General features: G+C 47.8%; 1 protein-coding gene across 1 annotated transcript; it reads left to right on the top strand.

Moving 5' to 3' along the window:
- The first annotated feature begins 26,774 nt into the window (after positions 1-26,774).
- LOC140426088 (calcium-activated chloride channel regulator 1-like) lies at positions 26,775-106,857 on the top strand. The gene is made up of 14 exons (XM_072510431.1): positions 26,775-26,940; positions 27,144-27,287; positions 59,284-59,434; positions 63,732-63,837; positions 67,328-67,493; positions 74,436-74,657; positions 84,198-84,422; positions 84,514-84,691; positions 85,672-85,778; positions 85,866-86,087; positions 90,280-90,541; positions 93,974-94,141; positions 104,902-105,129; positions 105,406-106,857. The coding sequence occupies exons 1-14, from the start codon at positions 26,779-26,781 to the stop codon at positions 105,795-105,797; spliced, it is 2,733 nt and encodes a 910-aa protein (XP_072366532.1). The 5' UTR covers positions 26,775-26,778; the 3' UTR covers positions 105,798-106,857.
- The last annotated feature ends 21,494 nt before the right edge of the window (positions 106,858-128,351 follow it).

Genomic DNA, 128,351 nt, shown 5'->3' with positions numbered 1-128,351 from the left:
GACTCGGGTCACTGTCTGTGCAGAGTCTGCATGTTCTCCCTGTGTCTACGTGGGTTTACTCCGGGTGCTCCGGTTTCCTCCCACAAGTCCCGAAAGACGTGCTGTTAGGTGAATTGGACATTCTGAATTCTCCCTCTGTGAACCTGAACAGGCGCCGGAGGGTGGCGACTTGGGAATTTCACATGAACGTCATTGCAGTGTTAATGTAAGCCTACTTGTGACACTGATAAAAATTATAAAAAGAAATGGAAATAATCAAGGAGAGGGAGGATGAACCATGGATGGAGGGATAAGGTGACCAAAAGCCTGAACAAAGTAGCACATTTTTGAGAAGGTTTTTCAGAAGGGAGAGTTACTTTAAGGGATGACAGTGGATAGGCAATGGCAAACATTCAAGGAACGCATGGAGGACTACAGCAACTGTTCATTCCTGTATGGCACAAAAGCAAAATGGGTAACAGGGCCAAACCATGGCTTACAAAGGAAATTAGAAATAGTATCCGATCCAAGGAAGAAGCATACAGATTGGCCAAGAAAAATAATAGGTCTGATGATTGGGAGCAGTTTAGAAATCAGCAAAGAAGGACGAAGGGGTTGATTAAAAAGGGGAAAGTACAGTACGAAAGGAAGCTTGCAGGGAACATAAAGACTGACACGAAGAGTTTCTATGGATATGTGAAGCGAAAGAGATCGGTAAAGACAAATGTAGGCCCTCTACTGACAGTAACAGGGGAATACATAATAAGGGACAAAGTGATTGGCTGAGCAATTGAATACATACTTTGGTTCTGTCTTCACAAAAGAGGACACAAATCAGATCCCAGAAATGTTGGAGAATGAAAGGTTCAGTGAGAGGGACGAACTGAGGGAGATCAACATTAGTAGAGAAATGGTACTGGGAAAATGGATGAGATTGAAGGCAGATAAATCCCAGAGCCTGAGAAGCTGCATCCCAGAGTGCTTAAGGAGGTGGCTCTGGAAATAGTGGATGGATTGGTGGTCATCTTCCGGGATTCTATAGACTCTGGAACAGTCCCTTCAGATTGGAGGCTAGCTCATGTCACTCCAATATTCAAAAAGGGAAGTAGAGAGAAAGCAGGGAATTACAGACCTGTAAGCCTAACATCGGTAGGGGAAATTCTTGAATCCATTATCAAGGATTTTATAGCGGAACATTTAGAAAGCAGTGGCAGGATCAGCCAGAGTCAGCATGGATTTGTGAAGGGGAAATCATGCTTGACAAATCATGATTGAAGATGTAACCAGTACAGTTGACAAGGGGGAGCAAGTCAATGTGGTATATTTATACTTTCAGAAGGCGTTTGACAAAGTCCCGCAAAAGATATTCTTATGCAAAATTAAAACGCATGGGTTTGGGGCAAGTCTATTGAGGTGGATAGAAAACTGGTTGGCAGAGAGGAAACAAAGAGTAGCAATTAATGGGCCCTTTTCAAATTGGCAGGCAGTATCTAGCGGCTTGCCACAGGGATCGGTGCTGGGACCCCAGCTATTCACAATATATATTAATGATTTGAATAAGGGAAAAAAATGTAACATCTCAAAGTTTGCAGATGATACTAAGTTGGGTGGGAGGCTAAACTGTGATGAGGATGCAGAGATCCTACAACAAGATAGAATTATCATAGAATTATCATAGAATTTAAAGTTCAGAAGGAGGCCATTCGGCCCATTGAGTCTGCACCGGCTCTTGGAAAGAGCACCCTATCCAAGGTCAATACCTCCACCCTATCCCCATAACTCAGTAACCCCACCCAACACTAAGGGCAATTTTGCACACTAGGGGCAATTTATCATGGCCAATCCACCTAACCTGCACATCTTTGGACTGTGGGAGGAAACCGGAGCACCGGGAGGAAACCCACGGGCACACGGGGAGGATGTGCAGACTCCGCACAGACAGTGGCCCAAGCTGGAATCGAACCTGGGACCCTGGAGCTGCGAAGCAATTGTGCTACCCACAATGCTACCGTGCTGCCCAGCATACCCTGGACAGGTTGGGCGGGTGGGCAAATCAATGGCAGATGTAGTATAATTTGGATAAGTGTGAGGTTATTCACTTTAGAAGCGAAAACAGGAAGGCAGATTACTCCCTGAATGGTTGTAAATTGGGAGAGCGGGGCCAAGGTGTCCTTGTGCACCTTTCGCTGAAGGTAAGCATGCAGGTGCAGCAGGCGGCAAAGCAGCCTAATGATATCGAGAATAGAAGCAGGGATGTGTTGCTGCAATTATACAGGGCCTTGGTGAGGTCACACCTAGAATATTGTGTGCATTTTTGTTCCCTTTTCTGAGGAAGGATGTTCTTGCTCGCGAGGGAGTGCAGCGAAGGTTTACCAGACAGATTCCAGGGATGGCGGGACTGTCATATGAGGAGAGATTAACTAGGTTAGGATTGTTCTCGCTGGAGTTCAGAAGAATGAGGGGGGATCTCATGGAAACTTATAAAATTCTAACAGGACTAGACAGGGTAGATGCAGGGAAGACGTTCCCAATGATGGGTGTGTCCAGAAGCAGGAGTCACAGTCTGAGGATTCAGGGTAAACCATTTGGACAGAGGAGGAGACATTTCTTCACCCAAAGAGTGGTGAGCCTGTGGAATTCATTACCACAGGAAGTAGTTGATGCTAAAACATTGAATATATTCAAGAGATGGCCAGATAAAGCACTTGGGGAGAATGGGATCAAAGATTATGACGAGAAAGCAGGATTAAGCTATTGAGTTGGATGATCCGAGGTGCTGGGGTTTAGATATTTCAGTAAACTCAGGGAAGGTGGTAAAAGAGGGGGAGGGGTGGCATTGTTAGTCAAGGACAGTATTACGGTGGCAGAAAGGAAGTTTGATGAGGACTCGTCTACTGAGGTAGTATTGGCTGAGGTGAGAAACAGGAAAGGAGAGGTCACCCTGTTAGGGGTTTTCTATAGGCCTCCGAAAAGTTCCAGCGATGTAGAGGAAAGGATTGCAAAGATGATTCTGGATAGGAGCGAAAGCAACAGGGTAGTTGTTATGGGGGACTTTGACTTTCCAAATATTGACTGGAAACGCTATAGTTCGAGTACTTTAGATGGGTCCGTTTTTGTCCAATGTGTGCAGGAGGGTTTCCTGACACAGTATATAGATAGGCCAACGAGAGGCGAGGCCATATTGGATTTGGTACTGGGTAATGAACCAGGACAGCTGTTAGATTTGGAGGTAGGTGAGCACTTTGGTGATAGTGACCACAATTTGATTACGTTTACTTTAGTGATGGAAAGGGATAGGTATATACCGCAGGGCAAGAGTTATATCTGGGGGAAAGGCAATTATGATGCGATGAGGCAAGACCTAGGATGCATCGGACGGAGAGGAAAACTGCAGGGGATGGGCACAATGGAAATGTGGAGCTTGTTCAAGGAACAGCTACTGCATGTCCTAGATAAGTATGTACCTGTCAGGCAGGGAGGAAGTGGTCGAGCAAGGGAACCGTGGTTTACTAAAGCAGTCAAAACACTTGTCAAGAGGAAGAAGGAGACTTATGTAAAGATGAGACATGAAGGTTCAGTTAGGGCGCTCGAGAGTTACAAGTTAGCTAGGAAGGACCTAAACAGAGAGCTAAGAAGAGCCAGGAGGGGACATGAGACGTCTTTGGCAGGTAGGATCAAGGATAACCCTAAAGCTTTCTATAGATATGTCAGGAATAAACAAACGACTAGGGTAAGAGTAGGGCCAGTCAAGGACAGTAGTGGGAAGTTGTGCTTGGAGTCCGAGGAGATAGGAGAGGTGCTAAATGAATATTTTTCGTCAGTATTCACACAGGAAAAAGACAATGTTGTTGAGGAGAATACTGAGATTCAGGCTACTAGACTAGAAGGGTTTGAAGTTCATAAGGAGGAGGTGTTAGCAATTCTGGAAAGTGTGAAAATAGATAAGTCCCCTGGTCCGGATGGGATTTATCCTAGGATTCTCTGGGAAGCTAGGGAGGAGATTGTTGAGCCTTTGGCTTTGATCTTTAAGTCATCCTTGTCTACAGGAATAGTGCCAGAAGACTGGAGGATAGCAAATGTTGTCCCCTTGTTCAAGAAGGGGAGTAAAGACAACCCCGATAACTATAGACCAGTGAGCCTTTCTTCTGTTGTGGGCAAAATCTTGGAAAGGTTTATAAGGGGCTGTTTAGCACAGGGCTAAATCGCTGGCTTTGAAAGCAGACCAGGCCAGCAGCACGGTTCAATTCCCGTAACAGCCTCCCCGAACAGGCGCTGGAATGTGGCAACTAAGGGCTTTTCACAGTAACTTCATTTGTAGCCTCCTTGTGACAATAAGCGATTTTCATTTCATTTTCATTTCATTTCATAAGAGATAGGATGTATAATCATCTGGAAAGGAATAATTTGATTAGAGATAGTCAACACGGTTTTGTGAAGGGTAGGTCATGCCTCACAAACCTTATTGAGTTCTTTGAGAAGGTGACCAAACAGGCGGATGAAGGTAAAGCAGTTGATATGGTGTATATGGATTTCAGTAAAGCGTTTGATAAGGTTCCCCACGGTAGGCTACTGCAGAAAATATGGAGGCATGGGATTCAGGGTGATTTAGCAGTTTGGATCAGAAATTGGCTAGCTGGAAGAAGACAAAGGGTGGTGGTTGATGGGAAATGTTCAGACTGGAGTCCAGTTCCTAGTGGTGTACCACAAGGATCTGTTTTGGGGCCACTGCTGTTTGTCATTTTTATAAATGACCTGGAGGAGGGCGTAGAAGGATGGGTGAGTAAATTTGCAGATGACACTAAAGTCGGTGGAGTTGTGGACAGTACAGACGGATGTTACAAGTTACAGAGGGACATAGATAAGCTGCAGCGCTGGGCTGAGAGGGGGCAAATGGAGTTTAATGCAGAAAAGTGTGAGGTGATTCATTTGGAAGGAATAACAGGAAGACAGAGTACTGGGCTAATGGTAAGATTCTTGGCAGTGTGGATGAGCAGAGAGATCTCGGTGTCCATGTACATAGATCCCTGAAAGTTGCCACCCAGTTGAGAGGGTTGTTAAGAAGACGTACGGTGTGTTAGCTTTTATTGGTAGAATGATTGAGTTTCGGAGCCATGAGGTCATGTTGCAGCTGTACAAAACTCTGGTGCGGCCGCATTTGGAGTATTGCGTGCAATTCTGGTCGCCGCATTATAGGAAGGATGTGGAAGCATTGGAAAGGGTGCAGAGGAGATTAACCAGAATGTTGCCTGGTATGGAGGGAAGATCTTATGAGGAAAGGCTGAGGGACTTGAGGCTGTTTTCGTTAGAGAGAAGAAGGTTAAGAGGTGACTTAATTGAGGCATACAAGATGATCAGAGGATTGGATAGGGTGGACAGTGACAGCCGTTTTCCTCGGATGGTGATGTCTAGCACGAGGGGACATAGCTTTAAATTGAAGGGAAATAGATATAAGACAGATGTCAGAGGTAGGTTCTTTACTCAGAGAGTAGTAAGGGCGTGGAATGCCCTGCCTGCAACAGTAGTGGACTCGCCAACACTAAGGGCATTCAAATGGTCATTGGATAGACTTATGGACGATAAGGGAATAGTGTAGATGGGCTTTAGAGTGGTTTCACAGGTCGGCGCAACATCGAGGGCCGAAGGGCCTGTACTGCGCTGTAATGTTCTATGTTTCTATGTTTCTATGATCAGCCATGATCGTGATAAATGGCGGAGCAGGCTCGAAGGGCCAAAAGGCCTCCTCCTGCTCCTATCTTCTATGTATCTATATGTACCTATGTTTCTAAAGGGGAAGCTGAGACATGGATCAGTGAATGGGTTAAGGTGGGGGAGATCCAGAGAATGGGGCCAACGCCACTCAATATTCTTCTGCCAGCAACCATTAACTGAAGTGATGGGGAAATGGTTACAGAAGGAGTCCATTCTGTCTATTGAATCTGCAAGACCTTCCAAGAGAGCACTCTATATAGGTCCACTGTCCCTTCCTAGCCCGTGCCCCCCATGCATTGATCATGGCCAATCTGCCTCATCTGCACATCTTAGGACTGTGGGAGGAAACTGGAGCACCCGGAGGAAACCCACTCATACACGGGGAGAATGTACAAACTCCACAAAGTCAACCAAGGCCAGAATTGAACTCGGCTCCCTAGTGCTGTGAGGCAGCAGTGCTAACCACTGTGCCGCTTTCGCGTGAATCAAATAACCAAATATTTAGGAGGTCAATTCTCCTTAAACCCTGGCGTAAATCTGATGTACTGAGTATTCCATGAGTATCTCGCTGAATCTTTAGAGGTGATGGGGAAAAGCATTGTGGAAGATCATGGTGGAGGTAGGAGAAATCAGGAGTGGGTTGCAAGGGGTGGGAATGGGAGAGGGTAGGGAGGGTGGTCACGAGAGAGGGTGATCGGCCGTATGCGTGTGGGGCGGGATGGGATGTCCGTTCCACTGGCCAGTCCCCAGAGCCAATAAACTTGAAGGTGATTCGAGCGCCCCGTGCACCCCGGCCCATACGCACACGTTGTGCGGCCTCGCTTGCCTGCCCGGGCCCCATGTTCTGCCCATCCTCCTCCCCCCCCCCCCCCACCCCCCGCAATCTTCCTCGTTGGATGAGGCCCGGTGTTCATCCTCCTCCTCCAGCACGCCGCCCCTCTGCGATGTTGTGGAGGAAGCAGCAGGCCGCCACGATGTGGGAGACTCTCCTCGCGCTATACTGGAGGGACCTTCCAGAGCAGTCCAGGTACCTGAACCACATCTTCAGGATGCAGATGCACTGGTCGATTATACCCCTGGTCACTGTATGGGCATTGTTGTAGCAGGTCTTCACGTCGGTCTGTGGCCTCCAGGTCAGCGTCATCAGCGAAGACCACAGCGGATAACCCTTGCCGCCAAGGAACCAATCCCTTACCCAGGGGTGTGGCTTAAAGGTGTCGAGAACCATCAAGTGTGCCAGGATGAAGTGTCACCCACACTGCCCGGGTATCGGGCGCAGACGTGCGTGATGGACAGCTCATGCAGCACAATGACGAGTCAGAATCACTACAAACTGATGACCTGCAGACTTATTCTCGTAAGTGACTGTCACAGGTTCAGAAATAGGATACTCACACACCTGTCCTTGGAACCCCGACAATTGCTGCGTGTGGTCGGATAGTGGTAGTCGAAGTTCTGATTGCACAGAAGACATGGCTGCTCCAGTGTCGATTACAAATGAGTGATGTTGATCTCCTATCTGCAGAGAGATAATAGGTTCCCTGTCCGATTGGAGAGTCCTTATGACTAAATTAGCTAGTCAATCCTGTGTTGGGAAAGGGTTTGCCTGGGAGAAGTCAGTGTATCTCGTCTGTCCTCCCCTTGGTGGGTGCCCCCTCCTTTGGGTCGGGTAGTCTCCTTCTGCTGCCTGTCTTTTAAAGGGGCATTCCTGTTGCCGGTGTTCTGCACGGCCACAATTAAAACATGCATTGCTCCCTCTATATCTGCCCCGTCCTCTTCACCCAGTAGACCAATGGCCCCTCAGAGGGGGCGGCGGTTGTAAAGCTGTTGGTGCATACGGTGGGCCATAGAAAGGAGCTGAGGGTCCCTTTGGGTGGGTTTGATATCCTCCCCCTCGCTGATCTACCCACCGAAAGTCACAATATGGGGGCTCCAGTTGGTAAGCTACCATTTCTGCCGCTTGTTGGGGTCTCAGATCATCCTTTTTCATTACACACTCAGTCTTAACCTTTGTAACTGAGCATCCTTCCTGGCCTACACCCTCCTTCCAATAAAATCTGACTGCCCTTGCCATCTGGGAAAGGTCGTTCTCTGTCCAATTCATGTTATTACATTTCACAGCAGTAGCCACGGAAGGTGGTAGGCAATGCATTAACATAGCACAATATTGAGGGGAATTCTGACCATTTTGATATGGCAAGTCGCCTGACTGCCCACGGTAGATTTCAGTAAAACGTTCCATAAATTCCTCTGGCTCTTCAATCTTCTTAGGTTTTAGGTCTAAGATAGCAGAAATATTTATGGGCTTTTGAAATGTGCTATTCAACGCATTTAGGATTTGTGTCCGTCTATCGTCGTCTAACGCATGGGCTTGCTGAAGTGCGGCGTGGCTAGCATAATTCAAGTGATTAAGATAATTGCGGTACTCTGCTGGGGTTAAAACCTGCTGGACTAGGGCCCAGAGGTCCCTAGAATCAGCTTGATAAATTGAGATGGTAGTTCTCAGGGCATCCACAAAAGCAGCAGGAGATTTTTTTCTATCTGTGATTGTAGCCATAATAGCCATCATCTCACTGGATGTCCATGGGAAATAAACGTCTATCGTGGGCTGGGCCCCGGCGGTCACCGTGTCAGGGTTTGGTATCTTCCTAATCGGCAACTGTCTCCGAGTCTCACCAGGGGGCACTCTAGCTATTTCCTCTGGTTCTTACAAGGCTTTGACGTCCCTCCCTGTCACTAGAGGGAGTTCTTTCTCTTTAGAATCATCCCTGGCATCTCCCTTTGTTCTCAAAATTTGCGGTTTCCCCTTGGTCTGAAGGATTTAGGTGGTATGCTTAATTGTTTCTGGTTAGGATCAAGCCCTTCTCTCGCTGTCCGAGATCGGGTCCTAGAGCTAACTGGGCTTGTGGAACAGAGCTCCTCTTCCCCTACTGATCGTGAAGATGGTAAATCGGGACCCACGCTATCAACCAAAAGGGCTGGAGTGACTGGCATGATTGGAATCTGGGGAGCAGTGACTGGATATAAATTATTATACTCTGGTGGTTCTGGAATTAGTGCAGACAACGCTACAGTCGGAACCTTTGCTGACATTTTCAAATCATCGAATTCGTCATTTTCTGTCAATTCAAGGCCAGCCATTGAACTACGTAGCCCATCTTTTGTTTGACCCAAGCCTTTCCTGTCTTTACTTGCGCGTTTTTTGAATGCACATTCCTTTTTCAAGACCTGTAATGTTTTTTGGTTACCCTGTTCACTAATTGGAATTCCCATTTTAAGGGCATTGTTCTGCCAACTTGATAACATGATCTTATCTCTTTCCTCTTGACAATATTGTCTCCATAATCCAATTAATTCTTTTGCTTTCATACTTTGACTCTTTTTCCAGATGTGTCCCTGAATTTTCTTAATGATTTCTAGTTCTTTGGTGCCCCCTAGTGGCCATTCATCACCCATTTTGCTCCTTAACGTTGCTGACATTTTCCTGAAATCTTTTGCTTTATCCGGATACATATCGCATAATATTTGCAGTGGCATGCCTGGATCATTTGTGCTATCCAAGAAATTCCCCATAACCTCAACTAGTCCTCAGAACTGCGTTTTTCGCCACTACAGTCCAAGGGCACAATTTTAGCTTAATCAACTATAGATTTAAAACACTCACACATGGAATTGAATCCTCTTCAGATTTAAAAACACTCATTTTCCTGAACCTTCATCTGCTGAAGTCCCATCAGTTTAAAACACTCACACATGGAATTGAATCCTCTTCAGATTTAAAAACACTTAATTTAACTGAACCTTCATCTGCTGAAGTCCCATCAGTTTAAAACACTCACACATGGAATTGAATCATCTTCAGATTTAAAAACACTCATTTAACTGAACCTTCATCTGCTGAAGTCCCATCAGTTTAAAACACTCACACATGGAATTGAATCATCTTCAGATGTTACATCAACCCAAAACCAACCCAAGCCGAATCAACAATATGAAATCCCAACAATTAAAGTTCTAATCCCCAGACTGACCTTTGATTTCATCGAGACGATCTTTCCGTACCAACCGCGAGTGACCAGACTAATCAGACGATAAGAAGAGGGGAAAAATCAATGTGCGGTCATTTTCCAGCTGTACATTGTGGGCCCTTTTTTCCCATCCTCCTGTTCATAATCAGTCTAATTCTGATTTCGCAGTTGGTCAGAACCGTCTTGAGAAATCCCGGGTTTCCGGCACCAAATGACAAATCACAAATTTCTTTACCCGTCAGTCTGGCCTCAATAAAAGTCGAGATGGATTTGCAGGTACAGCATTAGTTATTTTATTTGACTTGCAAGTCTTTCTCAATTCACAGCGGTACAAAGCACATCTTGCTTTGTACACCTCTGGAATCAAGTGAGTCTGTAGGACAAAGGGATCTCTACTAATAACACAAATGGCATCAAGTTTCACATACACGATTCCCATAGGTCATCCTATACCCCTCCTGACTTGGCCATACATCCTAATTGGCTCACTTCCAAACCCTTCCTCTGGCCCCCTATTACCCAGCATCCTTTTCTCCTCCTTTGCTGGACACATCTCCTCCTTGCTTTGCCATGCGGTCTGAAATCCTTTGTCTGTGAACTCACCAGGATGAGACTGGCCTATCTCTACATTACAGTAACTAATATCTCTAAAGTAACTATTTTATATCACATTCGTCACTAGCACTCAAGATGACAGACTACGGGCTAGCCACGATGACCTCTGCCACCTGGGGGTCACCCGGCTCGCCCATTACATCAAGGCCCGCAACCTGTCCTACTCCACCGAGGAGGTCAGAGCTATAATCAGAGACTGCCAAATCTGTGCGGAGTGTAAACCGGATAAGGCCCACCTGGTGAAGGCATCCCGGTCCTTTGAATGCCTCCAATAACCGCAACACGTACTTCCTTAACATCATAGACGGGTTCTCCCACATCCCGTTTGCCATCCCCTGCCCCGATATGACCACCCCCACTGTCATTAAAGCCCTGCATAGTGTCTTCACCCTGTTTGGTTTCCCCAGTTATGTCCACAGCGACAGGTCATGAGCAATGAACTGCGTCAGTACCTGCTCAGTAAGGGCATCGCCTCGAGCAGGACTACCAGTTATAACCCAGGGAAAACGGGCAGGTGGAGAGGGAGAAAGCGACGGTCTGGAAGACCGTCCTACTGACCCTACGGTCCAGGAATCTCCCAGTTTCTCACTGGCAGGAGGTCCTCCCCGATGCGCTCCACACTATTAGGTTCCTCCTTTGCACGGCCACAAACCAGACTCCTCATGACCGCTTGTTTGTTTTTCCAAGGGGAGCTACCTCAGGGGCCTCGCTTCCGCCCTGGCTGATGACACTGGGTCCAGTCCTCCTCCAAAAACACGTTTGGAGCCAGAAGACCAACCCCCTGGTACAGAGGGTCCAGCTCCTGCACCCCAACCCACACTATGCGTACGTCAAACACCCCGATGGCCGGCAAGATACCGTCTAACTCCGGGACCTGGCGCCCGCAGGCTCCACCACCACTATCACTACTGCATCCACCACACTATGTCCTGTCCAACCTCCCATGTTCAGCGCCTCCACCCCTATATTGTTCCCGCGCTCCCTCCCACCCGCCGCACCGGTCCACAGGAATGAAGCTCCGGAAGAGCCGCTCCCGGAGTCCACGCCTGTGCCTGCTCCAGACCCACTTCCACAGCCACCCGAAGCGGCTGCAACACTAGTGCTTCGGCGGTCGCAACGTACGATCCGGGCACCGGACTGACTGAATCTATGAGCCCGTCACCCCCGCCGGACTTCATTTTTTTAAACAGGGGGTGAATGTGGTGAATGTATACTTACGGATAATTCACCAGTGCACTGTATTATGTTATGTTATGTTATTAACCCTGTGGGCTCCACCTATGGGCCATTGTGTGGCTTCATCCACAGGGGGATATGTTGGGGCATGTACAGGCTCCGCCCATGGCTCCACCCCTTGAGAGGAAGTATAAGAGCAGCTGACCTTTGGGGCCACCTTCAGTATTGTCCCAGTCGCAGGCAGGCACAGTTCTAAGCTGATTAAAACCACAGTTTACTTCTCCACTTGTCTTCGAGTGAATTGATGGTCGCATCAGTGACTACAGATAAACTGGAAAAAAATGAAATGCTAATTGCAAAGACTGCGCAGATCTGACGAATACATGAGACGTGCTCTACGAAGGAGTGATGAGTAGATCATGACTCAAGATGTACGTGGAGATGAAATCCAGTTACTACAACTGAGTTTGGAGTTTTAGTTTGCACAATATTTGAACTAGTGTCACTGACTACTGATTTATTCAGTTAAATATGCAAATTAAGGACCAAAACCTGAGGCCGAATAAATCAACAAACCATAATTTGTTGAAAAGCTAAACACCGCGAATGCTGGAAACCTGAAATAGAATCACTGGAAGTATTACACAGCAGTTACTGTTTCAGTTCTGATGAAAGGTCCTCTTGATCTGAAATGCTTTTTTTAAATTTAGAGTACCCAATTATTTTTTTCCAATTAAGGGGCAATTAGCGTGTAGAATCCATCTACCCTGCACATCTTTGGGTTGCGGGAGCGAAACCCACACAAACACTGGGAGAGTGTACAAGCTCCACACGGACAGTGACCCCGGGCCGGGATCGGACCTGGGACCTCGGCGTCATGAGGCAGCAGTGCTAACCACTGCGCCACCGTGCTGCCCTGATCTGAAATGTTAACTGTTTCCATAGATGCTGCCTGACCTGCTGAGTATTTCCAGCCATTGTGTTTGTATTGACCATCATTTCATTTATGATTCCTAGAATTTGCTCTCAGCTTTCATCCAGCACCCATGTTGTGCTGGGTAAAGGACGAGACAAATATTAGATTGGGATTCTCCATAAAAAAATCGAAAAGGATGGTGGATGTGATTTGCTTTTCATGTTTCTGGCTGTCATTGCTTCGGATTGATGAGCTCTTGCTGAATAAGCTTTCCAGGGTTGCAAGTTTGCAATTTGAAAATGGAATATTGCCAACTTTCATATTCTGAGCAGCAACATGTGACCGATGCTGTGAATTGATTTGCTTGTGGAGAGTTGTTTTGAGAATGTTGTTGAGGCGTTGTGCAATGTTGTATCTATTTTTTAATAGTTCTGACGCATCAAAATACAGAATATTGAGAGATACCTCAGTTAATTGTATAATCCTTGTGTGACTAATTGCTCATGATTGTTATTTGGAATAAGCAGGCTTCCTTTCACAAATGGTCCATAAATTGGCAATATTGAGGATTCAAGTGACTCTCACACGGTTAGAAACAGAAATACCTGCATTCACCTATAACTGCATTTGACTTTGGGTTTCTGGCCTGCTGGTGTTTGCAGTAAATTATAAAAGACTCTTTCGCAGTTGACCCTTTATGCAGTATGAAGTAATGTAATGAACCATTGGATGGTATATAGGAGATCACATCAGAGAATAACTTGATTAAAAATGGTCACTAAATCTACAACAATTACAATTTAATCTTTGGTCATTTTAATCAGTGAATTTTACTTGTTGACACTCTGTTGGCCAACAATTGGGGATTGTTGCAATAGGAAAATATTTCTCTTGATCTGAAGTGAAAGAATGGATGGACAAAATTGGTTTTGATGCATTTTTTATCATTGTGATTTTCTTTTAGACATTTCTGCTAATGATGAATTATTAAAAGATTTTTACTTAAAAAACATTGCTACCGAATCCTACTGACTACACCAAATATGTCTTGGATTACTCCAAGTGTTCTTTGTGATTCCGATACAATGTAATTAAGAGAACAACCACAGAAGTTTGTCTACTCTACTTTATTGATAAGAATAATATGATAGAAGAATATAATATATGAATAATATAAGATATGAATACAACACAAGAATCTCTCGCCCATCTGCGCATCGGGGACCCCGGTGTCGGCGGTGGCTTCGAGATCCGGCTCCTGACACTTGTTGCGACTCAGGTCCGAGGTGAAGCCCAATGAGTGAGCAAAAAGGCCTCATACTTATACAGTGTAGTTAATAGGTCGCGGAGAGATAAGCGGCTGGGAAAGTCAGCAAGATGTATGCGAACGCCAGAATGTTGCCTGGTGTGGAGGGAAGATCTTATGAGGGAAGGCTGAGGGTCTTGAGGCTGTTTTCATTAGAGAGAAGAAGGTTAAGAGGTGACTTAATTGAGGCATACAAGATGATCAGAGGATTGGATAATTGAGGGGAGATAGATATAGGACAGATGTCAGAGGTAGGTTCTTTACTCAGAGAGTAGTAAGGGCGCGGAATGCCCTGCCTGCAACAGTAGTGGTCTCGCCAACACTAAGTGCATTCAAATGGTCATTGGATAGACATATGGACGATAAGGGAATAGTGTAGATGGGCTTTAGAGTGAAATGAAAAATGAAAATCGCTTATTGTCACAAGTAGGCTTCAAATGAAGTTACTGTGAAAAGCCCCTAGTCGCCACATTCCGGCGCCTGCTTGGGGAGGCTGGTGCGGGAATTGAACCGTGCTGCTGGCTTGCCTTGGTCTGCTTTAAAAGCCAGCGATTTAGCCCTGTGCTAATCCAGCCCTTGAGTGGTTTCTCAGGTTGGCGCAACATCGAGGGCCGAAGGGCCTGTACTGCGCTGTAATGTTCTATGTTCTAACACCGGAGTCTGAACACATGGCGCTTTATGTCCCAGTCAACATCCTGGCTCTGGAGAGCTGCCAAGTATCCTCACAGTTGACAGAATTAACCCATCACTTACAGGGCGTCGCTGGTTAGGCCAGCAGTTATTACCTGTCCCTAGTTGCCCTTCAGACGGTGGTGGTGAGTTGCCTTCTTGAACCGCTGCAGTCCTTGAGGTGTAGGTACAACCACTATGCTGTTAGAGAGAGAGTTCCAGGATTTTGACCCAGCAAGGAACGGCGATATATTTCCAAGTAAGCGTAGTGACTGACTTGAAGGGGAACCTCCAGGTGGTGGGGTTCCCAGGCATCTGTTGCTCTTGTCCTTCTCGATGGTAGTGGACGTGGGTTTGGAAGCTGCTGGAGGAGCCTTGGCTAGTTCCTGCAGTGCATCTTGTAGATGGTGCACATGGCTGCCACTGTTCGTCGGTGGTGGACGGTTTCAATGTTTGTGGAAGAGGGAGCAATCAAGCGGCTGCTTTGTCCTGGATGGTGTTGAGCTTCTTGAGTATTGGTGGAGCTGCACTAATCCAGGCAAGTAGAGAGTATTCCATTGCACTCCTGACTTGTGCCTTGTAGATGGTGGGCAGGTTTTGGGGGGTCAGGAGGTGAGTTACTCGCCGTCGGATAGTCTGCCCACAGCCATGTGATGTCATGTTAGCATCATTCATGACTCCTTTTTAAAAATGTGACACTAGTGAGCACATGTCTGAGGTGGGTGGGGGCGGCGAGGGGGGTGTGAGCTACATGTGCAAGGGTTTGGGGGGTAAGTGGCTACACGTGCAAGGGGGTAACTGGCTATGTCTGCAAGGGTTCATTGGGGTAACCAGCTGTGTGTGCAAGAGGGAAGGGGAATAAATAGTCAGGTGTGCAAAGAGGAGGGGGTTAACTGGCCGGGGGCGGTGCTCTGTGTGCAAGGGTGAGGGGGATGCTGCAGTTAAAGAGGGGGCATTGAGCTGGCAAGGCTGCTCATGCAGAAGGTGTGAACCTGCAGTGGGGGGCGCAATAGGCGCGGTGGGTGCAGAGGGCCAGTGTCCTCATTGACAGCAGGGGCGAAGTGCCGGCCGCTGAAGGGGGCAAGGATTCATCGCCAGCAGATAAAAGAAAGATACGTTTAACATCCTGAGGATGCAGTCTTCAGCTTTTTGGAAGGCCCTGCCACTGGGAAGGGAAGCTTGGGCTAATGAGATGGGCGAGTGTCCAGTAGACATGGTCTGAAAGATCCATTAAGATGTGGGCAGGGGGAGGGGTGGGCGGTGCAGTTAGGAAGAGGGGGTACGGTGGGGGGCTGTGAGCTATTGACTGAGAATGTGAACTTTAATGTGAAATTCTAGGGGAGTCTCTGCCTCTCCCTGCTGTAGATCAGAGAGAGTGAGGTGCTCACCAACCTGTGACTCCTGGACCTTTCTGCACTGGCAGAGTGTGTGGGTGAAAGCTGTGCCGTCTCTTCGATCTTAACGCCCAGGAATTCACCCAAGCTGGTGTCACGGGGGAGGACTCCTGTGCCTGGCACTGACGTGCTTGCAAGGGAAGAAAGATGTCATTAGCGCACAGTAGGAGCATAACAATAGAAGAGACAGGACTCACATTGGTTTGGGCAGCACGATAGCACCGTGGTTAGCACAGTTGCTCCACAGCTCCAAGGTCCCAGGTTCGATTCCAGGCTTGGATCACTGTCTGTGCGGAGTCTGCACATTCCCCCCGTGTCTGCGTGGGTTTCCTCCGGGTCCTCCGGTTTCCTCCCACAGTCCAAAGATGTGCAGGTTAGGTGGATAGGCCATGTTAAATTTCCCTTAGTGTCCAAAAAGGTTAGGTGGGGTTACTGGGTTACGGCAATAAAGGAGGATAGGGTGGAGGCACGGGGCTTAAGGTAGGGTGCTCTTTCCAAGGGCCAGTGCAGACTCGATGGGCTGAATGGCCTCCTTCTGCACTGTAAATTCTATGATTCTACGGTGTGAAGGATGATGGTGCCCTGGGTCCTCACTTGGTTTTGTGTCGCACACATCGCCCTCGGGGCCGGAGTGGTCGGTCGTCTTCCTCCCCGAACAGCTGGAGGGCTCCGTCCTTGAACTGAGAGAGGACTTTTAACTCGGGCATTCCTCCACCTGTACGAGAGCTTTCCCTTTTATTATGTGCCAGCTTACCCTGCATGAAAACAGATGGAGAGAGTCTAAGTAGGCCGTGTGGCAGGGCAGAGGGTAAGGATGCCTGCCATGTGTGGTTAGTGAGTGGGACCAGGGAGCTGATGAGGCGACAATCCACAGGGAAGATGAGAGAGCGAGTGGTGGTTTCCCTTAGCTAGCAGTGAGCTCCATGTGGATGTGTGATGGGTGTGTGAGTGTGTGTGAGTCAAGAGTGATGAGAAGAGTGACAGACGAGATAATTCATGCTCTTTCGACACTGGATGACCAGCCTCCTCTGCAGGGAGCTGGCACTTACCAATGCGGCCCCACAGCCTCCCATGTGGGTGGGTGTCCTTGCTTGAGGGTCTCCTCCCTGTGCTTGTGTACAGGATGTGCTGATACTCCTCCACTCCATCCAGCAGTCTGCCAAGGAATGTTTCCATCAACCTAAGGGCTGTCTTCTCAGCCGCCATTCTCATCTTTGGACAATGAAGGAGCACTGGGGTGGCCTTCAAATAGAGAGAGCCTCACTTAATGAAGTGCTCAATTGATGGACGGACACGTGTATAAGAGGCCACCCCTCATGAAGCAGTGTGAAACCCGTCCAAGAAAAGTTGGTCTTCAAAGTGGCTAAAAATACAGGGCTGGATTCACCGATTTGGAGGCTAAGTGCCAATGGTGGCGTGGGAATTGTGGAATTTTACGACGTTAAAGTCGGCCCCGAACCCTCACCGATCCTGGGACTGGTGCGGGGCTAGTAGCCGCGCCGGGTAAAGCTTCCAGCCCCCATGACAAAAATGGTTGGAGAATGGTCGGGTCCTCGGCCGCGCATGCGCACGGTGATGACCTGCAGCGGATGCGCCGTAAAACATTGCGCCGGCTGTGCGCGTACCCAACCTGCCAAATCCTGCCCCCTGGCCACCCCCTGGCCACCCCTTAGTTTATTAAGGATTGAGGTTAATCCGATGTGGAGGAGACCACATTTGGAGCAACAAGGGTGTCCTCTATATCGGAGAGACCAAACGCAGACTGGGTGATCGCTTTGCTGAGCACCTTCGGTCTGTGCGCATTCAGGACCCTGACCTTCCCATTGCTTGCCATTTTAACACAAGACCTTGCTCCCATGCCCACATGTCTGTTCTTGGCCTGCTGCAATGTTCCAGTGAAGCTCACGCAAACGGGAGGAACAACATCTCATCTTCCGGTTAGGCACGCTACAGCCTTCCGGCCTGAACATCGAATTCAACAACTTCAGATGATTGCCTATAACCCACCTCCACCCCTTTGTCTCCATCCCATTTCATTTTAACTGCCTTTTACCATTTATTTATTTCTTGTCTTACTTTATATATATGTCTCCCCTCCCCACTATTTTAATCCCCTTTCCTTACCTTTACTCCCCTTTGCTTCTCCTTCTCCAACCCCCCACATCTACATCTGTCACAGTTTACCCTCTGATGTTAGTGTCTCTGCTGTTTGGTCTTTCACACCTTTTGTTCTGTCTGGGGACTGCCATTAGCACTCTTTGACCTTGGTTTCTGTGGCTATTAGCAGTCTGTTCCCTTGGTTTCGGCGGCGATGACTCATCTTTCATTCTCTCCCGCCACAGTGTAAATATTTCCCACTTTGATAAAGGGTCATCTGGACTCGAAACGTTAGCTCTTTTCGCTCCCTCCAGATGCTGCCAGACCTGCTGAGATTTTCCCGCATTTTCTCTTTGATAACATTTCTTACCGGTGCCCCAAGATCCTATCTCAGTCAATCCACGGAGTAAAGAGGAAACCAGCTTTGGCATCCTGAACAAACAGGTGGACAGGAACTGACTGTGATACGTCAGATGGGAATGTCCGGAAAAAAACTTTAGAATGGACACAAGATCCTGGTAAACAACAGTTGACAGGATGGGGTTAGATCATGAGCTGATCATCATTTTTCTTAAAGCAAATTTTTCTGGATAATATAGAAGTGACAGCTCCAAGGATTGGATCAAGTCCAACTAGGGTGAGCTATTGAACTTTGGAAAATCCTATAATTGGTGTGTTTTTATCAGTGTTAGCCAGATTGATCTTGGCATTTATCCAGATCTCTCTCTCATGTACATTAAACCAAGCTTGGAATAATAAAGCCGTCTTAACCAGGCCGGATCGATAGGTTGTGCGACCTGAACAAGGGGCAAAATTCTCTGTAATCGGCGCGATGTCCGCCGACCGGCGCCAAAAACGGTGCAAATCAGTCCGACATCGCGCCACCCCAAAGGTGCGGAACCCTCCGCATCTTGAGCGGCCGAGCCCTAACCTTGAGGGGCTAGGCCCGCGCCGGACTGATTTCCGCCCCGCCAGCTGGTGGGAAAGGCCTTTGGTGCCCTGCCAGCTGGCGCGGAAATGACATTGCCAGGCGGCGCATGCGCGGGAGCGTCAGCGGCCGCTCACGGCATCCCTGCGCATGCGCAGTGGAGGGGGTCTCTTCCGCCTCTGCCATGGTGGAGACCATGGCGAGGTCGGAAGGAAAAGAGTGCCCCCACGGCACAGGCCCGCCCGCGGATCGGTGGGCCCCGATCGCGGGCCAGGCCACCGTGGGGGCACCCCCCGGGGCCAGATGCCCCCGCGCCCTCCCCAGGACCACGGAGCATGTCCGCGCCGCCTTGTCCCGCTGGTAAGAGAGGTGGTTTAATCCACGTAGGCGGGACAGGCATTCCAGCAGCGGGACTTCGGCTCTTCCGGGCCGGAGAATCGCCGGGGGGGGGGGGTGGGGGGGTGCCCGCCAACTGGCGCGCCGTGATTCCCGCCCCCGCCAAATCTCCGGTGCCGGAGAATCCGGCAACCGGCGGGGGCGGGATTCACGCCAGCGCCCTGCGATTCTCCGACCCGGCGGGGGGTCGAAGAATCCCGCCCAAGGTGTGAAAGTTGTGAGTAGGTAGCGGCAGACGCACGCAACATTGAGAACGTGCTAATTTATTTCAAAATTGGTGAAGTAACAGAACTTGAATTGGTTTGAAGAAAAGTTAACTATTCAGCATGCTAATTATTGGTTTTTAAATTGGCACGACACATGTGTGTAAATTACTTGATACAAGATTAAATTGTGGATTCATGGAAATTCAATAACACCAGTTAAAAGTAAAAATTTTAAGCATGGTCTATATGAATTTGGAACACACGTGAGAATTCTATTGTGCTATCACATAACCCCCGTTAGGGAACAAAGATTTTGTAGCTCATAATGTGTTTGAGCATAATGCCTTTGAGATGTGAATTTACTAAAGGATAGGTGATGCCTATGAAATCAGGTGTTGAGGATTGGTTTAAATGAAAAGAAAATGATAAATGAATCAAATAAATAATTTAAGTCTTATAATAGAAAGAACAGTGAACCTTGTTTATTATTTTAGCCAAAAGAGTGTTTATTATTTTAGCCAAAAGAGTTTATCTTCCTGGGGAATTAACCTTGAGTTTTTTTAAATTACAGATGCCGGAAGTGTAGAGAAGAAAATGCAGGATATTTATGTAATTCATGTTGGTTATTTTTGTTTCAAAACACTTGCTGTCTGAAGTTGTGATTTTTGAAGTTTAATCATTTAAGTGATTTCAGTCCAAACAGTTGACAAAAAACCTGCAGTCATGTTTTCTGGCCAGAGGCATGATTCCAGGATATTGTTGAACAATATGTGGGAATTTTAATCCGGATACAAATTCACACATGTAAGAAGGAGACCATTTTAATTCAATAGGATTGATTGGAGTTGTGGGATATCTGAAATGATTATGGCTGATCCTGTATTGGATTGATTTTGGGTTAAAACTTTGGGTCACGTTTAAAAATAATTATTCCTGACACAACTGATACAACTGGGAAGAAAGGAAACAAAGTTGAGAATAATGAAGGTCCCTCATCGTGTTTCTGGTTAAGTCAAACAAAGGAGGGCGATGACGTAATGACGTCCAGTTGAAAACTTTTACCCCGCATCGGAGAGTGAACCCTTGCCTGTTAACAGCTGAAGATGCTTTTTTTTTTACAGGAATTGAGAATTTTAACTTTGAATTGTCAGATATGTCCAGACTAATTAATCCAGTTTGCCCCAAGCAGAATGGATCTTTTGTGTTTTACTGTCTAGGTGACTGTAAGTGGAACGAGATTTGCAGTAGAGTAGCTTCGAGAATTTGAGAATTTATAAGTGACTTTTAATAGTGCAGCAATAGGCGGGATGATTTAAAATCTAGTGGAAGAGTCAGCAACCCTTGCGAAACCCCAACACGATTTAGCAAAGGGGGGGAAGGGCGAGCAAAGACAAAATAGAGTGGAGTGAGGAGGATTAAGGTCCAAGCCCATTGGAAAATTGAGAATTATGCACAGCAAGGTAATAGTTGGGCCGCCCAAACAGCGAAAGACCTATTAGAGCAGGAACGGGTGGAAATGCAGACTCCAGGAATAGCAGCCGTGGAGGCTGCAGGCAATGCTGATATTGAAGTAATGCAGGTGCAAGAACAAGCGCTAGTGGAGGAAAAGGAGGAGTGGAGAAATAACGGGGGACGGATAGGTCATGAAATGAAAATCGCTTATTGTCAAATGAAGTTACTGTGAAAAGCCCCTAGTCGCCACATTCCAGCGCCTGTTCGGGGAGGCTGTCACAGGAATCGAACGGTGCTGCTGGCCTGCCTTGGTCTGCTTTCAAAGCCAGCGATTTAGCCCTGTGCTAAACAGCCCATGATGGAATATGGAGGAGAGAGGGAACGATAATAGCCCCCGAGGCCTTGCAACAATCCCTGTTAGACATACACCATGGACAAGCGCACACACGGAGAGACAGTATGATCAAACGATTAAAGGAATGTTGGTGGTGGAAGGGAATGGGCAGGGATCTGGTCAAATTCAGCCAGCGATGCATACAGTGCACCCTGGTGGAACCAGGCCGTCCCTGCAAGATAATAATGGGAAGTCAGCCCTGGCCCAAGGAATCATGGGAAAATTTGCAATTAGATTTTACTGGGCCTTTGCCTCGGGTGGAGGGTAGAACATACTGTTTGGTGATTGTAGATCAATTCACCCGGTAGGTGGAAGCATTCCACCGCTAGTACCGTGGCTTTGGTATTGGCTAATGCAATAACACCACGGTGGGGGGAGGGTGCCTCTCCAACCGGATTCTGACCCAGGGGCCCATTTCACAGGAAAAGCCGTGAAGGAGGCTTGTAAGGTTTTGGGAATCCGGCAAAGATTCCATGTCCCATACCATCCTCAGACCTCGGGAATGGTAGAGCGGAAGAACCAAACCTTAAGAAACAGCCTAGGCAAAGCTATATTGCAGGAAGGGAATAATTGGGTGCGGGCCCTGCATGCAAAATTGTTGTGACAAAGAGCCACCCCCACCTGGGGAATGGGTCAAGCCCCTTTTGAGTGAATGACAGGAAGAGCAATGCGCCTCCCGGAGGAGGTGATAACTGTAGTGATCTGTACATCTGTATATACATCTGTACATACACCAGGGACTAAAGCACAGATGTAATAGCCACAGCATCACTAGAGGGCATCAGAGGCGGGTATAAAGGGTCAAGCCAAAGGGAGGATCCGCCTCTTTCAGCAGCACAGGGCTAGTGAGCAGCAGCACACAGAGACAGCTCAGCATAGGCAGCTTACCTTAGCTTCACTGGTCATACCTCTTGACTGTACTATATCTAGTTAAACTCTGGAAACAGAACAAACCTACTGAATAAAGTATTTGTGTTACCTGGAAGTCTACAATCTTTATTCAGACTTAGAGAATAACATATGATACCAGGAGTGATTTCAGAAAGCTAGCTAGACACCAGCAAGAGAAGAAAAGCTTAAACCGGATATTCGACTGTGGAAGACTTCACAGCAAATGGATCCTCGACGACTAACTGATTCGATGGAACTTGTTGGAACTCCATGGCAGCTGGAAACAGCCGGTAATTTAAGTTATAACTGGAAAATGTTTGAACAGCTCTTCCAAATATTTATTACAGCTAATGATTTAAGCGCTGCCTCTGACGCAACAAAAATAGCCCTACTACTCTCAACAGGAGGGCATGAAGCTAGAGAAATCTATAATTGCTTTAATTAGTTAGAAGGTGAGGGCAACACCAAATTAGAAGTTATACTCAAAGAATTTGATGAACGCTGTAAGAGTCCGTCTGGTGAGATGCTGGAAAGAATTAACTACTGTCAGAGAAACGGAGGGCCCATCTCTGATTTTATTACAAATCTCCAGTTAATACCACAGGGCTGGCTGAAAAAGAACAAGAATAAAAGCGAAAACAACGAAAACAGAATCAACAAGCACAACAAAAAGAACAACAAGAATGACAACAACAAGAACGCCAATGAAAACAACCAAGACAGAAACGACAGAAACACCAACAATGAAACAACGACCTGTACAACATGGTACAACTCTGCACGTGAAGGAAAATGCAATGGCACACTACGAAACAATGACAAGACTACAAACATGCCATGGCATGATAAAGAATCTCATGAATTCACATCTGCTCCAGAATAAACAAGCAAAACAGCTTTCACGAATGATGACATACAGAATCAATACCACAAACACAGGAAAAAGTCGAGGTCAGACAACGGTGCGACACAGAATCGCTACCCACAATCAAATGGAACAGGGGAAAAAGGTGCCCACATCATTAAACGACTCATCAGCAAAGCAGCCGAGTCACGTTCTGACATCAACCTAGCTCTGTTATCGTACCGAGAAACCCCATTGAGCTCAGGACTGTCGCCAGCGCAAATGCTCTTCGGCAGAGACATCCAGACAACCCTACCGGCAAAGCAATTTCGAGACCCCGGCAACGCACCGGTTCTCGATGACATGCGGGCACTATGCTCCAAACAAAAACTATACTACGATCAACATGTGATCCCACTCAAGCGACTGACAATAGGTGACACCATCGGAATCAAGGACTCAGAAGGTGGATGGTCTGAGTCAACCACGGTGATCAGGCAGGAGGCACGACGGTCCTACATTGTCAAATCGTCTGCTGGAGTAGACTTTTTCGCCGTAACCTCCGGGATCTATTAGAGGTTCAACTTACAACGCCAACATTTCCCACACTGGACTTGACCGATTCCATTTGTCCACAGGACGTTCCTCGCCACACAACGCCCGACAGTACTCTTGATGACATCAAACCATCATCCCTACCACCACCGTTAAGACGCTCCAGCAGAAGCTGTAAGGCACCCGATCGCTAGATTTGTAACGACACTTCAACACACCCACAAGACGAATATGGACATTTCTCACAATGGACTCACAACACAGTCAATTGTTTCTGTATTACTCTTATCATTTTCACAGTGTGCAGATTTGCATATTCTCACCACTTGTTATGTACAGTTTTCTTGAGGCCAGCAAACTTTGGGGACCCACTTCATCTCTGGTTGCAACCATCGACATCGACCACCTCACCAGGAACACGGAAGGAGCCGGACATTGCTGAAACAAAAAACAATGGCCGCATGTATACTAACATCACGCGGGTGCATTGGAATGCTGTAAATGTTATGAGGGAAGAGAAGGGAAGGAGTGGTATAGGTTTTTATTATGACAGGACTCAGGACGTATGCACAAACGGGACTCTATACGTCCCTGCGGGGCAGCTTATACGAATTACTTGCAATTCCGAAATACCTAGGCCCTAGAGCAGTTGGGAACTCAAGGGAATTACAGGTGATACAGAAAGCTGGGAAGACCTCTTAAAACTGAATAGGTAGGACAGCACTAGAATAGTTTGACATAAGTTATTGGATTGGATTGGATTGGATTGGATTGGATTTGTTTATTGTCACATGTACCGAGGTACAGTGAAAAGTATTTTTCTGTGAGCAGCTCAACAAATCATTAAGTACATGAGAAGAAAAGGGGATAAAAGAAAATACATAATAGGGCAACACAACATATACAATGTAACTACATAAGCACCGGCATCGGATGAAGCATACAGGGTGTAGTGTTAATGAGGTCAGTCCATAAGAGGGTCATTTAGGAGTCTGGTGACAGTGGGGAAGATTTATTAGTTATTAAGGATTGAAATTAATTATAGAAAGTATACCCAGTAATCATTATTAACCATTAAACCTGTATTTTTAGGACATAGCAGTAATAAATATTTAAACCATTGCTACAAGCAGTGGCCACAATGCATGATGGGATTTAAGCTAGCTAACTTGCCCATATTTTTGAGACAAACGGGATTGTGTGGTCAGCAAATAACACAGTCAACTCAGTAAACTGCCCTATCGGTGCCCCCCAATATCCTGTCACAGACAATCCATGGAGTAAAGAGGAAACCAGCTTTGGCATCCTGCCCCTGGATGAACAATGAGGTGGACAGGAACTGACTGCGATACGCAGGATGGGAATGTCAGAAAAACAACTTTATAATGGACACAAGATCCTGGGAAACAACAAGTGACAGGATGGGGTTAAATCATGAGCTGATCACAAGTCATCATTTTGCTTAAAGTGAATTTTACTGGATAATATAAAAGTGGCAGCTCCAAGGATTGAATCAAGTCCAAATGGAGTGGCCTATTGATTTTTGGAAAATCCTATAATTGGTGTGTTTTTATCAGTGTTAGCCAGATTTATCTTGGCATTTATCCAGATCTCTCTCTCATGTACATTAAACCAAGCTTGGAATAATAAAGCCGTCTTAACCAGGATGATGCGTGTCTGCCGAGCTGTGTACTAACTGAGCCATAACTAAAAGGGAAGTACCTCATGTAAAAGCTGGCTCAATACTCAAGCCTTGGAAACACTCCTACAGGCCTCCCTTCACTAGGCCCCCAGCCCTTGGGGACGCCCCCCCCCCCCCAACCAGCAACATGGCTCTCAGCTGATTGGCAGCACTGGACACAGGCCACAGCCACCACACCGGGTTCCCGACTGCGCAGTTGATGTGTTGTCTCAGCGGTCGGGAACCCTGCGTGGTGGCTATGGACTGTGTCCAGCGCTGCCACAGTGGGGCAATTGGGGGTGGAGCATCAGGAGTGGGCCTTCAGGTGACGCGCCAACGTCATTCCAGCAGCGCGCGACGCAATTAAGTCATTTCGGGGGGGGGGGGGCGGAAGCTAGAAAACTGGTGTCAATCCGGCGCCGCCCCCGATTTGGGCATTGGAAGGGATTCTCCGCCCGATCACCGATTACGATATCGGCGTCGGGCAACGGTGAATCCTGCCCACAGCAAGTAAACCCACCAATGCCATCGGCAGCCTAATCACCACTTTTCCCGCCTGAAAGCACAATTGGTGAAAAATGGGAACATTCCGCCCAGAGTTTCAGTGAGATTGGCTGGCTCACGGTGTGACAAGTGGGTGGCTTCTGAGAAACCTGCAGAATCGCCACTTTGGAGTGGGATGTGTCTGACCATATTGCGCCCATTAATTCACATATACCACAGCCTGAATGTTAGAGTATAGGAAAGATATCTTTCCGAATTTGTATGTGTCTATTAAAGAGATAGCTGGGGTGAAGGAATCGTGAATATTTGAATTATTTTCTTGTGTTTGTATCGAGAGCTTTCCAACCTTTTTGTCAAGTGTAAAGTTGTTCATAATTTCTTGTTCAATAAATGTTTTATTCTTAGGTTCATCAGCAGATTTCTTCAGTAACTTTCCTCCACGGTTTCTAAAAAATCGTGTGCAGCATCGGCATCAGCTGGGATCGTCACATCGCCCTGAATTCTGGGGGAGACAGCGAAGGCCTGTAGGGTCCCAATATGCCACCATGGCACCTAAGTAAACGTCCTTCCTGCCTTCAAGTTCGCCATGAGAGAGAGCACAAGATTCCGTCCATAGTGTTCACAAATGACATCTGGAGAGAGTTCAATGTGGGTCTTCAGATGTCAGCAAAGTCTACGTTTTCCGCCCTCACTGAGGACTAGAATGCAGCTTGTCATACTCCTTCACCATCGCCGATAATGAAGCTGCTGCTCCTCATTTGTTTGGGATTCTTGTTCAAATCTGCAGCAATCTCACAATTCGGTCATTGGCCCTGGAAGAATTCCCAATGCCCTCTCAAATCTCCCTCACACCCATGGGAGTGTCTACTGGATATCTCCCAAAGTGCAATCACTCACCCAGGAGTAGATAGATGCCGGTACAAACTTGCTTGATGCACGATGATACACTCCCCCCCCCCCCCCCCCCCCACATCCTGCTATATAAATCTAGCAAACCAGTGTCCCGAAGATATTGGTCCAAACAGTCAGTGCGAAACAATGTGGTTCCAAAAACCCTTGGGCTTGGTGTTCAACTGCATTCTGTGTGATTATATTATCCATTCTTCTGGAGCAAAGTTGGAGAAGAATGGATATAGAGACTTGGTTATTGCTATTAACCCCAGAATCAAAAATGATACCAACCTTATTGAAAATATTCAGGTGAGGCATTGATGCTGTTCCAAAAGAGCTAATAGCCCTTGTTTTGTGACCTTGTTTGCACTTGGTGTTGTAAGTTATTGTTTAGAATTCAGGAATTGGTGAGAAGTGGGAACAATTAAAGGAATTTGTTATATCCTCTTCAATGTCACCATTCGACTAATGAAGCAAGGTCAATGATTTTAAGTTTGTCTTTGCTTTCACAGCAAATAGTGACAGCTGCCTCCTCCTACCTTCACAACGCGACCAAGCAGCAAGTTTATTTTTCGGATGTGAAAATCCTGCTGCCTCGAACATGGTCACTTAATTCCAGCTCGATTCACAGACCCACGACTGAATCCTACGAGAAGGTAAGAAGTGAGCGGTGAAGACTGACAAATCCCTCCCAGCCTCAGCTCTCCCCTGGAACTTCACAAACCCCCTTCAACACTCGAGTGGGGGCCGAATTTCTACCGAGGTTTCAAGGGCGGGGGAGGAGCCTCAAGAGAATTCTCAGCGGGAATCTGGCCCGTTAGATTTCTAAACACTTTCTGCAAATGTGGACTTCGCCTGAAGGTCAACCACCACCCAACAGCTGTCCCACAACAAGCTTGTTGATGACACGATACTTCGCAATGAACAGTCAGTGGTGTCAGAAAGTTTGATTACATTTTATTGTAGAATTAGTGATGGTCCTTTGGGGTTTGAGTCCCACACCGTTGCCTATTTTATCACGAAAACAATGCGTTAGTTTGGAACATTATAACTGAGGGTTGCGATGTTTCTCTCTAGCCGATTTGAAGGCCTAACATTATTTTAGATTCCAGGGTTGAGGTGGAAAGGACAGTGTGTGGAAAGGACAGTGTGTGGAAAGGACAGTGTGAGGAAGGGACAGTGTGTGGAAAGGACAGTGTGTGGAAGGGATTGTGTGTGCAAAGGACAGTGTGTGGAAGGGACAGTGTGTAGAAAGGACAGTGTGTGGAAAGGACAGTGTGAGGAAGGAATAGTATGTGGAAGGGACAGTGTGTGGAAGGGACAGTGTGTGGAAAGGACAGTGTGTGGAAGGGACAGTGTGTAGAAAGGACAGTGTGTGGAAGGGACAGTGTGTGGAAGGGATTGTGTGTGGAAAGGACAGTGTGTGGAAGGGACAGTGTGTAGAAAGGACAGTGTGTGGAAAGGACAGTGTGAGGAAGGGACAGTGTGTGGAAAGGACAGTGTGTGGAAGGGACAGTGTGTGGAAGGGACAGTGTGTGGAAGGGATTGTGTGTGGAAAGGACAGTGTGTGGAAGGGACAGTGTGTAGAAAGGACAGTGTGTGGAAAGGACAGTGTGAGGAAGGGACAGTGTGTGGAAAGGACAGTGTGTGGAAGGGACAGTGTGTGGAAAGGACAGTGTGTGGAAAGGACAGTGTGTGGAAAGGACAGAGTGTGGAAGGGACAGTGTGTGGAAGGGATTGTGTGTGGAAGGGATAGTGTGTGGAAGGGACAGTGTGTGGAAGGGACAGTGTGTGGAAGGGATTGTGTGTGGAAAGGACAGTGTGTGGAAGGGATTGTGTGTGGAAAGGACAGTGTGTGGAAGGGATTGTGTGTGGAAAGGACAGTGTGTGTAAGGGACAGTGTGTAGAAAGGACAGTGTGTGGAAGGGACAGTGTGTGGAAGGGATAGTGTGTGGAAGGGACAGTGTGTGGAAGGGATTGTGTGTGGAAAGGACAGTGTGTGGAAGGGATTGTGTGTGGAAAGGACAGTGTGTGGAAGGGACAGTGTGTGGAAGGGACTAGTGTGTGGAAGGGATTGTGTGTGGAAAGGACAGTGTGTGGAAGGGACAGTGTGTAGAAAGGACAGTGTGTGGAAAGGACAGTGTGAGGAAGGGACAGTGTGTGGAAAGGACAGTGTGTGGAAGGGACAGTGTGTGTAAGGGACAGTGTGTAGAAAGGACAGTGTGTGGAAGGGACAGTGTGTGGAAGGGACAGTGTGTGGAAAGGACAGTGTGTGAAAAGGACAGTGTGTGGAAGGAATAGTGTGTGGAAGGGATAGTGTGTGGAAAGGACAGTGTGTGGAAGGGACAGTGTGTAGAAAGGACAGTGTGTGGAAGGGATAGTGTGTGGAAGGGACAGTGTGTAGAAAGGACAGTGTGTGGAAGGGATAGTGTGTGGAAAGGACAGTGTGTGGAAAGGACAGTGTGTGGAAAGGACAGTGTGTGGAAAGGACAGTGTGTGGAAGGGATTGTGTGTGGAAAGGACAGTGTGTGGAAGGGACAGTGTGTGGAAGGGACAGTGTGTGGAAAGGACAGTGTGTGGAAAGGACAGTGTGTGGAAAGGACAGTGTGTGGAAAGGACAGTGTGTGGAAAGGACAGTGTGTGGAAGGGACAGTGTGCGGAAGGGACAGTGTGAGGAAGGGATTGTGTGTGGAAAGGACAGTGTGTGGAAGGGACAGTGTGTAGAAAGGACAGTGTGTGGAAGGGATTGTGTGTGGAAAGGACAGTGTGTGGAAGGGACAGTGTGTAGATAGGACAGTGTGTGGAAAGGACAGTGTGTGGAAAGGACAGTGTGTGGAAGGGACAGTGTGTGGAAGGGATTGTGTGTGGAAAGGACAGTGTGTGGAAGGGACAGTGTGTAGAAAGGACAGTGTGTGGAAGGGACAGTGTGTGGAAGGGACAGTGTGTGGAAGGGACAGTGTGTGGAAAGGACAGTGTGTGGAAGGGATTGTGTGTGGAAAGGACAGTGTGTGGAAGGGACAGTGTGTAGAAAGGACAGTGTGTGGAAAGGACAGTGTGAGGAAGGGACAGTGTGTGGAAAGGACAGTGTGTGGAAGGGACAGTGTGTGTAAGGGACAGTGTGTAGAAAGGACAGTGTGTGGAAGGGACAGTGTGTGGAAGGGATAGTGTGTGGAAGTGTTAGTGTATGGAAGGGACAGTGTGTGGAAGGGACAGTGTGTGGAAGGGACAGTGTGTGGAAGGGACAGTGTGTGGAAAGGACAGTGTGTGGAAGGGACAGTGTGTGGAAGGGATTGTGTGTGCAAAGGACAGTGTGTGGAAGGGACAGTGTGTAGAAAGGACAGTGTGTGGAAAGGACAGTGTGAGGAAGGAATAGTGTGTGGAAGGGACAGTGTGTGGAAGGGACAGTGTGTGGAAGGGACAGTGTGTGGAAAGGACAGTGTGTGGAAGGGACAGTGTGTAGAAAGGACAGTGTGTGGAAGGGACAGTGTGTGGAAGGGATTGTGTGTGGAAAGGACAGTGTGTGGAAGGGACAGTGTGTAGAAAGGACAGTGTGTGGAAAGGACAGTGTGAGGAAGGGACAGTGTGTGGAAAGGACAGTGTGTGGAAGGGACAGTGTGTGGAAGGGACAGTGTGTGGAAGGGATTGTGTGTGGAAAGGACAGTGTGTGGAAGGGACAGTGTGTAGAAAGGACAGTGTGTGGAAAGGACAGTGTGAGGAAGGGACAGTGTGTGGAAAGGACAGTGTGTGGAAGGGACAGTGTGTGGAAAGGACAGTGTGTGGAAAGGACAGTGTGTGGAAAGGACAGTGTGTGGAAGGGACAGTGTGTGGAAGAGATTGTGTGTGGAAGGGATAGTGTGTGGAAGGGACAGTGTGTGGAAGGGACAGTGTGTGGAAGGGATTGTGTGTGGAAAGGACAGTGTGTGGAAGGGATTGTGTGTGGAAAGGACAGTGTGTGGAAGGGATTGTGTGTGGAAAGGACAGTGTGTGTAAGGGACAGTGTGTAGAAAGGACAGTGTGTGGAAGGGACAGTGTGTGGAAGGGATAGTGTGTGGAAGGGACAGTGTGTGGAAGGGATTGTGTGTGGAAAGGACAGTGTGTGGAAGGGATTGTGTGTGGAAAGGACAGTGTGTGGAAGGGACAGTGTGTGGAAGGGACAGTGTGTAGAAAGGACAGTGTGTGGAAAGGACAGTGTGAGGAAGGGACAGTGTGTGGAAAGGACAGTGTGTGGAAGGGACAGTGTGTGTAAGGGACAGTGTGTAGAAAGGACAGTGTGTGGAAGGGATAGTGTGTGGAAGGGACAGTGTGTGGAAAGGACAGTGTGTGGAAAGGACAGTGTGTGGAAGGAATAGTGTGTGGAAGGGATAGTGTGTGGAAAGGACAGTGTGTGGAAGGGACAGTGTGTAGAAAGGACAGTGTGTGGAAGGGATAGTGTGTGGAAGGGATAGTCTGTGGAAAGGACAGTGTGTGGAAGGGACAGTGTGTAGAAAGGACAGTGTGTGGAAGGGATAGTGTGTGGAAGGGACAGTGTGTAGAAAGGACAGTGTGTGGAAGGGATAGTGTGTGGAAAGGACAGTGTGTGGAAAGGACAGTGTGTGGAAAGGACAGTGTGTGGAAAGGACAGTGTGTGGAAGGGATTGTGTGTGGAAAGGACAGTGTGTGGAAGGGACAGTGTGTGGAAGGGACAGTGTGTGCAAAGGACAGTGTGTGGAAAGGACAGTGTGTGGAAAGGACAGTGTGTGGAAAGGACAGTGTGTGGAAAGGACAGTGTGTGGAAGGGACAGTGTGCGGAAGGGACAGTGTGAGGAAGGGAATGTGTGTGGAAAGGACAGTGTGTGGAAGGGACAGTGTGTAGAAAGGACAGTGTGTGGAAGGGATTGTGTGTGGAAAGGACAGTGTGTGGAAGGGACAGTGTGTAGATAGGACAGTGTGTGGAAAGGACAGTGTGTGGAAAGGACAGTGTGTGGAAGGGACAGTGTGTGGAAGGGATTGTGCGTGGAAAGGACAGTGTGTGGAAGGGACAGTGTGTAGAAAGGACAGTGTGTGGAAGGGACAGTGTGTGGAAGGGACAGTGTGTGGAAGGGACAGTGTGTGGAAAGGACAGTGTGTGGAAGGGATTGTGTGTGGAAAGGACAGTGTGTGGAAGGGACAGTGTGTAGAAAGGACAGTGTGTGGAAAGGAGAGTGTGAGGAAGGGACAGTGTGTGGAAAGGACAGTGTGTGGAAGGGACAGTGTGTGTAAGGGACAGTGTGTAGAAAGGACAGTGTGTGGAAGGGACAGTGTGTGGAAGGGATAGTGTGTGGAAGTGTTAGTGTATGGAAGGGACAGTGTGTGGAAGGGACAGTGTGTGGAAGGGACAGTGTGTGGAAGGGACAGTGTGTGGAAAGGACAGTGTGTGGAAGGGACAGTGTGTGGAAGGGATTGTGTGTGCAAAGGACAGTGTGTGGAAGGGACAGTGTGTAGAAAGGACAGTGTGTGGAAAGGACAGTGTGAGGAAGGAATAGTGTGTGGAAGGGACAGTGTGTGGAAGGGACAGTGTGTGGAAGGGACAGTGTGTGGAAAGGACAGTGTGTGGAAGGGACAGTGTGTAGAAAGGACAGTGTGTGGAAGGGACAGTGTGTGGAAGGGATTGTGTGTGGAAAGGACAGTGTGTGGAAGGGACAGTGTGTAGAAAGGACAGTGTGTGGAAAGGACAGTGTGAGGAAGGGACAGTGTGTGGAAAGGACAGTGTGTGGAAGGGACAGTGTGTGGAAGGGACAGTGTGTGGAAGGGATTGTGTGTGGAAAGGACAGTGTGTGGAAGGGACAGTGTGTAGAAAGGACAGTGTGTGGAAAGGACAGTGTGAGGAAGGGACAGTGTGTGGAAAGGACAGTGTGTGGAAGGGACAGTGTGTGGAAAGGACAGTGTGTGGAAAGGACAGTGTGTGGAAAGGACAGTGTGTGGAAGGGACAGTGTGTGGAAGGGATTGTGTGTGGAAGGGATAGTGTGTGGAAGGGACAGTGTGTGGAAGGGACAGTGTGTGGAAGGGATTGTGTGTGGAAAGGACAGTGTGTGGAAGGGATTGTGTGTGGAAAGGACAGTGTGTGGAAGGGATTGTGTGTGGAAAGGACAGTGTGTGTAAGGGGCAGTGTGTAGAAAGGACAGTGTGTGGAAGGGACAGTGTGTGGAAGGGATAGTGTGTGGAAGGGACAGTGTGTGGAAGGGATTGTGTGTGGAAAGGACAGTGTGTGGAAGGGATTGTGTGTGGAAAGGACAGTGTGTGGAAGGGACAGTGTGTGGAAGGGACTAGTGTGTGGAAGGGATTGTGTGTGGAAAGGACAGTGTGTGGAAGGGACAGTGTGTAGAAAGGACAGTGTGTGGAAAGGACAGTGTGAGGAAGGGACAGTGTGTGGAAAGGACAGTGTGTGGAAGGGACAGTGTGTGTAAGGGACAGTGTGTAGAAAGGACAGTGTGTGGAAGGGATAGTGTGTGGAAGGGACAGTGTGTGGAAAGGACAGTGTGTGGAAAGGACAGTGTGTGGAAGGAATAGTGTGTGGAAGGGATAGTGTGTGGAAAGGACAGTGTGTGGAAGGGACAGTGTGTAGAAAGGACAGTGTGTGGAAGGGATAGTGTGTGGAAGGGACAGTGTGTAGAAAGGACAGTGTGTGGAAGGGATAGTGTGTGGAAGGGACAGTGTGTGGAAAGGACAGTGTGTGGAAAGGACAGTGTGTGGAAAGGACAGTGTGTGGAAAGGACAGTGTGTGGAAGGGACTGTGTGTGGAAAGGACAGTGTGTGGAAGGGACAGTGTGTGGAAAGGACAGTGTGTGGAAAGGACAGTGTGTGGAAAGGACAGTGTGTGGAAAGGACAGTGTGTGGAAAGGACAGTGTGTGGAAGGGACAGTGTGCGGAAGGGACAGTATGAGGAAGGGATTGTGTGTGGAAAGGACAGTGTGTGGAAGGGACAGTGTGTAGAAAGGACAGTGTGTGGAAGGGATTGTGTGTGGAAAGGACAGTGTGTGGAAGGGACAGTGTGTAGATAGGACAGTGTGTGGAAAGGACAGTGTGTGGAAAGGACAGTGTGTGGAAGGGACAGTGTGTGGAAGGGATTGTGTGTGGAAAGGACAGTGTGTGGAAGGGACAGTGTGTAGAAAGGACAGTGTGTGGAAGGGACAGTGTGTGGAAGGGACAGTGTGTGGAAGGGACAGTGTGTGGAAAGGACAGTGTGTGGAAGGGATTGTGTGTGGAAAGGACAGTGTGTGGAAGGGACAGTGTGCAGAAAGGACAGTGTGTGGAAAGGACAGTGTGAGGAAGGGACAGTGTGTGGAAAGGACAGTGTGTGGAAGGGACAGTGTGTGTAAGGGACAGTGTGTAGAAAGGACAGTGTGTGGAAGGGACAGTGTGTGGAAGGGACAGTGTGTGGAAGTGTTAGTGTATGGAAGGGACAGTGTGTGGAAGGGACAGTGTGTGGAAGGGACAGTGTGTGGAAGGGACAGTGTGTGGAAAGGACAGTGTGTGGAAGGGACAGTGTGTAGAAAGGACAGTGTGTGGAAGGGATAGTGTGTGGAAGGGACAGTGTGTGGAAAGGACAGTGTGTGGAAAGGACAGTGTGTGGAAAGGACAGTGTGTGGAAAGGACAGTGTGTGGAAGGGACAGTGTGTGGAAAGGACAGTGTGTGGAAAGGACAGTGTGCGGAAGGGACAGTGTGTGGAAGGGACAGTGTGTGGAAAGGACAGTGTGTGGAAAGGACAGTGTGTGGAAAGGACAGTGTGTGGAAAGGACAGTGTGTGGAAAGGACAGTGTGTGGAAAGGACAGTCTGTGGAAAGGACAGTGTGTGGAAAGGACAGTGTGTGGAAAGGACAGTGTGTGGAAGGGATAGTGTGTGGAAGGGACTGTGTGTGGAAAGGACAGTGTGTGGAAGGGTTAGTGTGTGGAAGAGACGGTGTGTAGAAAGGACAGTGTGTGGAAGGGATAGTGGGTGGAAGGGATAGTGTGTGGAAGGGTCAGTGTGTGGAAAGGACAGTGTGTGGAAGGGATAGTGTGTGGAAGGGACTGTGTGTGGAAAGGACAGTGTGTGGAAGGGATAGTGTGTGGAAGGGACAGTGTGTAGAAAGGACAGTGTGTGGAAGGGATAGTGGGTGGAAGGGATAGTGTGTGGAAGGGTCAGTGTGTGGAAAGGACAGTGTGTGGAAGGGACAGTGTGTAGAAAGGACAGTGTGTGGAAGGGATAGTGTGTGGAAGGGACAGTGTGTAGAAAGGACAGTGTGTGGAAGGGATAGTGTGTGGAAGGGACAGTGTGTGGAAAGGACAGTGTGTGGAAAGGACAGTGTGTGGAAAGGACAGTGTGTTGAAAGGACAGTGTGTGGAAGGAACAGTGTGTGGAAAGAACAGTGTGTGGGAGGGACAGTGTGTGGAAGGGACAGTGTGTGGAAAGGACAGTGTGTGGAAGGGACAGTGTGTGGAAGGGATAGTGTGTGGAAGGGACAGTGTGTAGAAAGGACAGTGTGTGGAAAGGACAGTGTGTGGAAAGGACAGTGTGTGGAAGGGATAGTGTGAGGAAGGGACAGTGTGTGGAAAGGACAGTGTGTGGAAGGGACAGTGTGTGGAAGGGACAGTGTGTGGAAAGGACAGTGTGTGGAAGGGACAGTGTGTGGAAAGGACAGTGTGTGGAAGGGACAGTGTGAGGAAGGGACAGTGTGTGGAAAGGACAGTGTGTGGAAGGGACAGTGTGTGGAAGGGACAGTGTGTGGAAAGGACAGTGTGTGGAAGGGATAGTGTGTAGAAAGGACAGTGTGTGGAAGGGATAGTGTGTGGAAGGGACAATGTGTGGAAAGGACAGTGTGTGGAAGGGACAGTGTGTGGAAAGGACAGTGTGTGGAAGGGATAGTGTGTAGAAAGGACAGTGTGTGGAAGGGATAGTGTGTGGAAGGGACAATGTGTGGAAAGGACAGTGTGTGGAAAGGACAGTGTGTGGAAAGGACGGTGTGTGGAACGGACAGTGTGTGGAAAGGAGAGTGTGTGGAAAGGACAGTGTGTGGAAAGGACAGTGTGTGGAAGGGACAGTGTGAGGAAGGGACAGTGTGTGGAAAGGACAGTGTGTGGAAGGGATAGTGTGTGGAAGGGACAGTGTGTGGAAAGGACAGTGTGTGGAAAGGACGGTGTGTGGAACGGACAGTGTGTGGAAAGGAGAGTGTGTGGAAAGGACAGTGTGTGGAAAGGACAGTGTGTGGAAAGGACAATGTGTGGAAAGGACAGTGTGTGGAAAGGGCCGTGTGTGGAAAGGGCCGTGTGTGGAAAGGACAGTGTGTGGAAGGGACAGTGTGTGGAAGGGACAGTGTGTGGAAGGGACAGTGTGTGGAAAGGACAGTGTGTGGGAGGGATAGTGTATGGAAGGGACAGTGTGTGGAAAGGACAGTGTGTGGAAGGGACAGTGTGTGGAAAGGACAGTGTGTGGAAAGGACAGTGTGTGGAAAGGAAAGTGTGTGGAAAGGACAATGTGTGGAAAGGACAGTGTGTGGAAAGGACCGTGTGTGGAAAGGACAGTGTGTGGAAAGGACAGTGTGTGGAAGGGACAGTGTGTGGAAGGGACAGTGTGTGGAAAGGACAGTGTGTTGGAGGGATAGTGTATGGAAGGGACAGTGTGTGGAAAGGACAGTGTGTGGAAGGGACAGTGTGTGGAAGGGACAGTGTGTGGAAAGGACAGTGTGTGGAAGGGACAGTGTGTGGAAAGGACAGTGTGTGGAAAGGACAGTGTGTGGAAAGGACAGTGTGTGGAAGGGACAGTGCGTGGAAAGGACAGTGCGTGGAAAGGACAGTGTGTGGAAGGGACAGTGTGTGGAAGGGACAGTGTGTGGAAGGGACAGTGTGTGGAAAGGACAGTGTGTGGAAGGGACAATGTGTGGAAGGGACAATGTGTGGAAGGGACAGTGTGTGGAAGGGACAGTGTGTGGAAGGGACAGTGTGTGGAAAGGACAGTGTGTGGAAGGGACAGTGTGTGGAAAGGACAGTGTGTGGAAAGGACAGTGTGTGGAAGGGACAGTGCGTGGAAAGGACAGTGCGTGGAAAGGACAGTGCGTGGAAAGGACATTGCGTGGAAAGGACAGTGCGTGGAAGGGACAGTGTGTGGAAGGGACAGTGTGTGGAAAGGACAGTGTGTGGAAGGGACAGTGTGTGGAAGGGACACTGTGTGGAAGGGACAGTGTGTGGAAGGGACAGTGTGTGGAAGGGACACTGTGTGGAAGGGACAGTGTGTGGGCGGGACAGTGGGCGAAATTCTCCCCAAACGGCGAGATGTCCACCAACTGGCGCCCAAAACGGCGCCAATCAGACGGGCATCGCACGGCCCCAAAGGTGCGGAATGCTCCGCATCTTTGGTGGCCGAGCCCCAACATTGAGGGGCTACGCCGACGCCGGAGGGACTGGCGGAAATGGCGTTTGTTGCCCCGCCACCTGGCGCGGAAATGACATGTCGGGGCGGCGCATGCGCGGAGCGTCGGCGGCCGCTGACAGTTTCCTGCGCATGCGCAGTGGGGAGAGTCTCTTCTGCCTCCGCCATAGTGGAGGCCGTGGTGGAGGCGGAAGGGAAAGCGTGCCCCCACAGCACAGGCCCGCCCGCGGATCGGTGGGCCCCGATCGCGGGCCAGGCCACCGTGGGGCACCCCCCCGGGGTCAGATCACCCTGCGCCCCCCCCAGGGCCCCGGAGCCTGCCCACGCCGCCTGGTCCCGCCGGTAAATACCAGGTTTGATTTACGCCGGCGTGACAGTCAATTTATCGGCGGGACTTCGGCCCATCCGGGCCGGAGAATCCAGCGGGGGGGGGGGGGGGGGGGGCGCCAACCGGCGCGGCCCGATTCCCGCCCCCGCCGAGTATCCGGTACCGGAACCTTCGGCAACCGGCAGGGGCGGGATGCACGGCGGCCAACGGTCATTCTCCGACCCGCTGGGGGGGTCGGAGAATGACGCCCAGTGTGTGGAAGGGTATGAAAACTTTATGCTGCTGTGTATTTATTGGGAGCGTTGCTTTTTTGTTTAAACGTGTGGAAAAGAGGAAAGATGAAGGGTGGGATTCTCCGTCGGCTGATGCCAAAATAGAATCGGTTCCGATGGCAAAATCGTGGTGGCGCCGATTTGCTGCCAAATCGCAATTCTCCGTCGCCTCGACCGTGGTGTCAGTGTGTTCTGGAACGCACGTACAGTGATACACAGTTTGCATATTATTAGTGGACCTGGGGCCCCTGTGATTCTCCGCCTCCGACGGTCCGAGTTCCCGAGGCGCGGTTCACTTGTGCTTTTAAAAATGGCGGAACCGCCGTCATGGCTGCTGAGGGGGAGGGAGGGGGTGCGGAAAATGTCCAACATTTCCATAGTTTGCTGACATTTGTGCCGCTGGCCGGGGGGCTTCTGCCAGGGCCAGGGGGAGTAGCGGGGGTAACCAGGAGGTGGGCTGTGGGGGCAGGCTGGATGGGCACGGAACACCATTACCGCAGCTATAAATTACAGCGAGACGAGAGTAGAGAGTAATCGAGGCTTTATTACACAGACATGTGTGGCCTCCTGCAGCTGCTGCCGAAATGGCTGCAGCTCGGTGAGCACACACATTTATACACACAGGAAGTTCGACCCGCGGACTTCTGGGAAGCGGTGTGCAGGGGTTGCCGGTAGGTGAGTATTTAGGTTTAAAATAACTTACCTTGCAGGGGCAATCTCTTGGAGTTTCAGCGGGAGCGGAGTGCAGAGGCTGCTGGTGGGTGAGTATTGAAGTTTGAAATAACTTACCTTGCAGGAGCATCTCTTGGAGTTTCAGTGGGGGCGGAGTGCGGGGGCTGCTGGTGGGTGAGTATTTTAAGTAAACACTTACCTGGTCCCGTTCCTGTTCCTCTTTGCTGTTGTTTTAAAAAAATATATATTTTTAAAGGCGGGAACAGGAAGTTCGACCCGCGGACTTCTGGGAAGTCCCTCACCAATAAATTCTGGTGGAGAGGAAACCTGAGACACTACTCGTGTAGTGTCTCCCACCCGCCCTCCTCCTCTAACCTAATAATAAAACCCATTGGTGTGAGGTAAGTACCATATTGTATTATTATTATTTTTAAAAAAAATTCTAGTTGATAGCCAGATCTTGGTTGAAAGTTAGAGGGATGGCAGGGAAGGAAGTGCAATGTTCCTCCTGCAGGATGTTTGAGGTGAGGGATGCCGTTAGTGTCCCTGCTGATTTTACCTGCAGGAAGTGCTGCCATCTCCAGCTCCTCCAAGACCGAGTTCAGGAACTGGAGCTGGAGTTGGAAGAACTTCGGATCATTCGGGAGGCAGAGGGGGTCATAGATAGTGTGGTGTTGGGTGCTCTGGTGCACAGATGAGCCAACACAGTTGTATGTGGTACAACTCTATTTTATTATAACTCTTATAATACAGTTCGTTCTGGATACTCTGCACGTGCTGTCTCCCTGAGTGTGTTTGGCAATAGATGTGTCCTGGTTCTCCTCTGCAGCTAATACTGACCACCAGGGGTCGTGTCTGTGCTTTTATATCTTTCTGTCATTGGTTGTGGTGTTGTGTGTTCTGATTTGTCTGTTGGTGTGTCTATCATGATGTGTGTGTTTGAATATCATGACATCCCCCCTTTTTACAAAGACAAGTGCCTACGTGGTTATAAATATAATTGTGTCGTGAGTGCATCTAAGAGTGTGCGTTTGTGTTGTGTACAGCGTGTATTTATGACGTAACTATTTACATGGGGCGATGTCGGGTGCGTCACACTAACAAGGTTGTACCATAACAAAACTTGGATGCGAGAGAAAAAAAAAAACTTGAACATTGGTCCGGTCAGACGATATCTGGAACAATAAACAACAACAGGTTATAATACAGAAGTGTTTGACTTTTTGAATGTATTAACAGCGTTATAAGTCCAGTCTAATGGGTGACCGCCTCAAGAATGGGCTGGTCCTCAAGCCGGTTCAGCTGTGGAGATTTGGGGTCACACTGGTTCACCTTGGACTGTTGGAGGTGATGCTGTTGCCGAAGTCTCTACTTTACCATTTGTTGTACTTCGTGCAGTGCTTGGTTTTTTTCTTTCGTGCAAATATAACATTCAACATCTTTGTTAGTGGTGCCCTGGCTGTGGTTTGGTTCTGGTGGCGATGGAAGGGGCATGATCCGTGGCATCTCCACGAAGTCATCCTTGGGAACCAGTGGAGGATCCGGCGTGTGCGTACGGTGCAGTTGCGAGCGTGGAAGGCGGCACAAAGCCCGCTGATTTCGCCTACGCACCAATCCATCCGCCCTGCATGCCAGGAACAAGGTGGAGTCTGTTTTCTTTTTATGTTTGTGGTGGACAGCATCTTGTAGCCGATGGGTCGTTGCCATCGAAGTAGCACCATCACTAATATCATGCAAGGCGATGACTGTGCCAGATGTGGAAGTTGGCCAAGACCGTGTACGCTGGTTCCGGCCACCTGCTGTGCCGGAAGGGCGACTCTGCAGAGAAACGTCGAAGCATGTCGCCTTGGAGAGAGAATTGTTGCTCGCATCAACGTCTGGCGATGGCGCGAGTTGGTGTGTCCATCTTGGACCGCCGGTGCTGGTTGCCACTGCCGACCCAGTGGGACTGCCACGCGATCCATTCCCTGTCGCCGTGGCATCTGCCGTCACCCTGAGCGTGCCATCACCGAGGCCGCGACACCGCCCGTCCGGAGCAAGGTCTGGCGTGCGCAAATCAGAGTCGGCGCTTGGCTGCTCCCCATCTGGAGTCCGGTGTGCCTTCCGTCGATGCCCCCTGTCCGGAGTCCCAACAGGTTCACTGGAGGCAGCCGAGATTCCCTGAAGCTGCACTTCTGGAGTCGGAACATGCAGGAATGCACCAACCAGTGGAGAGGCTCGAGCCATCGAGGGTGGAAGCGGTGTGCCACCACCGCAGTCGTCAGTGGTCCCACCGTGATCGTTGAGTGCCTCGGTACGCACTAGGCGAGGTCTGTCACCTTGCACCTTTTGCATGGGAAGTGGGATGCTGTCGTCACTCGTCTCACATCCCGTGGATAGATCGTCATTAGCAGCTTGCTGTTCACTAGGGTTGGGTAAATTGTCAGAGTTTTCATCTGGTGGTGCACACCATGTCGGTGGACTGTCATTGTCTTGCCATTGTCCTTCATTTGGGCTTTTCTTCTTTGGAACTTTAAATCTTCCCCCAGACATTGCAGAACCTTGTTTATTACCCCCAAATTCTCCCATATGTATGGTCTCGAATATAGGATCCACTGTTTCTATCGACATTGTACCATTTTCCAAAGAACATTCCGTTTCACTTTTCTTCTCAGGTACCTCATATGTAACTTTGTTTAATGTACATGCCTTCATGGTCTCTGGGTCTGATTTTGCTGGGACTGGCATGGTCACAGTCTCTCTTTTACTGTTCTCAATTGCCCACATTATACTCCCCATACATAACTGCTTAATCACTGGGGTTAGTGTGGTACAATGGATAATCGGGTCGACCTTATCTGCATCTTCACCATTAGTGGAAAGCACACTTGGTTCACTTGAAACTGCTGTGGGTTTTTAATTCGTTATCTGGCTACTCGATGTCGGTGTCCTCAGGATTCTTGCTCCAATGTTCTGCTCAATAATCAGTGGAGTGTGTATAGGTTCAATGCAATTAATGTTCCCCTCCAGGTTTGAAGAGTCATTACTGACTAACTGCTGGTCTCCGAAGTTGGGATTTTGCGGCATTGTGTTGAAGGGAGACATTTGTCCCTGCTGTAGATATGATTCAGGTTGTGTTATTTCCATTACCTGAGGATCAATGTCTTGTCCATTTTTTCGATCCGTACTAAAACACTGGCAAGTCTCAGTCTGCTCCTTGCAAGTTAAACATTCAATTAATTTCGTTAGCAAATCCTCAGCATCCTTCTGTGGCCGTGCAGCATTATTAATCTCTGTTCGGCTACAATGATCCTGAAGGTCAGCGCATGAACCTTTTTTCTTCGGGCTTGGACGAGGCGATTCCTTTGGCTTGTCTTCAGTTGGGCTTGAACAGTCTTCAGCGCTGTGCCCTTTATTGTAGCATGAGAGACCGTCATGGTCATGCTGCTGTGTAGTGGAGCATGGTAGGCTGTTATAGCCTTCTTGCTGTTCACGGGAGCATGGCAGACTTGCATCGTCTGCCGCTGGTTGGTCAGGAGAGGTTGCTAGACCCTCATGGTCTTGTTCCTGCAAGGACTGCGCTCTGGAGTCTTGCGTTCCTTCCATCGTGGAGTCCGTCCACGAGCTCTCTGTGGAGGCTTGTGACACTGGAGTCACTTCTTGTTCGTGCAAGGACTGCGCTCTGGAGTCTTGCGTTGCTTCTATCGTGGAGGCTGTCCACGAGCTCTCTCTGGAGGCTTGTGACACTGGAGTCACTGCTTGTCCGTGCAAGGACTGCGCTCTGGAGTCTTGCATTTCTGCAATTGTGGAGTCTGTCCACGAGCTTGCTGTGGAAGCTTGTGACACTGGAGTCACTTCTGGTTCATGCGAGGACTGCACTCTGGAGTCTTGCATGTCTTCTTTCATAGAGTCGGGAACGTTGAGCGGGACGTGGACCACGCTCTGTGTGGCAGCAGGGCACTCTCCGTGTGCTTGCACCGCTCCCTGTCTGTTAATGTCAGGCTGCAGCATCATCCGGTACTGATAAGTTGGAACGTCATATCTGCTGGATTGAAGATCCTCAAATCCGAAAAATGAATCCGCATCTGCGTCGGATTCAATGTGGGGGCCGCCAATGTGCAACACGAAAGGTTCGTCCGAGTCATAGTCATATAGGACCACGGAGCTATCATTGGGCTCGCGAGGTCCGGAAACACTGTAAAAATCGTCATCGAAGTATTCAAGGTCGGAATCATCGGCTTGTGCGTAGGTAACTGCTTGTCGGAGGGTTCTTCGGAGGTCAAATTCATCTCCTGGGTCAATTTGCGGCACTGTGCTGTCATTCCAGGTGAAGGAAGGTTGTTTTACAGCTTTAACAGATTTTTGTTTTTTTGATTTGGGACGTTTCCCTTTTAAATTGGATTTGGGACATTTCCCTTTTAAATTGGTGCAGTCTGGGGCCTCTGACATCCTGACGCTCGGTATGTAGCACGTAGGAAGCGACTGCGCATGCTCAGATCGCTGTTCCTTTACCGATGGCCGTTTTCTTGACTGCGCATGCGCAGCATCTCGCGCATGCGCAAACGAAACTTCCGGTTCTGCGCACTTCTCGCGCAACTGTGCTAGCGTTATACCTTTAGCAAGATGGCCGCCGACCTCGACCCAGCCTTTTCTCAGGCCCGGGATTTCGGGCTCCGGGATCCCAGCCACGAGGTGAGTACTGCAGCTTTTCTTACCTTTAAGTCCCCATTGGATTGCGTATTCTTCACAGTACTTGGCGAATTTGCCCATGACTGCCTGGTAATCGTGCCTTTGCTGCCTCCTGAAGAACCTGAACCTTCTGAACATTGCTCTTGTCCTTGCACCGGCGACGGTGAGGAGAAATTCAATTTTTTCCTTATCATCCAGGTCCTTGAGTTCAGCTGCCGCCAGGAACAACTCGAACATTTGCCGGAATCGCCGCCAGTTTTCGTGGAGGTCGCCGTCGCACTGGAGCGCCTGCGGAACCGGGAGCTCGTACATCATGCCTGGGCACTGCTGGTTGTCTGTGTACACTGAGGTATGCCGGCAGGTATCGATCCACTCCTGTACCATGTGGTGTTGGGTGCTCTGGTGCACAGATGAGCCAACACAGTTGTATGTGGTACAACTCTATTTTATTATAACTCTTATAATACAGTTCGTTCTGGATACTCTGCACGTGCTGTCTCCCTGAGTGTGTTTGGCAATAGATGTGTCCTGGTTCTCCTCTGCAGCTAATACTGACCACCAGGGGTCGTGTCTGTGCTTTTATATCTTTCTGTCATTGGTTGTGGTGTTGTGTGTTCTGATTTGTCTGTTGGTGTGTCTATCATGATGTGTGTGTTTGAATATCATGACAGATAGCAGCTTCAGGGAATTAGTTACACCAAAGATTGGAGATAGATGGGTAACTGTAAGAGGGACTGGGAAGAAGCAGTCAGTGCAGGGATCCATAAGACCATAAGACCATAAGACATAGGAGCGGAAGTAAGGCCATTCGGCCCATCGAGTCCACTCCGCCATTCAATCATGGCTGATTTCAACTCAATTTACCCGCTCTCTCTCCATAGCCTGCGATCCCCTGCGGTCGTTCCCCTGAGAAACAAGTATACCGCTTTAGATACTTGTGGGGGGGATGACTTACCAGGGGTAAGCCATGGGGTACGGGCCTCTGGCACGGAGTCTGTCCCTGTTGCTCAGAAGGGAAGGGGGGAGAGGAACAGAGCATTAGTAATTGGGGACTCGATAGTCAGGGGCACAGATAGGAGATTTTGTGGGGGCGTGAGAGACTCACGTTTGGTATGTTGCCTCCCAGGTGCAAGGGTACGTGATGTCTCGGATCGTGTTTTCCGGGTCCTTAAGAGGGAGGGGGAGCAGCCCCAAGTCATGGTCCACATTGGCACTAACGACATAGGTAGGAAAGGGGACAAGGATGTCAGGCAGGCTTTCAGGGAGCTACGATAGAAGCTCAGAACTAGAACAAACAGTTGTTATCTCTGGGTTGTTGCCCGTGCCACGCGATAGTGAGATGAGGAATAGGGAGAGAGAGCAATTAAACACGTGGCTACAGGGATGGTGCAGGCGGGAGGGATTCAGATTTCTGGATAACTGGGGCTCTTTCTGGGGAAGGTGGGACCTCTACAGACAAGATGGTCTATATCTGAACCTGAGGGGCACAAATATCCTGGGGGGGGGAGATTTGTTAGTGCTCTTTGGGGGGGTTTAAACTAATGCAGCAGGGGCATGGGAACCTGGATTGTAGTTTTAGGGTACGGGAGAATGAGGGTATAGAGGTCAGGAGCACAGATTTGACGTCGCAGGAGGGGGCCAGTGTTCAGGTAGGTGGCTTGAAGTGTGTCTACTTCAATGCTAGGAGCATACGAAATAAGGTAGGGGAACTGGCAGCATGGGTTGGTACCTGGGACTTCGATGTTGTGGCCATTTCGGAGACATGGACAGAGCAGGGACAGGAATGGTTATTGCAGGTGCCGAGGCTTAGATATTTCAGTAAACTCAGGGAAGGTGGTAAAAGAGGGGACGGTGTGGCATTGTTAGTCAAGGATAGTATTACGGTGGCAGAAAGGACGTTTGATGAGGACTCGTCTACTAAGGTAGTATGGGCTGAGCTTAGAAACAGGAAAGGAGAGTTCATCCTGTTGGGAGTTTTCTATAGGCCTCCGAAAAGTTCCAGAGATGTAGAGGAAAGGATTGCAAAGATGATTCTGGGTAGGAGCGAAAGTAACAGGGTAGTTGTTATGGGGGACTTTAACTTTCCAAATATTGACTGGTAATGCCATAGTTCGAGTACTTTAGATGGGTCAGTTTTTGTCTAATGTGTGCAGGAGGGTTTCCTGACACAGTATGTAGGTAGGCCAACAAGAGGCGAGGCCACATTGGATTTGGTACTGGGTAATGAACTAGGCCAGGTGTTTGATTTGGAGGTAGGTGAGCACTTTGGTGATCGTGACCACAATTTGGTTACGTTTACTTTAGCGATGGAAAGGGATAGGTATATACAGCAGGGCAAGAGTTATAGCTGGGGGAAAGGCAATTATGATGCGATGAGGCAAGACTTAGGATGCATCGGATGGGGAAGGAAACTGCAGGGGATGGGTACAATTGTAATGTGGAGCTTGTTCAAGGAACAGCTACTGTGTGTCCTTGATAAGTATGTACCTATCAGGCGAGGGAACCGTGGTTTACTAAAGTAGTTGAATCACTTGGCAAGAGGAAGGAGGAGGCTTATGTAAAGATGAGATGTGAAGGTTCAGTTAGGGCGCTTGAAAGTTACAAGTTAGCCAGGAAGGACCTAAAGAGAGAGCTAAGAAGAGCCAGGAGGGGACAATGGAAGTCCTTGGCAGGTAGGATCAAGGAAAACCCTAAAACATTCTATAGGTATGTCAGGAATAAAAGAATGACTAGGGTAAGAGTAGGGCCAGTCAAGGACAGTATATGAAGTTGTGCGTGGAGTCCGAGGAGATAGGAGAGGCGCTAAATGAATATTTTTCGTCCGTATTCACACAGGAAAAAGACAATGTTGTCGAGGAGAATACTGAGATACAGGCTACTAGACTAGGCGGGGTTGAGGTTCATAAGGAGGAGGTATTAGCAATTCTGGAAAGTGTGAAAATAGATAAGTCCCCTGGGCCAGATGGGATTTATCCTAGGATTCACTGGGAAGCTAGGGAGGAGATTGCAGTGCCTTTGGCTTTGATCGTTATGTCGTCATTGCCTACAGCAATAGTGCCAGAAGACTGGAGGGTAGCAAATGTTGTCCCCTTGTTCAAGAAGGGGAGTAGAGACAACCCCGGTAACTATAGACCAGTGAGCCTTACTTCTGTTGTGGGCAAAGTCTTGGAAAGGATTAGAAGAGATAGGATTTATGATCACCTAGAAAGGAATAATTTGATTAGGGATAGTCAACACGGTTTTGTGAAGGGTAGGTCGTGCCTCACAAACCTTATTGAATTCTTTGAGAAGGTGACCAAACAGGTGGATGAGGGTAAAACAGTTGATGTGGTGTATATGGATTTCAGTAAAGCGTTTGATAATGTTCCCCACGGTAGGCTACTGCAGAAAATATGGAGGCATGGGATTGAGCTGATTTAGCGGTTTGGATCAGAAATTGGCTAGCTGTAAGAAGACAGAGGGTGGTGGTTGATGGAAAATGTTCAACCTGGAGTTCAGTTACTAGTGGTGTACCGCAAGGATCTGTTTTGGGGCCACTGCTGTTTGTCATTTTTAGAAATGACCTGGAGGAGGGCGTAGAAGTCACTAAACTACACTAAAGTCGGTGGAGTTGTGGACAGTGTGGAAGGATGTTGCAGGTTGCAGAGGGACATAGATAAGCTGCAGAGCTGGGCTGAGAAGTGACAAATGGAGTTTAATGCAGAAAAGTGTGAGGTGATACATTTTGGAAGGAGTAACAGGAATACAGAGTACTGGGCTAATGGTAAGATTCTTGGTAGTGTGGATGAGCAGAGAGATCTCGGTGTCCATGTACATAGATCCCTGAAAGTTGCCACCCAGGCTGATAGGGTTGTTAAGAAGGCGTACGGTGTGTTAGCTTTTATTGGTAGAGGGGTGGAGTTTCGGAGCCATGAGGTCATGTTGCAGCTGTACAAAACTCTGGTGCGGCCGCATTTGAAGTATTGCGTGCAGTTCTGGTCGCCGCATTATAGGAAGGATGTGGAAGCATTGGAAAGTGTGCAGAGGAGATTTACCAGGTTGTGGCCTGGTATGGAGGGAAGATCTTATGAGGAAAGGCTGAGGGACTTGAGGCTGTTTTCGTTAGAGAGAAGAAGGTTAAGAGGAGACTTAATAGAGGCATACAAGATGATCAGTGGATTAGATAGGGTGGACAGTGAGAGTCTTTTCCCTTGGATGGTGATGGCTAGCACGAGGGGACATAGCTTTAAATTGAGGGGAGATAGATATAAGACAGATGTCAGAGGAAGGTTCTTTACTCAGAGAGCAGTAGGGGCATGGAATGCCCTGCCTGCAACGGTAGTGGACTCGTCAACATTAAGGGCATATAAATGGTCATTGGATAAACATATGGATGATAATGGAATAGTGTAGATGGGCTTTAGAGTGGTTTCACAGGTCAGCGCAACATTGAGGGCCCAAGGGCCTGTACTGCGCTGTAATGTTCTATTGTTCTATTAAACATCAGGGACCTGGACAGGACATTTTCAGCCTGCATTCCAATTCTTTGACACTCTTGCAAGAATCCTTGGTTAAAGCACCTTTGTGCGTGGGCAACATGGGTGTGGCTGCGGTGGTCAGTCACATGGGTTGGTGGCTGGGTGAGAGTTTACAGTCAGAAAGTAGACTTAGGCATACAAAGAACAAAGAACAATACAGCACTGGAACACGCCCTTCGGCCCTCCAAACCTGCGCCGATCACGTGTCCTATCTAGACCAACCTCCTGTATCCTTTTTTATCATGTGACTATCCAGATAAGTCTTAAAGGTCGCTAACTTATCTGCCTCAACCACCTCACTGGGCAGTGCATTCCAGGCCACCACACCCTCTGTGTAAAAAACATCACCCGCACATCTACACTGAACCTGTCCCCTCTCACTTTGAAGTTGTGCCCCCTTGTAAATGTCATTTCTGCCCTGGGAAAAAGTCTCCAGCTGTTCACCGTATCTATACCCCTAATAATGTTATAAACTTCTATCAGGTCGCCCCTCAGCCTCCGTCTCTCTAGGAAGAACAATCCCAGTTTATTCAATCCCTCCTCATAGCTAATACCCTCCATACCAGGCACCATCCTGGTAAACCTTTTCTGTCCTTTCTCCAAAGCCTCCATGTCCTTCTGGTAGTGCGGTGACCAGAATTGGACACAGTATTCCAAATGTGGCCTAACCAACATTCTATAGAACTGCAACAAAATTTTTGAGCATTTATACTCAATACCCCGTTCTACAAAGGCAATCATACCGTATGCGTTCTTTACCACCATTTCCACCGGTGTTGCCACTTTTGATAATCATCTTTTTTCACAAGCAGGCTTACATTAACAACTGCAATGAAGCTACTGTGAACAGCCACTTGTCGTCACACTCCGGCGCCTGTTTGGGTGCACTGAGGGAGAATTCAGAAAGTCCAATTCACCTAATAGCGCGTCTTTCGGGACTTGTGGGAGGAAACCGGAGCGCCCGGAGGAAACCCATACAGACACGGGGAGAACGTGCAGACTCCGCACAGACAGTGACCCAAGCCGGGGATCGAACCTGGGACCCTGGAGCTGTGAAGCAACAGTGCTAACCACTGTGCTACCATGCCGCCCTGTCGATCTATGGACCTGCACACCCAGATCTCCCTGTGGCTCTATGCTCCTGATGGTTCTGCCATTTATTTTATAGCTCCCACCTGAATTGGATCTACCAAATGCATCACCTCGCATTTGTCCGGGTTAAATTCCATCTGCCATTTCTCTGCCTAATTTTGCAGCCTATCTATATCCTGCTGTATTCTCTGACAATCTTCATCACTCTCCGCAACTCCTGCAATCTTAATATCATCCACAAACTTGCTAATCAGACCTGCTATGTTTTCTTCCAAGTCATTTATAAAGAGCAGAGGTCCCAGTACTGATCCCTGCGGAACATCACTAATTACAGACCTCCATTCGGAAAAATACCCTTCCACTGCTACCCTCTGTCTTCTATGGCCAAGCCAGTTCTGGATCCATCCAGCTAGTTCACCCCTGACCCCATGTGATCTAATCTTTTGCACCAGCCTGCTATGAGGGACCTTATCAAATGCTTTACTAAAGTCCATGTAGACAACATCCACAGCCCTTCCCCCGTAAATCATTTTTGTCACCTCCTCAAAATATTCAGTCAAATTATTGAGACATGACCTCCTTCGTACAAAACCATGCTGTCTGTTGCTAATAGGACCATTCAATTCCAAATGCGCATAGATCCCATCTCGGAAAATCTTTTCCAACAACTTCAATACCACTGACGTCAAGCTCACTGGCCTATAATTACCCAGATTATCCTTGCAACCCTTCTTAAATTATGGTACACAATTGGCTATCCTCTAATCCTCTGGGATCTCACCTGTGGCCAATGAGGACACAAAGATTTCTGTTAGAGGCCCAGGGATTTAATCTCTTGTCGCCCTCAGTAATCTGGGAGATGCCATCTGGCCCTGGGGATTTGTCTACCTTGATGCTTTTTAACACACCTACCACTTCCTCCCTCAAAATAACGACCTGTTCTAAAGTGTTTACACATCCCTCTGAGGCACCACAAATCAACATGCTCCTCTCCTTTGTGAATACGAATGCAAAACACTCATTAAGGACCTCACCTACTTCCTCTGGTTCTACACATAATTTCCCTCCTTTGTCCTTAAGTGGACCAACTCTTTCTCTAGCTACCATCTTGTTCCTAATATACGTATAAAATGCCTTGGGATTCTCCTTAATCCTGTCTGCCAAATACATTTTGTGACCCTCCTCGCTCCCTGCTTGAGCTCGTTTCTACTTTCCTTCTATTCCTCAAGTGCTTCATCTGGTTTTTAGTTGCCTGCACCTCACGCATGCATCTTTTTTCTTTTTGACAATATTCTCATTTTCCCTGGTCATCCCGAATTCTGTCCTTCCTTTTTACCGGCACTTGCCTGTCCTGCACTCCCATCAGCTGCTCCTTAAAAGACTCCCACATGCCAAATGTGGATTTACCCTCAAACAGCCTTTCCCAAACAACAGCCTCCAATCCTGCCTAATCTGGCTATAGTTAGTCTTCCCCCAATTTAGCACCTTAACCCTAGGACAACACTTGTCCTTTTAGGGCAGCACGGTAGCATTGTGGATAGCACAATTGCTTCACAGCTCCAGGGTCCCAGGTTTGATTCCGGCTTGGGTCACTGTCTGTGCCGAGTCTGCACATCCTCCCCGTGTGTGCGTGGGTTTCCTCCGGGTGCTCCGGTTTCCTCCCACAGTCCAAAGATGTGCAGGTTAGGTGGATTGGCCATGATAAATTGCCCTTAGTGTCCAAAATTGCCCTTCGTGTTGGGTGGGGTTACTGGGTTATGGGGATAGGGTGGAGGTGTTGACCTTGGGTAGGGTGTTCTTTCCAAGAGCCGGTGCAGACTCGATGGGCCGAATGGCCTCCTTCTGCACTGTAAATTCTATGATTTTCCATGAGTGTCTGAAAGCTTACTTAATTGTGGTCACTTATCGCCACATGTTTCGTAGAATTTACATGCACAATGCTACCGTGCTGCCCATGTTCTCCCACTGCAACTTTGATGACCTGGCCGGGCCCGTTCCCTAGTACGAGGAATAGAGAGCATCATTTTAAAATTTGCGGACGATGCAAAACTCGGAAGTGTTGTCGACTCTGAGGAGGATAGTGATGAACCGCAAGAGGACTAGGTAGACGAGTGGCAGGTGAAATTTGATGCAGAGAACTGGAAATTGATTAATTTGGGCACTAAGAGTGTGGAGAGCCAATATATATAACAAAAGTTACAATCCTAAAGAGAACAGCAGATGGGTCTGGGCTGTACATGCACAAATCACCAAAGGTGGCAGGGCACAGTAGTTAGCACTGCTGCTTCACGGCGCCAGGGTCCCAGGTTCGATTCCCGCCTTGGGTCACTGTCTGTGCGGAGTCTGCACGTTCTCCCCGTGTCTGCGTGTGTTTCATCCGAAAGACATGCTGTTAGGTAATTTGGACATTCTGAATTCTCCCTCAGTGTACCCGAACAGGTGCCGGAATGTGGCGACTCGGGGATTTTCACAGTAACTTAATTGCGGTGTTAATGTAAGCCTACTTGTGACAATAAATATTATTTTTTAAAAAGAGTATTAAAAAGAACAGCGAATAATGCATCTGGGATCCTGGGCTACATAAAGAGGGGGATATAAAGTACATAACAAAGTTCAGTTACATGGAGAAGCTGTTGTCCTTGGAAAAGTGAGGTTTAAGGGGAGATTTGGTGGGGGTATTCAAAAAGAGAAGATAGAGAGAAATTGTTCGCATTGGTGGAATAGTCAAGAACTAGCAAACACGTTTTAAAGTAACTGCCAAAAGAAACCCCAGCAGCAGAAGGAAAAGCACTTGCCTTACAAGTCTTATTGAATTCTTTGAGGAGGTGACCAAGCATGTGGATGAAGGTAAAGCAGTGGATGTAGTGTACATGGATTTTAGTAAGGCATTTGATAAGGTTCCCCATGGTAGGCTTATGCAGAAAGTAAGGAGGCATGGGATAGTGGGAATTTTGGCCAGTTGGATAACGAATTGGCTAACCGATAGAAGTCAGAGAGTTGTGGTGGATGGCAAATATTCAGCCTGGATCCCAGTTACCAGTGGCGTACTGCAGGGATCAGTTCTGGGTCCTCTGCTGTTTGTGATTTTCATTAATGGCTTGGATGAGGGAGTTGAAGGGTGGGTCAGTAAATTTGCAGACGATACGAAGATTGGTGGAGTTGTGGATAGTAAGGAGGGCTGTTGTCAGCTGCAAAGAGACATAGATAGGATGCAGAGCTGGGCTGAGAAGTGGCAGATGGAGTTTAACCCTGAAAAGTGTGAGGTTGTCCATTTTGGAAGGACAAATATGAATGCGGAATACAAGGTTAACGGTAGAGTTCTTGGCAATATAGAGGAGCAGAGAGATCTTGGGGTCTATGTTCATACATCTTTGAAAGTTGCCACTCAAGTGGATAGAGCTGTGAAGAAGGCCTATGGTGTGCTCGCGTTCATTAACAGAGGGATTGAATTTAAGAGCCGTGAGGTGATGATGCAGCTGTACAAAACTTTGGTAAGGCCACATTTGGAGTACTGTGTACAGTTCTGGTCGCCTCATTTTAGGAAGGATGTGGAAGCTTTGGAAAAGGTGCAAAGAAGATTTACCAGGATGTTGCCTGGAATGGAGAGTAGGTCTTACGAGGATAGGTTGAGGGTGCTAGGCCTTTTCTCATTAGAACGGAGAAGGATGAGGGGCGACTTGATAGAGGTTTATAAGATGATCAGGGGAATAGATAGAGTAGACAGTCAGAGACTTTTCCCCCGGGTGGAACAAACCATTACAAGGGGACATAAATTTAAGGTGAATGGTGGAAGATATAGGGGGGATGTCAGAGGTAGGTTCTTTACCCAGAGAGTAGTGGGGGCATGGAATGCACTGCCTGTGGAAGTAGTTGAGTCGGAAACATTAGGGACCTTCAAGCAGCTATTGGATAGGTACATGGATTACAGTAAAACGATATAGTGTAGATTTATTTGTTCTTAAGGGCAGCACGGTAGCATTGTAGATAGCACAATTGCTTCACAACTCCAGGGTCCCAGGTTCAATTCTGGCTTGGGTCGCTGTCGGTGCGGAGTCTGCACGTCCTCCCCGTGTCTGCGTGGGTTTCCTCCGGGTGCTCCGGTTTCCTCCCACGGTCCAAAGATGTGCTGGTTGGGTGAATTGGCCAATGATAAATTGCCCTTAATGTCCAAAATTGCCCTTGGTGTTGGGTGGAGGTGTTGAGTTTGGGTAGGGTGCTCTTTCCAAGAGCCGGTGCAGACTCGAAGGGCCGAATGGCCTCCTTCTGCACTGTAAATTCAATGATAATCTCTGATTAATCGAGGACAAAGGTTCGGCACAACATCGTGGGCCGAAGGGCCTGTTCTGTGCTGTATTTTCTATGTTCTATGTTCTATGTTCTAGTGAGTGATTAGGAACTGCAGTGGGCTGCTTGTGATCTGGGTGAAGGCAAATTAAAATATAGCTTTCAAAAGAGAAATATATAAGGAAACAAATATTTTCAGAGCTCCGGGGAAATGGCGGTGTGGGTTGCTGAGACGGGATGAGTTGCACGAGAGATTCAGCAGGGTTATGCCCAAAAGGGTTGTGAATCTATGGAATTCCTTGCCCAGTGAAGCAGTTGGGGCTCCTTCATTGAATGTTTTCAAGATAAAGATAGGTAGTTTTTTGAAGAATAAAGGGATTAAGGGTTATGGTGTTCGGGCCGGAAAGTGGAGCTGAGTCCACAAAAGATCAGCCATGATCTCATTGAATGGCGGAGCAGGCTCGAGGGGCCAGATGGCCTACTCCTGCTTCTAGTTCTTATGTTCTTATGATGCGATGGGCAGAATGAGCTCCTCCTTTGTTCCAATCGCCATTTTTTGTACAGAGTTTTGGACAAATTTCTCAGAATATGAGCCATGTCCAATGCAGCCAACTATGGGGACACAACACTGCGGCTGCTGACTGTGTAATTAATCTATGACTGCCAAAACCATAATTAACTGGAACGTTTGCACTTTGGGAACGGAGGTCAAAGTTGTGGCAACAGTTTGGAAGAAGCTCCACAGAAGTTCAACCACAAGATCTGCCAGGATATTTACGTTTCTCATCACTCCTTAATTGTGTGTGAATGTGTGCGAGTGTGTGCATGTGCGAGTGTGTGCATGTGTTGTGCACGTGTGTGTATGTGTTGGGGTGTGTGTGCTGTGGTGTGTGTGAGTTGGGGTGTATGTGTGTGATGGGGTGAGCGTGTGAGTTAGAGTATGTGTGCTGGGGCATGTGTATAGGATGTGCGTGTGTGTGCACGTGTTGAATTTGTGTGTGTTGGATGTGTGTGTCTGTGTTGGATGTGTTTGCATGTTGGAGTATGGATGGGGAATGTGTGTGTGTTGGGGTGTAGGTGTTGGGTGTGTGTGTCTTCGGTTTGTGTGTGCTTCTAGGTGTGAGTGTGTCAGGGTGTGTCTGTACGTCTGAGTGCCTGTCTGTGTTGGGTATGTTGGGGTGTGTATGTGGGAATGTGTGTGTTTTGGGTGCGCGTATATGCATGTGGTTGTGTGAGTTGGTGTGTGTGTTTGTTCGGGGGATGTTTGTTGAGGGGCTTGTGTGTTCGATGAGTTTGTGTCGGTGTGTGTGCCGGTGTGTGTTGGGGTGTGCGTGTGTTTGCATGCGTGTTAGTGTGTGTCAGGTATGTGCTAGTGTGTGTCGGGTATGTGTTTGTGTGTGCATGCATGTGTGTAGGGTGTGTTTGTGTGTATGTTGGGGTGTGTGTTGGCATGTTTGTGTGTGCGTGTGTCAGAGGGTGTGTGTATTAGGTGTGTGCGTCTGTCCGGTGTGGGTGTGTTGAGGTATAGAACATAGAACAGTACAGCACAGTACAGGCCCTTCGGCCCACGATGTTGTGCCCAACTAGTCTGAAACTAAGATCAAATCAACCTACTCTTAATCATTCTAGTGCACTCCATATGCCTATCCAATAACCGCTTGAAAGTTCCTAAAGTGTCCGACTCCACTACCATAGCTGGGAGTGCATTCCACGCCCCAAGCACTCTCTGAGTAAAGAACCTACCTATGACATCCCTCCTATATCTTCCACCATGAACCTTATAGTTATGTCCCTTTGTAACAGCTACATCCACCCGAGGAAAAAGTCGCTGAACGTCCACTCTATCTATCCCTCTCATGTGTGTGTTTGTCAGGGTAACAGGGTGTGTGTGCATATTGGGGAGTGTGCGCGTATATGTTGCTTGTGTTTCTGTGTGTGTGTCAGGGTATCACGGTGTGTGTGTGTTGGTTGTTTTGAGATGTGTGTGCATGTTTGTCAGGGTGTGCATGTGCATTGGGTGTGCGTTTGTCTGTGTGTGCTGAGGTGTATGCATGTGTGTGTCAGGCTGTGTTGATATGTGTGTGTTGGGGTATGTGTGTGTGTGTTGGAATGTGATTGTGTGTATGTGTGCTGAGGTATGTATGTCAGGGTGTGTGAGTTAGGGTGTGTGTATTTGGTTGTGTTTGTGTGTGTTGGGTGCACTTGCATGCGTGCGTGTGATGAATGAAATAAATTTTATACAGATTGTACCTTATATATATCTGTTGCAGTAATGTTATTAGAAGTGTGGGTTAAGGTATATATTTGTTGCAGTAATATTATTAAAGAGCCTAGGTTAAGGCATCCAGACTCTGTGTCTGCTAAACCTGCAATTAAGATGTCATAAAAGTGAGATCATTATGAATTTTAACCATTTACTTGCTTCAAAAGAGATGCCGAAAGGAACTTTGTTATGATTGCTGGAGATTCCCTGGAGAGTAAATCATTTCAGACATTGTATTTAGACTTAGGTAAACTCGTCATGGGACATCTGAGTGGCATCGAGATGAGGTATCAATGGGAGGAGCGAGATCTGTAGCAAGCAGTTTTGGTTGTTGGATTTTTTAGTCTGACAAAGATCTCTTGCTCTCTCTCTCTCTCTCTCTCACTCGTTGGTGATAGAGAAGGTGTACGTTGGTAGTCAAAGTGTCTCCTTTTATTTTAAGAATTATTTAACTGTTAATTACATAGATGATTTGGAGTTGGGGATCAAGGGCAATGTGTCCAAGTTTGCAGACGACACTAAGATGAGTGGTAAAGCAAAAAGTGCAGAGGATACTGGAAGTCTGCAGAGGGATTTGGATAGGTTAAGTGAATGGGCTAGGGTCTAGCAGATGGAATACAATGTTGACAAATGTGAGGTTATCCATTTTGGTAGGAATAACAGCAAAAGGGATTATTATTTAAATGATAAAATATTAAAACATGCTGCTGTGCAGAGAGACCTGGGTGTGCTAGTGCATGAGTCGCAAAAGGTTGGTTTTCAGGTGCAACAGGTGATTAAGAAGGCAAATGGAATTTTGCCCTTCCTTGCTAGAGAGATGGAGTTTATGCTGCAAGTGTACAAGTTGTTAATGAGGCCACACCTGGAGTATTGTGTTCAGTTCTGGTCTCCTTACCTGAGAAAGGACATACTGGCGCTGGAGGGTGTGCAGAGGAGATTCACTAGGTTAATCCCAGAGCTGAAGGGGTTGGATTACGAGGAGAGATTGAGTAGACTGGGACTGTACGCGTTGGAATTTAGAAGGATGACGTGGGATCTTATAGAAACATATAAAATTATGAAGGGAATAGATAGGATAGATGCGGGCAGGTTGTTTCCACTGGTGGGTGAAAGCAGAACTAAGGAGCACAGCTTCAAAATAAGGGGAAGTACATTTAGGACTGAGTTTAGGAGGAACTTCTTCACCCAAAGGGTTGTGAATGTATGGAATTCCTTGCCCAGTGAAGCAGTAGAGGCTCCTTCATTAAACGTTTTTAAGATAAAGATAGATAGTTTTTTGAAGAATAAAGGGATTAAGAGTTATGGTGTTCGGGCCGGAAAGTGGAGCTGAGTCCACAAAAGATCAGCCATGATCTCATTGAATGGCGGAGCAGGCTCGAGGGGGCAGATGGCCTACTCCTGCTCCTAGTTCTTATGTTCTAATTGAAAAGCTGTTTTCTGGGATTTTATTGTGGTTGCTCCTGTGCTCCCTCCTGGAGCCAAATATCCTTTCCTCACATTTTACAAATTGAAAAATTGTTGGGGTTTCATCAGGTTCCCTAACATTTAAAAAAAATATATTTTTATTCTCCTCCTTTTTCACATTTTCATACAAATTTACATTCACCAGCAAACAATCAATGGTAACAAATACAATGTCAATCCCCTGGCCAACAGTTCCTCCCTCCCACCAACCCCCAAATAACCCTCAACATTTTAAATACAAACATCAAAGAAAAGGATTCAGGAAGCCACCATCCACCCATACATAGTCACCAACAACATACACATGTCCAAACATGCCCGAATATGGCCTCCAGAGGACCCGGCTCAATCCTCCAAGTACCACCTTCGAAATTACCCTGAATACTTCCCTCCAATATCCCCCCCCCCAACTTCGGACAGGACCAAAACATATGAACATGCTTTGCCCCCTAACCTACCCCCTAACCCACTACCCTGCAACGTTCACAAACATCCTCTACACCCTCAAAGAGTCGGCTCATCCTCGCTTTTGTGAGGGGCGCCTTATAGACCACCTTCAGCTGTATCAGCCCCAACCTCATGCACAAAGTTGAGGCATTTACCCCCCGGAGCACCTCACACCACAACCCCTCCTCCATGCTCTCTCCCAACTCTTCCTCCCACTTTGCTTTAATCCCCTCCAGCGGTGCCTTCTTTTAGAACATAGAACATAGAACAATACAGCGCAGTACAGGCCCTTCGGCCCACGATGTTGCACCGAAACAAAAGCCATCTAACCTACACTATGCCATTATCATCCATATGTTTATCCAATAAACTTTTAAATGCCCTCAATGTTGGTGAGTTCACTACTGTAGCAGGTAGGGCATTCCACGGCCTCACTACTCTTTGCGTAAAGAACCTACCTCTGACCTCTGTCCTATATCTATTACCCCTCAGTTTAAAGTTATGTCCCCTCGTGCCAGCCATATCCATCCGCGGGAGAAGGCTCTCACTGTCCACCCTATCCAACCCCCTGATCATTTTGAATGCCTCTATTAAGTCTCCTCTTTACCTTCTTCTCTCCAACGAAAACAACCTCAAGTCCATCAGCCTTTCCTCATAAGATTTTCCCTCCATACCAGGCAACATCCTGGTAAATCTCCTCTGCACCCGCTCCAAAGCCTCCACGTCCTTCCTATAATGCGGTGACCAGAACTGTACGCAATACTCCAAATGCGGCCGTACCAGAGTTCTGTACAGCTGCAACATGACCTCCCGACTCCGGAACTCAATCCCTCTACCAATAAAGGCCAACACTCCATAGGCCTTCTTCACAACCCTATCAACCTGGGTGGCAACTTTCAGGGATCTATGTACATGGACACCTAGATCCCTCTGCTCATCCACACTTTCAAGAACTTTACCATTAGCCAAATATTCCGCATTCCTGTTATTCCTTCCAAAGTGAATCACCTCACACTTCTCTACATTAAACTCCATTTGCCACCTCTCAGCCCAGCTCTGCAGCTTATCTATATCCCTCTGTAACCTGCTACATCCTTCCACACTATCGACAACACCACCGACTTTAGTATCGTCTGCAAATTTACTCACCCACCCTTCTGCTCCTTCCTCTAGGTCATTGATAAAAATGACAAACAGCAACGGCCCCAGTACAGATCCTTGTGGTACTCCACTTGTGACTGTACTCCATTCTGAACATTTCCCATCAACCACCACCCTCTGTCTTCTTTCAGCTAGCCAATTTCTGATCCACATCTCTAAATCACCCTCAATCCCCAGCCTCCGTATTTTTTGCAATAGCCTACCGTGGGGAACCTTATCAAACGCTTTGCTGAAATCCATATACACCACATCAACTGCTCTACCCTCGTCTACCTGTTCAGTCACCTTCTCAAAGAACTCAATAAGGTTTGTGAGGCATGACCTACCCTTCACAAAGCCATGCTGACTATCCCTGATCATATTATTCCTATCTAGATGATTATAAATCTTGTCTCTTATAATCCCCTCCAAGACTTTACCCACTACAGACGTGAGGCTCACCGGTCTATAGTTGCCGGGGTTGTCTCTGCTCCCCTTTTTGAACAAAGGGACCACATTTGCTGTCCTCCAGTCCTCTGGCACTATTCCTGTAGCCAATGATGACATAAAAATCAAAGCCAAAGGTCCAGCAATCTCTTCCCTGGCCTCCCAGAGAATCCTAGGATAAATCCCATCAGGTCCCGGGGACTTATCTATTTTCAGCCTGTCCAGAATTGCCAACACCTCTTCCCTACGTACCTCAATGCCATCTATTACATTAGCCTGGGGCTCAGCATTCTCCTCCACAACATTATCTTTTTCCTGAGTGAATACTGACAAAAAATATTCATTTAATATCTCGCCTATCTCTTCAGACTCCACACACAATTTCCCATCCCTGTCCTTGACTGGTCCTACTCTTTCCCTAGTCATTCGCTTATTCCTGACATACCTATAGAAAGCTTTTGGGTTTTCCTTGATCCTTCCTGCCAAATACTTCTCATGTCCCCTCCTTGCTCGTCTCTCTCAGAATCGCCTCATAAATCGCCGACAGCACCCCGTTCCGGTTTCCTAACATTAATTGGGGTGTGGTCCGGTACTGAAACATGCGTGTGTGTGTTTGTTGTGTGTGTGTGTATGCGTGCATGCACGAGCACAGGTGCAGTGATTCTCTCATGAAAATGTCTATTTGTCTTTCCCGAGGCTGATGTGATCATTGCTGAACCGTATCTTAAATATGGAGATGAACCGTACACTCAACAGTACGGTGGATGTGGAGAGAAGGGCCAGTATATTCACTTCACCCCAAACTTTATACGAAACAGCAGTCTGACCCAAATCTATGGCCCAAAAGGTAAATTACTTTAAGTGAGTTAACACCATTGTTGCTTGTTCTTTGTGTGCTGACTTCTGCCCACTTAGCGAGATGGGGGAAAAGATGGCAGGGTAGTGGCAATGTGTCATGCTAGTGATTCAGAGGCCTAGGCTAACGTGTGCTGTGGACACTGGTTCAAACCCTACCAGAGCAGCGGGTGGAATTTAAACCTAATAAACTATCTTCAGCCAGGACTGCTGAGTGGATGATCCACTTCGGCCTCCCCTGGAGGTCCCCAGTAGTTTGGGTGCCAGTCTTCAGCCAATTTGATTCACTTCATGTGATATCAGGAAACAGCTGACACTTTAACGGCTATCGCCCTGACAACAGTCCGCCAATAGAATTGAAGACCTTTGCTCCAGAACCTGCTGCGCCCCTAGCCAAGCTGTTCCACTACAACAATACTGTAGATGCTACACATTGGTTAACTGCTGTATAACTAGCACAACACTGGCATCTATCCGACAATGTGGAAAATTGCTCATGTATGTCCTATCCATAAATAATAATGGTAATAATCTTTATTGTCACAGGTAGGCTTACATTAACACTGCTATGAAGTTACTGTGAAAAGCCCCTAGTTGCCACATTCTGGCGCCTGTTCGGGTACACTGAGGGAGAATTCAGAATGTCCAATTCACCTGACAGCACGTCGCTTGGGACTTGTGGGAGGAAACCGGAGCACCCGGAAGAAACCCCCACAGATACGGGGAGAACGTGCAGACTCCGCACAGACAGTGATCCAACGAGAGAATCGAACCCGGGACCCTGGCGCTGTGAAGCAACAGTGCTAACCACTGTGCTACCGTGCCACCCAATAGGGCGGGAGACTCAGCTTGGGATAGGGCAGGGGACTGAGCTTGGGTAGGATGCTCTTTCAGAAGGTCGGTGCAGACTCGATGGGACAATAAGCCTCCGTTCTGCAGTGAGAGGCAGCATTGGGGGTCGAGGGATGGAACCTCGATGAGCCGCCCCTCGATCCACATCAGGAACGACATCAGGACGTTTGCTGCATGCAAGCAGGCAACCCAAAAGCTAAACTGCAGAAAATTGGTGAGATGATGTCAGGAAGTGGTCGGGAATCCAAACCGAAAGTGATTCTCTGTGTGGGCTCGGCCCGTTTGAGAGCCGCCTCAGATGTACTAGACAGCTAGATAAATATTGAAACTGAAAATCTTTAAAGGGCCACAAAGAATTTCATGTAAACAGCGGCCTGACCTGTGCGATTTGTGATGGGAAAGTCTCACTTTGAGCGTCTCAAGGAGAAACAGTGATCCTCTGATCCGAAGTTGCTGACTTATTTTCATTGACCCGTTTGGAGTAGTTTTTTTAAAAATGAACTACACGCGAATGGCCATGACTGGGTATCAAATGCTGGCGGCTGTCCTAGCATTGGCCATTCAGGAATGTCTCATCTGGGCGCACGCCACCTACTGGGTGGCATTCGTGGGTATCCAGGCCAATTACATCCCGAGGCCTGCAATGAGCTGCCCACTAGTTGAGGTCGGAGTTCAGAGAAGGATTCTTAGCACCCCCTTAGTGCTTTTGGGGTGGGGCAAAATCGCAATCTACTGACCCCGAACAGGAAAGTTCAAGCCCCCCCCCTCCCCCGCTCTCATCTCCCTCTCCCCCTCCTCCCCACCTCCCCCCCGCCGCTCCTCTCCCTCCCGCAACCCTGTCCTGGGTGGGGAAGGCAGAACACCAGGCAGGGAGGGTGGGGCACAGTCTCAGATTGAGGAGTTGGCCATTTTGGGACTGACTTGAGGAGTAGTTCCTTCGCTCACAGGGTTTGTGAACCTTCAGCGCATCTCTACCCCAAAGAGCAGTGGGATGCTCCGTCGATGAGTACATTGAAGACAGATCAGGTTTTTAGACACAAAGGGCAGGTCAAAACAATATAGCCAATTACTGCCCCATTAGTTTAGTCTTGATTATCAGCAAAGTGATGGAGGGGTCATCAACACCACTATTAAGCAGCATCTACTCAGGAATAACCTCAGTTTGAGTTCCACCAGGGCCACTCAATTCCTGACCGCATTAAAGCCTTCGTCCATACATGGCCAAAGGAGTCGAAATCAAGAGATGAGATGAGAATGACTGCCCTTGACATCAAGACAGGAGTGTGGCATCAAGGGGTCCTTGCAAAACAGGACTGAATGGGAATATGTGGGAAAACTCTCCACTGACTGGAGTCATACCTGCATAAAGGAAGATGGTTGTGATTGTTGGAAGTCAATCATCTCAGTCCCAAGGCATCACTGCAGGTGTTCTTCAGGGTAGGGTCCTAGGCCCAACAACGTAAGAAGTTTTATCAATGATTTTGCCTCCATCATAAGGTCAGAAATAGAGATATCTGCACAATATTCAGCACAATCCGCGACTCCTCAGATATTGAAACAGTTTGTCCATTGAAACAGTTTGTGTCCATTTGCAGTAAGACCTAAACAGCATTCAGGCTTGGGCAGATAGGTGGCTCAGAAATGCCAGGCAGTGCCCATTTCCAACAATAGGGCATCAAATGCGTGGGTTTCCTCCGGGTGCTCCGGTTTCCTCCCACAATCCCAAGATGTGCAGGTTAGGTGGATTGGCCATGCAAAAATTGCCCTTAGGTTAGGTGGGGTTGCTGGGTTACGGGGTAAGGGTAGAAGTGTGGGCTTAAGTAGGGTGCTCTTTCCAAGAGCCGGTGCAGACTCGATTGGCCAAATAGCACAAATCTGCACTGTGAATTCTATGATTCTAAACCATTCCCCCTTGACATTCAATGGCATTATGATTGCTGAAGTCCCCACTATCAACCTGCATAGGTGTTACCATTGCTCAGGAACTGAACTGGACCAGCCATGTGAATACTGCAGCTCCAAGAGCAGGTCTGAGGCTACGAATTCTGCAGTCAGTAACTCACCTCCTGATTCCCCAGAGATTGTCCACCATCTACAAGGCACAAGTCAGGAGTGTGATTACATACTCATCCCTTGCCTGGTTGAGTGAGATTCCAACAACACTCAAGAATTAGGCACCCTCCAGGGCAGAGAAGCATGCTTGATTAGCACCCCATCCACAAACATTCTTTCCCTACACCACTGATGCAGAATGGCAGCAGTGTGTACTATCTACAAGGTGCATTGCAGGAAATCACCAAGGCTCCTTAAGGAAGCACCCTCCAAACCCGTGATTGGTAGCAGCTAGAAGGACAGGGGAAGCAGACACATGGGAACACCACCACCTGCAAGTTCCCCTCCAAGCCACACACCATCCTTACTTGGAAATATATCGCTGTTCCTTCACTGTCACTGGGTTAAAATCCCGGAACTCCCTCCCTAACAGCACTGTGGGTGTACCTACACCACATGGACTGCAGCGGTTCAAGACAGCAGCTCAGCATCAACCTCTCAAGGGTAATTGGGGAAGGGCAATAAATGTTGGCCTAGACAGTGATACCCACATCCTGTGAATGAATAAATAAGAAAAAAGACCATCTTCCCACTTGATGACCCTGAAGATGATGAATTTGAGTGCAGTGGTTTCTATGACAACAAACAAAGGAGGTAAAATTAAGACAAAATTGTGAGTATGTGGCTTTGGTGAAAGAATTAACAGCAATGTTACCAATTCACAGATTCATAGAATTTACAGTGCAGAAGGAGGCCATTCGGCCCATCGAGTCTGCACCGGCTCTTGGAAAGAGCACCCTACCCAAGGTCAACACCTCCACCCTATCCCCATAACCCAGTAACCCCACCCAACACTAAGGACAATTTTGGACACTAAGGACAATTTATCATGGCCAATCCACCTAACCTGCACATCTTTGGACTGTGGGAGGAAACCGGAGCACCCGGAGGAAACCCACGCACACACGGGAGGATGTGCAGACTCCGCACAGACAGTGACCCAAGCCGGAATCGAACCCAGGACCCTGGAGCTGTGAAGCAATTGTGCTATCCACAATGCTACCGTGCTGCCCCGTGGAACAATATATTTTTAATTAGGTCCTTTCCCATCAGGTCAATCGATACTACATCAGCTAAACCCTTGCCCAGACTAATTCTAACCAATACTCAGAAACATTGTGACAGAAATCAATACCACCACTAACATGGGAAAGAGAATTGATCATTCTGCGATACCACAAATTAACTTCACACCACTGAGGGTAGTTTACATACGAGTGGAAAATGCCAATATTTAATATATCCCAAGAACCAGTTCTATATATATCTCACAGAAAGTGACAGCATTGGTCTCACTTTAAACAAAAGGGCTTCTGTTTCTACAGAGAAAGTTTTTGTTCATGAATGGGCCCATCTTCAATGGGGAGTTTTTGATGAATATAATCAGCTGGTGCCTTACTATTTATCTAATGGAAAGTATGAAGCAACAAGGTAGGTCCATTCTGATTGTCACTGAAAAATGTAATTTCTAGATAAAAGTATGATATCCAAGCAATACCTTTCTGTTCTTGTGATCTGCTGTGGTAAATGTATTGGCACAATTAAGGCAGCAAATTGTTCAGGCAGCTTTCTGGTGTTGCTATCTCATGGACGGGAAAGGACTCGTGTTTCTGCCAACAACTGTCATCAACGGTGGTTACCTCATCTCTGGATCTGTAAAGATTTAATCACCTGCTAATGGTCGCATTCCAAGCATTTTTTGGCATCTTTGAATTTGTCTATATATGTGTTTCTGGAACATACCTCTTCATTCACCTGAGGAAGGAGCAGCGCTCCGAAAGCTAGTGACATCGAAACAAACCTGTTGGACTTTAACTTGGTGTTGTAAGACTTCGTACTGTGCTCACCCCAGTCCAACGCCAGCATCTCCACATCAAAGGTGGTGAGGTTCTTCCTAGCCACATTGACTCATACCCATTATAAATTGTGCAATGTAGGCTATCCAGGTATAGAGTACGGATTGCCCAGGTCCGTTTTCTATGGGTCCTTCTTATGGGTAGCTCAATAAGACCAATCTCTCACTGTGAGGGTTGCACTGAAAATTTCTTCCTCCAGTTCCAAGCTAGGCAAATCTTCCAGCCTCTTTTAACTGCTCACAATCTCAGCCTTCAATCGGAGTGCAAGCTCCACTCACATTTGTGCATCATGAACCATAGCATTTTGTTTGCTTCAGGTGCATGTTCTTCCTCTGAATAAGGCTGGAGCCTGATTATTCCATATGAATTTGGATCCTGTGACATGTTGCAATCTCTGTAGGGACCCATAACTTTTAAAGAGAAATTTGATCTTCCAGTTAAATAGCTGAAAGGATGCTAAGATTTTATATATAAAACATTTACTGTATGAAATGACTAAAATATACTCTTGACTGAATACTATTTTTCTTCTGTCAACACCGTATTCCTTAAACTATGGGAATAAATGGTTCCTTTTTACTTTTGATACATCACACTCTCCACAGGGTTACAGTTCTTATAGAAAACATTTCAGTAACTCCAAGCTTCTATTGGATTGTTACTTTTTTACCTTCCCAGTTGAGTAACCTCTAATCACATAATTATCTCTCACTGCGAGGGCTATACCATAGATTTCTTTCTCTAACTCCAATCTAGGGAAATCTTTATAATAATAATCTTTATTGTAACAAGTAGGCTTACATTAACACTGCGATGAAGTTATTGTGAAAAGCCCCTGGTCGCCACATTCCGGCGCCTGCTCGGGTACACTGAGGGAGAACTCAGAATGTCCAATTCACCTATCAGCACGTTTTTTGGGACTTGTGGGAGGAAACCGGAGCACCCGGAGGAAACCCACGCAGGCACGGGGAGAGCGTGCAGAGTCCGCCCAGACAGTGACCCAAGCCGGGAAGCTGGAGCTGTGAAGCCACAGTGTTACCCACTGTGCTACCGTGCCGTCCAGACTCTTTTAATGCCTTCAATCTAAGATCAAGTTCCACCTAAACTCTGCATTGTGGATGAAAATCAGCATAGGGGAGGCAGTGTTGCAGTGCTAATGCTCTGGAGACCCGAGTTCAAATCCCACCCCGGCTAATGGTGAAATTTGAATTCAATTTTTAAAAACAATCTGGATTTAGAAGTCTATTGATGACCATGAAACCATTGTCGATTATCATAAAAACCATTCTGGCTCACTCATGTCCTTTAGGGAAAGAAATTTACTCCCCTTACCCAGTCTGGCCTACATGCGACTCCAGACCCACAGCAACAGGTTTGTCTCCTAAATTTCCTCTAAAATGGTCCAGAAAAACCATTCAGTTCAAGGGCAATTAGGGCTGGGCAATAAATGACGGCCCAGCCAACGATGCCCACATCCGCTGAACGAATAAAAATAAAATCTCTGCTTCAGATGCAGGCCTGGCTATTTCTATCTCTTGCTCTTTGCTACTGAATTGACTGCCAACCACGCAAGACAAACCTGCATCTGCCCTGTCCGTCTCTCATAGACATAAATTTTTGGAAGCCTGTAACCTGATCTCAAAATGACTTCCTCGACCACCTTCCCATGGCACTGGGAAACAGAATAGAGGGTGGAGGGTCTAGTTAGGTCCAGGGCATCATATTTGGGATGTACACCTAAGATAAGCTGGGGATTTCCCCCCCGCCCACAAGGAATTTACATTGTGTATTTATGTATGCCCTATGTATTTTAATGTATGGAACGATCTGTCTGGACTGTACGCAGAACAATACTTTTCACTCGGTACACATGACAATAAACAAATCCAATCCAATCCAAGTTCCCAGGTGAGGACTGCAAGGGAATTGCCTGGGAAGAGTAAACTTCCGATGGGCAATGTTTCTCTGCATTGGGAACCACCCAAAAACTATGGTGTAAATTGCAAACCTTGGATGATTCCGACAGTGCCACATGTTAGAACAATTAAAACCAGTTCTAGCTTCTGGGTACACCGACACGGCCCCTGCTCTGCCACCCTATGGGACTCCCTCCATAGGGACCCCCTATGAGACTCCCCCACAATCCCTCCACAGGGCTCCTCCCAATCGGACACAACCACCATCCCCTCATCCACCCCCTTCCACGTCACTTCAACCTCCAAAATGCCCTGCACTGCGACCCCCCCACAGACCACCCCCATCCCATGGGATTAACCGCCCCCCCATGGGACTCCCCACACCCCCTGACAGGACTCCCCCACTCCTGACTGCTGCACCACAACTGGCCCCCCAAAAGGCTCGACTCGACACAACCAAATGTGGACCCCCCCCCCCGACTCTAATTGGTAAATGAGCGGGTTTCGCACCCGAGGCCCTGCCTGCTCAAACTTAAAATTGCTTCTGGGCTTGGGCAGACAGGATCACGGGGGAATCCTGTCCATTCAATTATATACTCCCACCCCGGCCTCAGAACCCGCCTTGAGGAGGGGGTGGGGACGGGGGGTGGCTACACCAGACTCACAACATCGCCGTTCCTTCACTGTCGCTGGGTCAAAATCCTGGAACGCACTCCCTAACAGCACTGTGGGTGTACCTACACCACATGGACTGCAGCGGTTCAAGAAGGCAGCTCACCACCACCTTCTCAAGGGCAATTAGGGATGGGCAATAAATGCTGGTGTAGCCAATGGTGCACACATCTCATGAATGAATAAAAAAGGAAGAGGGATTCGAAAGAGGAATGACTCTTTCCTTATTCAGTAAGGATATGATGGACCGAGTGGCCTCGTGCTGTGCAGTCAGTTGCCTATTTTCCATGGCCAGGATTTTCCGATCCCGAAGGGCGGAAAATTTGACGGACCAACCAAAGGTCCGTTGATATTGGGCAGGAATTTCTGGGCCCACACCGGAACACCCCGGCTTCTGTTTCTATTTTATTAAATGATTTCTTATTCTAGAAATGTTACTCAGAAATAAATAGTTTCTTTGATTATTTTGGCTTTCAGATGTTCAAAGGAGTTAATCGGCACGAATGGCGATTGCACAGGTGGCGACTGTAAATCATGTGAAATTGATCCCAACTCAGGATTACCAAAAGGCAATTGTCAATTTTATCCAGATAAAGACCAGACTGCAACCTCTTCAATAATGTACATACAGGGGCTGCCACAGGTAAGTAATGTCACTAAGAGATACTTTCTCAAATATCATTAACACTTTGTTCCAGCAACTCATTCTCATTTTGTCATATCGCTTATGATCCCAGTTGATATTGGAAGCTGGATTCTCCGTTTCTGGGACTATTTCCCCACGCCATCATGGAAACTGTGGTCTTTTACACCCAGAAAACTGACGTCAAAAGGCCACAGATTCACAGCCCTGCAGGCAGCTGTCGTGGAGCTCGCAGCTCCAGCTGCCAATACAGCCGCCCGCACTTCCAGGTCAGAGGCCGCGCATGCGCACGGCGGTGGCCTCCAGCAGCCGCGGTGTGCTCCATGGCGGACTCAGCCCACGGACCTGGACCGCCGAAATAGTGCCCCGCATCAGCTAGTCGCCTGACACTGAGTCTGGCTCTGGGGCTCAGAAGGGAAGGGGGGAGAATAGAAAAGAAATAGTTGTAGGAGATTCAATGGTTAGGGGAATAGATAGGAGATTCTGTGGTCGCAAGCCTCCCGGGTGCCAGGGCCAGGGATGTCTCAGATCGTGTCTTCAGGATCCTTCAGGGGGAGGGGGAGCAGCCAGAAGTCGTGGTGCACATTGGTACCAACGACATAGGTAGGAAAAGGGGTGTGGAGGTAATAAACAAGTTTAGGGAGTTAGGCTGGAAGTTAAAAGCCAGGACAGACAGAGTTGTCATCTCTGGTTTGTTGCCGGTGCCACGTGATAGCGAGGCTAGGAATAGGGAGAGAGTGCAGTTGAACACGTGGCTGCAAGAATGGTGTAGGAGGGAGGGCTTCAGGTATTTGGCTAATTGAAGCGCATTCTGGGGAAGGTGGGACATGTACAAGCAGGACGGGTTGCATCTGAACCAGAGGGGCACCAATATCCTGGGAGGGAGGTTTTCTAGTACTCTTCGGGAGGGTTTAAACTAATTTGGCAGGTGAATGGGAACCAGATTTGTAGTCCAGCAACTAAGGTAGCCGATATTCAGGACGCCAAAGCGTGTAATGAGGCAGTGGAGAAGGGAACACTGACAAAGGAGAGTACTTGCAGGCACGGAGATGGGTTGAAGTGTGTATACTTCAACGCAAGAAGCATCAGGAATAAGGTGGGTGAACTTAAGGCATGGATCGGTACTTGGGACTACGATGTGGTGGCCATCACGGAAACTTGGATAGAAGAGGGGCAGAAATGGTTGTTGGAGGTCCCTGGTTATAGATGTTTCAATAAGATTAGGGAGAGTGGTAAAAAAGGTGGGGGGGTGGCATTATTAATTAGAGATAGTATAACAGCTGCAGAAAGGCAGTTCGAGGAGTATCACCCTATTGAGGTAGTATGGGTTGAAGTCAGAAATAGGAAAGGAGCAGTCACCTTGTTAGGAGTTTTCTATAGGCCCCCCAATAGTAGCAGAGATGTGGAGGAGCAGATTGGGAAACAGATTTTGGAAAGGTGCAGAAGTCATAGGGTAGTAGTCATGGGCGACTTTAACTTCCCAAATATTGAGTGGAAACTTTTTAGATCAAATAGTTTGGATGGGGTGGTGTTTGTGCAGTGTGTCCAGGAAGCTTTTCTAACACAGTATGTAGATTGTCCGACCAGAGGAGGGGCAATATTGGATTTAGTACTGGGTAATGAGCCAGGGCAAGTGATAGATTTGTTAGTGGGGGAGCATTTTGGAGATAGTGACCACAATTCTGTGACTTTCACTTTAGTAATGGAGAGGGATAGGTACGTGCAACAGGGCAAGGTTTACAATTGGGGGAAGGGTAAATACGATGTTGTCAGACAAGAATTGAAGTGCATAAGTTGGGAACATAGGCTGGCAGGGAAGGACACAAGAGAAATGTGGAACTTGTTCAAGGAACAGGTGCTACGTGTCCTTGATATGTATGTCCCTGTCAGGCAGGGAAGAGATGGTTGAGTGAGGGAACCATGGTTGACAAGAGAGGTTGAATGTCTTGTTAAGAGGAAAAAGATGACTTATGTAAGGCTGAGGAAACAAGGTTCAGACAGGGCATTGGAGGGACACAAGATAGCCAGGAGGGAACTGAAGAAAGGGATTAGGAGTGCTAAGAGAGGGCATGAACAATCTTTGGCGGGTAGGATCAAGGAAAACCCCAAGGCCTTTTACACATATGTGAGAAATATGAGAATGACTAGAGCGAGGGTAGGTCCGATCAAGGACAATAGCGGGAGATTGTGTATTGAGTCTGAAGAGATAGGAGAGGTCTTGAACGAGTACTTTTCTTCTGTATTTACAAATGAGAGGGGCGATATTGTTGGAGAGGACAGTGTGAAACAGATTGGTAAGCTCGAGGAAATACTTGTTAGGAAGGAAGATGTGTTGGGCATTTTGAAAAACTTGAGGATAGACAAGTCCCCCGGGCCTGACGGGATATATCCAAGGATTCTATGGGAAGCAAGAGATGAAATTGCAGAGCCGTTGGCAATGATCTTTTCGTCCTCACTGTCAACAGGGGTGGTACCAGGGGATTGGAGAGTGGTGAATGTCGTGCCCCTGTTCAAAAAAGGGACTAGGGATAACCATGGGAATTACAGGCCAGTTAGTCTTACTTCGGTGGTAGGCAAAGTAATGGAAAGGGTACTGAAGGATAGGATTTCTGAGCATCTGGAAAGACACTGCTTGATTAGGGATAGTCAGCACGGATTTGTGAGGGGTAGGTCTTGCCTTACAAATCTTATTGAATTCTTTGAGGAGGTGACCAAGCATGTGGATGAACGTAAAGCAGTGGATGTAGTGTACATGGATTTTAGTAAGGCATTTGATAAAGTTCCCCATGGTAGGCTTATGCAGAAAGTAAGGAGGCATGGGATAGTGGGAAATTTGGCCAGTTGGCTAACGAACTGGCTAACCGATAGAAGTCAGAGAGTGGTGGTGGATGGCAAATATTCAGCCTGGATCCCAGTTACCAGTGGCGTACCGCAGGGATCAGTTCTGGGTCCTCTGCTGTTTGTGATTTTCATTAATGACTTGGATGAGGGAGTTGAAGGGTGGGTCAGTAAATTTGCAGACGATACGAAGATTGGTGGAGTTGTGGATAGTAAGGAGGGCTGTTGTCGGCTGCAAAGAGACATAGATAGGATGCAGAGCTGGGCTGAGAAGTGGCAGATGGAGTTTAATCCTGAAAAGTGTGAGGCTGTCCATTTTGGAAGGACAAATATGAATGCGGAATACAGGGTTAACGGTAGAGTTCTTGGCAATGTGGAGGAGCAGAGAGATCTTGGGGTCTATGTTCATACATCTTTGAAAGTTGCCACTCAAGTGGATAGAGCTGTGAAGAAGGCCTATGGTGTGCTCGCGTTCATTAACAGAGGGATTGAATTTAAGAGCCGTGAGGTGATGATGCAGCTGTACAAAACTTTGGTAAGGCCACATTTGGAGTACTGTGTACAGTTCTGGTCGCCTCATTTTAGGAAGGATGTGGAAGCTTTGGAAAAGGTGCAAAGAAGATTTACCAGGATGTTGCCTGGAAAGGAGAGTAGGTCTTACGAGGAAAGGTTGAGGGTGCTAGGCCTTTTCTCATTAGAATGGAGAAGGATGAGGGGCGACTTGATAGAGGTTTATAAGATGCTCAGGGGAATAGATAGAGTAGACAGTCAGAGACTTTTTCCCCGGGTGGAACAAACCATTACAAGGGGACATAAATTTAAGGTGAAAGGTGGAAGATATAGGAGGGATATCAGAGGTAGGTTCTTTACCCAGAGAGTAGTGGGGGCATGGAATGCACTGCCTGTGGAAGTCGTTGAGTCGGAAACATTAGGGACCTTCAAGCAGCTATTGGATAGGTACATGGATTACGGTAAAATGATATAGTGTAGATTTATTTGTTCTCAAGGGCAGCACGGTAGCATTGTGGATAGCACAATTGCTTCACAGCTCCAGGGTCCCAGGTTCGATTCGGGCTGGGTCACTGTCTGTGCGGAGTCTGCACGTCCTCCCTGTGTCTGCGTGGGTTTCCTCCGGGTGCTCCGGTTTCCTCCCACAGTCCAAAGATGTGCGGGTTAGATGAATTGGCCAATGATAAATTGCCCTTAATGTCCAAATTGCCCTTGGTGTTGGGTGGAGGTGTTGAGTTTGGGTAGGGTGCTCTTTCCAAGAGCCGGTGCAGACTCAAAGGGCCGAATGGCCTCCTTCTGCACTGTAAATTCAATGATAATCTATGATTAATCTAGGACAAAGGTTCGGCACAACATCGTGGGCCGAGGGCCTGTTCTGTGCTGTATTTTCTATGTTCTATGTTCTATGTTCTGACCCGGACCGCCCACACAAATAGCCCCCAGTCCCAAATGAGGCCCTCCCTGCCCTCCGATTGGCCCGCCCTCAACTGTGGCGGCCGCAGACTGAGTCCGCAGCTGCCTCGCGCAGGACCAGATTAGAACCACGCCGTCGGGAATTCGGCCGACTGGGGACGGAGAATAGCGGGGCGGACCTCAAGCAATGGCCTGAGGTGGTGGATACTTGGCATGGCTTACTCCCTGAGTACGCTGCTTTTTGTGGGGCGGAGAATAGCGGAACCGGCGGCAGTCCCAATTTTGTGCGGGAAAACGGATTCCCCGCTCTGGCGGCGAACGCGATTTCGGGGTCTGGGTGCGGAGAATCCTGCTCGGTAACTCACAGGAAAATTTCGGAATAGATCAGATCCTTGGCTTAAAAGGCCATAACTTGTACTTTTTGTTCAAAAACATTGAGGAACAGAGTTCTCTGAATGCCAATTAGTGTTTAACAACAAAATAAAAACATTTATTAAATATGAAAAGTTTAAAAACATTTTTTTTTTATGCTCCTTTTTCACATTTTCTCCCACATTTACATCCTTCAACAATAAACAATAATCAGCAAGATATGTAAGTCCCCATAGTAACAACGATCCCATCTACCCACCAACCCCCAAACCTCAACCCGCATGTTTACATAAACAAATGGCAAAAAGGAATCAGGGATTACCCGTAGTCACCCTTAATCTTACACAGCTCTTTCTCCCCCCCCCCCCCCCACCGCAGGTGTCCAGCTCCTCCTGTCCACTGCCTCTTGTAAAACTCCACCTCCCAACCTCGGTTCCTTCCCCCCAACTTTCCACCCCGGCTCGGCCACTCGGACCCTGTTCTGCCAGGCTCCGATGGCTGCAGCCCCTCCCCCACCTCACTCCCGTTCACTGGCGGGCTTAAACCGGCCAGCGTGGAGGCCCCCGCCCGGGTCCCTTTCCCACTTGTCCGGCCCTAGGAAAGCCCAAAGATCCCCTTTTAGCACACAAACCCCGCATATCCACCTACACCCAAAGAACTCTCGTTTCGAGTGAAAGTCCCGTCCCTTCCCTTGTCCAAATATATACCACATTGGCTCCTTTAATCTCTACACCCGTGCGCAGTGATACAAAAAATACAGTCATGAGGTTACATCGGCACATGGCCATTCCTCAATTTGTCAGTTCTGCCACAGTCCTTCTGCTTTCGCAAACTCCTCCGCTGCTTCCGCCGTTCCAAAATAAAAGTCCCTGAGCTTGTAAGTCACCCTCAGCTTTGCTGGATATACAATGCTGCACCGCACCTTGCTAATGTACAGTGCCCTCTTCACCCGGTTGAAGGCAGCCCGCCTCCTTGCCAGCTCCACCGTAAAGTCCTGGTATACACGTATACCAGCTCCAGCCCACTGCACCACCCGCTTCTGCTTGGCCCAGCTCAGGACGTTCTCCTTCACACTGTACCTACGGAAGCACAGAGTCACTGCCCTTGCCGGCTCACTCGCCTTTGGTATAGGCCTCCACGACCGATGAGCCCGATCCAGTTCATATCGGGAGGTATCCTTCCCCTCCCCCAATAATTTTGCCAGCATCGCGGCAAAGTACTCAGTCGGCTACGGTCCTTCAACTCCTTCGGGCAGCCCCACAATCCTCAAGTTCTGTCGCCTGGATCTGTTTTCCAGGTCTTCCATTTTTCCTCGCAGATCCTTGTTAGTATCCATCACCTTCCGCATCTCTTTCCCCATCGAGGCAAGTTGATCACCGTGCTGCAATAACGTCTCCTCCACTTCCTTCACAGCCTCCCCTTGCTCTCGCACCTCCGCCACTGTGCTCGCCACCTCCGTCCTCACCGGGGAAACCGCCACCTCCACCAGCACACTCAAAACCTCCCTCATCTCCTTCCTCACCGTCTCCATGCATTTCGCAATCTGCGCCAACTGCTTTTCAAATTCCGCAGCCATCACCTTAGTTATTTCTTCAGCCGTAAGCAGTGCGACCTTCCCTGGTGCTCCAGCCTCCATTTTTCCTGGTGACCTTTCCACTCCACTCCCCGACAGACCTCCAGCTGTTTTTTTTCCGGCCATTTTCTTGCTCACCCTCGACATTTTTCGTTGTTCCTTTTTACCTCCTGTGTCTTCACTGTGCCTCCCCCGTGCCTTCTCCCTTCTTCTGCCGCCTCCGTGGACCCTGGGACTGGGCTTAAAGCCCCGAAAATGCCGTTGCCGACCGGGAGCCCTCCATTGTGCGGCCGCCTCCCGCCCGCCGTCACCGGAAGTCTAAATATGAAAAGTTTGACTATAATACAGCACTCCTCCACTCCCCCTTATCTTCACAAATGTAGGTGGAGTTTAATGATAATACAGGTGACACAATAAATTCCTGAAGGTCCCTTAGCCACAAGTCCAGCGTCTGATGATCCGGAGAGCAGACAATGTGGCCCATTATGATTTTATTATGAACGGTGCCCCCAGATGTACACCTTGATTTTGGATTCCTTCATGTTAGAGAATCTACCCGATATCCATTAGAGTCAGTGGAATGCCAATCCACAGGGTTTTATAACAGGCTGGGACAGTTCACTGACTGGGTGACAAAGGTAAAAGTGACCCGCCCCCTATGTGTCAGCCTGGTTTTTAATCAGAGCGGTTTGCCCTGAAGCCCCTTTAACCCATGCCATTTTTTCTTTAATATCCAGGTGACTGAATTCTGTGACAAAAACACTCACAATCCTGAAGCACCGACCATGCAGAACAAAATGTGCGATTACAGGAGCATTTGGGAAGTGATCAGAGAGTCAGAGGATTTCAGAAACAATCGCCCACCCCACACTGGTTCGGTGACACCGACATTTACAATCCTACAGGCCAAAGACCGTGTGATCTCCTTAGTCCTTGATACATCCGGAAGCATGGATTCGGTAAGACCTTTCATAAAGTATATTTCATCGAAAGTGTTGTTTTGGACCCCAGTCTGGGCTGTCGTGTCGTTTCAGGCGGGAAGCTGGAGGAGTTCAGAAGCTGGGCATTGTGGTGACTGACTCATCTCCTGGCGCCTGAATCCTCTCTAGCATCTACAAGACACAAATCAGGGGCGAAATTCTCCGGAAACGGCGCGATGTCCGCCGACTGGCGCCCAAAACGGCGCCAATCAGACGGGCATCGCGCCGCCCCAAAGGTGCGGAATGCTCCGCACCTTTGGGGGCTGAGCGCCAACATTGAGCGGCTAGGCCGACGCCGGAGGGATTTCTGCCCCGCCAGCTGGCGGAAAAGGCCTTTGGTGCCCCGCCAGCTGGCGCGGAAATGACATCTCCGGGCGGCGCATGCGCGGGAGCGTCAGCGGCCGCTGTCAGTTTCCCGCGCATGCGCAGTGGAGGGAGTCTCTTCTGCCTCCGCCATGGTGGAGACTGTGGCGGAGGCGGAAGGGAAAGAGTGCCCCCACGGCACAGGCCCGCCCGCAGATCGGTGGGCCCCGATCGCGGGCCAGGCCACCGCGGGGGCACCCCCCGGGGCCAGATCGCCCCGCGCCACCCCCAGGACCCCGGAGCCTGCCCACGTTGCCTTGTCCCGCCGGTAAGGTAGGTGGTTTAATTTGTGCCGGCGGGCAGGCATTTTATCGGCGGGACTTCGGCCCATCCGGGCCGGAGAATCGAGCGGGGGGGCCCGCCAACCGGCGCGGCGCAATTCCAGCCCCCGCCGAATCTCTGGTGCCGGAGACTTCGGCAACCGGCAGGGGCGGGATTCACGCCAGCCCCCGGCGATTCTCCGACCCAGCGGGGGGAGTCGCCCCAGGAGTGTGACTGATAGCGGCACAGTGGCCCAGCGGTTGGAACTGGTCCAGCTGAGCAGCTCCAAGTTTAAATCTTATTTTTTAAACGCAATGTATAAAAAAATTAAGTAAAATAAATAATTTAGCGCAGCGTATTGCTGTTACACTTGCGCATGGTGAAGTCGAGACATCCTGAGTGAGAGACAGCCAGAATAGGAATTGGAACTTGGTAATTTGGAGCAATGTGATTATTCGGTGCAGAGTGGGAGGAGGTGCTTTTACCCTTTTTGTTTTGTTTCTTCCGGCTTTGTAACTGTTAATCTGCAGGGAGTGATCCAGAGAGCATCCCGGGAAGGTAAGTGATACAAATACCTTTTCAAATTGCGGGGGGGAAAACTGAAGTGAAATCACAGTAAAGCTGTGACCTGATTGGCTGGTAGGAAATCTGTTACATTTGAAAAAAAATCATTGAGAAACTAATATGGCAGTGGGGGTGGGAACCATTAGCTTAGAAGCTGTCGTAACTGAAGGAGAAATAGAGAACAAAAATAATAGAACATCTCCCAGTGAGACAGAGAAGACAGCCAGGAGTGAGGCAGCAAAGAGTGAGTTTGGGAATTTGAATCGAGGTGGGAATTCGAAGCTGGGTGGGGAGGAAGTGCTTTTTGTGACTGGTAAGTAGTGTTTCTGTTTTTCTGTTTCTTTTCATTGGTATATTTATTTATTTTTTTCTTCATTGTTTATTTATTTATTTAAATTTTTTCTGGGGAAATTGAAATTGTTGAAGTTAACCAAAGGTTTAAGACATGGCAGGAGATCTCAGACCCGTGTCGTGCTCCTCGTGTGCGATGTGGGAGCTCAGGGACACGTCCACTGTCCCTGGCTCCTTCACGTGCATGAAGTGTGTCCAGTTGCAGCTCCTGTTAGACCGCTTGACGGCTCTGGAGCTGCGGATGGACTCACTTTGGAGCGTCCGCGATGCTGAGGACGTCGTGGATAGCACGTTTAGCGAGTTGGTCACACCGCAGGTGAAAGGTACTGAGGGAGATAGTAAATGGGTGACCAAAAGACAGAGCAAGAGTAGGAAGGCAGTGCAGGTGTCCTCTGCGGTCATCTCCCTGCAAAACAGATATACCGCTTTGGATACTGTTGAGGGAGATGGCTCACCAGGGGAAGGCAGCAGCAGCCAGGTTCATGGCACCGTGGCTGGCTCTGCTGCGCAGCTGGGCAGGAAGAAGAATGGCAGGGCTATAGTGATAGGGGACTCAATTGTAAGAGGAATAGACAGGCGGTTCTGCGGACGCAATCGAAACTCCAGGATGGTATGTTGCCTCCCTGGTGCAAGGGTCAAGGATGTCTCGGAGCGGCTGCAGGACATTCTGGGGGGGGGAGGGTGAACAGCCAGCTGTCGTGGTGCACATAGGCACCAACGATATAGGTAAAAAATGGGACGAGGTCCTACAAGCTGAATTTAGGGAGCTAGGAGTTAAACTAAAAAGTAGGACCTCAAAGGTAGTAATCTCAGGATTGCTACCAGTGCCACGAGCTAGTCAGAGTAGGAATGTCAGGATAGAGAGGATGAATACGTGGCTCGAGAGATGGTGCAAGAGGGAGGGATTCAAATTCCTGGGACATTGGAACCGATTCTGGGGGAGGTGGGACCAGTACAAACCGGACGGTCTGCACCTGGGCAGGACTGGAACCGATGTCCTAGGGGGGGGGGGTTTGCTAGAGCTGTTGGGGAGAGTTTAAACTAATGTGGCAGGGGGATGGGAACCAATGCAGGAAGTTGGAAGGTAGTAAAACAGGGACAGAAATAAAAGGCAGTAAGGGGGAAAGTGTAAGGCAGAGAAGCCATAGTCAAAAATCAAAAAGGGCGACAGTACAAGGTACAGTGACTGAGGGGAGCTCAGTGAATAGGACCAGGAATACTAAAAGAAATAAAACGGGAAGTGAAAACATAAATGGTAAGCGACGCAGCAGGTTGTTACAGTAAGATATGGGTTCAACGACAAGGAAAATTAGGAGAAAGGTTAAGAGGAAATATAACTTAGGAGAGGCTACTGATCGAGGTGTTAAGATTAAGAACAGAGGTAAAAAAGCCAACATAAGTGTACTTTACCTGAATGCTCGTAGTATTCGGAATAAGGTAAATGAGTTGATGGCGCAAATCATCGTGAATGACTATGATTTAGTGGCCATTACTGAAACATGGTTAAAGGATGGTCACGACTGGGAGTTAAATATCCGAGGGTATCAAACTTTTCGGAAGGACAGAGTGGATGGTAAGGGAGGTGGTGTAGCTCTGTTATTTAAGGATGACATCCGGGCAACAGTAAGGGATGACATCGGTGCAATGGAGGATAAGGTTGAATCCATTTGGGTGGAAATCAGGAATAGTAAGGCGAAAAAGTCACTGATAGGAGTAATCTATAGGCCACCAAATAGTAACATTATGGTGGGGCAGGCAATAAACAAAGAAATAACAGATGCATGTAGAAATGGTACAGCAGTTAGCATGGGGTATTTTAATCTACATGTTGATTGGTTTAACCAGGTCGGTCAAGGCAGCCTTGAGGAGGAGTTTATAGAATGTATCCGCGATAGTTTCCTCGAACAGTATGTAATGGAACCTACGAGGGTACAAGCGGTCCTAGATCTGGTCCTGTGTAATGAGACAGGATTGATTCAGGATCTCATAGTTAGGGATCCTCTCGGAAGGAGCGATCACAATATGGTGGAATTTAAAATACAGATGGAGGGTGAGAAGGTAAAATCAAGCACGAGTGTTTTGTGCTTAAACAAAGGAGATTACAATGGGATGAGAGAAGAACTAGCTAAGGTAGACTGGGAGCAAAGACTTTATGGTGAAACAGTTGAGGAACAGTGGAGAACCTTCCAAGTGATTTTTCACAGTGCCCAGCAAAGGTTTATACCAACAAAAAGGAAGGACGGTAAAAAGAGGGAAAATCGACCGTGGATATCTAAGGAAATAAGGGAGAGTATCAAATTGAAGGAAAAAACATACAAAGTAGCAAAGATCAGTGGGAGACTAGAGGACTGGGAAATCTTTAGGGGGCAACAGAAAGCTACTAAAAAAGCTATAAAGAAGAGTAAGATAGATTATGAGAGTAAACTTGCTCAGAATATAAAAACAGATAGTAAAAGTTTCTACAAATACATAAAACAAAAAAGAGTGGCTAAGGTAAATATTGGTCCTTTAGAGGATGAGAAGGGAGATTTAATAATGGGAGATGAGGAAATGGCTGAGGAACTGAACAGGTTTTTTGGGTCAGTCTTCACAGTGGAAGACACAAATAACATGCCAGTGACTGATGGAAATGAGGCTATGACAGGTGAGGACCTTGAGAGGATTGATATCACCAAGGAGGTAGTGATGGGCAAGCTAATGGGGCTAAAGGTAGACAAGTCTCCTGGCCCTGATGGAATGCATCCCAGAGTGCTAAAAGAGATGGCTAGGGAAATTGCAAATGCACTAGTGATAATTTACCAAAATTCACTAGACTCTGGGGTGGTCCCGGCGGATTGGAAATTAGCAAACGTGACACCACTGTTTAAAAAAGGAGGTAGGCAGAAAGTGGGTAATTATAGGCCAGTGAGCTTAACTTCGGTGGTAGGGAAGATGCTGGAATCTGTCATCAAGGATGAAATAGCGAGGCATCTGGATGGAAATTGTCCCATTGGGCGGACGCAGCATGGGTTCGTAAAGGGCAGGTCTTGCCTAACTAATTTAGTGGAATTTTTGGAGGACATTAACAGTGCGGTAGATAACGGGGAGCCAATGGATGTGGTATATCTGGATTTCCAGAAAGCCTTTGACAAGGTGCCACACAAAAGGTTGTTGCATAAGATAAAGATGCATGGCATTAAGGGGAAAGTAGTAGCATGGATCGAGGATTGGTTAATTAATAGAAAGCAAAGAGTGGGGATTAATGGGTGTTTCTCTGGTTGGCAATCAGTAGCTAGTGGTGTCCCTCAGGGATCAGTGTTGGGCCCACAACTGTTCACAATTTACATAGATGATTTGGAGTTGGGGACCAAGGGCAATGTGTCCAAGTTTGCAGACGACACTAAGATAAGTGGTAAAGCAAAAAGTGCAGAGGATACTGGAAGTCTGCAGAGGGATTTGGATAGGCTAAGTGAATGGGCTAGGGTCTGGCAGATGGAATACAATGTTGACAAATGTGAGGTTATCCATTTTGGTAGGAATAACAGCAAAAGGGATTATTATTTAAATGATAAAATATTAAAACATGCTGCTGTGCAGAGAGACCTGGGTGTGCTGGTGCATGAGTCGCAGAAAGTTGGTTTTCAGGTGCAACAGGTGATTAAGAAGGCAAATGGAATTTTGTCCTTCATTGCTAGAGGGATGGAGTTTAAGACTAGGGAGGTTATGCTGCAATTGTATAAGGTGTTAGTGAGGCCACACCTGGAGTATTGTGTTCAGTTTTGGTCTCCTTACTTGAGAAAGGACGTACTGGCACTGGAGGGTGTGCAGAGGAGATTCACTAGGTTAATCCCAGAGCTGAAGGGGTTGGATGATGAGGAGAGGTTGAGTAGACTGGGACTGTACTCGTTGGAATTTAGAAGGATGAGGGGGGATCTTATAGAAACATATAAGATTATGAAGGGAATAGATAGGATAGATGCGGGCAGGTTGTTTCCACTGGCGGGTAAAAGCAGAACTAGGGGGCATAGCCTCAAAACAAGGGGAAGTAGATTTAGGACTGAGTTTAGGAGGAACTTCTTCACCCAAAGGGTTGTGAATCTATGGAATTCCTTGCCCAGTGAAGCAGTAGAGGCTCCTTCATTAAATGTTTTTAAGATAAAGATAGATAGTTTTTTGAAGAATAAAGGGATTAAGGGTTATGGTGTTCGGGCCGGAAAGTGGAGCTGAGTCCACAAAAGATCAGCCATGATCTCATTGAATGGTGGAGCAGGCTCGAGGGGCCAGATGGCCTACTCCTGCTCCTAGTTCTTATGTTCTTATCACCTTCAGGCAGAGCAAAAAAGGTGACTGTGTGAGAATGGAGGTGGTCAATGCAGGACTGAGGGTATTGTACCTTAATGTGCGCAGTATACGGAACAAGGTAAATGACCTTGTTGCGCACATTGAAATTGGCCGGTATGATGCTGTGGGCATCACAGAGACGTGGCTGCAAGGGGATCAGGGCTGGGATCTAAATGTACAAGGATATGTGTCCTATCGAAAGGACAGGGAGATGGGCAAAGGGGGCGGGGTTGCATTGTTAGCAAGGAATTAAGTTAAATTGATAGCTAGGAGCGATATAGAATCAGAAGGCATAGAATCTTTGTGGGTAGAGTTGATGAATCGCAAAGGTAAAAATACCCTGATGGTGTTATGTACAGCCCCCCTAGCAGTAGTCAGGATGCAGGGCAGAAAATAAATCAGGAGATAGGGAAAGCATGTAAAAAAGACAATATCACAATAATCTTGGGAGACTTCAATATGCGTGTGGACTGGGAAAAAGGAATTTGAGGAATGGTTTAAAAGATGGTCTTTTGGAGCAGCTTGTGGTAGAGCCCACGAGGGAACAGGCAATTCTGGATTTGGTGATGTGTAATGAGGCAGACTTGATCAGGGATCTTAAGGTGAAGGTAACTTTAGGGAGTAGTGACTACAATATGATAGAATTTACCCTGCAGTTTGAGAGGGAGAAGCTGGAGTCAGATGTAACGGTATTACAATTAAATAAGGGTAACTACAAAGACATGAGGGAGGACCTGGCCAGAGTTGTTCGGAAAAGGAGCCTAGCAGGGAAGACAGTGGAATAGCAATGGTAGGAGTTTTTGGGAGTTATTCGGGAGGCACAACGGAAATTCCCCAAGGAGGAGGAAACATGCTAAGGGGAGGGCGAGGCATCCATGGTCGACGAGGGAAGTCAAGGACAGCATAAAAGCAAAAGAAAAAGCATACAAAGTGGCGAGTGTTAGTGGGAAGCCAGAGGATTGGGAGTCATTTAAAAGCGAGCAGAGGACAACTAAAAAAGCAATAAGGGGAGAGAAAACGAAGTATGAGTGCAAGTTAGCTAGTGATTTAAAAGAAGATAGGAAGAGTTTCTTTCAATATATAAAAGGTAAGAGAGAGGCAAAAATAGACATTGGACCACTGGAGAAGTTATAATAGGGAACAAAGAAATGGCAGACGAACTGAATAGTTACTTTGCATCAGTCTTCGTGGTGGAAGACACCAGTGGGATGCCAGAGCTCCAGGAGAATCAGGGGGCAGATGTGAGTGGAGAAGGTTCTGGGGAACTGATAGGTCTGAAGGTGGCTAAGTCACCTGGACTGGATGGTCTGCACCCCAGAATCCTAAAAGAGATAGCTGAGGAAATTGTGGAGGTATTGGTTCCGATTTTTTATGAATCCCTGGAAGCAGGAAGTGTCCCAGAGGACTGGAAAGTTGCTAATGTAACACTGTTGTTTAAGAAGGGAGGGAGGCAGAAGATGGGAAATTATAGGCCGGTTAGCCTGACTTCGATTGTTGGTAAGATTTTAGAGTCTGTTATTAAAGATGAGATCGAGAAGTACTTGGAAGTGCATGGTAAAATAGGACTGAGTCAGCACGGCTTTGTCTAAGGGAGGTCATGCCTGACAAATCTGTCAGAGTTCTTTGAGGAGGCTACAAGGAAGTTAGACAAAGGTTAAGCAGTGGATGTGATTTATTTAGATTTCCAGAAGGACTTTGACAAGGTGCCGCATAGGAGACTGTTAAATAAGTTAAGAGCCCATGGTGTTAAGGGTAAGATCCTGACATGGATAGAGGATTGCATGACTGGCAGAAGGCAGAGAGTGCGGATAAATGAGTCTTTTTCAGGATGGCAGCCGGTGAATAGTGGTGTGCCTCAGGGGTCTGTGCTGAGACCACAACTTTTCACAATATACATTAATGATCTGGAAGAAGGAACTGAAGGCACTGTTGCTAAGTTTGCAGATGATACAAAGATCTGATGACAGACAGGTAGTACTGAGGAAGCGAGAGGGCTGCAGAAGGATTTGGACAAGCTAGGAGAGTGGGCAATGAAGTGGCAGATTAAATACTATGTGGAAAAATATGAGGTTATGCACTTTGGAAGGAGGAGTTTAGGCATAGATTATTTTCTAAATGGGGAAATGCGTAGGAAATCAGAAGCACAAAGGGACTTGGGAGTCCTTGTTCACGAATCTCTTAAGGTTAACGTGCAGGTTCAGTCCGCAGTTAAGAAGGCAAATGCAATGTTAGCATTCATGTCAAGAGGACGAGAATACAAGACCAGGGATGTACTTCTGAGGCTGTATAAGGCTCTGGTCAGACCTCATTTGGAGTATTATGAGCAGTTTTGGGCCCCGTATCAAAGGAAGGATGTGTTGGCCTTGGAAAGGGTCAGAGGTGTGGACTACACTCAATGCAGTGAAGCTAGAAACAGACATCTAACATTGGAGAAGATCCAACACTGTTTTATTCAACGATAGAACTGATATACATATTCAGCTGTGGGTCGACACTATACTGAACTGACTGGAGACTTTTTAGTCGCCTGACCAGACTTACTAGCTACCGCATGGTGTTTGCACTTGCTAGCTCGTGGACTCTGACTGTCTCAGTGGCTGGGTCCCGAGAGAGCAGGAAACCGAGTGCGGTCTGGCTTTATAGTGGTAGTGTCCTGTCTGGTGATTCGCTGCACTGTGCTGTGTGCTTACTGGTCATCCTGTGTGTCAATCACTGCCTGTCTGCATCTCATTATATACATGAGTGGATATTATGACAAGAGGAAGTTCACATGAATGATCCCTGGAATGAAGAACTTGTCGTATGAGGAACGGTTGAGGACTCTGGGTCTGTACTCATTGGAGTTTCGGAGGAAGAGGGGAGACCTTATTGAAACTTACAGGATACTGCGAGGCCTGGATAGAGTGGACGTGGAGAGGGTGTTTCCCCTTGTTGGAAAAGCTCGAACCAGAGGACACCATCTCAGACTAAAGGGACGATCCTCGAAAGTGGCTGTTTAGCACAAGGCTAAATAGGTGGCTTTGAAAGCAGACTAAGGCAGGCCAGCAGCACGGTTCAATTCCCGTAACAGCCTCCCCGAACAGGCGCTGGAATGTGGCGACTAGGGGCTTTTCACAGTAACTTCATTTGAAGCCTACTTGTGACAATAAGCGATTTTCATTTCATTTCATCCTTTAAAACAGAAATGAGGAGGAATTTCTTCAGCCAGAGGGTGGTGAATCTGTGGTACTCTTTGCCGCAGAAGGCTGTGGAGGCCAAATCACTGAATGCCTTTGAGACAGAAATAGATAGGTTCTTGATTAATAAGGGGATCAGGGGGTTATGGGGAGAAGGCAGGAGATTGGGGATGAGAAAATATCAGCCATGATTGAATGGCGGAGCAGACTCGATGGGCCGAGTGGCCTAATTCTGCTCCTATGTCTTATGGTCTTATACATTTGGGGTTGTATTCTTTCGTGGTCACTTCAAGAACCTAGTCATGTGTATAGTTTGTGATGTCATCGGCAGGCTTTCCCCTGTCCAGATCAAGCTTTTGTAGAGTTAGCCACTGTTCAACACATTGGTGTTATTTGCGTTGAATCAAACATGCTACAACTTCAAGTTCCTTTGTCTTGAGAGCGCAGAACATAGCAATTGAATTGTCTTATTTCTATTAAATAGGAGAATCGTATTAACAGACTCCGACAAGCAGCAGAGATATTCTTACTGCAGATCGTTGAAGTGCAATCGAAAGTTGGAATTGTCACTTTTAGCAGCGATGCCAGTATTCAAGCAAATTTGAAATTGATTGATAATGATGATGTGAGGAAAGAACTTGTCCGACTGCTACCGAAATCAGCTTCAGGCGGAACAAATATCTGTGCCGGTGTTCAGGCTGGATTCGAGGTAACATCTGAAAAGCTGGAGGAACTTTCAACAACACATTATTTGCTGTTATTACATTTTCCCGTGTTGACAGTAACTAACTGTTTTGCAGGTACTTCGCGATGACGACGGTGCCACGCGCGGTGATGAAATCGTTTTGCTGACTGATGGGGAGGACGGTGGAATAAGCAGTTGCTTCGCCGAGGTTAAACAAAGTGGGGCAGTTGTCCACACTATAGCATTAGGACCAAGTGCGGCCATAGCGTTGGAACAGCTGTCAAACATGACAGGTAATAAACGCTGAAAGGCTCTTTCATTGTAGTGGAAACATTTGGATGTTTAAAATGATTTGGCCAACTTCTCAGCTGAAATAAGAAACTGCGTTCCAATTACTGGGTCGACCTCCGATAGGAGATTGGTGGGATTTGTCGAAAACTACTCTCCGAGTAAGACTTGCATGTGACAATGTGTGGAAACAGATGTATATAGGTAAGGAAGTGACACTGCATACACAGGAAAGGGGATCCACCAACCTATTCTTGCCCTCTCAGCAGTATCTTCAGTACACCACAATTATGACCAAGTATTCCATCATGCCTTGGTTATAGTTAGCCAGAAATCTACATTTCTACAGATTGGGTTCCTGTCTTTGGTTCTGGTGCTGTCTCGCTTTAGTCACAAACACAGTAAACAAGAAGGCGATTGCACCCTGTGTATTTTTTAATTCATTGTACGCAACATCACACAAGATTGAAAAGTATGCAATAAAAGCAGTAAACGTGTCCACATTTCTGAAATGTCACGCTTGACTTTCCAAGATTCCTGTTAACATTACTGACAGTGTGAACACAGTGGGCAGCATGGCCGTTTTAACAGCTTCTCCCTCACCCCCACACTCATTGCTCATGCTGAACGGCTGGGTTAAGATCGGGGTCAAGGGTGGCATGTGGCGCAGTGGTTAGCACTGGATCTGCGGCACTGAGGACCCGGGTCCGAATCCCGGCTCTGGGTCACTGCCCGTGTGGAGTTTGCACATTCTCCCCGTGTCTGCCTGTGTTTCACCCCCACAACCTAAAGATGTGCAGGTTAGGTGGATTGGCCACGCTAAATTGCCCCTTAATTGGAGTAAAAATAATTGGGTAATCTAAATTTATCAAAAAAAAAATTGAATACTTTAATTGACAGCGGTTTTTCATTAGGCAGTTTAAATTGGCATTAACCACATGTTTTTTCAATGTTGATGACATATTTTTCTCTTTCCATTCTTCAGGGGGGTTACAATTTGCAGCCACTGGCAACGTGGATGCAAGTGGATTAATCGATGCCTTCACTGGATTAGTATCAGGAAATGATGACATTAGTCAACAGTCTATTCAGGTCGGATTACGCTCAGAAAGTGACTTTCCAATTATTCCTTTGCCAACCCAACAGTAAGATATAATAGTTCTATTTGTTTGATTCCAGCTTGAAAGCTTTGGAACAATGATTTATGATGGAGATTGGATGAATGATACAGTGCCTATCGATAAGACTGTTGGGAATGATACATTTTTTGTAGTTACATGGGAGAAGCAGATCCCAGATATATTTGTAGCTGACCCCAGTGGAAAGGTTTACAACAAAGATGCCTTTGTGAGAGGTGAGACTTTACTCACAGCCCGTCTTAACATTAATGGCACCGCACAGGTATGGATCAAAATGCATTCTTTATTCTTTACATTCTGCAATGTAATTCCTCTCAAACAAATTGTTTTTGTCTGGTAGTGCTAAGTTCAGCTTTCCTGCTGCTATCTATCCTTGATTTTGACAAGGTCACATTCCGTACAACAGTCCTTCATGTGCTGTCTGTCATCGGCCAGTTGAGTCCACTATGCAAATTGAAAGAAGCCAATGGGTTGTCTTCCTGGCCGTTTCTACGGTGGGAAATGTATGACTTCTGTTTCCATCAATTGGTGAGAAGGCCGGGCATTGGGAAATGTTCATTCAATCTGAATGTCAGCCTTGGGACTTAACTCATGGTGGCATCACAGTTCAATCCTGTGTTCACCTGACTCTCGCGCACGCATATTTCTCAGAGGACACAATTTCAAACTATAGCTCCTCGAGATGAGGAGAAATTTCTTCAGCCAGAGTGTGGTGAATCTGTGGAACTCTTTGCTGTGGAAGTCAAATCACTGAGTGTCTGTAAGATCGAGATTGATAGGTTCTTGATTAATAAGGGGGTCGGGGTTATGGGGAGAAGGCAGGAGAATGGGGATGAGAAAAATATCAGCCATGATTGAATGGCGGAGCAGACTCAATGGGCCGATTCTGCTCCTTTGTCTTGTGATCTTATGGTCTGATGCCTGGATAGCATATGAAAAGACAAAGACCGTCAGCTCCTTAAACGTGTTGTGCCATTTCAATAAACTATGGCTGACCTGTATCTTAACACCATTTACTCAGCTTGATTCCATACCCCTCGAATTCCTTGCTTCCCAAAAATCAATCGACCTTAGTTTTGAAAGTTTACTTTGCCTCCTAGCCCCAGAGAACTCCAGGATTCAATTACTGCTTGTTGAAGAAGGGGTTTCACTCCCTTATGACTGATCTCCTTTGTTCTAGATGCTCGCAGTGGAGTTTAACCACATGATCAAATTTTTAATTGTCTTAATTAGATCCCAATTAGATCACCCTAATCTTCCATACTCAAATAAATACTACCTTAATCTTTGTAACCTTTCCTCATGTGTTAATCGTTTTAGCTGCAGAAACATTTTGGAGAATCTGTACTTGTATCTTCACCAAGATCATTATGTCATTCCTGATGTTTGATTGTCAGAACTAAACAAAGTGCTCTAGATGTGGTCTACCCAGAGCGCTATACAACTGTGCTATAGCGTCTACTGCATTGTCTCATCCCTTTGAGGGTGAAGGCTCATTTACTATAAGACCATAAGACATAGGAGTAGAATTAGGCCACTCGGCCCAACGAGTCTGCTCCGCCATACAATCATGGCTGATATTTTTTTCATCCATATTCTCCTGCCTTTTCCCCATAATCCCTGATCCCCTTATCTGTTTCAATGCAACGAGTGTCAGGAATAAGGGAGATGAACTTAGAGCAAGGATCAGTACTTGGAACTACGTGTTGTGGCCATTAAGGAGACATGGAATTCACAGCGGCAGGAGTGGTTGTTAGATGTTCTGGGGTTTAAATGTTTTAAGAAGAATAGGGAGGGAGGTAAAAGAGGTGGGTGAGTGGCACTGTTAATTAGGGAGTGCACCACAGCTGCAGAAAAGGAGTTGGTTGAGGAGAGTTTGTCTACTGAGTCAGTATGGGTGGAAGTCAGAAACAAGAAAGGAGCAGTCACTTTATTGGGAATTTTATATGGACCCCCCAACAGCAGCAGAGAGATGGAGGAACAGATTGGGCAGCAGATCTTGGAAAGGTGCAGAAGTAACAGAGTTGTTGTCATGGGTGACTTCAACTTCCCTAATATTGACTGGAACCTCCTTAGATCAAATGGTTTGGATGGAGCAGATTTTGTCAGGAGTGGACAGGAAGGATTCCTGACTCAATATGTAGATAGGCTGACTCGGGGGGAGGCCATATTGGATTTGGTGCTTGGCAACGAACCAGGCCAGGTGTCAGATGTCTCGGTGGGAGAGCATTTCGGTGACAGTGATCACAAATCCTTGACCTTTACCACAGTCATGGAGAGTGATAGGAACAGACAGCATGGGAAGTATTTATTTGGGGGGTGGAAATTACACTGCTGTTAGACAGGAGCTGAGGAGCATAATGTGGGAACAGTTGTTCTTGGGGAAATGCACAACAGTAATGTGGGGGTTGTTTAAGGAGCACTTGCTGCGAGTGCTGGATAGTTTTGTTCCACTGAGACGAGGAAGGAATGGTAAGGTGAAGGAGTGTTGGATGACAAGAGAATGGAGCTTCTAGTCAAGAGGAAGAAGGAAGTTTATGTAAGCTTGAGGAAGCAAGGATCTGGCATAGCTCTAGAGGGTTACAAGGTAGCTATGAATGAACTCAAAAATGGACTTGGAGAGCTAGAAGGGGGCATGAAAAAACCTGGTGTTCTACACTTATGTGAGAAATAAGAGGATGATCAGAGTGAGAGTAGGACCGAACAGGGATAGTGGAGGTAACTTGTGCCTAGAGTTTGAGGAGATAGGGGAGGCCCTAAATGAATGTTTTGTTTCAGTATTCACGAGAGAGAGGGACAAGATTCTCCAGGAACATCCAGAGTGATTCACGCCCGTTTTCTCCCGGGCGTGGGGACATAACCCCATTAACAGAGAATTCCGCCCACTATCTCTGCGAATCTCTGAGTATCTTTTCCAACAATTTCCCTATCACTGACATCAAGCTCACTGACCTATAATTACCTGGATTATCCTTGCAACCCTTCTTAACTAATGGTACAACTTTGGCTATCCTCCAATCCTCTGAGATCTCACCTGTGGCCAATGAGGACACAAAGATTTTTGTCAGAGGCCCAGCGATTTAATCTCTTGTCTCTCTTAGTAATCCGGGATAGATGCCATCTGGCCCTGGGGATTTGTCGAACTTAATGCTTTTTAACACCTAACACTTCCTCCCTCGTAATAATGACCTATTCTAAAGTGTTTACACGTCCCTCTGAGACACCACCAATCAGCATGTCCCTCTCCTTGGTAAATACCGATGCCAAATACTCATGATGGACCTCACCTACTTCCTCTGGTTCTACACATAATTTCCCTCCTTTGTCCTTGAGTGGGCCAACTCTTTCTCCTTCTACCCTCTTGTTCCTAATATACGTATAAAATGCCTTGGGATTCTCCTTAATCCTGTCTGCCAAGAACATTTTGTGGCCCCTTTTTGCCCTCCTAACTCCCTGCTTGAGCTCGTTTCTACTTTCCTTCTATTCTTCAAGTGCTTCATCTGGTTTTTAGTTGCCTGTACCTCACATATGCATCTTTTTTCTTTTAGACAATATTCTTAATTTCCCTGGTCATCCAAAATTCTGTTCTTCCTTTTTACCGGCACATGCCTATCCTGCACACCCATCAACTGCTCCTTAAAAGTCTCCCACATGCCAAATGTGGATTTACCCTCAAACAGCCTCTCCTAAACACCAGCCTCCAAATCCTGCCTAATCTGGTTGTAGTTAACCTTCTCCCAATTTAGCACCTTCACCCTAGCACAACACCCGTCTTTTTCCATGAGTATCCAAAAGCTGACGGAATTGTGGGCACTGTTTACCACATGTTCTCCCACTACAACTTTGATGACCTGGCCGGGTTCGTTCCCTAGTACTAGGTCCAATATAGACTGTCTACATATTGATCCTAAAAACCTTCTAAGACACACTTAATTACCGAACAGTATTCAACAGCACCCTCACATAATTCAATGCAATTTCCCTTTAAGGGGGACAGACTTCCTTTAAGAACAGAAGAGTGACACACAATTCCACAAATTATTTTTCTTGGGATCCACTACCAACCTGATTTTCCCAGTCCACCTGCATATTGAAGTCCTCCAAGATTACTGTAATATTGCCTTCTTTATATGCCTTTTCAATCTCCTGATTTATGTTCTGCCCCACATCCTGACTATTGCACAGGGGTTCTCTCCATGTCTGCGTGGGATTCCTCCAGGTGCTCCGGTTTCCTCACACTAGTCCCGAAAGACGTGCTTGTTAGGTGTGAATTGGACATTCTGAACTCTCCCACCCGTGTACCCAAACAGGCGCTGCAGTATGGCGACGAGGGGATTTTCACAGTAACTCCATTGCAGTATTAATATAAGCCTACTGTGCTGCTCCAAAAAACATTGACAAGTTCAGGGAACCCCTATCTGTCCTATAATTAACAATGAATATTTGTTTCCCAGGCAGGACATTGGAAGTACAGCATCCTGAATCCTGGAAGCGACCAGATCATAACTATCACAGTAACATCCCGAGCAGCAGATGAGAAGATTCCCCCGTTGACAGTCAATGTGCTTATCAGTGAAAAGGATTCTTACGGTGGAAGGACAATCTATGCAGAAATCAGTCAGGGATTTTCACCAGTCATGTTTGCAAATGTGACAGCCATTATTGAACGGCCCACTGGTCGTCCAATTGAAGAGCGCCTTTCTGATGATGGTACAGGTAGGATACACAATGTAACACTGTGAAATCGAACATATACTGAAATTGTAAATGTTTGAAATGTGGATTTTTTTTCCAATTTTAACTTCTGCTACATCAAATGTCTTCCAAAAAAAGGACTGTTGGGATTTGGACCCGATCCTAAACACCAGAATAAGAAAATTATGGCTGGGGAATAACCTTACCCACAAAAAAGGATAATAACTTATTTTGGAATGCAAGCTCGTAAGTTGTATTATACAATCTAATGTCACTAGTCAAGGCATGGTCGTGAATCCTCGGACATCTGGGGTCTTTTCCTCTTCGTTCCTTTACCCTGGTCTCATGAGACAGTTCTTCTTCAAGTTTTAAACATAGTCAATCTACTTATAACATACATGTAAAACCCTTTTTCAGCATTAAAAATTTAGCTCTATGTTCCCAGCCTACCTTAACTGCTGGAACTGCATGTTTTTCCGCTACTCGCTAAGTGCTTTATTCTCTCTCGCTCTCTCTCTCTTTCTAACTGAAAGCAACTTCCTGAGAAAGATTGTTCACTTTTTTTTTCTTAAGGCCCTCAAGCTGGATACTAATAAGTAAATTGATTCTTACTGCAAACCTATGACTATCATAGGAGGTGGTTGTGTACAGAGAACATAGAACATACAGTGCAGAAGGAGGCCATTGGGCCCATCAAGTCTGCACCGACCCACTTAAGCCCTCACTTCCACCAATAACCAATCAAAACCTTTTTGGTCACTAAGGGCAATTCATCATGGCCAATCCACCTAAGATGCATGTCTTTGGACTGTGAGAGGAAACCGGACCACCCAGAGGAAATCCACGCAGACATGGGGAGAACGTGCAGACTCCACACAGACAGTGACCCAGCGGGGAATCGAACCTGGGACCCTGGAGCTGTGAAGCCACTTGTGCTACCGTGCTGCCCACAAAAGTGGAGTGATATTGTCACTGGTATTGTCACTGGACTAGTAATCCAGAGACCCAGGGTAATGCTCTGGGGTCCCGGGTTCGAATCCCGTCAGGGCAGATGGTCAAATCTGAATACAACAAAAATATGGAATTAAAAGTCTAATGATGACCCTGAAACCATTGTCGATTGTGGTAAAATCCCAACTGGTTCACTAATGTCCTGCAGGGAAGGAAATCTGCCCTCCTTACCTGGTATGTCCTACATTTGATTCCAGAACCACAGAAATGTGGCTGACTCTTAACTGCGCCTCCCTCCCCCCGAAATAGCCTAGCGAACCACTCAATTCAACGGCAATTAGGGATGGGCCACAAATACTGACCCAGCCAGCGACGCCCACATCCCAAGAACGAATAAAAAATAGGTAACTTCTGGATTCTTACAAGAATCCCCAACGTTTGACAATTACCCGTGGACTGGCCATGTCTTGAATAAATGCTCACCACCCAGCGGCCTGCCAGGTATTAACTCCTAAATTTGTTCTCTGACAAATGCTATCCCCCGGCAAGACCCCTGATACGTGACCTATTTTTATACCCTTTTCGCAAGTAGCTTTTGCAACATTCAGCCCAAGTCGACACAACTAATAACTTCTAAACAAATGTTTGCAATTGAAAAAGTGCTTCTGGCTTTCCGAAAACAACCTAACCTGAGCTTGTACCCAACATTTACAATCCTTGACCAATAGGAAGTGTGCTTTGGTTTTTCTACAATAAACTAACGTCACCTTCTACTTTTACTTACAATTCTAGCCCTTAGGCCATCCTGATAGCCAATCAGCATCGCGGTTTTGGCTTCTGCTTGCTGCTAATGCTGGATTCACTGGAGCACAAATGTGCAAATGTTCCCCAACAATACTTCAGTGCATTATTTCTTAAGGCTACATTACAGAATTTTGACAAAAGAGATGCCAACTTAAAGACTTCTGAACAACATTCCAGTAATTCATACAAATAAAAATAATTCACCATTAAGCTTAGGTATGGCACAGTTTGATGACTCAATCCTTATTCATTACACAACTACGTCAACAAGGTAAGGTCTAACAGCACAGAAAGGCTTTATGATGTGAGTTAATTTTTCCAGATCATTGAAACAGACAATAGGGATGGAACTCCAGTGAATTTGCTGATAGTGAGATGGGGGATATGACATAATTTTGGAAGAGATTTGGTGACACAGTCTGAAAGTTAGGTAATTTCGACATTCTGAATTCTCCCTCTGTGTACCCGAACAGGCGCTGGAGTGTGGCGACTAGGGGATTTTCACAGTAACTTCATTGCAGTGTTAATGTAAGCCTACTTGTGACAATAATACAGATTATTATAAATAGGTGGATAATTAAGTTTAAAAAAACATAACTTTATGGGCAATCTTGGTAAATCAAAAAGCTAGTTTTATTGCAGTGTGGGGAACTCCAAAATATAATAACTGAAGTGCAGAATATTTAGTTTATTACAAATGGGCTTACCCTGGTACTGGCCGCAGTTTATCAAAGGATTCACTGTTCTATGAAGACAGATGAGCTGTGTCTAGTAGGCAAGGCTGCCTGCAGATTTCTGATCTAACTTAGGCCAAGTTCGGCCATGAGGCAAACATTTTCTGGAACAGATTTGTGGAGATGCAGCCTCGAATAAAGCATTAACATCAGGAATGCGGTTGGGTTGAGTGACAAAGACTTCCTTACGTGATGCATTCCTGGACCTCAGCTCAGAGTTCGGACCTGATACATAAACAGAGGACTTACGTCAGCTCTCCCCAGACACGTTTTAGGCAACTGGTCAGCAGGGGACCCAGCCGAGGGTCCAGGACTGGATGGAAGATGGTGTTTGGGAGGTGATGGGTGTTTGAGTAAACCTTTTATTCGATTTATGTTGTTTTCGATACTGACAGTTTTATTGTTATCATTACATTGACTTGTGTAAACCCGAGTGACCCTGGAGCTTTCTATCAGCCTTGGAATTCCATAACCTGTGTTTCAACCGTATACAACAGCAGCCTGCCATAACTCAATGCAATTTCCCTTTAAGAGGGACAGACTTCCTTTAAGAATGGAAGAGTGGCTGCAGCACTGTTTGACACTCTGCTGAACATAGAGGCAGTGCAGCAGGCACTCGCTCCTGTGTTCTGTGTGTAACTGAGGTGACAGCGCAGGATTTACGTGTTGCCTACCTTCACCAAACCTGACACGGGCAAGTCACGAATTGTGACTACTGTGGCTGGATTATGGCACAACCCAATTATTAGTCTTAAGATTGTTATTTACATCAATAAATGATGCAATGTGTATCAATATGCTACAATTACAGTAATTCATCAGTGAAATATGCATGTTAGGATTTGAAATGAGCTCTTCCCTGATCATTCTATTTTGCACTTGTCATCAATGAATGAACCCAAGCACAGTATTGTTATTCCATTCTCCTCTCAGTGCCCAGATGTTTACCCTTTCCTGCTTGTAGGTGCTGATGTCGTCAAGAATGATGGTATCTACACCAAGAAGGTCTTTAAGTTTTCTGGATTTGGAAGATACAACTTTAAAGTGCGTGTAGAGGGAAAGGACGGGGCTACAAAGAAGGCAATCCGAACAGGGGCACGTGCCTTTTACATACCAGGATACACGGAAAATGGTAAAATGCCAAAGAAGATTGTGCAGAAAGCCAATTGCAGTGGTGTATGATTTTATACTGTGATGAACTATTGAGGTGTAAGTTCTCCGTGTGCATTGAGTGCTGTCAGTTGTAGCTGCAGCTGGGAAGATATTTTGCATAATGCATAAACCTTCTCGTAATTAATTGCAGGAAATCATACCGATCCTAACAACCCATATTAAGTCCTAAGTTAAATAATGGCGTTGGCTAATGTTGGAGACCCACTCACCCATGGGCAATGTCACCCCCCACACACATGGGCATTGCCCCATAACTGCCATGTTTTGGCACCCCACTATGGGATCGCTGAGGGGCCCCCTTTTCAGCCCTTCCCATGCCCCCTTTCAGGCTTCCCCTTCCAGGATCCCTATCTTTCATCGATTTCCCAATTTCGGACTGTCCGGCGATATAACCGGCCGGCTCCGATTCATGCCGGGTACGACATGGTTGTTAGATCGCGCCCAAGATCCATTGGACTTTCTTGAAGAGGAGACACAGGGATCTCAGCGGCCCTCCAGCCAAGACCCCCGTCATCTCTCTAAGATTCCACACAACAATGCAAACCCAATGTTAAATAATTCTATACAATACCACCTTGCGTATTCTAACATGGTACCAGTAATAAAAGTAAATTACTGTGGATGCTGGAATCTGAAACGGAAGAGAAAATGCTGGAAAATCTCAGCAAGTCTGGCAGCATCTGTAGCGAGAGAAAAGAGCTAACGTTTCGAGTCCGATGACTCTTTGTCAAAGCTAACAGACAGAGAAAGTGGGAAATATTTATACTGTGGAGTGAGAATGAAAGATGAGTCATAGCCACAGAAGCCCAGGGAAACCGGGTGCTAATGGCCACAGAAACCAAGGGGAAAGAGTGCTAATGGCAGTCTCCAGAGAGAACAAAAGGTGTGAAAGGTCAAACAGCAGGGAAACTAACATCAGAGGGTGAACTGTAGATGTGGGGGGAGGGGAAGGGGGAAGCAAAGAGGAGAAAGGTGCAGGAACGGTGGATAAGATTGGGGGGGGGAAATGAAATGTATATTAAGAAAAAAAGAAATGGTAAAAGACAGTTAAAATGAAATGGAAACAAATGGGTCGAGGTGGGGCTGATTTTCTGAAGTTGTTGAATTCGATGTTCAGGCCGGAAGGCATTCCTCCAGTTTGCGTTGAGCTTCTCTGGAACATTACAGCAGGCCAAGAACAGACATGTGGGCATGAGAGCAGGGTCTTTTGTTAAAATGGAAAGCAACAGGAAGGTCAGGGTCCTGAATGTGTACAGACCGAAGATTCTATTTTATAATCAATATATGTTAATCCTTGGAGAGAGATATCATTGTATGATCTTGATGTAATCCAGCAAATGTTGAACTGTAACGGATGGCAGTATCTCCGGAATCGTAGCTGGTGTTGAGTTCATTAATGTTAAGAATCAACACAATCCCACCAAAACATTTGCTATAGAATAAAAATAATTTGCCTCATCCAAGCCACACTGAATTTGCCACCTGGAACTATCTGGGAGGCTGATGTATTCTGTTCCTTTTATAAGGGATCAGAGCCAAAACAGCAAAATATTCCATAAGATATAAGAGCAGAATTAGGCCACTCGGCCCATCGAGTCTGCTCTGCCATTAGATCCTGGCTGATATGTTTCTCATCCCCATTGTCCTGCCTTCTCCCCATATCCTCTGATCCCCTTTATTAATCACGAACCTAATCAGACCACAAATATTCATTGTTAATAACGTTCAGAAAGAAACAGAAGAGAGCTTGAATGGAATGGTTAGATAAATGGTACAAAACTAGAGAAATGATACAAAATAAAATAAAACAAGCAAATTAACCAGCAGAGAGAAATAACAGTCAGGTTAAGAAGAAAGTTAAACAAAGAGAAGAAATTCAGGATAAAACAAGAGGGAGAAATGAACCCAGAAAATGCTGGAAACATTCTGCAGGGAAAGCAGTTTTGTGGAAAGAGAAATGTAAGGGATAGTTTTTAAGGTCTATAACTATTCGGGAAAACATGCTACTTGCTAGATTACGTGCTGGGCAGATGTTTCCCCTGGCTGGGATATCTTAATGTAAAGGGGCTGGATTCTCTGATTTTGAGACTAAGTGCAGACGCCGGCGTGGAAACAGTGGTGTTTTATGACAGCAGAAACGATGCAACAGCTGCACCGATACAACAACTCTAAATGGGCACGCACCATCACCACGTGGACGCAACCGGTTCCAAGAGAAACGGAGCTGGATTCGTCGGGTCTGTGATTGCCGCGCAAGAGGCTCATACGCTGCAGCCGCACTGAAACGATCCATCCCCCCACACACACACCGTCCCAGCCAACAAGATGGCTAGAAGGAGAGCAGAGCCACTGTTCAGGGACGCTGAGCGGGACACCCTCCTGGACGCTGTGGAGGAGAGGCGGTTGACCCTGTACCCTGGCCCGGGAGGAAGGCCACCATGCATCACCGTTCGCCATGCCTGCGCACAGGTGGCAGAGGCGGTCTGCGCCATGGGCAACGTTGTCCGGACTGGCATCCAGTGCAGGAAGAAACTGCATGACCTCATCAGGGCGGCCAGGGTGAGTAGGTAGCGCTGGGGCCCTGGCACAACCCCCCTTCCCCCCCCAAACACATTTAACCCAGATATTCCCCCCCCCTCCCCCAGGGGACGGCTGATCCCCCACCCTGCCCCACATGCCCGCACCCATGCCAGCCACAACTGGAGACCCTGGAGCTCGGGTCGGAGGAGGACACAGACTTTCCATCACAGCTGTCTCCAACACACTCCACCATCTCAGAGACCATCACCTCAGTTGTGCACATTAGTGAAGAGGCTCTTGGGACACTATCTGGTGCGCACCACGCATCGCCTCCGGTACAGCGGTTGGAGGAAGGGGCAGTTGAGGGGCCAGACCGTCGGAGGGATGACCAGCCCCAGACGTGTCCCGGGCTCCTGGAACATCCAGTCTAAACCACAGTGGAGATGCAGTCAGAGACCCAGAGATTACAGGAGGGGATGACAGCCGGCTACCAGCACCTGCTGAGTCCCCCTTGCAGGAGCAGTGGGCGACGGTCATGGCTGCCACCCAAGCCGACAACGCACGGGTGTGACGTCCGCGGTGGAGGCAATGGGGGCGGTGGTGTCGGATATGGGTCAGAGTGTGCAAGACCTGGGGCACTCTGTGCCAGTTAAGGGCTGAGGCTCAGGGCAGTGCCGCCCTCTCACAGCAGCCATGTGCCAGAGCCACCTGGACATCGCAGCGGCGATCCTCAGCGTGGCTCAGTCACAGTAGGCCATGGCTGAGAGCGTCAGCGGCATTGCCCAGGCGATGGCTGGCGTGGTGCAAACACTGGGCGGGGTGGCCGCGTCCAAGAGGTGGGTGTCCCAGTCCCAGGGGGTGGTGTCCCAGTCCCAGAGGAAGGTGTCCCGTTCCCAGAGGGAGGTGTCCCGTTCCCAGAGGGAGGTGTCCCGGTCCCAGAGGGAGGTGTTCCAGTCCCAGAGGGAGGTGTTCCAGTCCCAGAGGGGGTTGTTCCTGTCCCAGAGGGGGTTGTTCCTGTCCCAGAGGGGGGTGTCCCAGTCCCGGAGGGGGGTGTCCCAGTCCCAGAGGGGGGTGTCCCAGTCCCAGAGGAATGTGTCCCAGACCCAGAGGGAGGTGTCCCAGTCCCAGAGGGGGGTGTCCCAGTCCCAGAGGGTGGTGTCCCAGTCCCAGAGGGAGGTGTCCCAGTCCCAGAGGGAGGTGTCCCAGTCCCAGAGGGGGGTGTCCCAGTCCCAGAGGGGGGTGTCCCAGTCCCAGAGGGTGGTGTCCCAGTCCCAGAGGGATGTGTCCCAGTCCCAGAGGGATGTGTCCCAGTCCCAGAGGGATGTGTCCCAGTCCCAGAGGGATGTGTCCCAGTCCCAGAGGGATGTGTCCCAGTCCCAGAGAGAGGTGTCCCAGTCCCAGAGGGGGGTGTCCCAGTCCAGAGAGAGGTGTCCCAGTCCCAGAGGGACGCGGCCCAGTCACTGGCTGATGTGGCACGGACCCTCAGCGTGGTGACACAGTCCCAGACGGAGATGGTCCACACCCTGTGCTCCGTGGCCATGAACGTGCAGACCCTGGTCAAGACCAGAGAGGATGCCCAGAACTGGCAGCACCAGTTGGCATGGGGGGTCTCAGTGGATGGCTCCGCTCGCACCCCCATCCCATAGAGTAGCCCGGTGGCCATCGGGCACCCCGAGGGAGAAGGAGGTGCTGGGACACCTCTCTCTGGGACTGGGACTCCCGCAGGGGAGGTGCTGGAACAGCGCAGCACCTCGGACTTCACCCCCCCCTCCTGTCCCTGGTGAATCTGGTGGACAGCGGGCAGAACAGGGCGGCACCACGCCAACCGTGACGCCCGAGCAGCAGAGGGGTTCAGCCAGGCCGGGTCGCCCCAGGAGACGTGCACCAAGGGGATCCTTGTCATAGGGCAGGAGTCACAGCAGGCCGCCTCTGTAGTGATCTATATATCTGAATGTATGGGTGTATGTTGACGATATCATCATTTGGTCCACGACCAAGGAAGAACACATCAAACGCTTAAGAAAAGTATTTGGGACAATCAACAAGTTTGGATTAAAATTGAACCAGGCAAAGTTTACATTTGCACAATCATCTTTGAAATTCCTGGGAGCGACCATATCCTCTCAAGGAGTCAAACCTGACGATACAAAGATGGCAGCAATTCAAAATATGAAAACGGCAGAAGATAAGAAAGCTCTTCTGAGGCTTCTGGGTTTGTCAATTTTTGGGGCAAGTTTATATCAAACCTGTCATCGAGAACGTCTGCATTAAGAAATCTGATCAAAAAATCAACCACATTTGAATGGACACAAAGCCATCAAAACGAATGGACAGGTGTGAAACAACAACTAATGACCGCACCGATACTCCCTTTCTTCGACCCGATAAAGAGCAACTAAAATATCCACTGATGCAAGCCAAGGAGCAGTTCTCTTACAGCAAGATAAACACTCAGATTGGATACCTGTAGCATATGCTTCAAGAGCTATGCCTGCAACAGAGTGCAGATATGCACAGATAGAAAAGGAATATCTTGTATTATTGACGGGAATACTTAAATTCCATGGGCGGGATTCTTCGCCGGCGTGATTCTCCGTTACGCTGTCGCCCGGGGGTTTCCCGATGGCGTGGGGCTGCCCACAATGGGAAACCCCATTGATCGGCTGGCGTAACGGAGAATCCCGCCGGCGGGTCGGGGCATAAATGTGGCGCGGTGGAGAATCCCGCCCCATGACTATGTTTATGGACTGCCAACCTTTACTGTGGAGTCGGATCATAGGCCGTTGGTCCACATCATTGAGAAAAACGACATGACACCTAGACTCCAGTGTATCATGATGAAATTCCGAAGGTATGATTTCAACTTGACAAATACAGCAGGGAAAGAGCTTATCATTGCAGATACTCTATCACGTTCCATTGCCACAGAGAGCACACCAATGGAATTCATCAGAGACATAGAAGCTCAGGCTCAACTATGCACGGAGAATCTTCTGGGATCTGATGGAAAAACTCAAGTTAATACAGCAAGAAACAAAGAAAGCAGCAACTCTGCTGTGGGTAATGCACCATCTACAACATGGGTGGCCGAAAGGGCGTTGTCCTCAATACCACAACATTCAAACAGATTTAACAACAGTGAATGGTCTATTGTTAAGCCAAGATCAAATTGTTACCCCGCAAAGTCTTTGTTCAGAAATCCGACAGAAAATTCACGAGGGACACCTCGGTATTGAGAAACTCGTAAAAGGAGAGCAAGGTAAGCGGTTTATTGACCTGGGATCAACAGGGATATCACTGACATGGTCATAACATGCAAAACCTGTCAAAGACACCAACCTGCACAATGCAAGGGAAACTTCAACAACATGAACTCATCACATCACCATGGACAAAAGTAGGGATCGACCTCTTCCATGCAACTGGTCATGACTGCGTTCTCATCATGGATTACTATCCAAACTACCCGGAGGTTATGAAACTTCCAGATCTAACATTGTCTTCAGCCATCAAAACATGTAAAGAAACATTTTCGCGACATGGGATTCCACAAACGGTAATGTCCGATAATGGTCCATGTTTTGCTGGTTGGGAATGGTCAGAATTTTCAAACAACAACAATTTTCGACATGTGACGTCCAGCCCACACTATCCACAATCCAATGGGAGGTAGAAAAAGGTGTTCACATCATTAAACAACCCATCAGTAAAGCGAATGATTCACAATTTGACATACATTTAGCTTTATTATCATACAGAGCAATTCCATTAGTTTCAGGACTTTTACCACAATGCTATTCAACAGAGATATTAGAACTACATTACCAGCGGCCTGTAAGGACAGAAAGTTAGACACCAGTTAAGTTGGCAAGGGTGCAGGGCACCGTTTAGTAATATGAGCTAGGGCACAGACTGTGTATATTTGTCCACAATAAACACCTGTTAACACCGTTGAAACCTGCCCCAGTGCTCTGTCTGATGAGTGTGGGGGTGGGATGGTCAGTGCTGGTCAGTGGGAGTGGGGGGTGGGTGACGAGTGCAGGCCCCGTTGGTGGACCGTGCTCCCCCTCCCCCCCCCTCCCCCCCCCCCCCCCCCCCCCCCGCCCCGACTGTTCCCAGCACCCCACCCCAGGGATTCAATGGGACCGTGTGATGGACTGGTCAGCTCGCATGCAGGGATGACCCAGGTGGAAGGTGCTACTGTGGGCTTGAGTCAGACATTGTCTAACGATGTGGAGCACGGAACTCGTCGCAGAGCGGGTTGTCATCATCCTCCATCCCATGGACCAGACCCATTGTCACTGCCAAGCCAGTGCTCCCAGCTCATTGCGCCACAGGTATGTGTCGTGGAGAGGGTGTGCACGCGGGTGGTTTGGTGGTGTGGGAGGTGAGGGGATTTGGTGGTGTGGGTGGTGAGGGGGTGTGGGTGTGGGATGGTGGTGTCTGTGCCCCTGACCAGCTGCCCCCCTTCCCCTCCCCCCCCCCCCCCCCCAGTCGGTGAAACATGAGGCGACGAGGGAATCCCGTGCGTGCTGGTCATGGCGATGGCGTTGTGTAGCTTCCCGTGCCTGCCTGGGGTGTCATGTCCCGCTTATTGTCCCCCTCCCTCGCATTCTCCTCGTCTGACATAGTCTGCCCTTCCTTCTCATCCTCCTCCAGCGCATCACCCCTCTGCTGGGCTATATTGTGGAGAATGCAGCAGGCCACCACGAGGCGGCCGGCCCTCCTTGCCTCGTACTGCAGTGCCCCGCCAGGGCGGTCCAGGCACCTGAAGCGCATTTCCAGGACCCTGAAGCACCTCTCCACCACACTCCTGGTGGTTGTATGGGCATCGTTGTAGTGGGTCTCCACGTCGGTCTGTGGCCTCCAGATAGACGTCATCAGCCATGACCACAACGGGTATCCCCTGTCGCCCAGTAGCCAGCCCCGCAGCCGGGTTGGTACCCCACAAACATGTCGGGGATCACCGAGTGTGCCAGTATGAAGGAGTCGGGCATGCTGCCCGGGTATCGGGCATGATGCGCAGCTGTTGGTCACAGACCAGCTGTACGTTCATGAAAATGAAATGAATGAAAAATGAAAATGAAAATCGCTTATTGTCACAAGTAGGCTTCAAATGAAGTTACTGTGAAAAGCCCCTAGTCGCCACATTCCGGCGCCTGTTCGGGGAGGCTGTTACGGGAATTGAACCGCGCTGCTGGCCTGCCTTGGTCTGCTTGCAAAGCCAGCGATTTAGCCCTGTGCTAAACAGCCCCTGGGGTGGTAGCCCCTCCTGTTTGTGTAGAGCGGCCTGTTATCCGCAGGTGGCCGTAGGGCGACATGCATCCCCTCGATCACCCCCTGGACCCGGGGCATCCCGGCGATGGCAGCGAGCCCCGCTGCCCGGGGATCCTGGTGGTTGTGGTCCACATGGTAGTGGATGTACTGGCCCGCCTGGGCATATAGGGCTTCCGTGACAGCACGTATGCACCTGTGCGCCGATGTCTGCGATATCGCGGACAGGTCCCCACTCAGCGACTGGAACGACCCCGTGGCATAGACATTCAGCGCGATCATCACCTTGACAGTCACCGGGAGCGGGTGCCCTCCCCCACACTCCTGCGGTGCCAGATGTGCTATCTGTCCCTCTGCTCCTCCGTAGTATTTGCATGCCCGGTCCGGTGCATGCGGTTGCGGTACACGCGAGGTCTCATGCGGTGCCCCCTTGGCACCTTCTCCTCCTCCTCGGCTTGTTGGGCGGCCAGCCCTCCAAGCCTGAGCCCTGCCCCTCTGCAGCCACCTCCTCCTCTCTGAGAGGGCACCGCTCATGCTGCCGCAGGTCATCTCGCAGAGCTGCAGCCATCGCCATGGCGACCAGCATTATGGGTTGGTGTCCGAAATTCTCTGCAGGGGGTGAAAGGCCAACATGTTAGAATGCCGCATACTCCTGTGCCCACCCAGGTACCATGGGCTACATCGTGGCCCCGGTTGGCACTGCGGGCCCCACCCACGCATGACCCCCCCCCTCACCTCTGCCCCGTCGGTATCTGGCCCTGTGGGTACCACTGATCCTGGCACCCATCCCTACTGCCCTCACTAGGGGTTGCCTTGAGTGTGGCTCTGGATGGTCCCCTGGTGGGTGGCTGCTGGTTGCGCGGGGTCTTCAGGGGCAGGGGGTGCACGCTGTGGCAGGGCGTGGGGTGGGCGCACCCATACGGCCGGTGCCACTGTGTAGAACTAGAGGCTGGAGTGGGTGGTGAGCAAGCTGGATGCTGTAATTGCGTTCGGTGCCTGGGCACCGCCCCAATCCTGTGTGTGGGGGGGGGGAACACAACGGCTGCTCGGCCCGCCCTCCCCCTACCCTCCACTCCTCCTCCCCTCCCCTGGCCCTGGCAAGGTCCCCCCCCTCCCCGCCATGACCAGCACGGCCGGTGTCCTGGCCAGCAGCCTGCAGTCACTCCACGCCATTTCCTACCACAAGTGAACCACGCTGTCGGGAACTCGGCCCATCAGAGGCGGTGTATCGTGGAGGCCCCGGAACATCAAGTGTCAGGCCCGCTAATGATAAGCGTACTGTACTTTCAGCTGCGTGCTGAGTGCCGCTTTTACACCATTTTGCGGGGGTCGGAGCATCCGATTTAGCGTCAAACCAGCATCTACCGCCATTTCGGCGTCAAAAGTTATTCTCCACCCAATCGAGTTTCATGATTTTGCCGTCGGCAAACGGAGAATCCAGCCCCAAGATCTTCAATTCAGGGTAAGGGACGCGATCTAACCGAATTGCAACTGAGTCCCGTGTCGAACTCATTTAACCGGGTGTGCCATGCCGTAAAAGACCATGCCATCCAACAGGACTCTATTGCAAAGGGATTTGATCCCAATTCCTTGGGTGGATCAGGTATATGTATATAGAGTGAGACTCCATCTAACATGCCGATTTGCCAAATACTGATCCCGTTCATTGTGGACGGAATCCAAATCGTGACGTCTCGCGAGATTACAGGAGGCGTGGCAAGCCGGGCAAATCCTGCTACGTAGTGTGTAATTACCCGTAATTGCCGGCTGCGTCGCGCCCCAATTCGGGCGCGGCGGATAGATTCCGCCCAAGGCATTGACCATTTTGGACTGGGATTAGGAGAAATCTCTTCACTCAGAGGGTTATGAATCTTTGGAAATTCTAATACCGAGGATGGGCGGGTTGTCTTGTGAGGAAAGGTTGGACAGGTTGGGCTTGTATCCACTGGAGTTTACAAGAGTAAGAGGCGACTTGATTGAAATAGTTACGATCCTGAGGGGTCTTGACAGGGTGGATGTGGAGAGGTTATCATAGAATTTACAGTGCAGAAGGAGGCCATTCGGCCCATCGGGTCTGCACCGGCTCTTGGAAAGAGCACCCTACCCAAGGTCAACACCGCCACCCTATCCCCATAACCCAGTAACCCCACCCAACACGAAGGGCAATTTTGGACACTAAGGGCAATTTATCATGGCCAATCCACCTAACCCGCACATCTTTGGACTGTGGGAGGAAACCGGAGCACCCGGAGGAAACCCACGCACACACGGGAGGATGTGCAGACTCCGCACAGACAGTGACCCAAGCTGGAATCGCACCTGGGACCCTGGAGCTGTGAAGCAATTGTGCTATCCACAAGGCTACCGTGCTGCCCTCTTGGGAGAGAACCTAGAACTAGGAGTCACTGTTTAAAAATAAATGGTCGCTCATTAAAGATGGAGATGAGGAGAATTTTTTCTCTGAGGGTCGTGGGCCTTTGGAACTCTCTCCCTCAAAATGCGGCAGAAGCAGAATCTTTCAGTACTTTTAAGAGTTAGATTCTGGATAAGCGAGGGGATGAAAGGTCATCGGGGTTAGGCGGGAATGTGGAGTTGACATTTCAATCAAAAGCAGCGTTGATCTTATTGATTGGCGGAGCAGGCTCGAGGGGCTGAATGGCCCACTCCTGCTCCGAATTCCTATGTTCCTTTGACTCTTTCCCATTCTTAATGCCCACCATTGGGGTATGTTGGAAGGATTTGCTGATTGATCCTCAAACTGTCTGTCATTAAACGGTACCTTTCTTGGCCTCAGATTGTTTAGCCAAAGCCAGAAAATTGTCCTGTGGGAAATTGCAGGCTACTCAGGTAGATCAAGTCTTTTTGTTGAAGGGTATTGCCAGTTACGTTTGGGTTTAAGAAAGACATGTCTCCCTTTCCATGTAGGCGTGATTCAAATAAACCCACCACAGCCTCCAATCAACTTGGAAGGTCTTGCGACTGAGTTAGGAGATTTCAGCAGGGTCAAATCAGGAGGAGCAATTTCAGTTCCCGCAGGAACACCCCCTGTTGATGTTCCACCGTGCAAAATCACAGACCTTCAAGCAACAATCGTCAAAAATAAAGTTGAGCTGGAATGGACAGCGCCAGGAGAAGACTACGATCAGGGAGCAGGTAATTGTTGCTCAATTGAAGTTGCTTATAAAGACCATTTCTATGCAGCAGTGATTTGAACAGATTGTTGATGAATGCTGATGACCAGTGGAGATATCTCACACAGGCTTGACAGGTCGAATGGCCTTCCCCTATCGCCCGGTCATATTTTCAGCCTTATTCAAGCAGCATTTCGAGGTGGAGTAAATACTATCCGATGTATCAAGTCGAAGATCACCTATATTTTTATGATGCTTTGTGAATGCATTAATTTCCTTTTTTGTTTTTGTTTCTTAGCGTCTCGCTATGAAATGAGAATGAGTGACAGCCTCCTACAGCTACGGGACAATTTCTCAACAACTGCGCCGGTTAACTTGACCAGCATGAACCCGCAACCATTTGGCTCGAGGGAAACTGTCGCATTTGTTCCTGAAAATACAGAATTGAAAAATGGGACAACTGTCTATTTTGCTCTTTGTGCATATGATAAAATCAATCAGCCCTCTGCAATATCTAATGTAGCCAAGATTTCTGTCTATGTACCATGGATTGAGCACCCAAAAGGCAATAATGGTAGGTTGGAGGTTGTTTGCAGTGTAATTGTTGTCACGATTCTTGTGTGTTTGATCATTTGGGTCATTAATTACGTGGTGCAGAGAAGAAAATGTAGAACTTATGTACCAGCATAATGTCCTTTGTTAAGAACTCCGCTGATGTTAGATGTGAGGGTATCTGTAGGATTTACTAATTGTTTGGGGCCTTTAAGGAATGAACTAAACACATACTGGAGAACAAAATGATTCTTAGAAATACTGAGTCTGCAAAAAGTAGAATCAATTTATATGGCACGGCACAGTAGCACAGTGGTTAGCACTGTTGCTTCATAGCGCCAGGGTCCCAAGTTCGATTCCCGGCTTGGGTCACTGTCTGTGTAGAGTCTGCACGTTCTCCCTATGTCTGCGTGGGTTTCCTCCGGGTTCTCCGGTTTCCTCCCACAAGTCCCGAAAGACGTGCTGTTAGGTAATTTGGACATTTTGAATTCTCCCTCAGTGTACCCAAACAGGTGCCTGAATGTGGCGATGAGGGGCTTTTCACAGTAACTTCACTGCAGTGTTAATGTAAGCCTACTTGTGACAATAAAGATAATTATATTATAATAAATGAGTGAACTATTGAACCCTTAAGGTCATGTCTGCAGATACTAACAATGTTTTGAAGGATATACTATGTAAGCCCTACCTAAAGAAACAATATGAAGACACATTCAGAGAATTGCAACAATCTAGTAACATAGTTAGGCGAGAAACTAATAATGACATAAAGACTTTAAACCGGGAGAAAGCGCATGGGAAACATTAATTAATCTTGAGTAAATGATTAATGTCTAATTAACTAATCAGTTGTTGAGTGATTGACATCTTTCTGAATGAATCAGGGGGTCTCAGCTGAGACCAAAAACCAATGAAAAATGAGTATGGGGCTAAACTATAGATAAGGATTTCTTTAAGAATATGATTGTATGAATAATTTTTCTGAGGAATTCTAGCCTTCCGGAATTCTTTAATAATCTGTTGAAATTACTTTTATTTTGAAGTATTTTCTTTACCTTTTTCTTGTGTTAATGTTTTTAATGATTTTTTGCTGTATTCTGACAAGTGTATGTATTATTTTGCTCTAAGCTTTGATTCAGTTCTTGCACAAGTGTATTGAGTGAAATTTTAGTAATAAAGTGTGTTTTGGACACCGACATCAACTGGACTGAGTACCTTATTTTTGGAAGAAGAAATAAGAGATCCTTAGTACCCCAATGGTATTAAGGCAGTTTGGTAGCACAATGGCTAGCACTGTGGCTTCACAGCACCAGGGTCCCAGGTTCGATTCCCCGCTGGGTCACTTTCTGTGTAAAGTCTGCACGTTCTTCCCGTATCTGCGTGGGTTTCCTCCGGGTGCTCCGGTTTCCTCCCACAGTCCAAAGACGTGCAGGTTAGGTGGATTGGCCATGATAAATTGCCCTTCGTGCCCAAAAAGGTTAGGATGGGTTATTGGTGGAAGTGAGGGCTTAAGTGGGTCGGTGCAGATTCGATGGGCCGAATGGCCTTCTGCACTGTATGTTCCAGGTTCTTAAAACCTAGAAGGGTTACTTGGAATGCGGGTCTTAAGAATGTATTTTGTCAATTTGGTATAATGTGAGGAAAGATATGCAAACCAGTGAGGAAAGTTCAATCTTGTACCCATTCAAATAAAAGAATGTTTATAATTATGTATGATGTGGAGATGCCGGCGTTGGACTGGGGCGAGCACAGTACGAAGTCTTACAACACCAGGTTAAAGTCCAACAGGTTTGTTTCGATGTCACTAGCTTTCGGAGCGCTGCTCCTTCCTCAGGTGAATGAAGAGGTATGTTCCAGAAACACATATATAGACAAATTCAAAGATGCCAAACAATGCTTTGAATGCGACCATTAGCAGGTGATTAAATCTTTACAGATCCAGAGATGGGGTAACCCCAGGTTAAAGAGGTGTGAATTGTGTCAAGCCAGGGCAGTTGGTAGGATTTCGCAGGTCAGATGGTGGGGGATGAATATAATGCGACATGAATCCCAGGTCCCGGTTGAGGCCGCACTCATGTGTGCGGAACTTGGCTATAAGTTTCTGCTCGGCGATTCTGCGTTGTCGGGCGTCCTGAAGGCCGTCTTGGAGAACGCTTACCTGGAGATCAGAGGCTGAATGCCCTTGACTGCTGAAGTATTCCCCGACTGGAAGGGAACATTCCTGAACAACGTTGGCCGAGTGCTGAGGTGACCGTCCTTGATGGAGACGAGTGTGTCCAAGAATGCAACTGATTTTGGAGAGTCGTCCATGGTGAGTCTGATGGTTGGATGGAACTTATTAAGATCATCGTGTAGTCTATTCATACGCGGTACATACTCGTGCGACTCGGCCAACGTTGTCTACCTCATACGCTGCAGGAAAGGATGTCCCGAAGCGTGGAACATTGGCGAGACCATGCAGATGCTGCAAGAACGAATGAACGGACATCGCGCAACAATCACCAGGCAGGAATGTTCCCTTCCAGTCGGGTAACACTTCAGCAGTCAAGGGCATTCAGCCTCTGATCTCCGGGTAAGCGTTCTCCAAGGCGGCCTTCAGGACGCGCGACAACGCAGAATCGCCGAGCAGAAACCTACAGCCAAGTTCCGCACACATGAGTGCGGCCTCAACCGGGACCTGGGATTCATGTCGCATTACATTCATCCCCCACCGTCTGGCTTGCGAAATCCTACCAACTGTCCTGGCTTGGTACAATTCACACCTCTTTAACCTGGGGTTACCCCATCTCTGGATCTGTAAAGATTTAATCACCTGCTAATGGTCGCATTCCAAGCATTGTTTGGCATCTTTGAATTTGTCTATATATGTGTTTCTGGAACATACCTCTTCATTCACCTGAGGAAGGAGCAGCGCTCCGAAAACTAGTGACATCGAAACAAACCTGTTGGACTTTAACCTGGTGTTGTAAGACTTCGTACTATAATTATGTAAACACACACAACAGGAAAAGTCACAATTTTCACCAAAGGTACACTTAACTACAATTATATTCTGGAATTCATTTCGTTACCACCTATCTACATCACTGGTCACTGAGAAATGTCTCGTCACAAACCAACAACCCATGCAGTATAACTTCATGAGCTAAAGCCAGAAAATAGTTACCACCCATGAGTGGGTGGCTCTGTGGCACGGTGGTCAGCACCACTGCCTCACAGTGCCGTCGACACGGGTTCAATTCCGGCCTTGAGTGACGGTTTGTGTGGAGTTTGCACTTTCTCTCCATGTCTGCGTGGGTTTCCTCCGGGTGATCCGGTTTCCTCCCACAGTCCAAAGATGTGCAGGTTAGGTGGATTGGCCATGATACAATAATCCCCTTGTGTCCAAAGATGCGCAGGTTAGGTGGGGTATGCGGATAAGGTGGGGTGTGGGACTGGGTGGAATGCTCTTTCAGAGGGTCGATGCAGACCCGGTGGGCTGTTTGGCCTCCTTCTGCACTGTCAGAATTTTATGGTTCTATGGAGTTACCTTTAGGTTCAGGAAACCTTTCTTCGGTTTAACCTTGTAATTGTCTGAGGTTTTCAAATCAGCAATTTGTAGCCTAGCAATCTGCCTTCTGGGAGAGTTCCTCTTTCCAGTTTGGTGTGGCTATGATCAGGTTTTCCAGCAGCTTCTCTTTCTCCTCTCCACTTCTCCTGTCAGTTCAGAGCTATGTGCAACTGATATACCATATTTTCCTTTTGATCTCCTTCTATCGAAACAACTTGCGTTAGAAATAAGGGTTTTAGCATATAAGTGTGAACTGTATTCTTAAGTCTCCACTTTGAACTCATCTCTCCTGCAGTTTTAACACCTACAATTTTATGCTCCGTTGTTCCCCACTTAACTTAAGTAAATTGTTGTTCACCCTGCTTCTAAGATAATTCGCAGACAGCTGCACTCTCATCAGTTCCCCTTTCATCCCATTATTCAAAGATTTTTTATCCAAATCTTAAGTCTTTACTTTATTCAAGCTACTTGACACCTTGCAATAGGAATGAATATGAAGCATGCAGTTAATGAGATTGACCATTCAAACACTCGATCAGATTACAAATTGTACAAATAAATACATGGGGGGTGGGGGGGGGGGGTCGGAAGGGGGGGGGGGTCGGAAGGGGGGGGGGGTCGGAAGGGGGGGGGGAATCTACAGGTTTTCTCCAATATTTATTCCATTTTCCAGAGTTTTCATTGGATTGGAAGAGTTGGGAAATCTGCATGTGTTTAAACCCCAATAGTATCGTAGGCGCACTCCAGCATTTCTCTGGACTTTGGTAATTTTGGGTGTTCTTACAAGGAAGGATTCTGTATAATTGATGTAATTTTGCATGAATGAATAATATTTCTTGTAATCTGAGTATAATGATTTCATGGAGTGGCTGATACCAGCCATCAGAGGTTTATAAAGAGGGTCCCAAGGACATTGACATTATTTGGAGGGGATCCACACACAAAAAGTTACAAATTTATATAATTCAACTTCCATACGGGCCACCATCAACAACAAAAACCTACGTATAAATTCTGTCCTTAATGTAGCAAAATGTGTCCATGAGGACCACAGATGGAAATAAAGGTGGAAAGGAAGGCTGAACCTTGGATGGGTTGGGGGGGGGGGGGGACTGGGGAAGAGGTGAGATGACTGAGAGCCTGGTCAATGAGTAAATGTTTAAAGGATCAGGTGAGGTGTAAAGGGGAAATCTTCATTTGGGCCACCGTTTTGAGAGGGCAGCTCGATGCCGAGGGCTGGAGGATGCCCTCCCTCCTCCCCAGCAACACAGATCTTGCCCCCCCCCTCACAAGTAGAGACATCCTTCCCCCTGCACCCATCACGGAAATTGCTGGGTCACCCACCCCACAGCACGCACGCATGAGGGCGACCCGACCCCCCCCCCCCCCCTCCCCGGACCCTCCCATCAGAAACCACATCAGAGACCCCCAATATCAGAGCCCCTCCCATATAAGAGCCCCCCCCATTTCAGAGATCCCTTATATTAAAGACCCCCCTCATCTGTCACCCCTGCCTGAAAAATGAAGAGCAGTCACTGCTTTTTCACATACCTGTCCCTTACACCAGCTGCCTCAGACAGAGGTGCAGAAAGCAGCAGCTGGTACTTCATAGAAAGCTAAAACCACAACACAAGGCTTTAAACCCCCTCAGATCCTTTGAGTGGTTAGTGGCGTAGAGTTGCCAATTCACTAAGTGGCTGTAGGGTGCAGGGCCACTGGTGACTGAAGACCAATCCCTTACTTACGTCTAACCTAAATGTCACCCACAATGGTATTTATATCGCTGTCTATTTTGTTCCCACAATTAACATAAATATCCCCACACATTGATTAATTATTTCAAAATATGGAGGGTTACAACTATATAATTACGTAGAATTAACATTTCAGATTGATAAAACTTTATTTAAACAAAATTACACTACTCAGAGAATCGGAAAGTCACACTGCAGTATCCCTGCGGATTTCTTGACCCAGATACTCCTAGACATAGAATCACACAAGACTGAAGGAGGTCATTCAAGGTTGCAATGTTCACCATCGATAGGATGCACTGCAGGAACTCACCAAGGTTCCTTCATCAACACATTCCAAACCCATGATCTATACCACCTAGAAGGGCAAGGACAGCAGACACATGGAAACACCACCACCTGGAGGTTACCCCTGCAAGCCACACCCCACCGTGACGATGAAATATATCACCGTTCCTTCACTGTAACTGGTCCAAAATAATAATAAATGTTATTATTGTCACAAGAAGGCTTATATTAACACTGCAATGAAGTTACTGTGAAAAAACCCTAGACGCCACATTCTGACGCCTGTTCGGGTACAGAGAGAGAGAATTCAGAATGTCCAATTCACCTAACAGCACGTCTTTCGGGACTTGTGGGAGGAAACCGGAGCACCCGGAGGAAACCCACGCAGACAAGGGGAGAATGTGCAGACTCCGCACAGACAGTGACCTAAGCCGGGTATCGAACCCGTGGCCCTGCTGCTGTGAAGCAACAGTGTTAACCACTGTGCGACTGCGCCGCCCACGGAACTGGAACACCCTCCCTAACAGCCCAATGGGTGTGCCTACATGGCATGAACTGCAGCGGTTCAAGAAAGCAGCTCACCACCAGCTTCTCACGGGAAATCAGGGACGGGCAGCCATTGCTGGCCTAGCCAGCAGGGCCCACACCCCATCAACAAAGAGAATGAAACTACTGACTGATCGTTAACTTTGTCCCGATTCCAATAAAAGCAAAAAACGATACTTTCACAATAAACAAAAGGCTATGCCCAGAGGGCAGCTGATACTTCTGGGAAATCACAGTTGGAAAGACTTAGTGTTGACAGGCAAAGGTGTATTTTAATCTGAGCATTGAAAAGAGTTGTACTGAAATTTTAGTCATCATCACATTAGTTTACTTTGCTAACTCCATATTTTTTTCACCTTTTCCGTAATTCAATTGCCCTTCGTCTTTTCAAAACTGGATGAAGAGGAGATTGAGGGATGGCCTGAAAGGACGATGTAAAATTGTGAAAACATTCAACAAGGGGATTGGAGAAAATATATTTTGATTCGTGAGGGGGTGTAAAAAATGATAAGGTCCTCAGTGTAAAATAGCCCTAATCCAAGTGTAAATCCTACAAGGAATTCCGGAGAAACCCATGAGTCAATAGTGGAACTTACAACTGCGTGGAGTAGTCGAGGCTGATGCTATAGATACATTTTAAGAGGAAACTAGATAATTACACAGTAAGAAGTTTTACAACACCAGGTTAAAGTCCAACAGGTTTTTTTCGATGTCACTAGCTTTCGGAGCGCTGCTCCTTCCTCAGGTGAATGAAGAGGTATGTTCCAGAAACACATATATAGACAAATTCAAAGATGCCAGACAATGCTTGGAATGCGAGCATTAGCAGGTGATTAAATTTTTACAGATCCAGAGATGGGGTAACCCCAGGTTAAAGAGGTGTGAATTGTGTCAAGCCAGGACAGTTGGTAGGATTTCGCAGGCCAGATGGTGGGGGATGAATATAATGCGACATGAATCCCAGGTCCCGGTTGAGGCCGCACTCATGTGTGCGGAACTTGGCTATAAGTTTCTGCTCGGCGATTCTGCGTTGTCGCGCGTCCTGAAGGCCGCCTTGGAGAACGCTTACCCGGAGATCAGAGGCTGAATGCCCTTGACTGCTGAAGTGTTCCCCGACTGGAAGGAAACATTCCTGCCTGGTGATTGTCGCACGATGTCCGTTCATTCGCTGTCGCAGCGTCTGCATGGTCTCGCCAATGTACCGCGCTTCGGGACATCCTTTCCTGCAGGGTATGAGGTAGACAACGTTGGCCGAGTCGCACGAGTATGTACCGCGTACCTGGTGGGTGGTGTTCTCACGTGTAATGGTGGTATCCATGTCGATGATCTGGCACGTCTTGCAGAGATTGCCATGGCAGGGTTGTGTGGTTGTACCCACCAGGTTCCGCACACATGAGTGCGGCCTCAACCGGGACCTGGGATTCATGTCGCATTACATTCATCCCCCACCATCTGGCCTGCGAAATCCTACCAACTGTCCTGGCTTGACACAATTCACACCTCTTTAACCTGGGGTTACCGCATCTCTGGATCTGTAAAGATTTAATCACCTGCTAATGCTCACATTCCAAGCATTGTCTGGCATCTTTGAATTTGTCTATATATATGTTTCTGGAACATACCTCTTCATTCACCTGAGGAAGGAGCAGCGCTCCGAAAGCTAGTGACATTGAAACAAACCTGTTGGACTTTAACCTGATGTTGTAAAACTTCTTACTGTGCTCACCCCAGTCCAACGCCAGCATCTCCACATCATAGATAATTACATGAAGGGAAAATGAATAAAAGGTTAAGTTGGAAAGATGAAATGAAGTAAATAGAGTAGGAAGAGGCTGATGTAGAGTCACACACGCACAAACACACACACACACATGCACACACACACGCTTGCACATACACATACACACACACGTATGCACCCAACACACATACACACACATATATACACACACACACACACACACGCACAAACACACGCACACACACACGCATGCACACACACATACACACACATTCACCCAACACACATACACACACACATATATACACACGCACACACATGCACACACACCCGCACATGCACATACACACACATACACACATGTGCACACACACACACACACAAGCACACACCCACACACATACACACACGCACGCACAAACATACACACATACACATACCTACACACACACACACACGCACACACATGTCGCGCGAGGCCTTCATCACAAATTGCGACAGTCGAAACATCTCTTGAGATTCAATGGAATCTCGAGGTGTGCCGTGATCTGGACCGCGCTCCCGCTGAGTGAAATCCAGGCCTGCAAATTTAAATGAGCTATTAGGCTCATTAGGACACGTTTGGAACTGGTTCATAAAGTCGTGAGCCAGTGGTGATGGCACCTCGGGGAGTTGAGGCCACTGGGTGGTTGGGCACTGGGCTGGGTGGTAGCCTGGCATTCCCCATGGCAGCTGTGCACCTTGGCACTGCCACCCAGGCACCATGTTAGTGCCAGGCAGCCCCCACCAGGCTGGCAGGAGCATTGCCAGAGTGCCAGGCTGGTAGTTTAAAGCTGCCCAGGTTCCTTGTTGCTCATGCCAGGGGTCTGATCCAGGGAGGGGCCTTGTCCATAAAAGATGGGGTGAGTTGGAGCTCAAGAACCCTGAATGTGGTACATTGGGTAGAGTGTGAGAGGGTGTCTTGAGGCCTTTAAAAATGGCACCCCCAATCCATGAGTAGTCTTCCTGCACTGGTGAGCTCAGCATGCCAGTGCAGGAAATGACTTAAAGAGTGGCCTTGACGGGAGTTCTTCGCCGAGGCCAAAGAGAAGGCAAAGTGCTGTTGAATAGTGGGGTCTTAGCGCCGAGAAACACCTCTTTAATGCATTATTCAGTCACCAAGAAAGCACAACAGCGCCTATACTTCCTCAGGAAACTAAGGAAAGTCAGCATGTCCACATTGACTCTTACCAACTTTTACAGATGCATCATAGAAAGCATCCTATCAGGCTGCCTGGTATGGCAACTGCTCGGCCCAGGACTGCGAGAAACTTCAGAGATTCGTGAACACAGCCCAGTCCATCACACAAACATGCCTCCCATCCATTGACTCTATCTACACCTCCCGCTGCCTGGGGAAAGCGGGCAGCATAATCAAAGATCCCTCCCACCCGGCTTACTCACTCTTCCAACTTCTTCCATCGGGCAGGAGATACAGAAGTCTGAGAACACGCACGAACAGATTCAAAAACAGCTTCTTCCCCACTGTTACCAGACTCCTAAACAACCCTCTTATGGACTGACCTCATGAACACAAAACCCCTGTATGCTTCACCCAATGCCGGTGTCTACGTATTTACATTGTGTACCTTTTGTTGCCCTATTATGTATTTTCTTTTTTTTCCATGTACTAAATGACCTGTTTGAGCTGCTCGCAGAACAATACTTTTCACTGCACCTCGGTACACGTGACAATGAACAAATCCAATCCAATCCAAGATTTCTGCTTGTCCTATACTTCCTTGACCTGGAGCCTGGGCCCGGGGGAAGGGGGTTCAGTTGGTGCCAAACAATGGAGCCCGAGGTTCAGTGAAAGCCCTGAGCTAAGAGTTGTAAATGACACCTTGACTGAGCTTCAGACTTGAATTTGAAAATCGCAATGGAACCGCCCGTCTGACAGTCTCAGTCTCTTTTGCATTCCAGACTTTAGTGACTTGAGGAAGGCAGCAGTGAATAAACAGAGGTTTATTTAGCTGTTTGCAATGTTCTGCTCAAAGCAGCTTCTCGCTCTCAGTACAGTCCTTGCTGGGAGAACTAACCACATCAGGCCCTGCTTAGGGCCGGCTTTTATATTGGTCCATTCTAAGCCTCATTCTGATGGCCTCGGCCCCAGATCTGGGAAGCTCGTACTCCACAAGTCCCATGGGGAGATCAATGATGGTTTACCTGTGGTCTTCGAGGGGGTTATAACACGGACCGCCACCACCCTCTGGGTAAAAAGGATTTCTTCACATCCCTTCTAAACCTCCTGCCTCGCACCTTGAACTTGGTGTCCCCTCATAACTGACCCTTCAACTAAGGGGAACAGCTGTTCCCTATCCAACCTGTCCATGCTCTTCGTAATCATTTAAACCTTGATCAGGTCGCCCCTCAGTCTTTTCTGCACCAGTGAAAACGCCCCAAGCCTATCCAACCTCTCTTCGTAATTTAAATGTTCAATCCCAGGCAACATCTTGGTGAATCTTCTCTGCAGCCCCTCCAGTGCAATCACATCCTTCCTATAACGTGGCGGCCAGAATTGCACACAGTACTCCAGTTGTGGCCTCACCAATACTCTATACAGTCCACCATGACCTCCCTGCTTTCGATTGGTAAAGGCAAATTTCCCATCTGCATTTTTCACCACCCTATTAACCTGCCCTTCCATCTTCAGAGATCCCTTTGTTCCCCGGAACTTCCCAGTGTCAGGCCGTTCATTGAATACTCCCTTGTCAAATTACTCCTTCCAGTGTGTATCACCTCACACTCTTCAGTTAAATTCCATCTGCCACTTTCCTGCCCATCTGACCATCCCGTCAATATCTTCCTGTAACCCAAGACACTCAACCTCACTGTTAACCACCACTCAATCTGAGTGTCTTCCACAAACCTACTGACCCTACCCCCACACATAGTCATCCATGTTGTTTATATAAATGATGAATAATAGGGGACCAGCACAGATCCCTGTGGTACGTCACTGGACACTGGCTTCCAGTCACTAAAGCAGCCGTCTGTCATCACCCTCTGTCTCCTACAACTAAGCCAATTTTGAATCCACCTTATCAAGTTCACCTGTATCCCAGCGCATTAGCCTTCTTTATCAATATTCCATGTGGGATCTTGTCAAAAGCTTTGCTGAAATCCATGTAAACTACATCAACTGCACTATCCTCATCTACACACCTGGTAACCCCTTCAAAAAAATTCAATCAGCTTTATTAGGCATGACCGCCCTCTGAAAAAGCCATGCTGACTATTCCTGATCAAACCTTGCCTCTCCAAGTGAAGATAGATCTCTCCTTCAGAATTGTCTCCAATGGTTTCCTTACCACTGACGTGAGGCTCACTGGTCTGCAATTCCCTGGCTTTTTTCTGCAATCTTTCCTAAATAGTGCAACCACATTAGCTGCTCTCCCGTCCTCTGGCGCTTCCCCCATGGCCAGACAGGAACTAAAGATTTGGGTCAAAGCCCAAGCAATCTGCCCCCTCACCTCCCACAGCATCCTGGGATACAATTCATCCAGACCTGGAGATTTGTCCAATTTTTAAGCCTACCAAACCTCCAATACCTTGTCACTCCCTATGACAATTTGCTCAAGAACCTCGCAGTCTCTCTCCCTGAGATCCATACCTACCTCCTCATTCTCTTGGCTGAAGTATTCTTTCAACACCCTAGCAATGTCATAGATCATAATTTTTAATCATAGAATTTACAGTGCAGAAGGAGGCCATTCAGCCCATCGAGTCTGCACCGGCTCTTGGAAAGAGCACCCTACCCAAGGTCAACACCTCCACCCTATCCCCATAACCCAGTAACCCCACCCAACACTAAGGGCAATTTTGGACACTAAGGGCAATTTATCATGGCCAATCCACCTAACCTGCACATTTTTGGACTGTGGGAGGAAACCGGAGCACCCGGAGGAAACCCACGCACACACGGAGAGAACGTGCAGACTCCGCACAGTCAGTGACCCAAGCCGGAATCGAACCTGGGACCCTGGAGCTGTGAAGCAATTGTGCTATCTACAATGCTACCGTGCTGTCCTCTGGTTCCACCCACAGATTGCCCTCTTGGTGTCGAATGGGCCCTACACTTTCCCTGGTAATTCTCTTCCCATTGATATACTTAATCTAAAGGTTATTCATGAAGGCACTGCCTTCTCAACCTTGCCCCGTGCCTGAAGTGTGGTGATGCTCAGGTTAACTAATAATAATAATCTTTATTAGTGTCACAAGTAGGCTTACATTAACACTGCAATGAATTTACTGTAAAATCTCCTCGTCGCCACACTATAGCACCTGTTCGGGTACACAGAGGGAGAATTCAGAATGTCCAATTCAGCTAACAGCACGGGCTGGATCCTCCGCAGCCCTACACCAAAATCGCTGCCGGTGCGGGGGTGGAGAATCCACTTTGACGCCATAATCGGGCCGGGCACTGGTTCGGCGGTTCTCCAGGCACCGAAAATCGGCGGCACCGAAGAGTACGTCGCTCCACCGGGGGGCCATTGCCAGAGGCCCGCTCCGACATTCTCTGCCCCCGACTGGCCGAGTTCCTGATGGCATGGAAACCACCTATTGCCGGTCGGGTGCTCGCGTGGCTGCTGCAGACTCAGTCCGCGGTCGCCTTGGTCGGGGAAAGGCGGATCAGAGACCGGGGGGGGGGGGGGGGGGGGGGTCCGGGGGTGCTTATAGGCGGCCGGCGATTAAAAGCGCAGGGTCTGAGGGTCGGGCACGCGCTGATTGAGGGGTCTCTTTCTTCGGTGTGGCTCCGTGATCCGAGTCTGCCATGGAACACGGCAGGGCCGCAGAAGTGCGGGGGACCCGTATCTGCAGCAAAATCTGCGAGATTCACTCGGGGTCCCTGCTAGCCCCCTGCAAGGCTCAGAATTCATTGAACTTGTTTTGCAGGAATTTCTGGAGTAAAACTCCACCGTTTTTACACCGGCGTGGAGACAGTCTCATTTTGGGAGAATCCAGGCCCATGTCGTTCGGGACTAGTGGGAGGAAATTGGAGCACCCGGAGGAAATCCACGCAGACACGGGGAGAACGTGCAGATTCCACACAGACAGTGACCCAAGCCGGGATTCGAACCCGGGAACCACCAGTCAGCTGTTCTCCTCAAAGGGGTAAGTAGCCTCTGGTCAGCTAGGACTAGGGCGACTTTACCTGCTTTTATTTAACCTACAAGTAAAGATTCATGTTAGAAAGCCCGTGTGCAGCCAGTGACAATGTACGCCTGTGAAAGCTGCACCAACAGGAAGAATGCTGAGCCTCGAATAAGAACGTTTGAAATGAAAAGACTCTGACAGATATTACACATGTCATGGACGGCCAAGGGGTGGGTGCTCAACTAAGCCAGTGTGAACAGGAACTTGTTTGAGGCAGTGATATCGAGGGAGCCCTCATATTTTGGACATGTGATGTGAACAAGAGGAACTGTTTAGAAATAGATGAAAAGATGCCGAAGGAAGAGCCAAGGATGGATGGATAATATCAGAATGTGGACTAGCCTCTCGACAGGACAGGCAGTGAGCACAGCAAAGAATAGAAGTCAGTGGAGAAAGATTGGTCATAGTGCGGCCAATCCTCAGAATGAGGATGGATGAAAGACAAGACAAGACAAGACTGCAAATAAAAATCTGTTTTCTGACTACCACAAATATTTTTACTTTAAAAAATGTTGCACCTGAACAAATACGAATAACCACTGACCGCGCAGATATATAATTGTGTCTTCATTGCAACAGAATGTGAAATTGCTGATGACGTGGCTAATGGATGGATCTTTGGATTAGATTCCAGATCCTGTGCAGAATGCTCTGGCTTTGACTGGAAGTATTTAATTCCAAGTTATCAGGTCAAACATGGGCAAGGAAAACTGATGCCGATTACCGCATAACATGCCGCCCCCTAAGCTGATGAATCAATACTCCTCCATGTTTGAGCATCACTTGGAAGAAGCACTGAGGGTGGCAAAGGGTGCTCAGTTGCTGGAGCTGGGGAATTACTCCCTAATTTAGGGGCCTTGCACTGGTGCTTTCATCCACACACAATCAGCTACCTTAATTAGGGATTCTAACCTGGGATTGCCCTGGTCCGTATATCTTGGCTACTCACTAGATCATTTGTTGTGAGCCATCGAAGGAGTCATAAATGTAATTCTTCATGCTTGAGTCTAAGACGTAAGTGTCAGTAACCATTCCAGATTGGACCCATTAAATTGAATCCTGACCCTAAGTTCACTCAATGTCTGATCAGGTCAAGGGTCATTCAACATGGTTTCAAAACAGGTGGTCCTGGATTACATGTTTTGAGTAAGTCACTAAGATGTTCGATGAGGGATGCCTGATTGATTTGATAGCTACCAGCTTGACCCATCGGCCTTTGCTAGCCTAGAGGCCCAAAAAGCTTTTGGTAAGGTAATGCACAAGAGGCTTCCCTTCAATTTATTGATGTAAATAACAATCTTAAGACTAGAAATCGGGTTGTGGCATTTTACGGCCACAGTAATCACAATTCGTGACTTGCCCGTGTCAGGTTTGGTGAAGTAGGCAACACGTAAACCTTGTGCTGTCACCTCAGTTACACACAGAACACAGGAGTGAGTGCCTGCTGCACTGCCTCTATGTTCAGCAGATGCCAAACAGTACTGCAGCCACTCTTCTGTTCTTAAAGGAAGTCTGTCCCTTCTAAAGGGGACTTGCATTGAGTTCTGGGAGGCTGCTGTTGAACATTGTTTGGCAATTCAAAACACAGGAAATAGGAAATGAGGGCTGAAAGAAAGCTCAAAGCAAATTACTGCGGATGCTGGAAGCTGAAACAAAAACAGAAAATGTTGGACCATCGCTAGCAGTCGGACAGCATCTGTGGAGTGTGAAGGAAGCTAACGTTTGGAGCCTGGATGACTCTCCATCAATGCTGGCGAGAACTGGAGTCTTATCTATTTAATGCTTAATTCCCTACTGATTAAAAACCTATCGATCTCAGCCTCGACAATGTTCAGGGACTCGGCCTATTTCCAGTTCTCTCCAGCTTTGATAAAGAGTCACCCAGACTCAAAATGTCAGCTCCCTTCTCTCTCCACAGATGGTGTCTGAAAGAACACTCTAGGGTCACTGATGCAGCCGGTCTTAGGGGTTGAGGGGGGAGGCAAGAGTTCTAATTGGGGGTCAGGAGTTGGGAGGCGGGTCGTGAAACCAAGAAGCCAGCATGAACCACCCTCAGAAAAACCATAAGACTGCATGAAATAAGGACAGGAGGAGGCCATTCAGCCCTTTGAGCCTGTTCTGCCCTTTAATAAGGCTGATCTGGCACTCACAAAGTCCACTTTCCTGCCCTTAGCTGCATAACCTTTAACTCCCCCATTGATTTAAAACCTGTTGACCTCAGCCATGCGAATGTTCAAGGACTCGGCCTCCACAGCTTCCTGGGATAAAGAATTCCAAAGATTCACCACACTCAGAGAAGAAATTCTTTCTCACGTTCGTCTTAATGAGCACCCCCTTATTCTGCGACGATGCCTTCTGGACCTACACTCTCCCATGAGTGGAAACATCCTCCCAACAATTACCCTGCCTAACTCCTTCAGAATCAGATATGTTTGAGTCAGGTCACCTCTCATTCTTCTGAACTCCAAGAAGCACAGACCCAATCTGTTTAGTCTTTCCCCACGTGGCAGTCCCTCCACGCCCAGGATCATCCTAATAAGCCTCCTCTGTACTGCCTCCAATGATAATATAGCTCTCCTTAAAAAAGGGGGGGCAAAACTGCACACAACATTCTAACTGCAGCAGCTTTACTTTTGTACTCCAGCCCCCTTGAAATAAAAGCCAGCATTCCATTTGCCCTCCCTATTACCTTGTGCAGCTGTAGGGTAGCTTTTTGCGTCTCCTCACCACATACCTCCTGTGGTGGTATGTATTAGGGGTAATACGGTACACCACGTGTCGACAGGCTATTGGTGGAGGGATGCCAGATCCTGATAGGATCTGCCACCTACTGGACTCCACCCAGAAATGCCGGTGTAAGAACTCAGCTTTTCCCTCCATTTCCCTCAGCAGCTGCATTCTGTAACCACGCTGCTGGGAATAAAGTTCTGCTTAATAAAGCCTTCAATTGACATTACCTCAACCTGCCTCGCGTCATATTGGCGGTGCTACAGCCCCCAAGTTCCTTTGTGCGACAGCTTCCTACAATCTCCCTCCATTGAAATAATAATCCCGCCTTCTCATTCTTTCTTCCAAAATGAACATTCTCCAACATTGAATTCCATTTGTCAATACTCGGCCCACTCACTTAACCTATCATCTCTCTGTAAACTATTTACATCCTCCTTACAGTCGGCCTTCCCTCTCACCTTTGTATCATCCTCAAATTTGGCCACAGCACACCGTGTTCCTTCCTCCAAATCATTGACACATGCAGTGGAGAGCTGCGGCCCCAGCGCTGATCCCAGTGCAACTTCGCTGGTTACTGCCTCCAATCTGAGAAGGACCCACTTATTGCTACTCGTTACTTCATGTTGGTTAACCAATCCTCTAACCTTTCCAGAATATTACTTTGAACACCATGAGTTCAAATCTTGCGCAATGGTATTTTGCGTTGCACCTCATCAAATGTCTTTTGAAAAATCAAAATATATCACATCGACTGGTTCTCCCCTATCGACTCTAGCTGATGTCTCCTCAAAGCACTCTAGTAAATTTGTCAGACATGATTTCCCCTTCATGAAGCCAATGCTGACTCTGCTTGATCAGATTATGACTTTCCAAATGCACTGCTATTCTCTCTTAATAATCAATTCTCATATTCTCCCAATACGGAACAGTCTCCTGCAGTTTGTTTCCATCACTTTTTGAATAAGGGTAACACAATGGCAGGTTTTCAATCCTTTGGCACCGTTCCAGAACCCAAGGGTTTTTGGAAAATGACAATCAATGCACCCATGATTCTGTAGCTATCTCCTTTAAGCTCCTGGGGTGAAAATCATCAGGTTCCGGGGACTTAGAATATATTACTTCAACCCTATTAATCTGCCTAAAACTAATTCTCTGGTAATAGTGATTGTATTTAATCCTCCCCCGTATGTCTGGGGAGAACTGCATCAGGTCCAAACTCTGAGCTGAGGTCCAGGAATATCTGGTGCAAGGAAGTCTCCATCACTCAACCCCACCGCATTCCTTTATTCGAAGCTGCATCTCCACAAGTCTGTTCCAGGAAATATTTACTTCATGGCCAAACCCGGCCTCAGTTAGATCAGAAATTTGCTGGTGGCCTTGGCAACTAGACATAACTAATTTGTCTTTATAGAACAATAAATCCTTTGATAAAGTGCTGCTAGTACTAGGGTAAGCGCATTTGTAATAAACTAAATATTCAGCACTTAAGTTTTGGAGTTTCCTACGGTGCAATTAAACTGGCTTTTTGATTTACCCAGATTGCTCAGAAATTAAATTTTTTAAAGCTTCATTATCCACCTATTTCAGACTGGGTCACCAAACCTCTTCCAAAATTACATCATATCCTCCATCTCACTGTCAGCAAATTCGCAGGAGTTCCATCCCTACTGTCTCAGTTTCAATGATCTGGAAAAACTAATCCATATCATAAAGCCTTACTGTGCTGTTAGACCTTACCTGGTTGACGTAGTTGTGCAATTAGTAAGGCTTAAGTCATCGAACTGTACTATACCTAAGCTTAATGATGAACAACCTTAATCTGTATGAATTACTGGAATGTTAAATCTCGTTAAAGTTGGCATTGTGTTAAAATCAAAATACTGCAATGTAGCTTTAAGAAAGAATGTGTCGAATCATAGAATCATAGAATTTACAGTGTAGAAAGAGGCCATTCGGCCCACCGACTCTGCACCGGCCCTTGGAAAGAGCACCCCATTTAAGCCCACGCCTCCACCCTAGCCCCGTAACCCCACCTAATTTGTTTGGACACTAAGGGCAATTTAGCATGGCTAATCCACCTAACCTGCACATCTTTGGATTGTGGGAGGAAACCGGAGCACCCGGAGGAAACCCACGCAGACACGGGGAGAACGTGCAGAGTCCATACAGTGACCCAAGTCGGGAATTGAACCTGGGACCCTGGAGTTGTGAAGCGACAGTGCTAACCACTGAGCTACCATGCCACCTGCCCAGGGATGGGCAATAAATGCTGGCCCAGCATTACCCCTGCTTGAGCTCCAGGGAAGTACTGGACGTACAAACGGGATATGGAGCTCAACTCATCGATCGACAGTTCCAGCGCGCCACATCAAAAAACTGCACCAACTCCTCAGAAGACAAACACGGGACACAACCGACAGTGCACCCTTCGTTGTCCAGTAATTCCCCGGAGTGGAGAAACTACGACATCTTCTTCTGACCCTTCAAAACATCAATGATGAAGACGAACATCTTGCCAAGGCCAACCCCACCCCCCCTACTTGCCTTCAAAAATCACGCAACCTCAAACAGACCATTGTTTGCAGCAAACTACCCAGCCTTCAGAACAGTGACCACGACACCACACAACCCTGCCATGGCAACCTCTGCAATACGTGCCAGATCATCGACATGGATACCACCATTACACGTGAGAACACTACCCATCAGGTACGCGGTACACACTCATGCGACTCGGCCATCGATGTCTACCTCATACGCTGCAGGAAAGGATGTCCCGAAGCGTGGTACATTGGCGAGACCATGCAGATGCAGCGACAACGGATGAACGAAGATTGTGCGACAATCGTCAGGCAGGAATGTTCCCTTCAAGTCAGGGAACACTTCAGCAGTCAAGGGCATTCAGCCTCTGATCTCCAGGTAAGTGTTCTCCAAGGCGGCCTTCAGGATGCGCGACAACGCAGAATCGCTGAGCAGAAACTGATAGCCAAGTTCCGCACACATGACTATGGCCTCAACCGAGATCTTGGCTACATGTCGCATTACATTCGCTCCCCACCATTTGGCCTGGGCTTGCAAAATCCTACCAACTGCCCTGGCTTGGGACGATTCACTACTCTTTAACCTGCGATTATCCCTCTCTCCGGTCGCTCCATCTGGACCTGTAAAGACTTAATGACTTGCAAAGACTCGCATTCAAAGTATCGTCTTGCATCATTGACTTTGTCTATATCAATGTTTCTGGAACCCACCTCGTCATTCATCTGAGGAAGGAGCTGCGCTCTGAAAGCTAGTGATTCAAAACAAACCTGTTGGACTTTAACCTGGTGTTGTAAGACTTCTTACTGTGCTCATCCCAGTCCAACGCCGGGATTTAGAAATCAATATAAATATAATTTAAGCCTGGTTTAATTTGATGGTCATCTGTTTTAAATCTGGTATATGGTACTTAAAACTTTTTCTTGGGTTATATTTTTAAGCTGTTGATTTATGCTTTTGGGTGATGTCGACTGGGTGCTCTGCAAATGATTAGGAGCTGGCACTCTTCTCCGCGTTTTGTTTTAATCAATTAAACCGTGTGTGTTTTTTGTGACTGCGCTTTTTCGGCATGTCTTACCGTATAAAGAAATTTCAGCCTGCCAGTCATGCTTAAGAGCTTGTTTGGGACTGTTGACCGAAGACTTGGAAATAAGGTGGATGCATTGACTATAACCGTGCTAATAAAGAATTTGTTTCTCAAAGGGCCATATGCTGGTTTTCCTTCTCCTGTTAAAGGCATTTGGCCAGCTCTCCTGATCGGATAACCATGGGAATCTTTTGTCGCACAGTCACTTACCAAGTGTTGATCATTTGTTGCAGAGAAAGTCAGTTCCTAAGATTGCACCGGGTTAGCAAGTCGTTGTATTGGGAACGCGGGGGCAAACATTCTTGACCATGTAACTACAAGTCTGAAGTTATGCTTGTATGATTTCCTGCAGCATATTTAGAGCTGTTTTGTTTTACAAGAAATGTTTTCAGAAACATTGCAAGTTGTTCAGTTTTTACATGACTTGCTTGATTTGACCTGTTTGATTTGACTTGCTTGATTTGACCTGTTTGATTTGACCTGTTTGATTTGACCTGCTTGATTTGACCTGTTTGATTTGACCTGTTTGCCCTCTGTTCCATTCCTTTTTTGTACTTTGCTTTTTTGAGTTTTTTTGTTTCTGTAATCTAGTTTGATGTTGGAAATTAAATATTTCCTGACTTGTACTTGTGCACCAATAAAATTATTTCTATTCTGCCTGCCAAAAAAAAAGATGCCGAAAGACAGTACCGGACCAAGCTCGAGTCCCAGGCTAGCCACACGGAACCCCGCCGACTGTGGCAAGGTCCGCAAGACATAACGGGCTACAAGATGGAGGCATGTAAAATCACCGGCTCCAATGCACCCCTCCCTGATGAGCTCAACACACTCTATGCACGCTTTGAGCAAGAGGTCAGCGAGAGCACGCCCTCCACCCCAGAACCCTCTGATGAACTTGTATCTGAGGTCACCATTGCAGATGTCAGAGCAGCCTTCTCGAAGGTCAACCCACGGAAAGCCACTGGCCCGGATGGGGTACCTAGACGCGGGTCAGCTGGCGGGGGTATTCGCAGGCATCTTCAACCTCTCTTTACAACAATCTGGGGTCCCTACCTGTTTCAAGAAGACGACCATCATCCCTATATCAAAGAAAAGCCAAGCAGCGTGCCTTAATGACTTTCGCCAGTGGCTCTGACATCCATCATTATGAAGCGCTTTGAAAGGTTAGTAATGGCACGAATCAACTCCAGCCTCCCGGATTGCCTTGATCCACTACAGTACGCCTACCGCTGCAACAGGTCCACAGCAGACGCCATCTCCATGGCCCTGCACTCTACCCTAGAACACCTTGATAACAAAGACATCTATGTCAGACTCCTATTTATTGACTACAGCTCAGCCTTCAGCATCATTATTCCTACAAAACTCATCTCCAAACTCCGTGGCCTTGGCCTCGGCTCCTCCCTCTGCGACTGGATCCTGAACTTCCTAACCCACGGGCCACAATCAGTAAGGATAGGCAACAACACCTCCTCCACGATCATCCTCAACACCGGTGCCCCACAAGGCTGTGTCCTCAGCCCTCTACTATACTCCTTGTACACCTATGACTGTGTGGCCAAATTCCCTTCCAACTCGATTTTCAAATTTGCGGATGACACCACCATAGTGGGTCGGATTTCAAACAATGACGAGACAGAGTACAGGAATGAGATAGAGAATCTGGTGAACTGGTGCGACAACAATAATATCTCCCTTAATGTCAACAAAATGAAGGAGATTGTCATTGACTTCAGGAAGCGTAGTGGAGAACATACCCCTGTCTACATCAATCATCAATGGGAACGAAGTAGAAAGGGTTGAGAGCTTCAAGCTTTTAGATGTCCAGATCACCAACAATCTGCACTGGTCCCCTCATGCTGACACTACAGTTAAGAAAGTCCACCAATGACTCTACTTTCTCAGATGACGAAGGAAATTTGGCATGTCAGCTACGACTCTTATCAACTTTTAAAGATGCACCATAGAAAACATTCTTTCTGGTTGTATCACAGCTTGGTATGGATCCTGCTCTGCCCAAGACTGCAGGAAACTACAAAAAGTTGTGAATGTAGCCCAGTCCATCACACAAACCAGCCTTCCATCCATTGACTCTGTCTACAATTCCCACTGCCTCTGAAAGGCAGTCAGCACAATTAAGGACCCCACGCATACTCTCTTCCACCTTCTTCCGTCAGGAAAATGATACAAACGTTTGAGGTCACGTACCGACCGACTCCGGAACAGCTTCGTCCCTGCTGCCATCAGACTTCTGAATGGACCGACCTCGTATTGAGTTGATATTTTCTCTACACCCTAGCTATGACTGTAACATTACATTCTGCAGTCTCTCCTTCCTTCCCTGTGTACCGTATGCATTGTTTGTACAGCATGCAAGAAACAATACTTTTCACTGTGTACTAATACATGTGACAATAATAAATCAAATCAAATCAACCCTGGAGCATCTCGACAACAAGGACTCCCACATCAGATCCTATTCATTGACTACAGCTTCACCTTCAGCACCATAATCCCAACCAAACTCATATCAAAGTGCCAAAATCTAGGACTTGGCTCCTCCCTCTGCAACTGGATCCTTGACTTCCTGATCCGTAGACCACAATAAGTAAGGATAAACAACAACACATCCTCCATAATAGTCGTCAATACTGGGTCACTGCAATGATCCGTAATTGGCCTCTACTATACTTCCTATATGTGGCAAAATCTGGCTCAATCTCCATCTTCAAGTTTGCTGATGACACGAGCGAAGTGGGTCGGACCTCAAACTACAATGAGTCAGAGTACAGGAGGGAGATAGAGAACCGAGTGGAGTGATGTAACGACAACAATCTCTCCTCAATGTCAGCAAAACTAAGGAACTGGCCATTGAATTCAGGAGCCGAATTATCGTACACACCCCTATCTGCATCAATGGTGCCAAGCTGGAGATGGTTGACACCTTCAAATTCCTAGGTGTGTACATCACCAACAATTTGTCCTGGTCCACCAACATTGACGCTACAACGAAGAAAGCACAACAGCGACAATACTTCCTCAGTAAACTAAGGAAATTTGGCATGTCCACGTTGACTGTTACCAATTTTTATAAATGCACGATAGAAAGCATTCTATCTGGGGCTGGTTTAGCACAGGGCTAAAGAGCTGGCTTTTAAAGCAGACCAAGGCAGGCCAGCAGCACAGTTCAATTCCCGTACCAGCCTCCCAGAACAGGCGCCGGAATGTGGCGACTAGGGGCTTTTAACAGTAACTTCATTTG

Source organism: Scyliorhinus torazame, chromosome 7 (assembly GCF_047496885.1).
Source record: "Scyliorhinus torazame isolate Kashiwa2021f chromosome 7, sScyTor2.1, whole genome shotgun sequence".
Classification (NCBI taxonomy): Eukaryota; Metazoa; Chordata; class Chondrichthyes; order Carcharhiniformes; family Scyliorhinidae; genus Scyliorhinus; species Scyliorhinus torazame.
This window is presented reverse-complemented; position numbering and strand designations above follow the sequence as displayed.

Bases quoted from the DNA above. Each gene is read 5' to 3' on its own strand.
- LOC140426088 (XM_072510431.1), top strand. From the start codon at position 26,779: ATGTGGTTCCAAAAACCCTTGGGCTTGGTGTTCAACTGCATTCTGTGT. The intron at 27,288-59,283 runs GTAAGAAGTGAG...GTCTTTCCCGAG, and splicing joins CGACTGAATCCTACGAGAAG to GCTGATGTGATCATTGCTGA. The intron at 84,423-84,513 runs GTAACATCTGAA...ACTGTTTTGCAG, and splicing joins GTGTTCAGGCTGGATTCGAG to GTACTTCGCGATGACGACGG.